This window comes from Musca vetustissima, unplaced genomic scaffold (genome assembly GCF_032173495.1).
Source record: "Musca vetustissima isolate MV318-11 ecotype Yass unplaced genomic scaffold, APGP_CSIRO_Mvet_v1 utg81974, whole genome shotgun sequence".
Classification (NCBI taxonomy): Eukaryota; Metazoa; Arthropoda; class Insecta; order Diptera; family Muscidae; genus Musca; species Musca vetustissima.
This window is the reverse complement of record NW_026875914.1, coordinates 43,525-184,585: the sequence shown is the minus strand read 5'-3', so window position 1 is coordinate 184,585 and position 141,061 is coordinate 43,525. Positions and strand designations below refer to the sequence as shown.

General features: G+C 33.7%; 2 protein-coding genes across 2 annotated transcripts; one reads left to right on the top strand and one right to left on the bottom strand.

Moving 5' to 3' along the window:
• Positions 1-20,332: 20,332 nt before the first annotated feature.
• LOC133338437 (nuclear migration protein nudC-like) lies at positions 20,333-22,770 on the top strand. The gene is made up of 6 exons (XM_061546610.1): positions 20,333-20,418; positions 20,481-20,752; positions 20,816-21,017; positions 22,174-22,368; positions 22,437-22,639; positions 22,719-22,770. The coding sequence occupies exons 1-6, from the start codon at positions 20,344-20,346 to the stop codon at positions 22,768-22,770; spliced, it is 999 nt and encodes a 332-aa protein (XP_061402594.1). The 5' UTR covers positions 20,333-20,343.
• Positions 22,771-27,582: 4,812 nt separating this feature from the next.
• Positions 27,583-124,715, bottom strand: LOC133338438 (uncharacterized). Its single transcript, XM_061546611.1, has 6 exons — positions 124,683-124,715; positions 30,181-30,311; positions 29,967-30,108; positions 29,740-29,902; positions 29,404-29,625; positions 27,583-27,642 (listed from the first exon to the last, which is right to left on the bottom strand). Exons 2-6 carry the CDS (start codon positions 30,309-30,311, stop codon positions 27,614-27,616), a joined length of 687 nt encoding a protein of 228 aa, XP_061402595.1. The 5' UTR covers positions 124,683-124,715; the 3' UTR covers positions 27,583-27,613.
• Between the last annotated feature and the right edge of the window lie 16,346 nt (positions 124,716-141,061).

Sequence of the window (141,061 nt, the reverse complement as noted above, 5' to 3'; positions counted from 1 at the left end):
GGCACCAGAAAATTACACACAAATTAAAAAATAAATTATATCACTTTCTGACTTGAAATAAATAAAGTTTGTGGTTCAAATTGTATATCCAACAAACAATTTCGAAAAATGTCCTAAATCTTTCGATTTCTAAATTTCATTACAATTTATAAGTTCCACTGTAAATTTCCCCTATCAATTTTATTATTATATAAATAGATTACAACATTTTTTTATTATTCTCATTCATTAATGTTCCCTTCGATTGTGTAATTTCTCTCAATTACGATATAATGCATTTATCACAAATGGGTCAACGTAACTTACGTTACTTGTCATTTTATGACCTTCATCTAATCTCCATTATTCCGCTTTATATTTAAAGAAGACGTATGTGCATATGAGAATGAGTATGTGTGTGCGAGTGTGCACCAATGTGTTAACAAGCTCCAATCATAAAAAGTCACCTTAACTGACTATACCGCGAGCGCACACGCATGCAATTGAAATCATGCGATTATAGTCGAGTTATTTTCTAGTTTTTTTTATTTACTCTCATCAAACTACCGTTGACGATTTCATTTATAGTTCTAATTTGCAAAGAAAATAAATATTCGTTGGAGATGATCTGTCAGAAATTATACACATACATTTTTGACATACCTTTTTGAGGTGAACAAATATTGTGAAGTTGTACTAAACCCAATAAGGTATTAAACAATAAGGAGATTTATTCAAAACAAAGGTCTATTTATGATCTGGTCTTGTTTGGGCAGATCTTCAGGTCTTCTATGGCATAATTATGGAAGGTAGTCTCATTTAAGAAATTTATAATGGCAATCCTTTTTAATATAGAATTCATATGTCACTTAAAAATTAAATGAATAGTGGGAATGTAGTATCTCTCTGGCTTTCCTTTTCATTGCAAGTTCGATCATGTAGCTCATCTTGAAAGAGAAATTAATAAAAACATTTACACGAATGATCCTTCGCCCTAAAAAAAAATCAGCTTGAGACCGGCTGGGATTTGGACCCTGGTTCCCATGGCATTTGTTGATTGTTGTTCGGCGCCTTAGCGTTCAAAGCCACCTCCTTATCTTCCTAAGGTTCCACAATATGCTGTTGTATACCATTGAAGAAAAATATTGTAGTCTGTATGGAAAAATGTCCGTCACTACAAGAAAAAATTTCTCTGAAAAGAAATGTTCTGGTGTGATGCCAAATGTCCGAACCTTGACACGGTTGAATTTAATTCGTAGATGCAATTTCGCAACAATATTTGACATAAATACAACTTATCAAGTAACGACATTTGTAAGCCACATTGCCCAATATGCCTGATGAGCCGTTTAACCAACGGCGAAACGCGTCGCATAATGTTGGGAATGTAGTATCTCTAGCTTTCCTTTTCATTGACAGCATTGAAAGCTGAATGCTGTCAGAGGCAAATTTATGAAAAAATTGGAAACATCATGAGACTATCTTGTATAATTATGCCATGAGGTCTTCGTAGAGACGACTTTTTGGTATACTATGATCGATGGATCACTATGGGAGGACATGTTGCTCTTGAATGAGATGGCCTCTTAATCTTCTGTAAGAAGTCTCCTTAATTAGCCATGAGGAGACTCCTTTGTATTCTATGGGTATACTATTTTATTTGGTCTTTCACTTGAAATTGTAATGAGACATTTTTGAGAAGTTGTAGGTTCATATTATATAAAAATGAAAAACCTCTTGGTCATCTATGGTAAAGAACTTATACTATGATACGATCTTCTATAAGAATACATCTTGATTCTCTATGGAAAGACCTTATGGCATTCTATGACAAAATCTTATGGCCTTTTATGAGAAGACTATTTAGTCTTCTATAGTAAGACCTTTTAGTATTTTATGAGAAGACCTACTATAAGACCTCATATAGATCTTCTTTGTGAAGTCCTTTTGGTCTTCTATGAGAGGACCTCATGGAAATTTTTCGTGGGGAGAATAAAGGGAAGAATCTCTTGAGCTTCTATAAGATGAGAAGAACTCATCGACTTCTTTGAGAAAACCTCTTTGTCTTATATGCGAAGACTCCTTGCTCTTATATGAAAAGAGATTTTAATGTTCTGTCTGGTTCGTCGATGGTTTTCTACGAGAAGATATCATACTTTAACTGGTATATATTTTTGATCTTCTATGAGAAGACATCTCAGTCTTATATTGAATGATCTTTTGGTCAACTATATGAAAATCTATTGGTCTTCTATGAAAATACCCCTTACGCATGTATATGAAAACTTCTTGGGAACCTATGGCCATCTATGAGAGAACTAATTGACATTGTATATTCGTACCTATGTATTTTTCATTCTACTTTGAATGTTGTAAACCTCACAAAAATCTACCATCCATCCCTGCTCCGTTCGATCCATAAAAAACCACAATCATTTAAATCCATTGTAATTGTCGGCAATAACCTTCCTTATCTTTCGCAATGTGCCGTGGGTGATTGTCGTTCATTTTGTTGTTATTATTACTGACATTGTCTTCCTTAGATTGGTATTTATAATCTATCATAAATAAAATCATTAAATTACTCCTAGTACAGTGGTCGGCAAATATTCTTGGGTATTTAGACTGATTTTTTTAATAACAACTAAAATCGACGTGGACATTCAAAATTCCAAAAACCGATATAGATTTTATATGGGGGCTATGGCATGAGAAATTTCTGCCAGGGGAAACCTGAATATAAGAACCGTTCAAGATTTTATATGAGGGCTATAACCTGATAAATTGCTGCCAGAAGAAACCTAAATATCAGAAAACGCACACACAGGTTTTTAAAGTTGGGCTAGGTTCTGGAACATTCCGAAAAATCGTGTGTATTATACGATTGCTATGTAGAAACAGGGTACGAACATTTGCCACCCAATGTGGACTCAAAAAATATCAAAGTAGATTCAACTTAGTTGAAAAACATTTTTGAAATCTTCAAAATACCGATCAGTAGGAGGGTATAGGACGGATATTTTTTTATAGATGTAATTGTGTACGCTATATAATACCGACTACTGCTATAAGTAAATATATTTACACGACACGGATAAGGTAATTCAATTGCTTCGTAAGTTACAAACATACATATGAAAGACATGTCTCGATTCGAATTTCTCTAGAATACATGCGTATATTCCTACAACTATATTTGTATAGAAAAATGCCATCTCATTGCATTGTCAATTTTATCAAGTTATAAATCATTCCTCGTTACTTATAGCCACCGTATATAAATTTTTTTATTGTTAAGACAATTTTCTTTGAATTGGGTTTATAAAAAGTTTGGTGGAAATTATCGTAATTGCAGGTGTTAGAAATTGATACACTTTTCATTCGGGTGGTCATGGGGTTGATAATTACTAGGAAAAAAAGAAAAATACATAATTGCAATTATCAATTTAATGGCATATTTACGTTGTGGGTTGAAATGTTTGAAATAAAAAATCAAAAAAAAAAAAAAAAAAAACTTAAGAATAAATTGGATTTCAATCCCAAAAAAAGTTTGTAAATAAATAACTGTAATTTTGTCCGTATTTCCTTAATATACATGTCAACGCTATTTCGATCCCCTTAATAATAAATTTCCCAGGAAACTAATTTAAGGGAACCCCCCCATTCTCAATTTTATTTTTTCAAGATTTTCAATGGGCTGGTAAATCAATACCAATGCTTGTTAAGGTTTGTAACTTTGCACATATATAATTGAAGATTTAAAAGAGAAGAAAAATAATTTACAAAAAAATTTTGTTATTGTTTTGTTGTTGTTTTTTGTAATTAAAGAAAAGTCCTTATTTTTGATGGCGGGCATGATAACTCCTCACTGGAACATCGGAATCCGAAAATTCCAACGGTGTTAGAAAGAGTACATGTCTGGCTCTCGTATGAACTAGGATTATTGACATCGCTCTAAAATTAACAAAATGGTGGACCTTTGAAAAAATATTTTTGGAAAATCGCCGATTTTTTACTAAAACCCAAGTTAAAAAATAAGGAAGATCTTCACCGATTGACTTTATCCTAGTTCATACGAGAGCTATACACTCCCAGAGAAACGTTGCAAAATTTGGAACCGATTGGATTATTAGTTTTTGAGTTATCGTGCCCGCCATTCGCAAAAAAATGTTTAGAGAAAAACGCGTTTAAAGTTTGAGAAGCCCTTCAGCCGTCACTTGATGCTGATACAATAAATCGGCTATATCTTCAAGAGTTCTTGAGATTTTCACTTGAAATTTTGTAGAGACATTCTTTAATCAGTGTAGATTCGAACTATATCGACAAAAATTTTGACCCCGAGAATGGGGGGGGTCCCCTTAATTGAAATCAATCAGAAACAATTTAATGCAAATTTTCTTAATCAATTGTAACCTCACGAGGCCCACACTTAAATAAAATTTGTCAAATAGCCAAAAAATTCCAAGCTGGTCAAGATGATTTTCGAGAACTTGAATTAGAAGACTACGCCGTCCAAAGATATGTTTCTCTACACAAAAACGACAATGTCAATTCCATTTAAGAAGAAGCCAATTCAATTATTATCACGAGCATTTTGAAGAGCAATTATTGTTCATTAAACAACAACAAGAAAATCAATTCTTATCTATGTTCAATTAAAAAAATAGAACAACAACAAAAAGTAGCATATCTAATAAAAAAATCGGAAAATCAATCGATTTGAAATGGTGCTTTAGAAGAATTCTTTTTTTTGTATCACATAAAATGTCAATCATTCACTTGAAATAAATGACAAGGGAAAGAGAAAAAAATCTCAGAATAATTTTTAATAACCCTTCTTACTAAGGCAATAATTTGTACACACAGTGGAGGAAGACAAGAAAAAAACAGTAAGAAAAGTTCAAAAGTCGGACGGGGCCCACTATATGATACCATTCACCACTTTGGGTACATACAAGAGATACTCATATGTACAATATCCTTTAGATAGAATAGACATATGATCTTTGGAGGACCATTGATATGGAATCTAACTAAATTAACTGCCTAAAGTTGTAGATATTTGAACTAAAATAAAGCAACCCATACGTATACAATCTGAAATCTATGAAAAATTTTATGTCAGTCATGGAGCAAAAAATGTATAAGATCTATATATATATAAATAAATTGACGTCTATGAGCAACCCTGGCATCCGCCATTTGGTATGCTGCAACACTATGCGCTATCCAAAATTTATCTCGACACTAAATCCAATACACATTATTCTAGGTTCGATTTGGTACGTTGTGCACTGATTTTGGTACATCATTTTGATGAAATCGGATGAAATTATATATGGAAGCTATATATTTAAACTTGAAACGTATTCAATCCAATACGCTATGCAATATTTCATGTAAAGCGTACAGACATAGGCTCGTCCATTAGCATCATTTGGATAAAAACGGACGGAAGTATATATTTATGTGAGCTACATTCAAATCTGAACCGATTTCAAACAAACTTAGCACACATCAATCTAGACCTAATTCAATACTCTCTGCAAAAATTTGTCTCAAACGTAACAAACGCACCAAACGAAAATATATGGGAGCTATATCTGAACCGATTCCAACAAAAAATCGCATACATCAATCTAGACCTAATTCAGTACTCTGTGCAAAATTTTATTTCAATCGGACCAATATTGTGAGTTTGGTGCACCATTTATCTAAAATCGGACAAAACTATATATGGGAGCTATATCTAAATCTGAGCCGATTTGAACCAAAATTGGCATACGTCAATCTGGACCTAATTCAGTACTTTGTGCAAAATTTTTTCTCAATCGGACAAATATTGGGAGTTTGGTGCACCATTTACCTAAAATCGGACTAAACTATATATGGGAGCTATATCTAAATCTGAACCGATTTCAACCAAACTTGGCATACATCAATCTAGACCTAATTCAATACTCTGTGCAAAATTTTGTATCAATCGGACCAATATTGGGTGTTTGGTGCACTCTTTACCTAAAATCGGTCGAAACTATATATGGGAGCTATATTTAAATCTGAACCGATTCCAACCAAACTCGGCATACATCAATCTAGACCTACTTCAATACTCTGTGCAAAACTTTATCTCAATCGGACCAATATTGGGAGTTTCGTGTACCATTTACGTAAAATCGGACGAAACTGTATATGGGAGCTATATCTAAATCTGAACCGATTTCAACCAAAACTTGGCATACATGAATCTAGAACTAATTCAATAATCTGTGCAAAATTTTATATCAATCGGACCAATATTGGGAGTTTGGGGCACTCTTTACCTAAAATCGGGCGAAACTATATATGGGAGCTATATTTAAATCTGAACCGATGTCAACCAAACTTGGCATACATCAATCTAGACCTACTTCAATACTCTGTGCAAAACTTTATCTCAATCGGACCAATATTGGGAGTTTCGTGTACCATTTACCTAAAATCGGGCGAAACTATATATGGGAGCTATATTTAAATCTGAACCGAATTCAAACTTGGCGTACATGAATCTAGAAGTAATTCAATACTCTGTGCAAAATTTTATATCAATCGGACCAATAGTGCGAGTTTGGTGCAACATTTACCTAAAATCGGACTAAACTATATATGGGAGCTATATTTAAATCTGAACCGATTTCAACCAAACTTAGCATACATCAATCTTCATCAATTCAGTACTTTGTGCAAAATTTTTTCTCAATCGGACCAATATTGGGAGTTTCGTGTACCATTTACCTAAAATCGGACGAAACTATATATGGGAGCTATATTTAAATCTGAACCGATTTCAACCAAACTTGGCATACATCAATCTAGACCTAATTCAGTACTCTGTGCAAAACTTTATCTCAATCGGACCAATATTGGGAGTTTCGTGTACAATTTACCTAAAATCGGACTAAACTATAAATGGGAGCTATATCTAAATCTGAACCGAATTCGACCAAACTTGGCATACATCAATCTAGACCTAATTCAATACTCTGTGCAAAATTTTGTATCAATCGGACCAATATTGGGTGTTTGGTGCACTCTTTACCTAAAATCGGTCGAAACTATATATGGGAGCTATATATAAATCTGAACCGATTTTCTCCAATTTCAATATGGTTCGTCCTTTGATTACCGCTAAAAATATTTTTTAAATAATTGTCTTTTCTTTCACCCTAAAATTTTCCATTCTTTCACCCTAAAAAAACATTTTTCATGAAAAATATTTAAATAATATTTTAAACCAGTGAACGGAGCAAAATAGCCTACACACACAGCTACGACGGAGTTCTAACATTCTAAAGAAGTTTATTCCGAGTCTGGGTAATATTTCGTGGTAGTTGCACCCTCATGCCCGATTAGAGGTCAACAACACATCTTCCTTACACTGAAATATTTTCCGAATATTACCGATATTCAATGAAGGGATATTCAATTACTTGTCCATACTCCCTTCACCGTGGGTTGTATTGTGATGTTCGTCTTATAATTGCAGCCTATAGATCAAATCGAAAAAAAACACAAAAAATTACTTTTCGGTTCACTTTATCCCAAAAGTTTTTTTTTAACCAAATTCACACTTCGATTACTTTAAAAATCTTCTTAATTTTTTTTACAAAAAAATAAATAAATAAATAAAAAGGTTATTAGTCCAAGGAAATATATATTTTTAAATTAACGCTTTGTCTTTCTTGTGCTAAATATTAAAAAAAAAACTCTACGAAATATATAATTTTCAACCACTGTGTCATCTGCCGAAATACGAACGATGAAATCACAACAATGTTTGGTATTTGTTTTGTTCATGAAAAGAATCCTTATACATATATGTACGCTTGTAAATGTTTCAAACACAAATTTAGTACATTCGAACAATTTCTTACATAAACAACCGAAAATGTCCTTATACAACAAACACAAGTATACATACATATACTTGTATACATACACAGTATTTATGTATGTATGTATGTATACCACTCGTTTAGAAAAGGGAAATCAAGCTACCCCACTATCAAACATCAATACCATTCAAAAGAAAACTAGCTTCCATCAGTGCTGCCAACACACCCACTCTCATTCAACATTCAAAGGACAACAACAGAGAAAAAGGATGATATCGACATTTGTGTTGGCTGTTAGTTCTGTTTTGTTACTTGGTTCCTTCCCCTCGAGTTCTGTTTGGTGTGGGCGTTTGGTTTCTTGGATAGATGCCAAATGTGGAAAACAACATCAGGCTGGGAAAAATGGTAAACAAGAAAAAATATGGGGAAAATGCTGTCGATAGAAAAAACAAAAACAACCAAAATGTTGGTCAGTAAAATAAATTTGAAGAGGAAGGAAATGTCAATGATGTCGTTATGCATAGAAATGAGAGGAAAATAAAATCTCTTGGTTATATAACACAAATGATAGCTTATATAAATGTGTATATACAAGAGAATACTATTATCATGTAATGAGCCGCACGAGGATTTTATGACTCGATGATAAGCAACATTACTCTTTAAGGCGATTAAATTACAACAATTTTGAATAATAAAATGAAAAATTAGGGGTTTTAAGTAGTTCGTAGTAAATTATCATTTAAAAATTAAAATTATTTTTCAATGCTCGACAAAAGTGTGGAGTGTTAAAAGAATCATTTTCATGTCCCAAATGTGGCTGAAAATGCAACGTTTTTAAATACTACTAAATAAGTCCAGACATTTCTTAAACAATATTTGCTTAATCGTGGACTTTAAAGAAGGTGTTTTTAAGATGCGTTTTTATACCCTTCACCACACAGGGCATTATGTTTTTGTGCATATGTTTGTAACAGGCAATGGCAAATGGTTCCTTTTGACAATATGCATAAAATCACATTCTGAGTCGATTTACGCATGTCCGTCTGTCCGTCCATGTATTTTTGTGAACAAAGTACAGGTCGCATTTATGATCCGATTTGGATGAAATTTGGCATAGGTCACTTATTTAGCCGAAGGACGAACCCTATTAAAATTGGGAAAAATCGGTTCAGATTTAGATATAGCTCCCATATATATTTTTGTCCGATTTAATGTAAATGGTGTACCAAAGTACCTATATATCTTTCGATTTACACAAAATTTTGCATAAGGTACTGAATTAGGTCCAGAGTGATGAATATTAAATTTCTTGAAAATCGGTTCCCATATATATTTTCGCCCGATTCAATGTAAATGGTGTACCAAAGTTCCTATATATCTTTCGATTTGCACGAAACTTGGCACAGCGTAATGAATTTGGTCCAGAATAATGTGTGCTAAGTTTCAAGGAAATCGGTTCAGATTTAGATATAGCTCCCAAGTCTGTTTTCGTCCGATTTAAGGTAAATGGTGCACCAATGTTCCTAAATATCTTTCGATTTGCACGAAATTTGGCACAGCGTAATGAATTTGGTCCAGAATAATGTGTGCTAAGTTTCAAGGAAATCGGTTCAGATTTAGATATAGCCCCTATATATATGTTCGTCAGATTTTAGGTAAATAGTGCACCAAAGTCCCTATATACTCTTCGATTTTCAAAAAATTTGGCATAGCGTACTGATTTAAGTGCAGAATGATGTTTGCTAAGTTTCCTGAAAATCGGTTCAGATTTACATATAACTCCAATATATATGTTCGTCCGATTTTTGGTAAATAGTGCACCAAAATCCCTATATATCCATCGATTTGAACGAAAATTGGCAAAGCATTTTGAATAAAGCCTAGAAAGATGTGTGCTAAGTTTCGTGAAAATCGGTTCAGATATAGGCATAGTTCCCATACATATTTTCGTTGTAAATGTTATGTAAATGGTGCACCAAAGTCCCTATGTATGCATCGATTAGCACGAAATTTGGCATAGCATACTGAATTGAGTCTAGAACGATGTGTGTTAAATTTCATAGAAATCGGTTCAGATTTAGATATAGCTTTCATATATATTTTCGTCGGATTTTAGATAAATAGTGCACCAAAGTCCCTTTATAGCGTACTGAATTAAGGCAAGAATGATGTGTGGTAAGTTTCGGGAAAATCGGTTCAGATTTCGATATACCTCCCTCCCGAATGAAATAAAATTTATTATAGGTTGCAGAAAGACATGAGTATATTCCTGCAAGGGACCAAAGTCCCTATGTATCCTTCGATTAGCACGAAATTTGGCATAGCATACTGAATTGAGTCTAGAACGATGTGTGTTAAATTTCATAGAAATCGGTTCAGATTTAGATATAGCTCCCATATATATTTTCGTCCCATTTTAGGTAAATATTGCACCAAAGTCCCTTTATAGCGTACTGAATTAAGTCAAGAATGATGTGTGGTAATTTTCGGGAAAATCAGTTCAGATTTCGATATACCTTTCTCCCGAATGGAATTAAATTTATTATAGGTTGCAGAAAGACATGAGTATGTTCCTTCGAGGGAACCATGACATGCAATTGTAAGAATACATACGTACAATATACCTAAAGTGGCCCTGTCCGACTTTACTACTTTCCTTACTGGTTTTTAATCGTTTTTTTTTTAACAAATATTTTTCCTACGGCTTAAATTTTAACAACTATTTCTCTTTAAGATCCAACACAAATATTTTTTCAAGATCTAAACAAAGTGGTAATATTTTTATGTACTTATAAGGGTCCCGACCATTTTAGATGAGACAGGTATAAAAAACAGAGGACCCTCCACGACTCCCCATACAGTCTATGGACGTTTAAGAGGTAGGTGTACCTTAAGAAATGCTATAGAAAGACAATTATCTGTAAGTGTTGTATATCTTCTGCAGGTTTCTTAGATAGAAAATCAGTGAATTTTTTATAAATAATGTTCCACGATTCTCTGCGGGGTTTAGCCTCATTTTCCCATCGAAGTGGCTGTACTTGGAATTTGAGAATAGTGGAAAAAATCTTCCTATAAGATTTTTCATTTCACCCCTAAAATAGTGCTGTTTTATTTTCGGTACATTAAATTTTCTAGTCTAATTTTCTACAAAAATAAACCACCTATAGGTTTCCCAAAGATCATAATTTCCATGGAAGGTAGCTCTCAAAATTTTATGAGTTGGATAACCAACCACAGATTTTCCGTGTTCTATAGAAAACTTTATATATAAATAGCGTCTACACAAATAACTTCTTCTAATTATACAGATATTCTGGCGGGGGTCTCTGGTGGTCTTTAAAAAAGGAAGATACGCCACATTGAAGATCCTAGACGATTTTTGTATACATAATATCCACATCGACAATAACTGAAATTATATAATTTTTTATATTTCCCATTTTAATGTTTCGCGCCATCCTGTCTGCTCCTAAAACACACGCACGCATTTACAAAACACTAACAAATGACAATTATTACTGGGTTACTGTTACATATGAATATTATGTAAATGGCTTCCTATGTTCATAGATTCATAAAACTACCATAAAATATAGCAAAAACCACATGCCACCAAACGACATCATCAATACTTCGCTTCCCTCAAACATCAAATAGATAAAAGGCAGGCGCAGTGGCGCCCATGAATTATGACAACAATGGGAGAAAACATCAAATTGTCATCAACACAATTGTTATTATTAGAATGATTATTGTTCTGGTTTTTGCAAATAAACGTCAATTTTTTATCAAAAGAAATCAAAAGTCGAAATTCAAAATAAAACAACCTTGAAATGACCTCTGGGAAATACGAACTTGTCTAGTAATTCGTTCTTCATGTGTGTGTTCCAGTTTTAAGTTCCAATTTTATAAAATAATTAAACAAATATACAGAAAAAAAGTATTTGTTTTTGTTGGCAATATAACCCACCATGTGTAGTGTAGTGATGTGTGCATTGGCATGATTGTGTGTGAGTGTGTGCTTAGGTTATTGCATGCAATTCACACATGCTACATATAGAGAAAAATCGCAATACCAAATCAGTGGTTAAAACAATTTTCTGCTTGAGCCGGCAAAAATATAGTACAATATAACAAAAACAAACAAAAATAATTAAACAGAAAATGATAATAACAACAACAACCACAATATCCCCCAAAGCAATAACACCAACAATTGCCAAACAGAAATGCCGCTAAATGTTTGCTATGGAGAGAGGGGCTAATGTTAAAAAGAGTTTCTCTCACTCTCTATGAGTATGAGAATTGAGTTTCTTGTACGCAAACTCGTTTGGGGCATACCCTCTACTTGGAGAGAAGCTGAGGGAGAAAGAGCGCCAAATCCAACAACACAAAAAACATTCGTTTACTTCAATTTGTTGACAGAAATAAATTGCGTGCAAAGCAGAATAGCAAAGTAACGTGATGTTAAGCATGACCACATGGGGAAGTATACCTCCATTGAATAATATAAAGACCAGTTAGGAATGTAGTAAAGCCGGACTGGGCCGACTATATGATAACCTTCACCACTTTATGTATATTGTACATATGTATCCTAACAATTTCATGTCAATGTTCCCTCGAAGGGACATACACCTTACTTCGACCTATGCTAAATTTAGTTTCAATCGGCAGATTTAGAACCTTTTTCGTACAATGGGACAAATTTATGGAAATCGATTTATAGAAAACTTGTGCAAAATTTCGTGTCAATCGGACAAACATTAGGAGTTTGGTGCATCATTTACCTAAAATCGGACGAAAATATATACGTGGGACCTATAAATCTGAACCGATATTCTCGAAACTAAACACACATCATTCTAGACTCAATTCAGTGCGCTATGCCAAATTTGGTAGAAATCGAAAGATTTACATTAAATCGGACGAAAATATATATATGGGAGATATATCTAAATCTGAACCGATTTTCACGAAACTTAGCACACATCATTCTGGACCTAATTCGTGCAAATCGAAAGATATATGGGGACTTTGGTGGCCCCATAAATATGTGAGCTATATTTAAATCTGAACAGATTTTCTTGAAACTTAACACACATCATTCTAAGCTTAATTCAGTACGCTGTGCCAAATTTCGTGCAAATCGAAAGATATATAGGAACTTTCAAATCGAAAGATATATGATGCACCATTTACATAAAATCGGACGAAACTATATATGGGAGCTAAATAAACTAAATCTGAACCGATTTTCACGAAACTTGGCACACACTATTCTGGACCTAATTCAGTACTTTATACCATATCTCGTGCAAATCGAAAGATATATAGAACTTTGGTGCACCATTTACATTAAATCGGACGAAACTATACATGGGATCTATATATAAATCTGAACCGATTTTCACGAAACTTGGCACACATCATTCTGGACCTAGATCGTAAGATATGCCTATATCGGACGAAAATATTTATTGGAACTATATCTAAATTTGGACCGATTTTCACAAATTTCCATAGGGTTCGTCCTTAGGCCAATAGGGTTCCTTCATCCAAATCGGATAATAAATGCGACCTGTACTTTGTTTACAATTTAACATCTACATACGGGCGGACGGACATGCATAAATCGACTTAGAAACTGATTCTATGCATATTCTCAAAAGGAACCATGTGTCTATCTCGTTTCTTTTTGCCTGTTACAAACATATGCACAAAGACATAATACCCTGTACCACAGTGTGGTCAAGGGTATAAATATGGACATGTTTCGAATGTTACCATAGGACAATTTTTATATCCTACACAACTATATATTGTAGGGTATTATAGCTTTGTGTCGCACCAAGAGTTTGTAACGTCGCGAAATATTGGTCATGGACCCGATCGTCATATCTACATTAGCTCAGTGGAGTATGTATGTCCGTATGTCATATGTTTTAACATATGTTAAAACACGTTTAATATAAACATCGCAGAATATACAAACAAAACCCTAACACAATCAATGGCATACATTCCCATGATTCCTATTTACACTGCAGGGGGTTTTCTCTACGGCATACAATTAAATAAAATGCGTGTACAAATTAATAAGAGAGTAATAACAAGGAGCCAGAGCACAAAATAATTACTCTGCTATAATATTTTACTATTCTCTGTATATTCAATGTCGTGAACATATGTACATACATTCAATTATTTACAACATTCGCTCCAAACACGGTACAAACCCCGCTATGTATACGCTCTGTTATGGAGGCACAATTGCCACTCTGTATACTAACATACGTGCGTATGCATTTATGTATATGGGATATGTATATGGAATATATCAAACTTACATCGGGCAGGCCTACTGACATGCATGGAGAGTACATCGCACAACACACACATTTCTACATAAATATCTTCACAGAGAAAAAATAACATGACAAGATTTTTATCGATTTTTATGTTTTTCTTTTCCTTTTGCGGCGCATAAAGACCAACTGTCAGCGGCGAACAATGATGAACATGTTTTTTTATTTGGTAGAACACTCTCATTTTTGTGTGTTCATGATTGCTACCCCTTCCATCCCCCATTTAATTATCCTTAATGATTTATTATGTGAACTGTTTAAAATTCTCTTAATTTGTTAATAATAAAAACATCAATTTTGTAAGTAAATTAACACACAATACCCAAACGGGGATAAACAACAACAAAAAATGGCAAATATATTCCAGAAATTTCTCAGAGACCACCACTCATTTTTTTCCTCTTCTTCGTATTGTCATTTGAAAATTCTCTACACCATTAAGTAATAGAAGAACAAGACATTTGGAAATATGTACATTTTTCTTTGAATACATTTTATCACACAAATTGAAAATTATTTAAAATAAATTTTACGAGAAGTATTGAATTTTTATTCATTCTTACTTGTTGTATTTTTCCACTCTCAAACCAAAGCAGTTTCTCGCCTAAAAAAAATCTTTTAGATTTTTTGCAATGTTTTGTGCTATGGTCGGTCGAAACTTTCTTTATAACAATTAAAAAAAATATACTATTTTAACAAATTCGCATACACTTTCAAAATTGAAATTTTGCTTCTTTTTTTCTTTCTTGGTTTTGGCTTTTCTAAAGATGATTTTGCAAAAAGCCCACACTTTACATCAAAAAACACTGCTGTGGCTGATTTTTTTTTTATTGGCTGGTTGGTAAGGTTGACTTTGCTTTTTAAGCTTTAGCTTGAGAACGTTTGAAACGACTGATTCCTTCAGAAGACCGCACAAAACTGAGCACCACCATCAAGTTTAGCCGTGGAGAACCAAAAAATTCGCAACCATACTTCTTCATATGGAAGAATATCGAAATGAAACAAAAAAAAACATGCACCATACTGCGCAAATACCACCTTTTTCCACAAACATTCTCGCTCTCTTCATCATACAACAGACCAACCAACCATCCATCTTCCGGTCAGGGCTGCCAGATTTGACGATTTATCGTCATTTTGACGATTTTTTGGTCAAAAATTGAAAAATGACGATTTGACGATTTTTGACCAAAAAATGACGATTTTTGGTCATTTTAGTAATATTGCAATATTTGAGTTCTTTTTGTTATGGCAACATCAAAAATGTATAAACCGAAAGAAAAAGTAAAAAGAATTTGAATATTTGGCATATGTGTGTGACGTATACTTTGTACTGTTACAAAGCCAACAACAGTTTACGTTTACCCAGATAGATGAAAAACTACCAATCAGCTGTGCCGTTCTCTGGTTAGACAGCAACAAAACAAATAAAAGTTAACGGTTGTTGTTTTTTTGACACGGGCAAATTGAAGAAAATTGGTGAACGGAAACGTTGTTATATTAAATTTAAGTTTCAATTTATACAAAGTTATTACAATTTTAAAAAGATTCGATTTGAAAGCATTTTTAAAATTGTATCTATGATAAGTCCCACGTATATTAGTAATGAAAAGAATTATTCATTTTTCGATATCCTTAAAGAATTTCCACATTTTGTGAACGAAGATGAAAAACAAAAATTGGATTCAGAATTTCGCGAACTAAAGTTGTTTGATTTTTATAACATTTGTGAAAATGATGAAACCGATTTATTTTGTTTTTGGAGTGCAATATTTGATTTGCAACGTGGTGGTAGTTCATATGTTTTTCCTATAATAACTAAATTTGTACGGAAGGTAATGGTATTACCCCATTCCTCAGCAAATGTTGAGCGTGTTTTCAGCCAAGTAAATCTTAATAAAACGAAAAGTCGAAATTCCCCCAATAAGGATTCAATGGAGAAATTTATACCAAAGATTATTTAAAAGTTAACAAAACAGATTGTTATGATACGTTAATTAAAACCGACATGTTGAAAATGATTAACACAAATATTTCTTTTCAAAATGAATGACTTTATTAAAGTCGAAATGACTATTCAAATATTTATTTATAAAATAAATGAATTTCTTGATTAGCTTTAAAAAACGTGTTTAATAAATTAAATACAATTTTTATGTTCATTTTAATAAAAAATATGTTTAAATATATCTAAATGTACGTATTTAAATTTTTGACGATTTTTGATAACAAAAATCGTCATTTTGACGATTTTTCCAAAAAAAAATCTGGCAGCCCTGCTTCCGGTGTGTGTATATATTCTTATTCTAGCTTGGAGATTTGTTGTTTTTGTTTTTTTTCCTTTTAGCAAGGGATTGTGTGTGTGTGCCAGCTTGCCTGTCCGTGCGATGGAGCCAGTCAAAAAGGAATTTTGTTTTTTTTTTTTTGTAACTGAGTTAACAGAAACATTTTACTACTTTTGCCTCTGTTAACTTGACATTAAAAGTTAGCGGTTTACAGTGGTTAAAAATATTTGAAGCCTACAATATGTATGTATGTATTTACGTACTGAGAGCGTTAAAAGAATCTATTCAACCACGGGGTTTCATATTTTAACCTTTATTTTATTAATTTTTAATGTGGCTTAATTGCCCCTTACTGAGAGCACCAAAGAAACTATTCAGTGTTTCGAACACACGTCGAGCTGTTCTGTAACACACTTTACACCTGTTTAAAGTGAATTCTTTACACTTACATTTTCATAGTGAGATTCGAGTGTATTCATGTTTTTCTATATAAAATAATATTACTTTTGATGATAGATTAATATGTTATTATTACGTTTAATTTGTTTAATATCACAAAATTAACATGAAACGCCATTAAAAACCAATTTTAAATAGATTCTAAGGTTTGTGTTGCATTTTCTTCAAACGAATTTCTCGCTTGACACAACCAGCTGATTTGGAGTAAGGCCGATTAACCCTTTGAGCCCCGAATTTTTCCGCAATCTTAGAATAAATTTCTGTTCACAGATTTAATGCAACTATCCTCAATAGGATATGTACAAAATTTGACATTGCTACATCCTTGCATTCGGGAGATACAGTACATTCTTTCGAAAAAAAAAAATTAAAGTACAATATCAAGAAAACCAAATGCAAAATCGACAGAAAACTCATTTTAAATTATTCTCTATATTCATTTTTACAAGAATCAAAAATAATTTTGAAGGCAGAAGTCGTATAATTTGAATACGAAGCGATTTAAATAATTTGGACTGTATACAGAAATTAGTACTTTACCCAAATTTACCCTCTTCTGTATTTTGAATGACTTTTTCTTTTGATATGTGTCGTCAATAATCAGATCTTGACATCTGTAATCCTAATAAATTATATCTACTAGCTGCATATTAAATATAAGCTTTAAAACATGTTGTTGCTTGTGGGCAACATTGGGCCCCAAAGGCCAAATACTAATATAGGGTTACAAAATGTTCCACTAAAATCTATCAATTAATCATATTATAGAGTCTTTCATATATGTATTTATGTTGTGAATAACAAAATATTAAACAATAATAATAAAATTATCGTTAGATTTAACGAAACTACTAAAAAATAACAGAAATAATGTTAAAAACCAATACAGTATATATTGTGTGGCAACACTATTTCTGCAAATTACAATGTTGACGTTTACTTTTTGTCGCATTTCGTGAATTTTCAATTCACGTGAGAAGCAGAACAGGAGGCAACTTCTGAGGTAAAGTGTATGTGTGAGTTCCAGAACACCCCCGTTTATTTTATTCAAATTTTAATGTGGCTTAAGGGAACCCCCCCCCCATTCTCGATTTTTTATTTTTAAGATTTTAAATGGGCTGGTAAATGAATACCAATGCTTGTTAAGGTTTGTAACTTGGCAGATATATATTTGAAGATTTAAAAAGGAAGAAAAATAATTTACCAAAATTTGTTGTTGTTGTTTTGTTGTTGTTTTTTGGGTTCAAAGAAAAGTCCTTATTTTCGATGGCGGGCATGATAACTCCTCACTGGAACATCGGAATCCGAAAATTCCAACTGTGTTAGAAAGAGGACATGTCTGGCTCTCGTATGAACTAGGATTATTGACTTCGCACAACAATTAACAAAATGGCGGAACTTTGAAAAATTTTTTATGGAAAATCGCCTATTTTTTACCACAAACTAAGTTAAAAAATAAGGAAGATCTTCACCGATTGGCTTTATCCTAGTTCATACGAGAGCTACACACTCCCAGAGAAACGTGTCAAAATTTGAAACCGATTGGATTACTAGTTTTTGAGTTATCGTGCCCGCCATTCGTTTTGAGAAAAACGCGTTTAAAGTTTGAGAAGCCCTTTAGCCGTCACTTGATGCTGACACAATAAATCGGCTATATCTTCAAGAGTTCTTGAGATTTTTACTTGAAATTTTGTAGGAACATTCTAGAATTAGAGTAGATTCGAATTAAATCAAAAAAAATTTTGACACCGAGAATGGGGGGGGGGTCCCCTTAATAGTTTCAGCGACAAAGAGGTCTACTATTCAAAACGACCCGAGTCTTACACGCAAGCGCCTTTCACCTAAGCCCTTTGAGCAAATGCAGTAGGGCTGTTACAACAAAAAAAACCATCTCTCGATTCTTTCCACGTAAGTTTGGATTCAATCTCATTTTCGAAAGATTAAATTCAAATTACCACTCTCTGATCGTAAACCGCACCAAAAAGTCACACGCTGAAGGGCTAAACAGAATGTTCGCGTTGAGCGTTTTTTGTTATCGCGTTAACGCACGCAAAAAGTTAAAATATATTTAACTCCGAAGCGCAACGCACATCAACTTCGAGCGTTTCTGTTATCGTTTCCTTGTGGTTGTTGTATTTTCGATAGTACATAACGCAACGGATGGCTCAATGCGAGCATTCTGCTTAGCCCTTGAGGGTAGAGAGGCTTCGCAGGAATATTTGATTTGTTTGTCGAGCCTCAGTTGCGACAATTTTCCTATTTACGTAGGTAATTACCATACTCACCTAAGGTTGATGTTGTTCTAGCAGCCCTATTGCTTTTACATAATGGGCTGAGCCGACAGACGTTGGCCGAGACTAAGACTTGGGTCATTTCGGATAGGAACATGGCGAACGTCACACTCATCTCATTAAATGATTGCAACATCCGTGGTTATATTCCATCCATCCCCGGCTTTGAACGGTCTGCCAATATATGCTGACGGCTCAAATAAATCTTTGAAATTGTTAAAGAATTGTAGCTTAGTGACTTACGACTGTATACGTTGACATATATGCGGCCTAAAGGTAATCTAGGCGTGGATATAGATTCGAGAAGAATTGATGAATGCATAGAAATGTTTTGTTGTTACGCCACATTGGTAGTCTATTGTGGGTTCCAGTTCCAGGTGGAACTAGGTTGAGTGAGAACCTCAAAAAATTCCTTGGCTGTGTTATCAAAGCTCTATAGCGTCTTTTTTGATAAAAGATCATCATCTAAACTAATATTTACGAATATATATTTTAAATATTTTCTGTGTGTTCAGAACCGCCTTTCTCTTGAATTAATTATTTTAAACGACATGTACATTAGAACTTTTTGCAGGGTTAACCAACTTTATGAGGATTTTTTTTTACAATTATGTAATGGAATTGGCAATTAAAACCCACTGGGTTAACTTAATCCGATACAATGTAAACGTACTGTTATTTTTCAATAAAAAAACCCAGTTTGAAATTTTAAATTTAAATTTCACAACGATTTTATTGTATTTACTTACTGAACACAGCAATTTACACATAATGCAACCCTGTTGTCATTGAACACCAACAGCAGAGTTGCCCCAAACACAAAAAGCATTTATACAACGCCGTTAATTTTGTTTTCGTATTGCTCAGTGCTGCCGTTGGCAACATTTGACCGGCTCTCGACTCTGGTTGTCATAGCATTTGTTTTGAACAGATGACAAATCATTCCGGGCATTTCTCGTTTTTTGCACGTTTCATTCACAAACAAAATTTGATCTAAGCAACCAGGAGGACGGACAACTTTTCCAGAAAAATCTCAAAGAACTCTTAACGACCAAAAAGGAAGAATTTTTATTTCACCAGAAAAATGGCTGGACAAGAGGAACACTATGATAACATTTTATTGGCCATGGCTCAAAAACATACCGGTGGTATGCCCGATGTAAGTAGTGTAGAAAAGAGTTTTTACATCCTATACTAATATGATTTTTCTCTGATATGTAGTTCCTTCGTACATTCGCTGGCTTCCTAAGGCGACGTAGTGATTTCTATACAGGCGATTGGGAAAAACTCATCATGGATATTTTACGCAAAGAAGCTGATATTGCTATGGCTGAACACAAAGAGAAATTGCGAAAACAGGAAGAACAGCGTAAACAAAAGGAGGAAAAAGAACGTAAAGAACGGGAGGCCAGACAAAAGGAAATGTCTCAGAGTAAAATTTGTGATATCACCGATGAGGAGGCGGCTCAAATTATTAAAGAAGAGGAAGATAAGTAAGTTCGGAAATGTAACCATATAAAATATCATAATTAATATATTTATTTTGAAATATATAGAAAACGTCAAAAACTACTGGAAGAAGCAGCAGCCGCTGCTGGTGGTGCTGCACCCGTTGTTGTGGACGAAGAAAAATCAAAACCCATCGACAAAGTTGAGGATGAAACCGAAAAATCTGAAGTTGGTAAATTATTACCCAATGCCGGTAACGGTTGCACTTTGGATAAATATATGTGGACACAGACATTGGGTGAAGTCGAGGTAAGGATGAAATTCATTATTAATCAAGATTTAAGGATTCCTAATAAGTCGAAAACACAACTCATCTTGAAGAAGATGGACATCATATGTTTTGTTTATGCTACTTAATCTCTAAAATCATGGTTAGGGAGAAATTAGGTCAAGTCTGAATTTATTTAAGAACAAATCATCTCAAATCTTCCTAAATAGCCGGCCTTCGGCTGGGGATATAAGAATTTCTCCTCCTATGGACAGGTGGAAAATTTGGCTAGGCGTTTAATATTTCCTTTATATCAATTTGCATGTATATAGGCGGCCTTCGGCCGGGGATTTAAGAATTTCACCTATGGACAGATGGAAAATTCGGCTATGGGATAGAAATTTTCTTTTAAATAAACATGTTTCTCTAAATATAATCGGACCATAAATGTCGAAGTTATGAGCATATGAATTCCGGAAATTCAGAGGTCCATATCTCGGGAAATGTGGATTTCCCCCATGAATGTCATATATTTTCGTGATCAGGGAGATGAGATCTACCTGTGGTAAAAAAAAAGAAAAATCGGAGATGAGTCCCTAAACTCAACTTAAGCCAAAACGGTGACCATATAGGTATATTTTACTTCTATGGGACTCGAAAACTATGTGTTGGATTTTGAATACATTTCCCCCGTCAAGTCTTGTCAACAGATTTTAACGCCAAACACACTGATAGAAACGTACATAGCACCGACAAATGATTCAAACATGTTATTTAAAAATCAAAGTTTCCTAAAATTTTAAATTATAAAAGGGATATTTTTGATATGGTCAAAAAAGTCATGTTTGATTTAAGGGTTAAAACATTTTGTAATTAAATATCCACGGCATCGTAATAATTAATATATTTCGATAGTTTTAACCCAATGTTTTCAGTTTGAAAGTCCATGATATCAGGAGACAAAAATACATTCCTTCAAAGCAAAACTATTTCCGTTATTTTTATGATATTAATAGAATTAGGAGTTAAAATCAGTCAAAATAGCCTTGCAAAAAATGTGTAAACATTTAAAAATATTGAAATTTCAGCTCAAAATACAAATAAAGAAATTTGTCTCATATTCTTTGTGTATAGACCGAAACCATTTTTTTAAATTTGACCAGTACTAATTCTTCTTTCAATTATGTATCTTTCTAGCTTAAAATTCCATTTGCTGTATCGTTTAATTTGAGAGCACGTGATTTGGTAGTCGATATACAAAAGAAAACACTAAAAGTTGGTTTGAAAGGTCATGACCCCATTATTAATGGTCAATTGTGTGCCGAAATTAAAGTTGAAGATTCATTGTGGGTATTGCAAGATAGCAAAACCGTTCTAATCACGTTGGAAAAGGTAAGCAGACAGAATAACAGCAAACAAAATAACTTTTTTAATTCCTACATTTTCTCTGTTTCTTCCAGGTTAACAAAATGAATTGGTGGGATCGTTTGGTTATGACAGATCCACCAATTTCAACACGCAAAATAAATCCCGAACCATCCAAGCTATCCGATCTCGAAGGTGAAACACGCAGTTTGGTCGAAAAGATGATGTACGATCAGAGGCAAAAGGAAATGGGTCTACCCACCAGTGATGAGAAAAAGAAAATGGAAATATTGGAACAGTAGGTTTTGTTTTTTTATTTTTAATATATTTCTGTATTTTTGATATTTATTAATCATTCTTTTTTTCTTTGTTTTTAGATTCAAAAAACAACATCCCGAATTGGATTTCTCCAAATGTAAATTTAATTAATATACTAACACTACTGTATTTGTGATACAGTTTAGTGTAGTAGTACAAATTATTGTCCTTTACATCTCTGGAGAGATATAACTGACTGCCAAAGGACTGTCTGTCATTCTCACAGATCTGTATTTACTCTGACGTATTTTTAAAGAAACAAATATTTCGATATTAACATTTCATTTTTGTCTACTATAGACTAGATTTTTTTTATAGTAATAAATATTGCGTATTCATATTTAATTTAATTAAAAAATACATTTTGTTTTAAATAATAATATATACTTTGAAATATATATGCATGTGTGTATTATGAAGATGATATACAGAATTGAAATTGTGTAGAATGTAAATGGTCAGGGGATGGAAAGAAAAACAAGTAAGGAAAGTAGAATAATAGGACGAGCCTACTATATGATATCCTTTATCACATTGGGTATATTTAGAAGATGCATCCTAACAGAGGTCTCATTTTTGAAGGACTTTTGACATAAATTGAAACAAATTAAATATGAGATATATATTTATATGTGAACTGACTTAAATCAATCCAGTAGGTTGTCCAAAATTTGGTGCAAAATGTTGTATCCTTTGGAATATATATATATATGACAGCTATATCTAATGGGTCGACCCCCAGTTATAATTTCAACTGGCAACGCCACTGAAATAAAACTTAACATTATGAATATCAACTTTTCTCAGTTGCCATCGATAAGACTGTTTTGACACTTCTTCAATTTGAAATAGTGTAAACAAACAAAAAATTGAATAGAATGTTTCAGAAAAACTAAATATATGTGGTGATAAGCTCAGTGGAACTAGTTTTTAATGATGAAAATGATGTTCAAGGTGTGGCATCTATTAGAAGGCATTTAAGAGATAAATCCATTACAACTACCATCAGTTCTTTGAGGCAATTCGAAAGCCAATTCCTCCTCTCTTAAAAGTGTGTGCAGCTCTGAGGTTTTTGATGACACACACGTACATATCATGGACCCAAAAGAAGATGTTCGCCACTCTCTCCCATTCATTTGTAATGCGTGTTGGTGGGCCATAGCAGTTAAGGTCTTCTGAAATGGCCTTCCACACATCATCGATAGTGGCTTTGGTTTGACCAAAAGTCCGCACGCCGCGTGCTACATTTCCGGCAATTAAGACCTCAAAATGTTCTTTTGTAGTAATATTAGCCATTATGGGAAGCCTACAAATTTCAGTTAAACTAAACAGCAACCAGAAATAAATGGTTGCCGAAAAATTCTATTTGAAGCAACTGAAGTTGACAACAGTTGCCATCCATAATTCAAATTTGGTAACTGACAACGCCACTAAACTATTGTTACCATCCGTAATCGATCCATAAATCTGAACCGATTTAAATAAAACTTGACACATGTTAGACTATACTTACTTCACTATGTCGTGCCAATTGCCCTAACTTTGACGCTTTGGTGTAAAATTGACTCTTTGATGCAATTTGTATTAAAATTTGCACGAAAATATAAATAGGAGCTATATCTAAATCTGAACCGATTTCAATAAAACTTGGCACACGTTAGGCTATGTTAACTTCAGTAGGTTGTGTAAAATTTTGTGCCAATTATCCTAACATTGACCCTTTGGTGTATCATTTACTAAAAATCGCACGAAAATGTATATAGGAGCTATATCTAAATCTGAACCGATGTAAATAAAACGTGGAGCACGTTAGGCTATATTAACTGTGCAAAATTTCGTGACAATAGGCCTAACTTTGGCCCTTTACTAGAAATCGGACGAAAATTTATATGGTAGCTATATACAAATCTGAACCCATTGAACCTGTACCACAGCGTGGTTAAGGATATAAAAATTGGTATAGAAGATCCTCCACACACAAAAGGTTTATGTAATCTATTATATATATATATATATACATAGAAGACATGTAGGAGATCTTATAAACTTTAAGGCCCATTGACTCCATTTTATATAGTAGCTCATGTCTATAAAGAATGCATTTCGAAGCCATTCTGCATGTAGTACATCTATCATATATCTGGGCAACGTTTGCTTTTAACAGGACGGCACTTCTTGCCAAACATGCAAATTAACCATTGCTTTTAATGAAATCACATCATCCTTGTAGATAACTTTATATATATATATATATATAAAATACCCATAGTCTGGGTGACTTTTTGGAAGTGTTTATACCTCTCACTTCCAAAAAGTGCCAAGGGGGAAGAAATTCAAAAGAAAATCGTAGAGAGCTGCAGCAGAGTTGCTTAAAAAGTTGCATGCATATACCCAGACAAGAAGGCTGTTATCTATACACAATACATAACATAGACCTGCATGACTGTTGAAGACTTTTAGAACATCTTCTATACATTTATGAGGTCTTCTCTCTATATGATATCTGTAGTTATGTATTCGATGTATGGAACACCTTCCAAGCACTGCACTCTATTAAGAGACCCGAATCAGTTGTTGTAACAGGTTGGCTGTTGACGAAAGTTCTTTCCTGAAAAATGTTGATAGAAGAAAACGGAAGAAGGAAAAGGAAAATATATTAATTAATTAGGAATTCGGATTTGAAGAGGGTAGCCGGAGAAATTGTGCACCTCTATTGGCTTTAGCTATAAGTCTATGGGCAATAGACTCGTAGGCTCGGACGGACAATTGAATAAATGGTGTATGTCGTGAGGGCTTTGCGGGCAGGAAGTGCACATGTTTAGGGTTCCGGGGACAATGTGCTCTCGATACGAATTGAGTACATTGCTGTATCCGGACCTTAGTTCCCACGACAATCGGATCTACGCTCCGTAACGACTCGAGTTCGACTCGGCCAGGGATTGTCAACCCAGCGATAGCTGTACAAAACCCGAATCACTTGTTACATCTAATGAAGTCCTATAAAAGTTGTTCAATTTATAACCTTTGGAAAAGTTCTACTATATAAAAACGTTCATTTATACATAAAACGACTAAGAACGATTAACAGGTAGATTGCGTAAACAATTCATCAAAATACAGAAAAATTTTATAATATTTAATAAAGCTCATACTATTCCTTCGACAGAAAATCGACAAAAACTCTCCTTTCGGAGAAATGATTTCAAAAACTCTTCTATATGGAAAAACCTAATATATCCTTGTAGATTGTTCCTATGCGATAATTAGGTGAAAGACAATTTCTAACCTAACAGCGTGGATTTAAGACCTCGATGATATAATTCATGAGGATGTCGAGTATAAATGGCAGTCATTTTGCGATTTGCTTATGCAAAATTTCATGAAAAAAAATATGGAAATATAATGGTGGCAATTTGACTGTTATTATTCGCCATTATTAATATTAAAAAGGGTGTCCTTATTATGAAATTACAACCGATTATTTATCTAAAAAAAAAATTTTAGATTTTATTTCAAAATGCGTTAAAAAGAAGACATTTTTTTAAAAACGGTCACTTTCTCGATTTCATTCCTATCAAAAAAAAAAAAAAAAAAAAAAAAAACAAAAAAATAAATAAAAACACTGTACAATTTCCAATTTTTATATATGAATTATATTTATTTTATTAAACATATCATATCACAGGGATAAACAATTTTAATTATTTTAATTTAAAATACATAATATTTATCAGCATTTATAAATGTTTTGTTGTTGTTTCTCATTTTTCTTATATTATCTCAAATACATTTAATACATATAAATTGCACATAATAGTAGTAAATTGTATACTACTATATAGTCATGTTATATGAACAATGCCTAACAAAAAAACTTTTGAAAAAAAATAAATCTAAATATTTTCTTGGCGAAAAATTAACAATGAAGAAAAATTCGTACAGCAGTTTAGCTTAAATATAGCCATTACAAAAATATGCAATTTTGTGAAAACATTTGTTTGTTCGTTATTAAAAAAAATTAAAAATATATTTAAACTTATATTAAAGGGGAATTTTTTAAATAATATTTATAATAAAAAACTGATTCTGACTCTTGATTGGTTCATGTATATAATAAACAATTAAATGAATTTTTTGTTATATTAAAGGGGAATTTTTTAAATAATATTTATAATAAAAAACTGATTCTGACTCTTGATTGGTTCATGTATATAATAAACAATTAAATGAATTTTTTGTTATGAAATATTTCGAATGGAAAATGTGTAACTAAAATTAGACTAAACAATAGTATTAAATATACTTAAAATTAAAAAAAAAAATAATAATAATGAATGCTGTCATGTCATGAGAGGTGTGTGTGTGTGTGATCTCTTGATTAGCCTTAATGTTATGTGGTATAAATGATAATTTGTTTCTTTTATTTTATAGACCTCAAAAAATGATCACAATTCTTTGTTTGTGTCGTTGTGGTTTGTTTAATAAGTTTAATTTAATATTAACTTTAATTAATTTAATTATCAATTTTTTTGTTTAGTGATCTATTTTATCTCAATCGCCATGTATCTTTTGCTTGGCTCTGAACTTTGAAATGACATTGGAATGCTGTAAATGATTTTTTCTTTGATTTGTTGTTTGTTTTGTTTTATAATTAAGAAAATAAATAACTTATATACTAAAACATATATTCAATTTAACAATTGTTTTTTTTTTTCATTTAAAAATATAAATTAATAATTGTTTGCTATTTTTATTTCTATAGCTGTGTGAACTACTGTTACATCTCTTCTTAAAAGAGCTGATCTGCCTTATCTTCTCTTTCATTGGAAAAGAGTTATTGTTTTTATGGAACAAAAACAAATTTAACTCTTTCTCACTTTATTTCTTAATTTGAGAGTGTTAGTGCAGCAGACTGGCTCTCCATCATCTCTTTAACAATTATTCAGATATGTAGTTAACTTTGAGGCATTTCACGGGCACGCACTGCAAAACAAAAATAGAGAGGAAAAAGAGAATGTTGATTATTTTTTGTTTGAATAATGGGAAAAAATAAAAGAAAATAATTGACTAAATAAAAATTGTACCTTATAATACCTAAAAGGGCTACTAAGACTTAAAATACTGGCTTCTAAAAAATCTTCTGTTTTCTATCTATAATACTATTCCTATAGAAGACCGAATAGAAGTCATGTAAAAGGTTTGATCTTTGGAAGAACATACAATTTGGATGAACAGAACATTTATAAAAGTCCTTTTAAAATAATGGCCGTTGAAGAAAACCGATGTAAGCTTTTATATAAAAAATACCCATAGAAGGCTGTTATCTATAGACAATATACTACATAGACCTGCAGGGATTTCTCTGACAGTTGAAGACCTTTATAAATTTATGAGGTAGTCTCTCTACATGATATCTGTAAAACGCCTATGAACGATTAACAGGTAGATTGCATAAAAATGTATCAAAATACATACAAAAACTCTCCTATAATATTTAATAAAGTTCATACAATTCCTTCTAAAAAAAAGCTCTCCTTTCGGAGAAATGAGTTCAAAAACACTTTTTTATGGAAATACCTAATATATTGCCACTATATAAAGAATTCCCTATATATTTCAAATACCAACTTAAGATTTTCTATATGTAGAAGACCTAATAAAGTTCTTCCACTTATAGAACTATGGAACGTAGAAGCGTAGAGGATTGGATTTTTTTAATAATTTTTTTTTCAAGCGCCCCAGAGGCGTAAATTTTTTTTAAAGAATTTTTTCAACCACTTAAGGGCCAAGAGGCGTGGATTTTTTAAAGAATTTTTTTTTCAACCACCTAAGGACCAACAGGCGTGGATTTTTTAAAGAATATTTTTTCAACCACTTAAGGGCCAAGAGGCGTGGATTTTTTAAAGAATTTTTTTCAACCACCTAAGGACTAAGAGGCGTGGATATTTTAAAGAATTTTTTTTTCAACAACCTAAGGACCAAAGGCGTGGACCAAGAGGCGTGAATTTTTTAAAGATTTTTTTTCAACAACCTAAGGACCAAAGGCGTGGACCAAGAGGCGTGAATTTTTTAAAGATTTTTTTTTCAACAACCTAAGGCCAAGAGGCGTGAATTTTTTAAAATTTTTTTTCAACAACTTAAGGACCAAAGGCGTGAATTTTTTAAAATTTTTTTTTTCAACAACCTAAGGCCAAGAGGCGTGAATGTTTTAAATATTTTTTTTTTTCAACAACCTAAGGACCAAGAGGCGTGGATATTTTAAAGATTTTTTTCAATCAGTATTAAAAGCTTATAAGCTCTTTTAAAGACACACTTGGAGGCCCTTCTACATATCTGAAAACTGTACAATCTACTCTATTTATAGAATAACTATAAAAGCTTTTTAGACATTAAAGCTCGTCTAAGATATAAAATACCAAAAAAGCTCTTTTGTATTTAAAAACATTCTTTGGGGCTTTCATATAAATTAAAAATATGTAAAAGCTTTTGAGTACATACAAAAGCTCTTGTGGAAGCTATTTTTGTTGACGGATTCCATAAAAAAGTTCTTCAATCGAATGAATACCTATGAAAGCTTTTGTAACAAACGATGCATATAAAAGCTCCTCTTTATGCAAAGAAAACCTACAAACCCCCTTATTTATACGAGGAACCTATAGAAAGGCACTTTATCATTAGCCAAAAAATCCACTTCTTCAAATTAAAAAATTTAAAATTGAAATAAAATGATTTCTTTCAACTTACTTTCCAATGCATACACCATGCCCATTATTAGCAATAGAAATATTGTACTCATACTAATAATTAATACCGTCACTTGGCGACCACGATCACATAGACCCTTTTTGGTCTTCTTATTGGCACCAGCCTCTCCATTAACCATTGTAAAATGCATTGAGCTAGCTATGGACACCGTGTCCAAATCTTTGGTTTTAATAAAATTCAAATTGGGATCAATATCGATGGCTGTGTGTTGGTTTCCGATGCCACGCGCCGTGGCGGCGGCGGCAGCAATATTATCCGTTTGATCCACATCCGCAACATATGCACCCGAAACAGTGGCCAATTGATATTTGGCATGCTGCTGATCCCTTTGGCGGGCGGCAGCATGCAACAAATTTGCACTGTAAACGGAATTGGGTGAGCGGGTGTTGTGACGGGATTGTTTTTCTTGTTTGCGTTGAATTTCGGTCATGCGTTCTAAATTTGCTGCTGTCAACAGCAATGAACCAGATGCCGCACTCTGTAAAAGAAATCGATTTTTAATGAAAAATGCTCTATGTTTTGAGAAGTGCTTGTGTTCTTACTCTTGTACTATTATTACTATCACTGCTGCCCTGCGAGGATCTGGAACCCCGTTTATTGCCAATGATGTGTGTTCCGACCACACTGACAGCATGTTGAGGATGTTGTTGCTGTTGATGATATGAACTCATTTCACTGTTACGTCTACTGCCACCACCACCAGAACGTCCTCCTTGCCTCTGTGCCGACTGTGTTGTGTCGTCGTAATATTGTAGCTCTGTTTGCCGATAGTGTGTGGGCGTTAGCTTTGATCTGTGGCTACGTTGTGTTGATGATGCCGATGACACAGCAGATGATGCGGAGGATGGTGAGAGTGAGGCTCGTGGTATGTGCCAGTAATCATTCATCTGTAATGAGAAAAACGAAAATAAAATTAAGAAAACTAAAATTCACAAAAAAAAAAAGAAGATGCTGTGTGTTATGTATTCGATTTAAAATATTAATGATATTAATTAAAGTGAAAAAAAAATAATTAAAAATAAATAAATGCGAATATGTGTGGGGAGGTAGTGTACTTAAAATACCACACACATTTCCATTTTGTAAGAGACATTAAAATTAAAAAAAAAAAATATTTCACATGGGTGTTAGTGAAAGGAACTTTATTTTTTATGTTATTTACAATAAAAAAACTCAAGTAGTCAATGGCAATTTGCGATGCTGCGGTGTGTGTGTTTGTTGGTGTAGGGTTCTTTTGTTTTTATTTGATTACATATTGATTGAGTTTTTTGCTTAAGTCTTTTGTTTTTTTCTTTCTTGTTATTTGTTATTTTTTCTCATCTTAAGCGGATGTTATTTTTTTCTCTTGGTATAATGTTTGTTTCTTAAGTCTTTTGTTTATTTTCTTTAAAGAAAATTATTTTTTGGGGGTCATTGAGTTCACTCTTGAATAATATATTGATTTGTTCGTGCATAGAAAGTTTAGAAACAAATATATATATATATATATTTATATATATATATATTTATATATATATATATTTATATATATATATATATATATATATATAAATATAAGGGAGTACAAATGGGTTTGTAATGATATTTTTAAGCAGGAAAGTATTTTCCTTTCTCGGAAATCGAAGCACCAAACTTCTGTCCATTCTTTACTAGAGAGGACAAATGGGTTTGTAGTGATATTTTTTTGCAGTAAAATATTTTCTTTTCTCGGAAATCGAAGTACCAAACTACATTCCACTCCTTTGAAAAGTGAGGCTTAAGATCTTCAAAATACCGAAAATAGGATGTTACTGTTGCAGTGGGGTGCTATCTCAAAACATAGTCCAATATTATAATTTATTCGCCTAAAATGAAAAAATGGACTGAGCTTTAAAAATACCTAAATTCGATCCGACTTATTTATGGTTGTAGTGTATGAAAAGTGACCTATATTGTAAAATCTTCTGAAATAAGATCTGTTATTCGTTGAGAACCTCCTGCGCGGCTAAGGCTTTCAAAATACCTAAAATCGATAGGGAAAGATACATAAAAATGTCTGTTACTCCCTGAGAACCTGAAATGCCTAAACCACACCATATGTGGTTTATACCCTATGAACCCAAAATGCCAAATTACACAAAAACATAAATTGAACAATGCGGCAAAGGAGCTTCAACATATAAATATTTATATGAGGATTATGCCAAAACATGGACATGGATGTATATCCTCTGAGAAACTAAACATCAAGGCTATGTCCTGATTTAGATTAGGCGAGTTTACTTGCGACAATTTTTATCGCTCTCTTTATACCCTACACAACTATGTTGTCAGGGTATTATAGCTTTGTGCAGTCCCAAGAGTTTGTAACGCCGCGAAATATTGGACCTAGACCCACCTTTAAGTATACCGATCGTCATATCTCGACTGGCTGAGTCGATCTAGACATGTGTGTCCATCCGTCCGTCTGTCCATTATAATTTGTAAACATGATACAGGCTGCAGTTATGGACCAATCTTCACGAAATTTTGCATGTAGGATGGGTTCTGGCCTTTAAGTATACCGATCGTCATATCTCGACTGGCTGAGTCGATCTAGACATGTGTGTCCGTCCGTCTGTCCATAATATTTTGTAAACACGATACAGGCCACAGTTATGGACCAATCTTCACGAAATTTTGCATGTAGGATGGGTTCTGGCCAATATTGTTTTTGGTAAAGATCGGTTAATATCTAGGGGATGAAATGGACGAAATACTTAATTTTTATCGGTTTTTCTGGTCGCTATAGAGGCCGCAATTATGATCCATACATCGCGAATTTTTACATAGAGAAGGGGATCGGGCCAAAGAATAAATATGTCTGTTTTGATAAGGATCGGTCAATATTTAATGGACCCTGGCTTTTGAGTGAAAAAATAACAAAATTTGTATTTTATGGCGTATAGATTAACCTCTGAAGGACATAGACCCGAAAAGTTGTTGGTACATCCAAGGGCAGTGGTTGTCCTTTGAATTGATAACAAATATATGGTCGTATGTACTCAGATGTGGGAGGTACACTTAAATATTTACAGGTGCTTATGTATTCAGATGTTAGTTAGTAACCCTTTACCACACTAGAGGGCGGAAATATAGCGATGATCGCTTTAAAATGTTCCATGATGGTCCAGTTATGGTCAAGGATAACGCCTACAATTTTCGGTGACGATCAGATAATTATATTGTGATGAAGTGGACCGAAAACTTAATTTTTTGTGTTTTTTCGAGTCGATCTATAGGCTTCAATGGGAATAAGATGATCACAACACAAGGTTAAGGAATCTGGATAAGTAATTAGAAGGCCTGTATTGAACAATAGTAATAATTGTCGGTCTCTAGATGATCCAGATGGTTCAAAAAAATCGCGAAATATTGCCCAAGATCAGAATATAGATCCACAGAAAGTTAGTTTTTCGTGGAAGTTGTGTAGGATATCATATGGTCGGCCCCGTCCGACTATACTACTCCGCTCACTGGTTTTAACTTGCTTCATGCGTCTATACAAGACAATTCGATTTCAAAAGTATTTTTTTAAAATTTTGTGAATGTTTCTAATGTTCGAAAATTTCATGGATTGGTATTTCAAATAACTGACGAATTGCCAGAAAATTGCCGGTACGAGCAATTTTTTTTCATTTCTATTCCATTTGCCCCTCTCTCTCCAGCAAACAAAAACTTGCCGCAAGTAAAATCGGCTAATCTAAATTGGGACTATGCACTTCAAAATATATTCTGGACCAAGATATGGACATACTCTGAAAACTGTCTGACAAGTATTTTCTAAACTCAGAGAGAGACCTAATAACAAACTTACAGAAATATAGCTTGAAAAAATACGGCTAGAATCTTAATTTAAAGAAATCGCTCAATTTAAAATTTTAGATACTCCGATTGGTACGCATTTTAGAATATTTCCATTTTTTTTCAATAAATTGCCAATAAATAGTTATCTCGCAGCAGAGGACCCTGACACACCCTCTAAAAATAAATTGAATCAAATCAATTTTTTATATTCAAAGGCCAATGAATGTAAAGATCACATCTCGATGGTATTAACCTTCCGTGTTGTGCAAAATACACGACACTGTGACAAAATACCGCTGTGGAAATATTTAACGCTCAACATAGCAAAAAAAAAAAAAAATATCAGAAACAATTTTAACCTTTTCAACAAATCATATACAAAAACCGATTTATGACATTTAATTTGAATTTCTAAACTGTATTTATCAATTTTTAATTGATTAACAAACGAATATGTAGATATTCAATGACTTTGACTATAAGAAGTTTCGGCAAGACAATGTCACGGTTAAAGGCATTTCTATTTTCGACGAATTATTATTAGAATTCATTGCATGAAAACGGAAGACACCCACCAAAGCATTTATGGCACAAGCCAATCGGCGAAGACAGAAACAACAACCACAGCATAACAAGCCCAAAAATTTAATTGGAAAAAAATAGAAGTATTAAATTAAAATACAACAAAAACAATGTATGTACTTCAGTCAATACCTATTGGCACGTGAATCATAATATTTTTTTTAATAATTTTAAGAATGGGAAAATCCCAAAAGCAAAAGGAAATACAATTTTTTTCAATTCGATTTAAGTTTTCAAAAAAAAAAAATAATAAATTAAATAAATAAGTAAATAATTTTAAATTAAAAAAAAAACAGTGAGCGGAGCAGTATAGTCGGACGGGGCCGACCATACGATACCCTACACAACTACCACGGAACTTAAACTTTTTGCGGATGTTTATTCCGAGTCTTGGCAATATTTCGTGATATTTGCACCCTCTTGCCCAATTAGAGGTAAACACCACCTCTTCCTTACACTGACATATTTTCCGAATATTACGAGTATTCAGTGCAGCTATTGTCCAGATTCCCTTCACGGTGGGTTGTGTTGTGATGTTCGGCTTTCATTTGTGGTAAATAGATAGACTCGAAAATAACACAAAAATTAAGTTTTCAGTCCACTTCATTCAAAAATTATTATCTGATCATCAACGAAAATTATAAGCGTTGCCCTTGACCATAAGTGGAACCTCATGGAACATTTCAAAGCGATCAGCGCTATAGTTCCGCTCTCTAGAGTGATAATGGTTACTAAATAATATACGAATACAGAGATACCAGTAAATATTTAGGTGTAACTTCCACATCCGAGGACATACAACAGTATAATTGGTATTAATTTAAATGTCAACCACTCCTCTTCTCGGGTCGATGTCCTTCAGGGGTAAATATATACGCTATAGAATACAAATTTTGTCATTTTTCACACAAAAGTCAGGGTCCATTTGACACGCTAAATATTGACCTATCTTTATCAAAACAGGCATGCTTATTCTTTGCCTCGATCCCCTTCTCCATGCAAAAGTCGCGGTGTTTGGGTTATAATTGCGGTCTCTGGAGCGACCAGAAAAACCGACAAAAATAAAGTTTTTGGTCCATTTCACCCTGATCTTTCCCAAAAACAATAGGGGTCTCCATTGGCCAGAACCTATCCTACATGCAAAATTTCGTGAAGATTGGTCCATAACTGCAGCCTGTATCGTGTTTACAAATTATAATGGACAGACGGACGGACACACATGTCTAGATCGACTCAGCTAGTCGAGATATGACGATCGGTATACTTAAAGGTGGGTCTAGGACCAATATTTCGCGGCGTTACAAACTTTTGGGGCTGCACAAAGCTATAATACCCTGACAACATAGTTGTGTATAAAAATAACATGCCAAAGAACAAATATATAATAATTTATTAATTATACAATTTATTTCAATTTTATTAAAGTTTTCAAAAACAAAAAAAAATAATAATAATAAATAAATAAATTAAAAAAAATAATAAATATATATAATATTTTAATAAATACTTAAAGTATATATATATACATACATATATACATCACAATCTAAAACAACAAAACATTTTTTAAATGATTAATTAAAAAACAAAAAAAAAAAATATTTACGAATATTCTAAATACTTCTAATAAAATATTCCTTAAAAAAGGTTGACATATATAATTCAAATAGAACAAACTGGACAGCGAAGAAGACATAAGAACCCGAAAAATTAAAATAAAATTTAAAATATTTTCAAAAAAAAAAAAAAACTAAAGAGAAAGGCATCTTTCTGATGACGACACACCAAGACAAACGAATCACCCCACCCCCTTCTAGACAAATAGAACAATTTCATGCTATCAAAAAAAAAAAAAAAAAAAAAAAAAAACAACGACAAACAAAGAAATCCCCCACAATTGATTTATATATTAAAATGGAACAAGTTTTATAGATTCTCTATGCAAAATTTCAATTTGTATTTCATTAGTAGTTGTTTGGCATATAGAATTTAAAACTAAAAAAACAAAAACAAAACTAACGAAAACAAACATTTCAAGAAAACCTGAAATAAGTGTGATTTTTTTTTGCCAACAAAACGGCAAAGTGTGACCACTGGTCCGCGTGATTTAAACAAAACTAGAAAAAAAAACTTCCATACAATGGACGCTCTAATAACATTGTATTTTAAATCGTGAAATATACCCTGCTAGTTGTACTATTTTTATAGAAGCTAATCAATGGAAATTAATAGACAGCGTGACAAAAATAAAACATAACAACAACAAAAAATTAAATAAATCTATACTAGTTTAATACGGGCTTTATATCTTTTATTAAAATGAACTTTAAAATTTCTAAGAATTTTATTTGCATATTTCTTCTGATTTTTTTTAAAGCTATATAAAACCGTCTCGATTTTTAACAGAGCCGTAGGAGGTTTGTTATATAGAGAGGTCGCCTCAAAATGTGTTCCGGAAAGACTATATATAATTAAAATACATAAACAAATATGTGACCTTTTTACAGCCCAATTGGTATTTTTGAAGAGCCTCTGTGCACGAATTTTTATAAAGATTTCATCATGAAATTGAATTTGATATCTGATATTTATTTACAGCTATATAAAACCGTCTCGATTTTTAACAGAGATCCGTGGTAGGTCTGTTATCCAGAAAAGTCGCCTCAAAAGCTGTTCTGGAGAGACTATATATAATTAAAATATATAAACATGTATATAAACAAATATGTGGCCTTTTTACAGCCCAATTGGTACTTTTGAAGAGCCTGTGTTCACGAATTTTTATAAAGATTTCATCATGAAATTGAATTTGATATCTGATATTTATTTACAGATATATAAAACCGTCTCGATTTGTATCAGAGATACGTGGGAGGTCTGTTATGAGAAAGGTCGCCTCAAAAGGTGTTCTGGGTAGACTATATATATATATGTATCCTTTCTACAGCCCAATTGGTATTTTTAAAAAGGCTGTTTCACGAATTTTTATAAATGAAAATAAATTTCTTTAATATTTAAAGAAAGTGTTTTTTTCTTTTTAAAAAGCAAGGGAAATTCACTTCTGAAAAAAAAACTCTGAGGTTGTTGGGATTCGCTATGACAATTGTATCAACCTAGAAGGGAATTATTTCGAATAAAACCGATTATTTACTCACAAAATATAATAAAACCAGTGAGCGGAGCAATATAGTCGCGCGGTGTCGACCATACGAAACCCTACACAACTACCACGGAACTCTAACTTTCTGTGGAGTTTTATTCCAAGCCTAGGTAATACTTCGTGACCGATTAGAGGTCAACAGCACCTCTTCCGTATGCTGACATATTTTCGAATATTACTTATATTCAGTACGTCCTTCTTATTACTTGTCCATATTCCCTTCACCGTGGGTTATGTTGTGATGTTCGGCTTATACAAAAAAAAAAAAAAAAAAAACTCAAAAAGAGGTTTTCGGTCCACTTCATCCTTTAATTATTATCTGATAATCACCTTGACCATAACTGAAACCTCATGGAACATTTCAAAGCGATCAGCGTTATATTTCCCACATTCGAGTACATACGACAATATAATTGGTATTAATTTAAAGGTCAACCACTGCCCTTGGATAAACCAACAACTTTCCTTCAGGGGTAAATCTATACGCTATAGAATACACATTTTGTAATTTTTCACACAAATGTCAGGGTCCATTTGAACCGCTAAATATTGACCGATCCTTATCAAAACAGGCAAAACAGGCCCGTCCCCCTTCTCCTCTGAAGCGACAAGAAAGTCCGAAAAAATAAGTATTTGGTCCCTAAATATTAACCGATCTTTTTCAAAAACAATAGGGGTATTCATTGTACAGAACCCATCCTACGTACAAAATCGTGTTTACAAATTATAATGGACAGACGGAAATGTTACATGGAGAAGCGAGTCGGGCCAAAGAATGACCTGCCTGTTTTGATAAGGATTGGCCAATATTTAGCGGTTCAAATGGAGCCTGACTTTTGTGTGATATATATATATGAAATTTTCCATGAGATTCCAGTTTGGGATGAAGTGGACGGAAAAATTAACTTTTTTTAAAACCCAACATCACAAAATAACACATGGTAAAGAGAATCTGGACAAGTACAGCCCTCGTCTATTGAATATTAGAAATATTTGTTGACCTCTAAACAGCAAAGAGGGTGCAAGCACCGCGAAATATTTCCCAAGTTCTGAATATAAAACCATAGAAAGTTAGATTTTCGTGGAAGTTGTATAGGGTATCATATGGTCGGCCCCGTCCGATTATACTGCTCCGCTCACTGGTTTTATATTGTATTGTTATGAATTTTGGGTCTTATGTATTTTTATTTAAATCACAACTTGTTTAACAATTAAAAATAAAATTATTTTATTTTAAGAATTTTTATTAATATGTTTTTTTCTTCTTCTTAAATTCAATTTATTTTCATATAATACTAATATGATGTTTGTGTCTTAAGTCTTTTGTTTTATATCAGAATTTATCAATTCTTTATCAGATTTGTATTAAACAAAATATTGTTTTTAATATGTGAGTTATATTTGTTATATAGTTTATGTTTTTTTCATTTTAATCACAATTAGTTACAGTTTTAAATTAATTTAGATATAATTTAATTTGTATGTGTTTCATATTTTAATAATAATTTATATTATTATAAAAAAATTATTTTTTTTTTCTTAATATTTTTGTTTTGTTTTTTTAATTCATTTCTTTTAAAATATACTTAGTTTAATTTTTTTATACGAATTTTGTAAAATAAAATTTATTTTATTTAATTTACGAGTTATATTGCCATGAAGTTTGTTTCTTAAGTCTTTAGTTTTATGTTGCAATAACATTTGTTCAAATATGTTCTTTAAAATAGTTTTTTTATTTATTTTTTTTTAAATAAATACTGTTATGAAGTTTGTGTCTTAAGTTTTTTTAATCATATTATGAAGTTTGTGCCTTAAGTTTTTTTGTTTTAAATCACAATTAGTTATGATTGTATAAGATTTTTATTAAACAAAATATTTTGCTTTTAATACGTAAAATTGTGTTTAAAGTCATTGATTATATATTTGATTTTTAAATTTTTGCTTGCAGTTTGTGTCTTAAGTCGTTTGTTTTTGATCACACTTAGTTAAGTAAAAAAAAAATAAATAAAAAAATTAATAAAACAAAAATATTAATAAAATAAAAATTACTAATACTACTTCAAATGCTGTTATGCATGGCCTATGGTGCGTGGGGCGCTTGAAGTTTGTGTCTTAAGTCCTTTGTTTAAAATCACAATTTATTATTTTTTTTGTAAAAGTTGTACTAAAAGAGATTCATATATATTTTTTTAAACATTGCAAAACTCACTTTATTTAAAAAAATTTATTTATTTTCTTTTTCTGTAATTATTCTCCAAATTATTTATTGTTTCTTTTTTTGAAAATTTCAAGATTTTTTCTTTTTCCACATTTTTAATGGTTTATATTTTAATTTTTTTCACAAAATTTGCATTCCTTTCATACACATATTTTGTAAATAGCCATTATTGGCTTCCTTTGTCAATTATTTATTGGTTTTGTGGCTCACAATTTATCTTAATAGAGTTAAAATTTGTTTTTTGGCAAATTGTTGAAAATGTATTTTGACGAAGAACCACCGGGTTAACACATTTAAAGCGCTCGAAATTTGTTCGCTAACTGTTTTGCGCAAAAATTCATTATAATTTTTTGTCGATTGGCGAATGTTGTTCTTGAACACCTTTGCTTTAAACTTTTGCTAAACATTTTTGTTATTGTTTTTGTTGTTCTGTTTTTTTTAAGGATTGCATTTAAATTGTTTCATTTTGTTTTTTTGGTTGTGGTTACAGGTTTGATGGCGGAAGTTCACTTTTTTCGGTTGATTTTGTTGTTGTTGTGGCTTTTTATATGTGTGTTACACAAATATCATTTTAATGTAAAACACAGTATTTGTTGTGATTTTATTTTTATATAAAATGTTGTTGTTGTTGTTTTGATTTTTATGAATGACAGTTTGAAAAACATTTTTGTTTTTTTTTCGTTTTTTTGGGAAAACAATAAAATGAGATACTTACGTTTTATTTTTGTTTTGTGCTTTGTTGTTGTTGTTGTGGTATTGTTAAATTAAATTTGGTGTTTTTTTTTATTGGCAAGTATTATAATTTAATTTTTGTTGTTGTTATTATTATTGTTGTTGTTAATATCACAATTTTGTGGTTAGTTTTGTTTTGTCTGCTTTTACAATTCTTGTTAGTTTAGTTTTGTTGCGAGGGAAATTAAACGATTCGGGTTTTTTGTTATTTTTTAATATTCAATTTTTTTTTTTTTTTACCGTTACAAAAGTTAAGGCTCACAAAAAAACAACAACACTACAACAAATTATGTTAACACCTATTTCTAAAGGAGTGCTTCTTTTGTGTAGTGTTCTTTGCCTTGTGGACAAATTGTGTTTGCGACTGTATTATTAAATAGACAGACAGACAGACAGACAACGAACGACGACAACGACCCGCTTTTCTTAGTCCACTAGAACCGATCTATCCGACAACAAGAATTAAACTGAAATCTATAGCCAGCCAACAATTTGCTCATTTGTGCTTTTAACGTTACGCTGAGATAGAGATTCTGTCAAGTGTGCTGCCTTCGGCTGCTGCTGCTACTGAGCAGCGACTGCTCTGTAGCAAATGCCAAAGCTGCTGTATTAGCGCAAAAAAAACCCAATGATATGTGTGCATTGTTGTTATTGTAAAACATATTATTCTTGGCTGAGTGGAGCTGGTAGCTCCAAATGTGGTTGTTGTTGTTGCTTTCTGACATTGTTCCTGTTGTTTTTGGTGAACTTGTCAACAGGTTGTTGTTCGGCGCTGGAATTGACGACGTCAACGTCATTAGCACTTATATACGGCAGTGGCTAGGCCAGAGATAGACGTGCCGCCATCGTCTTGATTTAATTTTGCACGTCTCCCTCCAAGCGGATTTGTGTTAAAAGCAGCGAGCAAGCAAATGAACGCCTGAATAGCCAGATAGTATAGATGGTTGGAGTTTCCTCCCTAAGCAATGGTTTTGCCAATTTTTTTTGTCTTGGATTTTGTTTTTTCCCCGCAACTTTTTTTTATTAACCATATCATTCGCTTCGATCACTCACTCACTGAAGTCAGTCACTCTGTTTTATTGATATTGTTTGGAATTCTATAAATCTGACTGCCGTATAGTATGGTTTATTGGTGTTGTTGGTTTTTGTTTTTTTTTTTGTGATAATTGTTTATGATGTGTTAAGTAACGCACGCCATGCACGATTCATTTTATCATCTGGGCCCAGAACCAAACACACACACACTCAGACTCACACGGCAGTCAGTTTGATATGCGTGCCGTAGATTAGTTGAATTGACGTTTTTTGTTTGTTTGTATGTTTATTTGCAGAATATTAATTTAAATATTTGCATGACATTTTGTCTGTTTTTTTGTTCTCTTGGCGGCTTATGAATTTTGTCGTGCATTTAGGTTTTCGTAGTTCTTTGACGGCAAAATCATCTTCCGTCCTTTGATAAAAATGAGGGGGGGATTTTGTTTTCTTAATACAATTTAATTGAATCGAATTTTTTCTTTCACAATTTTTTCAATATTCAGTTTGAAGTCATGAAGATGTTATCGCAATGGAAAAAAATATAATTTAATTGAAATCTTGAGTTAGGCAAAAAAAAAAAAAAAAAAAAAACAAAGAAATAAAATAAATAATTTTACCTTTTTTGGCTTTTTGAAAGGTAATACTTGTTAAATGACTAAAATTTATTAGCAATGTTGTAAAAACAATAAATAGACGGGAACAAAAAAGGAATTTATAAATAAAAATAAAATACAATATATTTTCAGCGCTTAAAAGATGATATAACATTAAAATAATATTTGATCAATGGCTTTTAAACAGTAAATTTGTAAAGATTATTTTTTGAAGGTCTTTCAAGCCCCTAATGCTTGAAGAATATTTTTTTAAGATTTTTTTTAAATTCAGATTTCTTAAGAATATTTCTTGAAAAAATGTAAAGCGTGGATTTTTAAAATAATTATACCCTTCACCACACTGTGGTACAGGGTATTATGTCTTTGTGAATATATTTGTAACAGGCAAAAGGAAACGATATAGACACATGGTTCCTTTTGAGAATATGCATAGAATCACTTTCTATGTCGATTTATGCATGTCCGTCCGTCCATGTTAAATTGTAAACCAAGTACAGGTCGCATTTATAATCCGAATTGGATGAAATTTGCCACAGGTCACTTATTCGGCCCAAGGACGAACCCTATTGGGAAAAATCGGTTCAGATTTAGATATAGCTCCCATATATATATTTTCGTCCCATTTAAGGTAAATGGTGCACCAAAGTACCTATATATCCTTCGATTTGCACGAAATTTGGCATAGCGTACTGAATTAAGTCTATAGTGATGTGTGTTAAGTTTCGTGAAAATCAGTTCAGATTTAGATATAGCCCACATATATATTTTCGTCCGATTTGAGGTAAATAATGCACCAAAGTTCCTATATATACTTCAATTTGAGAGAAATTTGGCATATCGTACTGAATTGTGTCTAGAATGATGAGTGGTAAGTGTCGTGAAAATCGGTGCAGATTTAGTTATAGTGCACCAAACTCTCTATATATAAATCTATATATATATATATATTCGTCCGATTTTTATACCCTACACAACTATGTTGTCAGGGTATTATAGCTTTGTGCAGCCCCAAGAGTTTGTAACGCCGCGAAATATTGGTCCTAGACCCACCTTTAAGTATACCGATCGTCATATCTCGAATATCTGAGTCGATCTAGACATGTGTGTCCGTCCGTCTGTCCATTATATTTTGTAAACACGATACAGGCCACAGTTATGGTCCAATCTTCACGATGGGTTCTGCCCAATGAAGACCCCTATTGTTTTTGGTAAAGATCGGTCAATATTTAGGGGATGAAATGGACCAAAAACTAAATTTTTGTCTGATTTTCTGGTCGCTCTAGAGGACGCAATTATGGCCCAAACACCGCGAATTTCTTCATGGAGAAGGGGATTTGGCCAAAGAATAAGCATGCCTGTTTTGATAAAGATCGATCAATATTTAGCGGGTCAAATGGAGCCTAACTTTTGTGTGAAAAATGACAAAATTTGTATTCTATAGGGTATGTATTTACTCCTGAATGACATAGAGCCGAGAAGTTGATAGTATATCCAAGTTGACCTTTAAATTGATACCAATTATATTGTTGTATGTACTCGGATGCGGGAGTTACATTTAAATATTTACAGGTTCTTACGCATTCAGATATTATTTAATAAACCATTACCACACTAGAGGGCGGAAATGTAGCGCTGATCGCTTTGAAATGTTCTACGAGGTTCCAGCTATTTTCAAGTACAACGCCTATAATTTTCGGTGATAATCAGATAAACATTTTGGTATGAAGTGGATCGAAAACTTATTTTTTGTGTTTTTTCGATTCAATCTATAGGCTACAATTATAAGCCGAACATCACAACACAACACACGACGAAGGGAATCTGGACAAGTAATTAGAAGGGCTGTAGTATTCGGAAAATATGTCAGTGTAAGGAAGTGGTGCTGTTGACCTCTAATCGGGCAAGAGGGTGCAACTATCATAAAATATTACCCAGGCTCGGAATACAAATCCGCAGAATGATAGAGTTCTGTGGTAGTTGTGAAGGGTATTGTATGGTCGGAAGCGCCCGACTATACTGCTCTGCTCACTGATTTATATATATAGGGGAGACTGGGGCACCTTCGGCATCGGGGCACCTTCGGCATCGGGGCACCTTCGGCATCGGGGCACCTTCGGCAATCGCGTTTTCGATATGAAGCTCTCACCGTACATCACTAGTTTCGATACATAGGTATCGAATATCGAAATAAATAACTGACACAAAGTTTGAAATTTCTAGCTAATAAACTTATTTAGATACATAGGTTTTTGTATTTTTATAGATGTTTCTGTAATATTTCAATTCCATTTAGTAAGTATTTCGTGTATAAAACTTTTAAAATTTTTAAGGCAATATTATTAAAAAGTGGTTAACTACGATGTGTATTATTATAAAAATATTTAAAAATATAAGTTTTTACAAATCTGATCGAAAAAAATGAAAAAAACTATAAAAAGTACATTCGGGGTACATTCGGCATTTTAAAGTGGGGCACATTCGGCCATATACAGATTGTGCAATATTATTTCCCTAAAATTTTTTTGAGTTTGTCTTTAAAACTAATCCTTTAATATGGCTCGAATTCGCATATATAAGATCAGACGTGCTTGTATTGACGAAAATGCGATAGAAAACCCCTATTTCTGATGGTGTGTGCGACCTTCAGATGTAAACGTCCGACGCTAGAAAATAAAGCCCTATAATTCAAACATTGTGTGGCGTATTAAAACCAAATAGAGCCTTTAGAGGATCAGAATTTCAACTAGACTGATAGCGATGACAATTACCCGGCTATGACTATGATGCCGAATGTGCCCCATCAAATGCCGAACACCCGGGTTGGGGCACATTCGGCGAATTTGACTTTTTTTACAAAACTGTAAAATTTGTTAACTAATACTATTTTTTTATATCTTTTTTGTACTATTTTTTATAATTAAGAGTCAGAGGACAATAATCAGCCATAAAGTTGTTATATATGTTGAATAATTACTGAGATATAGAGCTCTAAAAAAAAAGTGCCGAAGGTGCCCCAGTCTCCCCTATATATATATATATTTTTTGGAAGACATTTCAAAAAATAAATTATTTAAGAATATTTGAAAAGATATTAATAAGCCAAATCAAAGCTATGCGAAAAGGTAAGAAAACGTGGATGTTTTTTTTTAATATTTCTCTACAAAACTGAATTGTTTTCCAAGCCTAAATTTGTTTTCAAAGCATTTTCATTATTAAAATATTAATATTTAAAGCTTAAGACAGCGTGAAGAAATGTGTAAAATATTATTTTGGTGATTTCTAAAATAATGAAAAAGTATATTTTCTTAAAAATTATGAAGCAGGGATTTAAGGGGACCCCCCATTCTCGGTGTCAACATTTTTTTCGAATCTACATTAATTCAAGGATTTCCCTACAAAATTTCAAGTGAAAATCTCAAAAACTCTTGTCAGCATCAAGTGACGGCTAATAACCCAATCGATTCCAAATTTGTACACGTTTCTCTGTGAGTGTATAGCTATCACGATGAACTAAATAAAGCCAATAACCCAAGATCTTCCAAATTTTTTTACTTGGTTTTTGTGAGTGTATAGCTATTTTATGAATATTTTTTCAAAGGTAAAGCCAATTTTGTTAATTTTAGAGCGAATTTTTTTATCCTAGTTTTTGGTAAAAAATGTCCTCTTTCCAACACCGTTTTTTTCGGAGTTCCGCCATTTTGTTAATTTTAGAGCGAAGTCAATAAAATTATTTTTAAAATTAAACAACAACAAAAAAAATTTTGGTAAATTATTTTTCTTCGAGAATGGGGGTTCCCTTAAATAAAAAAAAATAAAATAATTATACATTGACTTGAAAAATATATATTTTTAATTTAGTTGAATTTAGACAGGTTTAGAAAATGTAACGTAGAAATTTAAATTAGAACGGTTTAAAAAACACGTTTTTCAAAGACTAAATTCCCAAAAAATATGTTTTCTCAATAATAAGGGCAGCTAATTTTATAAGAATAAACCTCTTCTATCATAGAAGACCAAGGTGTCTTCTTTAAAAAGACCCCATTTAAATAGATATTTTTCTTAAGAGATTTTTTATCGCTTGAACTGTGAGAAATAATTTTTTGATACTTCTTATAAAATATTTTCAATCTATTTGTAGAATATCTTGAGATATTCTATCATATATATTCTATCTTAGAAAACCCAATGGAAATTTCGTATGAAAAAAAATGGTATTCCATTAGTACACAAGGTCTTCTTAAAAAAAAACTCATACTTAAATAGAGATTTTTTTATCGGATGACCTTTGAGAAATAATTTTGTGATCATTATTTAGAAGACCTTAAGATATTCTATCATCTTTTAAAAGATCAACATGTCTTCTATTAGAAAACCTCGATGGAAATTTCGTATGAAAAAAATGGTATTCCATTAGTCCACGAGGTCACATTATTTGAGAATATCAAAAAATACCCAAATAAAGACTTGATTTTGAAATAGCAAACTGTGATCAACAATATATCTGATTAGAAGACAAATAGGTAATCTAATAGAAGAACAATCGACCTTCTTATAAAGACAAGATATATTATAGAAGAGGCATTCTTATAAACTAATTATGTGATCTTCTGTTAGAAAACCAACAGCTTCCCTTTATATGAAACTAAAAATTCATCTCCATACATAATGCAAATCCAAAGTCCCGCCTTTCGACAAAGTTGCAAGCATGGGTGCAGTATAAGATTTCCGGAAAACTGCATACTCGCAATTCTAAGAATTTTAATACAGTCATCAAAAAAAAAAAAAAAAAATACTGTCATCAGTCATCAAAAAAAAAAAAAATACTGGCTCAAAATTGCTGGTAGAAAAACACTGCGTAAAATGTGTGAAACAATACCTGCAAAGTCATCTTTTCATATTGAAAAGTTCATTCAACTGAATACCATGACCTTGCCAAGTATTTCAGTGATTTGTAAATGTTGACTTTATGAGAGAACCATCTAAGAAAAAAAATCCAATAGATACTGTAATATTCTTCAACTTTGCATTTCTATACTTTCAAAAGGGGAAAAATAGTTACTGTGTTACAAACAAAGAAGACCTACATAGATTCTTACAGTTTGTTTAAAAGTTCATCGACATAACCTTCCTAATTTTCCATGGATATGTAAATGCGCGCATTTGGTTCTGTTGTAAGACACCCTGCAATATGGTATCATCAAGAAATGGAACTTAAAACATGTAAATCTTGTCAAGCTAATTAATAACCTCCTTTAAATGCCATAGGCCTTTAAAAACATATGTCAACATATGTATTTGAAAGTTCATTAAACGGATCGACATGGCCTTCTTAAATTTCCATTGATTTGAGAACACTTCTCAGTTAGTTCCATATATATAATCTCTTGGCATTACCACAAGGGGGAGTGTCAAAGAAACTGTAAAAACTACTTGGCTGTATGGGGGATTCCATCACTACGATGCTGTTAATTTGCATAAAATATATTTATTAATACATTTATATTTAAATTTGAGTTCTTAGAATTAAAAACAAAACTTATAAAGACAACAACAAAACAAAGTTTCAATATTATGTTCGAATTAACAGGTTGGCTACAAATAAACTGGATTTATAGTTTCTCTTTTTTACAAAAAAAAAAAAAAAAAAAAAATAAAAAAAATAAATAAAATAAAATAAAAAAAAAATAAAAACAAATAAATGGTATGGTAATGGTATTTTGGTTTCATATGTTTTAGTTATTGTAATTAATAACCATACCAACCAACCACATGCATACGCACACAAACACGCGCACATTTGATGTTACTCATCACAGACATTTGTTGCCAAGATACAGACATCATTGTTTTGTTGTTTTTTTTTTAGAATTTCACGATTATTTTTTTATTTTATTTGGAAAATCTACTGGCCCATGACTCAGTCCGCCAAGAATTCATTTTGAAGTTAATGAATTTATAAATTTAAAATGAAAAAAAATATTCTTGGAATTATTGGAGATGACACATTGCAAAGATGCTACTTCATGTTCCATTCATTCACTCATTCATTCGTTGTGAGAAAATCATCTGAGGAAGTGCGTTAAATTCTTTGAAACAAAAACAAAAAAATGGGAAAATGTTAACAATTCTAGTAAAATGTATGTAAGTGGTGTTTAGCCATCATCTTCCGTTTTTTGTTGCTGTTGTTGCTCATCCCACTCCAGCAGGGAAGTTATTTCTAATTAAAAAAATAAAAGTTTCATATTTATCTTTCTTAGCTGAATTATGCTAACAATGAGTGAGGGAATCAAGTCACATTAGTTATTTTTTATGACTTCCTGAATTGTTTGTTCATTATTTTTTTTATTTTGAGTTAGTTTTTGTTTTAGTTAATAATATTATTAGTATATTTGTTTAATTATGGGCATTTTTCTACAAAAGAACATATTTTTATACCCTACACAACTATGTTGTCAGGGTATTATAGCTTTGTGCGGCTCCAAAAGTTTGTAACGCCGCGAAATATTGGTCCTAGACCCACCTTTAAGTATACCGATCTTCATATCTCGACTAGCTGAGTCGATCTAGACATGTGTGTCCGTCCGTCCGTCCGTCTGTCCATTATAATTTGTAAACACGATACAGGCTACAGTTATGGACCAATCTTCACGAAATTTTGCATGTAGGATGGGTTCTGGCCAATGAAGACCCCTATTGTTTTTGGTAAAGATCGGTTAATATTTAGGGGATGAAATGGACCAAATACTAAATTTTTGTTGGTTTTTCTGGTCGCTCCAGAGGCCGCAGTTATGATCCGAACATCGTGAAATTTTACATGGAGAAGGGGATCGGGCCTAAGAATAAGCATGCCTGTTTTGATAAAGATCGGTCAACAATTATCGGGTCAAATGGACCCTGACTTTTGTGTGAAAAATTACAAAATATTTACTCTGGGGCGTATATACTTGCTCCTAAAGGACATATACTCAAGATGTTGATAGTATGTTCAAGATGAATTGTTGACCTTCAAATTGATACCAATTATATGGCTGTATGTACTCCTATGCGGGAGTTATACGTAATTAAGTAAATGTGACTATGTGCTTATTATTACTATTACTCCATTAGAGGACGGAAATGTCGCGCTGATCGCTTTGAAATTGTACATGAAGTTCCGATTATGGTCAAGGACGACGCCTATAGTTTTCGATGAAGTTGAGATTTCATTCAGGCGGTGCAATGAACCGAAAACTTTAATTTTGTCAGATTTTCTAGTCCCTATAGAGACAATTATTATATGCAGAACACCACATACTTTACAAGGTGAAGGGGATCTGACCAAATACTTAGAGCGGCTGTTTAGATGATGATCGGTCAATTTTCCGGGGGTCAAATCAACCAAAACCTAAAGTGACCAATTTTTTATTTTATGGCGTAAAAATCCACTTTAAGAAAAAACATTTTGGAAAATATGCAAGACTTAGAAAGAGGAGTTGTTGATCTATAACCGGTAAAAAGGGTGTAAATATTACGAAATATTGCCCAGGCTCAGAATACAGAACCGCCGAAAGGTTGCTTTACGTGGTAGTTGTGTAGGGTATCATATGGTCGGCCCCGTCCGACTATACTGCTCCGCTCACTGGTTTAAGCTTACGTTTACTTTAATAACCACATCATTTGGATGTAACGTTTCTAGGATAGATCAGATTTTCATGGATTAATAAATTTATTATGGACTATACCACAAAGAAATTGGAATACCAAATTAAGACCACTTCGGTTAAAATAGGGATCAATGTCAAATATGTTGAAACGTTCTGTGACATTGTGAACCCATATTGAAATCTTGTTTTCCAAAAAAAAAAAAAAAAACAGTAAGGAAAGTAGTAAAGTCGGACTGGGTCGACTATATGATACCTTTCACCACTTTGTGTATATTCTACATATGTATCCTAACAGACGACCCGTTTTTGTTATATATCTATACCTGCACCGATTTCATGGAAACTTGCCAGAGACTAATTTATATTACTTCAGTACGTTGTGTCAGTCGGCCTATCTATGGATCTTTTTCACGAAGCTTAGCAACATCATTCTAGACTTAATTCAGTACCCTATACCAAAATTCGTGCAAATCGAAAGACATATAGGGGCTTTGGTGCACCAATTACATAAAATCGGACGAAAATATATATGGGAGCTATGTCTAAATCTGAACTGATTTTCAGATTTAGATATAGCTAGCAAATCGAATGATTTTCAGAGACTTTGGTGCACCAATTAACTAAAATCGGATGAAACTATATATGGGAGCTATATCTAAATCTGAACCGATTTTCACGAAACTTAGCGCACATTATTAAAGACGCAATTCAGTATGCTATGCCAAATTTCGTGCAATTCGAAAGATATATAGGGGCTTTGATGCACCAATTACCTTAAATCGGATGAAAATATATATGGGAGCTATATCTAAATCTGAACCGTTTGACACAAAAATTTGCACACAGCATTCTAGACCTAATTCAGTACGCTCTGCCAAATTTCGTGCAAATCGAAAGATATATGGGGACTTTTGTACACAATTTACCTTAAATCGGACGAAACTATATATGGGAGCTATATCTAAATCTGAACCAATTTTCACGAAACTTTGTACATATCATTCTAGATTTAATTTAGTACGCTATGCCAAATTTCGTGCAAATCGAAAGATATATAGGGACTTTGGTACACAATTTATCTTAAATCGGACGAAGATATATATGGGAGCTATATCTAAATCCGAACCGATTTTCACGAAACTTGGCAGACATCATTCTAGACCTTATTCATTACGCTCTGCCAAATTTCGTGCAAATCGAAAGATATATGGGGACTTTTGTACACAATTTACCTTAAATCAGTCGAAACTATATATGGGAGCTATATCTAAATCTGAACCGATTTTCACGAAACTTTGCATACATCATTCTAGACCTTTTTCATTACGCTGCGCCAAATTTCGTGCAAATCGAAAGATATATAGGGACTTTGGTACACCATTTACTTTAAATCGGACGAAAATATATATGGGAGCTATATCTAAATCTGAACCGATTTTTCCCAATTTCAATAGGGGTTGTCCTTGGGCCAAACAAATGAGCTGTGCCAAATTTCATCGAATTCGGATCATAAATGCGACCTGTACTTTTTTACAATTTAACATGGACAGACGGACGGACAGACGGACATGCATAAATCGACTCAGAAAGTGATTCTATGCATATTCTCAAAAGGAACTATGTGTCTTTCTCTTTTCTTTTTGCCTGTTACAAACATATGCAGAAAGACATAATACCCTGCAACACAGTGTGGTGAAGGGTATAAAAAATAATAATAATACCAAAATTTAATTCAAAAACAGACATAAACCAGTGAGCGGAGAGGTATAGTTGGACTGGGTCGACCATATGATACCCTACACAACTTCCACGAAAATCTAACTTTGTGTTGTTCTATATTCTGAGCTTGGGGAATATTACACGATATTTTCCCCCTCTTGACCGACAAGAGGTCAAGAGCTATTACTAATATTCAGTACAACTTTTCTAATTACTTGTAGAAATTCCCTTCACCGTGGTTTGTATTGTGATGTTCGGCTTTCAATTGTGGCCTATAGAACGACCCGAAAAAAACAACACAAAAATTAAGTTTTCGGTCCACTTCATCCCAAAATTATTATCTGATCATCACCGAAAATTATAGGCTTTCACCTTGACCATACCTGGATCCCAATCCCCTCTAGTGTGGTAATGGGTTACTAAATAATATATAAATACGGAAGGACCTGTAAAAGTTCAAGGGGACCCCCCCATTCTCGGTGTCAATTTTATTTGATTTAATTCGAATCTACACTAATTCAAAATTTCATGTGAAAATCTCAAGAAATCTTGAAGATATAACCGATTTATTGTGTCAGCATCAAGTGACGCCTGAAGGGCTTCTCAAACTTTAAACGCGTTTTTTCCAGACATTGGTTTTTCGAATGGCGGGCACGATAACTCAAAAACTAATAACCCAGTCGATTCCAAATTTTTACACGTTTTTCTGTGAGTGTATAGCTATCGTATGAGCTAGGATAAAACCAATCGGTGAAGATCTTTCTTATTTTTTAACTTGGTTTTTGGCCAAAAATAGGAGATTTTCCAAAAATATTTTTTTCAAAGGTCCGCCATTCAATAACCCTAGTTCATACGAGAACCAGACATGTACTCCTTCTAACACCGTTGGAATTTTTTGGATTCCGATGTTCCAGCGAGGAGTTATCATGCCCACCATCAAAAATAATGACTTTCGCTTAAGTGTAACTCCCACATCCGAGTACACACGACAATATAATTGGCATAAATTTAAAGTCAACCACTTCTCTTGAATATACTATCAACTTCTACGGTCTATGACTTTCAGGGGTAAATATATACGTCATAGAATACAAATTTTGTAATTTTTCACACAAAAGTCATGGTCCATTTGACCCGCTTAATATTGATCGATCTATATCAAAACGGGCATGCTTATTCTTTAGCCCCATTTTCCTTCTCCATGTAAAAATTCCCGATATTTAGGTCATAATTGCGACCACTGGAGCGACCAGAAAATCAGACAAAAGTGAATCTTTGGTCCATTTCATACCGTAAATATTAACCGATCCATTACCAAAAAGCAATAGGGGTCTTCATGGGACAGAAACCCATCCTACATGCAAAATTTTGTGAAGATTGGTCCCTAACTGTGACCTGTACCGTGTTTACAAATTATAATGAACAAACGGACGGACGGACACACATGTCCTGATCGACTAAGCTAGACGAGATATGATGACCGGTATACTTAAAGGTGGGTCTAGAACCAATATTTCGCGGCGTTACAAACTCTTGGGACTGCACAAAGCTAAAATACCCTGACTATATAATTGTGTAGGGTATAAAAAGCCCAAAGCGATTAATGTTTTTATAGAAAAAATTATATCCGCGACGGAGGACAGTGTGTAGAGGATTTTTTTCTCTTGAAAAAAGTGTGTCCTCATTGGACGAATATAGAAATTTTACTATAGAAAATATCTTTTTTTCGACAACTACTGAAGATTTTTTTTAAAAAAAATTCTCCACATATGTACATTATTTTATATAAAAAATCTTCCCTTCATAATGAAAATATTGTTCTACAAAAATGTACTCGGTGATGAAGGACTTTGTCCTCACTGTAAGAGAACTTATTTCTATTACAACAAATTTGTATTCATTTTTTTTTCTATAAAAAAAAATTCTCATTTACTGGAAAAATGGCCCTCAATGGCAGCAATTTGTTCTGTAGTAAAACGAAAGAGAATATTTTTTCTATAACAAAATATCCTGGGTTATTTTAGTCTATGTGAAAAAGTTTTTATTAATAGCTTCGATTTTTTATATTTAGGATATTTTTTTATATTTCGAAAGTTAACTGAAAACTTTTCATCGGTTACAGAGAGGTATTTTTTTCTAGCTACTCTTTCTAATGTATGTATGTATGTATGTATGTATATGCCCATTTTACATTTCACAATTTGTCTGCTCTTCTAAAAATAACAACAGAAGAAAGTTCAAAATGCTACTATGTATTTTGTAAAATAGTCTAATTTGTAGTGTTAGCCCGAACACTTTTAAAAATAACGTTAATCTGTAACACCATTAGGTATTTTGTGACGTGCATGGGGAATTGAATTTCGAACGAAATGAAGCTCAAAGGTAAATAAATGTTTTCAAAACTATACCAGACAGATAGACGTCAATTGTGGGCATTAGGGTGGCTTCTAAAATATGTACATATTTAAAAAAAGGATATATACTTTTTTTAATTTATAAAAAGAACTCAGCTCATCTCTAATTTTTTCAATTAAATCAAGACCCTCGAATGCATAAATACCTATTGATAGGCCTTTAAATATCTCCTAACGATAGAAATGCGACGTATTGGTGTAAAAACAAATTATTTTGCAATTTATAGAATATATTTTACTTTGTAAATGATGGACATTTTCATATTTTTAATCTATTCCAATTACTATTCTAAAAAAAACTTTAAAATTTAAAATAATTTAAAATTCGTTAAATTAAGATTCTCACCTTTCCAAAAAAAAAACTTCTAAAGATTTGCTATCGATATTAAACCAATTAAAAGACGTTTAAAATCATTGAATTTTTTTTTTAGAAAGTGTATCTGTGATTGATGATGAGTCAAAATGAATTTGCAATATTATGTAAAAAAAATTAAATCTTGGTCAAACCACCAGCCCGCCAACAAAGCTAGACATGTGGACGTCAAGAAGATTAAATTTTCTCTTCGAAAAAAAACACTTATTAGTCTTTTTTCAGATATCGACTCATGACAAAGACATTTTGGTGGAGACATCCCCAAAAACATTAGTTTTGCTCCATCACCAATCATAGACCGAAACGAATCGAAAAATATGCAAATATACTAATAATTAGATGATTTTAAAATTAATCAAAAAATAAAAAAAATGGATTCGCAAAAACCTTTAAATTTAAAATATTCATTATGAGTGGGACTTCCCTGAGGTAAAATATTTTGCTTCAAAGATTTGCTAAAAAAGTTAATAAAAACTTAAACACAATAACTTAAACGACACTTGGAAGTCACCATATAAATTTCGATACAAGTTGGTGCCAGGCGTTCCAGATATGTGTGCTTCCACAGTTGATATAATGACTATTAATACAAAAAGCCATTTTGAGTTTCTTTCAAATATTTGGATTTGCATAAAAATCCAATTGGAATCTGTTAACTGGTGATGGGGAGAGATCCAAAAACCACCCATTAACAAAGAATGTATTTTAAACTGGTTATGGGTTAACATGTTTTGTTTGCCATTTCATGAAGAGAAAAATATTGGCTAAAAGGAGGGAGGCCAATAAAATTATTCATTATAGCTATAGATGCTTACATCACAATTGGCTACGACTGTAATGAACAATGGTCTGTTAAAAGTCTTCTGTATATTCTTCTGTAAGAAGAAAGGTGTGCTATATATTGCGATGCTACAGCTGTTAAATGTCCATTGACTACAAAAGAGCTGTTGAAGTTCTGCAGAAAAAAATACTAAAATGTTCTATCTACAGAAGAGTTGTATGTACACTAGGGCGGGTCAAATTTTTTTGTCGATTAAATCCATCCACAAGGATGATAATATTGACAATACTAAGCATCTTTGGTGAAGGAACCATAGGTCTATCTCGATTTTCGAGTATTATACTTTTCAAAAAATGATTTTTTCCCTATAACATCATTTTGATTCAAATTCGATTCCATGGATATTATAGGAAAAACATAATTTTTTGAAAAAATGGGAGACTCTAAAATCGATATAGACCTATGGTTCCATCACCATAGTTGCTTAGAATTGTCCATAGAATCATCCTAGAGGCTGGATTTAATCGAATTTTTCGGCTCCATATAAATTGGCCCGCCCTAATGTACACAGAATACATTTTAATTTAACAGAAGAGATCTGTTGAGGGCCTTCTGTCTCAAGAAGACATTTTAATTGTTTCTATTCCACAGGAAAGCTTTCATAAGTCTAATCTACATCTTTAACAACAGAATTGCTGTTAAGGGTCTTTTGATTACAGAAAAATTTTAAGGGTCTTCTAACCACAGTAGAGCGGATAAAGTTATTCAGTCTACAGAAGAGCAGTTAAAGTTATTTTACTGTTAAATGTTGTCGGTCCAAATAAGATCTGTTAAATGTTTAACATATAAATTTCATATATTGAAGAATTGTTAAAATAGACTATCTATTTGCAGAGAACTGTTAACGATTTAACAGAACCGCTGTTAAATACCTTCTGTCTTCAGAAAAGGTAAATAAATTGTTCTAACTATCGAAGAGATTTCTGAGACCTGCCTTCAAAAAAGAAGTATATGATATCCCATCTATTCGAGAGATTGTTGAGACCTACTGTCTACAGAAGTTCTTTTATCGAAGAATATATGCTCTTATACAGATAGCAAAATTTTAATACATAAAAAATATTATATGAATCTCTACCGATTCTGTATGGTATTATACTTCCCATAGCTCCTCTATGTAGCTGTGAGACTTCCAAGAAAATATGCAACACTTTTTTGGATGAAAAACATCACGCAGTCCATTTACTGACAGAAAAACTTTTACAGCACTTCTATAGACAGAATAGGGCCTATAGCCCCTCCTGCTCCTATTCTTTATATAGTAAACACTCTACAGTTCTCCTATATGACCCTATACAGCATTACTATTGACGTAAGATCTTAATATATTTACAGAGATCTGTTAACGATTTTACATTTAAAGAATAGCTGTTAAATACCTTTTGTCTTAAGAAAAAGTGTATAAGTTGTCCTAACGATCGAACAGATTTCTGAGACCTGTCTTCAAAAAAGAAGTATATGGTATCCTATCTATTCGAGAGATTTTTGAGATCTACTGTCTACAGAAGTTCCTTCATAGAGGAACTGAAGGTTCTTAATCTTCAGAACTAACCCTAGTAAAATATTGGTGGATTTTAGCTCTCTATTGGACTTTTAAACTACTTCTATTATTAGAAGACCTGAAACATCTCATGTATATATAGAAAGAATTCTGCGTCAACTCGAAAAAAATATATACACAAAAAATCTAGACGTTCTGTAGCTTCTTCTATTTAAGATTTTCCTTCAAATAGAATACCTTTTACAATTCTTTCCTAAATATGTGATTCTATGAATGGATGCTCTCATACCGAAAGTAGATCTTCTACAGAATTTTTATACATAAAATCGATTATATGAATCTCTACCGATTCTCTATGGTACAATACTTCCCATAGCTCTTCTATGTACATAATACTACCTGCAGTTATTATAGGGAGAAGCTGTGAGACTTCTAAGAACTTATGCAGCTCTTTTTTAGATGAAACACATCACCCAGCCCATTTACTGGCTGAAAAACTTTTACAGCACTTTTATAGACAGAATAGGGGCTACAGCTTATCCTGCTCCTATTCTTTATGTAGTAGACACTCTATAGTTCTCCTATACACATACGACCCTATTCAGCATTACTATTGACGTAAAGCCTTAATCTATTTCGTAATCGATTTACAGAGATCTGTTAAAGATTTTACATTGACATAACAGCTGTTAAATACCTTCTGTCTTTAGAAAAGGTGAGAGATTTTTGAGTCCTGTCTTAGGAAAGGGTATATAAGGTGTCCTATCTATTCGAGAGATTTTTGAGGGCTTCTTTGTACAGAAGTTTCTCGATAGAAGAACTGAAGGTTCTTTATTTTCAGAAGTGATTTAATAGATTCTGTATCCTTAGAAGAGCTGTTAGAGGCCTTCTGCATGCAGAAGTATTGTCAAAAGGTTGTTTATTTGCAGAATAGCTGTTATAGGTCTTATATCCATAAAGGAGCAATTCGTGCTCAGAAAAAGTGGCTAAAGCTCTTTTATATTTTGAAGAGCTGTTATAGAACTTTTATCCATAGAAAAGCTGCTAATGTCTTATGTGTGTGAGATTATTGACCTACAGAAGAGGTTATAATGGTCTTCTTTTTTAGAAGGCCTGTTATTATATCTATCTGTTGACTGCTAAACAATAGTTATATAAAATGTTAACGGATAAAAGAGCAGTTAATGGTAAGTTAAATAGCTGTTATCTATGGCATAACTGATAAATATCTGTTATCTATAACAGAACTGTTAAATATATGTTATCTATAACTGAGCTGTTAAAGGTCTGTTTATATATCAGAACTGTTAAAAGTCTGCTAATTACGGCAGAACTGTTAAAGGTCTGCTAATTACGGCAGAACTGTTAAAATGTTTCTGTTTATAGCAGAGCTTTAAAAGTCTTAAGTATTTAACATTGCTGTTATAGGGTATCTATAGAAAATATGTAAAAAATTCTATAAATATAGAATATAATAGATCTGTTATCTATGACCTAACTTTTAAATATCTGTTATCTATAACAGAACTGTTAAATATCTGTTATCTTTAACAGAGTTTTTAAAGGTCTGTTAATTACAGCAGAACTGTTAAAATGTTTCTGTTTATAGCAGGGCTTTAAAAGTCTTAAGTATTTAACATTGCTGTTATAGGGTATCTAAAAAATATGTAAAAAATTCTATAAATATAGAATATAAAAGAGCTGTTATCTATGACAACTTTTAAAGGTCTGTTAATTATACCAGAACTGTTAAGGTCTGTTAATTATAACAGAGCTGTTAAAGGTCTGATAATAACAGCAGAACTGTTAAAGGTCTGCTTATTTACAGCAGAACTGTTAAAGGTCTGCTAATTATAGCAGAACTGTTAAAATGTTTATGTTTATAGCAGCTCTAACAAGTCTTAAGTATTTAACAGTACTGTTATAGGGTATCTATAGAAAATATGTTAAAAATTCTATAAATATCGAATATAATATAAAGTCTACTACCACATCGCTGAATGTTTGATGACATATCAAGCGTCATGGGAATAATGACGTCGACAAAACATCTCAACACCTATAAAATCATCATCAAGATTTAAAAACAACAACAACAACAACAATAATTGATGTCTAATTTATGTAAAACTTTTTTCACTTCAATTTTGGAGTAGTTGGTCTCTTCTGACGTTTTCATTTCTGTTGTTTTGTTGATGGTTGGTAACAGCTGGTGTCAGGTACCCCCTCGCCATCATCAACGAGCAAGAATATCAAGCACTTGATGACGAAGACAGTGGTGTCTGGACAACTACTATTGGAATGTTTCCCTACTTTAAGGCAATATATATTTTTTTAAATTTTCTATTACTTTTTATTTTTTGTTGTTAAGCAGATGATGGACAAAAAAACATCTCTCATCATCATCATCAGTGTTATGGGGCATGACTCCAACGACCACCAACAGCAACCGCCACTCATCACCAAAATATCATTTTTATCTGGCATTCAGTCAGTCAGTAAGTCATTCAAAAACAAAAAATATGAGTATTTAGTTGTCAGTAGAACACAGCAAAATAAAAGCTATTAAAACAAAATATTCCATAAAATATTGCCAAGAATATTTTTTTTTCTGTGCCATGTTCGAGAGTCAATTGTGGTTACCAAAATGAAACCTTTTGCAAAGCAGAGAAGCAAATCACTTATAACACTTATAAGGTGAGAATGGCTATACTTCAACAAGTAGTTGATGTTTCATAGATGACTTATAGAATTTTTTTAACAAAAAAATATTTTAAGAAATATTTTGAACAAACAAAAATATCGTTGGCTCCAGCAATTAGTTGCCATGATGTTTGTTAATGACTTGAAGACAACCTAAAACTTTGTAGTTACGTTTTTGCGTTTTGTTCGTAATTGGGGGATATAGATCATATGCTTAAAGAATTGTTATGTTATGTTATCTTTATGTTATCTTATAAAAAAACATAAATAAATATTCCAATAAATCAAACGACACACGATATTAGCTCTTCTGTTGCTTAAAGAACTTTAAAATATTCTCATGTATAGATAGATAGAACTCTATACCAACTCAAATAAAAACCAGTGAGCGGAGCAGTATAGTCGGAGGGGCCGACCATATGATACCCTACACAACTTCCACGCAAATCTAACTTTCTGTGGTTCTATATTTGGAGCTTGGGCAATATTTCGCGATATTTGAACCCCGTTAACCTTGACTAGAGCTTGTCCAGATTCCCTTTACCGTGGGTTGTGATGTTCGGCTTTCAATTGTGGTCTATAGATCGACTCGAAAAAAAAACACAAAATAGTTAGCGATCTGTGCTATATTTCCGCCATACAATGTGGTAATGGGTTACTAAATAATATCTGAGTACGTAAGCACCTGCAAATATTTAAGTGTAACTCCCACATCCGAGAATTTAAAGTTCAACCCCTCCTCTTGGTTATACTACCAACTTCTCGGGTCTATTTCATTCAGGGGATAAATCTATACGCTATAGAATAAAATTTTTGTAATTTTTCACACACAAAAGTGGCTTCTGTAGCGACCAGAAAATCAGACAAAAATTAAGTATTTGGTCTATTTCATCCCCTAAATATTAACCGATCTGTACTAAAAACAATAGGGGTCTTCATTGGCCAGAACCCATCCTACATGCAAAATTTCATGAAGATTGGTCCTTAACTGTGGCCTGTATCGTGTTTACAAATTATAATGGACAGACGGACTCACATGTCTAGATGGACTCAACTAGACGAGATATGACAATCGGTATATTTAAAGGTGGGTCCAGGGCCAATATTTCGCGGCGTTACAAACTCTGTCCATGTTAAATTGTAAACAAAGTACAGGTCGCATTTATGATCCGAATTGGATGAAATTCGGCACAGCTCACTATTTGGCCCAAGGACGAACCCTATTGAAATTGAGAAAAATCGGTCTAGATTTAGATATAGCTCCCATATATATTTTCGTCCGATTTAACCCTTTCAGTGTTTTTGTCGAATATATTCGACATTTAAAAATTCTCTCTTTCTTTGCGATTTTTCGATAATCCTATGTACCGTTAACATTGATGTTTTTCTTTTTGCTGATGTGTGTTGAGTTTCCTGAATATCGGTCAAGATTTAAATATAGCTCAATATATATTTTTCTTTGATGTAAACTCTATGCCTTTATATGATTTTAAAATTTGGCATAGCGTAATGAACTGGGTCTAGATTGTGTGTGAAATTTCCGATAAAAAAAATTAGCTCCGACATATATATTTTCGGTTAATGTAAATGGTGCACCAAAGTCCCTATATATCTTTCGATTTGCACGAAATTTGGCATAGCGTAATGAATTTGTTCTAGAATGATGTGTGTTAGGTTTCCTGAAAATCGGTCCAGATTTAGATATAGCTCCCATATATATTTTCGTTCGATTTAATGTAAATGGTGTACGAAAGTCCCTATATATCTTTCGATTCGAACGAAATTTGGCATAGCGTAATGAATTGGGTCTAGAATGATGTGTGTGAAGTTTTCTGAAAATGGGTCCAGATTTAGATATAGCTTCAATATATATATTTTCTTCCGATTAAATGTTAATGTATATATCTTTTGATTTGCACGAAATTCGGTATAGTGCTACTGTACTGAATTAGGTCTAGAATGATGTGTGAATGAAGTTTTCTGAAAATCGGTTCAGATTTATATATAGCTCCCATATATATTTTCCTCCGATTCAATGTAAATGGTGCACTAAAGTCAATATATATCTTTCGAGTTGCCCGAAATTTGGTATAGCGTAATGAATTAGGTCTAGAATATTATGTGTTGAGTTTCGTGAAAATCGGTTCAGATTTAGATATAGCTCCCACATATATTTTCCTCCGACTTAATGTAAATGGTGCACCAAAGTCCCCATATGCCTTTCGATTTGGACGAAATTTTGCATAGCGTTTTGACTTAAGTCTAGAATGATGTGTGTTAATTTTCCTGAGAATTGGTCCAGATTTAGATATATATATATATATATATATATTCGTCCAGTTTTAGGTAAATGGTGCACCAAACTCCTAATGTTTGTCCGATTGACACGAAATTTTGCAAAACGTATCCAATTGAGACTAGAATGACATTATTGTGTGTGTGTGAGTTTTTTTTTTTTTTTGAAATGGGTGCAGTTGCGGACATGGCTTCCATATATATTTCGAACGGGTGTTTAATTGATATTACCGATTTACCCAAACTTGTCACATTGCAATTTAGCATAGATTGCAGAAAGGCATGTGTTTGCTTTGATGTTAGTCGGTTCAGGTTTTGATAAAGATAAAATCAAATCAAATTTCTTTAATGGAATTTTTAAAGGAATTTGAGAAATCCCATATGTAGAATAAACACAAAGTGGTGGAGGGTATCATATAGTCGGCCCAGTCCGACTTTGCTACTTTTCTCAATTTAGTTATGATCACCACTGTTCTACAATAAACAGAAGTTCGTATATACTGTCTAATACAACTCGTATATAGACATGTACACATTTTACACCCCTCTATACAGTTGAGAACTTCCAATAAATATAGAAAAAAATCTACAGGTTCCTATAGGTCTAAGATCTGTCCTTCGATGGCAGGCTTTCTACAACTTTTCTATGCTTAGAAGTCCTTCAACAACTCTTCTACTGGAACGGAAGCTTCCAATACATGTAGACATTGTACACCCCTTACACAGACAGAGAACTACCAATAAATATAGAAGACATTCTACAGCCCTTATGCAGACAGAGAAAGAGAAACCCTTCTTAGCTCTTATACAGATTCACGACATTCTAGACCACTTATTCAGATAAAAGGGCTTCTACAGCTCTTATATATATATATAATTACTTATAGATAGAATTACTTAGAATTACTTATAGAAGACCGTACACAGTTCTCATATAAGTATAGTTAACTAAATTTCATCAATAAATATAAGATGTTCTACAACTTTCCTATGGAAACGTTGTTACCTTTCACAACTCTTATACAGATAATGGATCTTCTTCAGCTCTTCTATGTAAAGAAGACAGTTCTTTGATAGATCTACGATTCTCTATAACTTCTTAATTGACATTAGTCACCTACAGCTCCTCTCTAGCTAGAAGACAAGACAACCAAATATAGAACATTTGTCGAAGTTCTGACGTCAAAAGATCATATGCAGGCAGCTAACGCCTAGAATGCGTGAATAACAGATCAATAGTAGAAGTGTTCTAATTTCTCTGCTTGGCATTGTGGGGCGAGAACTTTCAAATCATGTTGTGTCAGTGGTGAATGAATTAGTTGACGTTTGCAAATAACTGACAACGGAACGAATGGCACCAGGTATCACTAATGGACGTGGTGTTTTCTTATTGTTTTATTGTTGTTATTATTTAATTTGGTGAATGGTTCAAATTGTTTTTAATAACAAAATAACAACAAGTTTTTAATGGAGCGGATATATCCAGTTTAGTCTGCTAGAGAGAGAGAGAGAGTCGGAGAGTGGATTTGTTATTTTTTGTTAATGTTCTTCTTCTTCTTTTTCTTCTTTGGATGATGATTATGTTCAATTTCCGAAATTCAAGAAACCCACCTAGAGTGACTGGCTAAATGATCATAATAATGAAGAGGAGCCAGATCTACAGCAAGCCTGGCTTTCTGGTTATTTGTTTGCTTCTCTTTTCGTCTTCGTATCTACTTAATTGGTACCAGTCGCCGATATCGGTATTGGAATTATTTCATCGAACTCATCGTCGCCGTCGTCTTCTTTTTCTAATTTATTTTTTTATTAATTTCTTTTATTTTCTGCATATTTAATTCGGCAACAATGTACCGAATCGTATAAGCCCGAGATGTTTTTGTTGTTGTTGTTTCTATATGAGTTGCATTTATAATTTAACGGCCGGAGTATGTTTGTCTTGGTTTTTGTTTTGAATAGATTTGTTTTCGGAATAGGAACCGGCATTTTGTCGAAAACGTAGAGAAGACACATTCAGAGAAATGGGTAATACCGAATAAATTTTTATGTTTTGTTTTGCTATTCAGAAATTAAAAAAAGGGGGACACATTTTAGCGATCTCTGTCTAGCCAATGATCTGCTGCTAGCCGTTATGGTGAGGTTTATTGTTTTTCTTCTTCTTTGAATTGGACCAAATTATACTTTCATGATTGTTATTTAATTTCTTTGTAATATTTTATGGTTTCATTTCTCTTTTTTTCGTGATCTTCTTTCTATTATTAAGTGGTGAAATGAAAACAAAAACCAAAAACAACAAACACCATCGAAATCAAATTAAATGATTTAAAGGCACGCATGCGTAATGAAAAAAAACCGCGATACTCAGGAACACACACCCATCGGTGGTGGTCCATTCAATGTTGAAGTGGTTGTTTTGATTTTTTTTATTGAACATAAATGAATGAAAAATTGGCGATCATATCTTTTGATCTGCATATCTTTGTATCCGCAGCCTAACAAAGTGGTTAAGGGTACAATAATAAAACGATCAGGATTTGATGGGCTTGAAAAATATTCCATGAATAAAAGTTTTATTTCCTAACTTTCACAGATAGTGGGTATTACTTTACACATTAATTGGAGAGATTTAACAGGTCACACGATCTAAATAATTGCTCTTCAAGTTATAAAAACCTTTAGAGAATGGTCTTTCTATATATATTAAAGTTTTTTTTATCAATATTAAGGCGGCAGAAGAACAGGCTGAGTTAGATATTCTATATAAAGGAATGGAAAATATGAGGAAGGTAGAAGGTCTTCTGAATAAAGAAAAGGTGTATAGTACCTTTATAGATAGAGAATCTTCTATACAGGTAGTAGGTTCTTTGTAAACAGAGTTATCTGAAAGTTTTCTTTTGTCCATATTTATGGAAGAGCTGTGAAATACATCTGCAAAAGAAATTTCCAAGAACACATGTCTCATCTGTAGAAATGTGTTTGTTCTCAAAGGGTGGTATAAGGTCTTCCCTCCATGGACGACCAGTAATAGGTTTATACCTATAGAGAAGCTGTAGATGGCCCTCTACTCATAGAAGAACAGTAGAGAGTCTTCTATCCATAGAGGAATTGTAAAGTTTTTCAGTTTATCAAAGGTGGTAGAAAATTTTCTTTCCGTTTAAAGATCTGTAGAATGTATTCTTTCCGTATCCATAGAAGACCACTAAAAGGTCTCATGCCCACAGAAGAGCTGTAAATAATTTTCTATCCATAGAAGATCTGTTGAAGGTATTCTATTTGGCAATGTTATTCATTTAATTTGTTCCAATTAGATTTGTTTACATAAATTTTTGAATATGATATCTCTCAAATGGCAGCCTCTGGCGTTGATGACGTATTGTGCCCTTTTTGCTGTATTTTCTATCGTTTTTGCCAACATTTCGGCCGGAATAGCGGCTATTTCTTCACGAATTTTGTCCTTGAGCTTTTCTACGGTCCTTGGCTTGTTAACGTAAACCTTTGACTTCAAATATCCCCACAACAAGAAGCCAGGCGGCTTCAAATCGGGCGAACGCGGTGGCCTGTCCAAATCACCACTTTTCGACATCAAACGGCCCGGAAACAAATTCTTCAGAAAATCGATTGTTACGCGACTTGTGTGCGGTGGAGCGCCGTCTTGTTGAAACTAGAACTGCCTCATACGCTTTCGACGAATAATTGGCATCACAAAATTGGTCATCATGTCGCGATAACGCTCCTGATTGATGGTAACAGCATGGTCATTTTCATTTTGTAAGAAAAACGGCCTAATGACCGTTTTCGCACTAACGCCGCACCAAACGGTGACTTTTTCGTCATGCAGAGGCACTTTTTGAATCTCCTGAGGATTTTCAGTGCTGTAAAAACGGCAATTTTGCTTATTTACGGTCCCATTCAATCTGAAATGGGCTTCACCGGACATGATAATTTTGTTCCAAAATTGCTCGTCATCTTCGGCCATTTCGATGACTCTTTGGGCCCATTCCAATCGACGAGGCTTGTCCGCAGGCAACATTCTTTGCATCAATTGAATTTTGTACGGGAACAAATGCAAATCAATGCGAATAATCCATTGTAAAGTGGACCGAGCCATGCCCAACTGCTGAGAACGGCGTTTTTGGGGTGTTCTTGGGGACCTCTCAACACTGGCTCGTACGGCAGCGACATTTTCGGCCGATCGCCTTGGTCCACTTTTATATGGCCTCTTTGGATTAGAAAGAGCCTTACCAGAAGAAAATGTTTCCTATAAACGCTTATTGGTGTTCTTAGAAGGCGCACTTCTCAAATTTTTTAATGTTTTAAAAGCACGTTGAGTTTTCACAATTGACTTCTTCTGTTGAATGTAAATTTCAACTATTTCAGAGCGCTCGCGTGGCATGTATTGGTTCATGATAAAAATCTGCTTGGACTGACGCTTCAAACGCGATATGTCATTAAGCGATGTGACATCTCTGTCAAAAGTTATGGCGTTGCCAGATGGGTCCGTCGAATATGGGCAACCCTGTAGAATTTTCCTGTTGATCAAATGTCGTATTATGTCTTCTATCCATAGAAGATCTGTAAACAATCTGTTATCCATAGAAGATCTGTAAACCGTCTTCTGTGCATAGAAGAGCTGTAGATGATCATCTAGCTATTAAGGATATCCTATCCATAGAATATTTTTAGTATGTATTATATACATATGTAAAATATCGTCCATCTGTAGAAGTTTTCCTTTTGATCACTGTCCGTAGAAGGTCTTCTAATCATAGAAGAGTTGCAAAAGTTTTCTAGAAGACATTCTCTCCATTGAAGAGTTGTGGAAAATCATCTCTCCATTAAAAGCTGTAGAAGGACTTCTAGCTCTCTTCTGTAGCTAGAAGTGCTACAGATGGGAGCCAACGTATTGCCTAGGCTAGAAATATATATATAATAACCCTCATGCAGACTAATTTCTTCTATATGCAAAACAACTTGAGAATAGTCTTCTATGATGTGTATAGAATATCTCTTTTGTATTGTATAAATAAGAACCAGTGAGCGGAACAGTATAGTCGGACGGGGCCGACCATATGATACCCTATCCAACTATTACGAAAATCTAACTTTCTGCGGTTCTATATTCTGAAACTAGGCAATATTTCGCTATATTTGGCCGATTATAGGTCAACAGCTCCACTTTCTAACCCTGGCATTTTTTTTTCCAAATATTGTTTTCCCGAGTCTATATTGACACCATAAAATACAAATTTGGTAACTTTGGGTTTGGTTGATTTCACAATCGGAATATTGACTGATAATGATCTAAATAGCCGCTCTAAATATTTGACCAGATCCCCTTCACCGTGTAAAATATGTGAGGGTCTGCATATAATAATGGCATCTGGAGCGACTAGAAAATCTGAACAAATAATGTTTTCGGTTAATGGCACCTCTTAAATGTCATCTCAACATCACAGAAAATTATAGACGCCGACCTTGATCATAACCCGAACTTCATGTAAAATTTCAAAGCGATCAGCGCGACCTTCCCGCCAATTATTAAACAATATCATAATACATAGACACCTTTAAATATTTAGGTATAACTCCCAAATCCGAGTACATACAAGAGTATATTTGATATGGATTTTATGGCCAGCAACTCCTCTTGGATAGATACTATCAACATCTCGCGTCTATGTCCTTCAGGAGTAAATATATACGCTACAGAATACAAATTTTGTCATTTTTCACACAAAAGTAGAAAATCTGACCAAAATAAAGTTTTCGGTTCATGGCACCTATTAAATGTCATCTCAACATCCACGAAAATTATAGACGCTGTCCTTGACCATAACTGGAACTTAATGTAAAATTTCAGAGCGATCAGCGCGACATTCCCGCCCTTTAATAGGGTGATAGTAATATTAAACAATATCATAATACATAGACACCCTTAAATATTTGGGTATAACTCCCAAATCTGAGTACATACAACAGTATATTTGATATCAATTTAACGGCCAGCAACTCCTCTTGGCGTCTATGTCCTTCAGGAGTAAATATATACGCTACAGAATACAATTTTTTTAACTTAGCACACAAAAGTATAAAATCTGACCAAAATAAAATTTTTGGTTCCTGGCACACCCTAAATGTCATCTCAGCATCACAGAAAAAAATAGATGCCATCCTTGACCATAACCGGAACCTCATGAAAAAAAAATTTCAAAACGACCTGCGCGACATTTTCGCCCTTTAATGGGGTAATACTGAACAATATCATAACACATAGACACCTTTAAATATTTAGGTATAACTACCAAATCCGAGTACATACAACTGTATATTTGGTACCAATTTAATGGTCAAAAACTTCTCTTGGATATACTAGTCAAAATCTCGCTTCTATGTCCTTTAGGAGTAAAAATATGTGCCCCAGAATACAAAATTTGTAATTTTTCACACAAAAGCCAGGGTCCATTTGACCCGCTAAATATTGACCAATTTTTATCAAAACAGGCATGCTTATTCTTTAGCCTGCCACCGTTCTCCATGTAAAATTTCGCGATGTTCAGGCTATAATTGTGGCCTCTGGGGCAACCAGGAATATCGAAAATATTAAGTAGACCCGCTAAGTATTGATCTTCTTTATTAAAACAGGCATGCTTATTCTTTGGCCCGATCCCCTTCTACATGTAAAATTTCGTGATCTTTAGGCTATAATTGCGGCCTCTGGAGCACCTGAAATATCGAAAAAATTAAGTATTTGGTTCATTCCATCCCAAAAACAATAAAGGTCTTCATTGGCCAGAACCGGCCTTATATTCAAAAAGTTCGTGTAGATTGGTCCATAACTATGGCTGTGTATCGTGTTTACAAATTATAATGAACATACAGACGGACGGATACACATTTCTAGATCGACTCAAATAGTCGAGATATACCACAGTTGGGCGAACCACGGCACGCGTGCACTCTCGCGAGAGTAAATATCACTATTCTCTCACAGACATTCAACTGAACCAATTGAAAAAAAAAAACATTGACACACACAAAGTCATGTGTGTGAGAACAGAATTTTTTATGCTCTGCCCGTGCCTGAGATATACCTTATGGTGGAATGGTGGGTCTATAACCAATATTTCGCGGCGTTACATACACTTGTGTAGGCTATAGTTGTAGTAGTAGTTGTGTAAGGTATAATTATTCCTCATTAATTAGTGGTGGGTGAGAAAATATATTTTAATCAGCAAAACTTGTTCAACTACTTCCACGATTAACGTCACATAATGTGTAGATCCCAGAACGACAATAACGGTAGCATAACCTTAACAGCTAATAGATATGCTAACATTTCGTACACTCAAATACCGGTCAAAAATATTCCTAGTATTGTTGTTGTTTTTTACCATTACAGATTAAATTCTAAATTTTTGTTTTTAAAATTATTTTTGCCATTTTTTGAAAATAAAACGAGAACTAGTTTCAAATTGTATTTCGTGTTCAACCATGTTTGTGAACCGATTGTGGCTACTGTGGTTTAGGGGCTCTAAGTAAATAAATATTGAAATCATATCGAAATATTTCTTATGTACAATTTCAAAGAACTTTTGTCGAAAGCCTTATATCTCCCGGAGAGCTTTGTGAGATCTTTTATATTGTCACAGTGCTGTAGAAGTTGTAACAACTGTAAAAGCTATGCAGAAGACCTTCTATGTCCGATTATTGACAAATAAATGTATTAAAGGTTTTAGCATATAGCTCAAATACCTGCACGGCAGTGCTGTAGAAGTTATAACAACTATAAAACCTGTGCAGAAGACCTTCTATGACCGATTATTGACTTGTATAAAAGATTTTAACATACCGATCATCTTTTTCAAATCAAATACGAGATTTTACATTTGTATACCTACTTTAAAATATTATAATTATGTTTCTCTATAATTTCAAATCACTGTAAATAAAAGGCTATTATTTAACAGATTTTTATTGCCCCAAGATCTTTTAAATATTGTTTGCAAATTTGTCTCCAACTTTATAATTGGCTTAAAATTGAAACTAGTTTTCGGTCTCTTCTAATTGTGCTTTGAAATGATAACTTAATACAAAAAAAAAAATATGTATAACACCGCGTGTCGATTTGTATCGAGCTAAAATATTCCCGGTTATAAATATAATGTGTTGGGCTACTGGATTACTGTTCCATTGTGATGCCGACTGATAAGAGTAGAAGAGGGAGAGAGAGGTAGGAGGAATATATTAATAAGCTGTATTCAAAAATTAACACACCTGTGTTATATTAAATATGGACAAATATGTGAGGAAAGATTTTATTTCTAAAACTTAATAAATATTATGTTTAGACATTGTTAATGGGTTTCAACGAAATTATGATTATTGGCCTGAATATTAATATTGAACTGTTGTACCAAAAAGAAAAACCAGTAAGGAAAGTATTAAAGTCGGACTGGGCCGACTTTACCACTTTGGGTATATTTTAATATATGCAAAATTTTGTTAATATGAATAAGTCCAAATTATATATGGAAGCTATGATATATCTAAATCTGAACCGATTTCAAAGAAAACTTGACGGGGATTAATTTATATTTATTTTAGTACGTTGTGTCAATCGGCCTAGCTATGGGTCTTTAGTGCACCATTTACTTACAATCGGACGAATATATATATATATATATATATAGGAGCTATATGTAAATCTGAATCGATTTCAAGAAAACTTGACACATGTGAGGTTATACTAACTTAAGTACATTGTACAAAATTGTGTGCCAATCGGCCAATCTTTGGTCACAATTTACACAATTTACGTAAAATCGGAAGAAAGGATATATTGGAGCTATATCTAAATCTGAACCGATTTTCAAGCAACTTAACACACATCATTCCAGTCCTGATTCAATGCACTGTGCGACATTTCGTGCAAATCGAAAGATATATAGGTACTTTGGTGTACCATTTACCTTAAATCGGACGAAAATATATATGTGGGAGCTATATCTAAATCTGAAACGATTTTCAAGAAACTTAACACACATCATTCCAGACCTAATTCAATACACTGTGCGAAATTTCGTGCAAATCGAAAGATATTTAGGGACTTTGGTGCATCATTTACCTTATATCGGACGAAAATATATATGGGTACTATATCTAAATCTGACCGGATTTTCACGAAACTTGACACACATCATTCCAGACCTAATTCAATCATTTAACATAAATCGAAGGAAACTATATTTAAATCTGAACTATATTTAAATCTGAGCCGACTTTCAAGAGACTTAACACATGTCATTCCGGGCCTAATTCTATCATTTAACTTAAATCGGACAAAAATATATATGGGTGATATATCTAAATCGGAACCGATTTTTCAAGAAACTTGACACACATCGTTCTACACCTAATTTAATACGCTGTGCGAAATTTCGTGCAAATCGAATGATATATAGATACTTTGGTGCACTTAAATCGGAAGAAAATATATATGGGGGCTATATCTAAATCGGAACCGATTTTCACGAAACTTGATACACGTCATTCTAGACCTAATTTAATACGCTGTGCAAATTTTCGTGCAAATCGAACGATATATAGGGACGAACATATATAATCTATATATCTAAATCTGAACCGATTTTTCCCAATTTCAATAGGGTTCGTCCTTGGGCCAAATAAATGAGCTGTGCCGAATTTTATCCAATTCGGATCATAAATGCAACCTGTACATGGTTTAAAATCTAACATCAAGTCTACCATCAATTTAAAAATAAACCCTTGATTAGCAGTCAACAGATGATATAAGAACATCTATTGGTCTTGTAATATAGAAGACCTTTTGGAGGTGCTAGAGGACTTCTTTTAACTGAAGACCCTTGACATAAAATACCACTTTATAAAATTATTTAAGTTCCTTACTGAAAATGTTGAATATAGATTCGAACGCTTCAGTTATATAAACGACATAGGCTAGTTCTTTTATGGGAAGTTGTAGTAATGAAATATCGACTATTTGAAGGTTCTGGGCATTTCGGGTCCTCAAACAATAATTGACCTTCTTCTATAGTTTATATTTTTACAACTATAGCTAATATTTATGTTTATATTTATAACCTAAATTGAGCAGCCCCAAGAGTTTGTAACGCCGCGAAATATTGGTCATAGACCCACCTTTAAGTCATCGTCATATCTCGACTAGCGTCGATCGTCATATCTCGTCTAGCTGAGTCGATCTAGACATGTGTGCCCGTCCGTCCGTCTGTCCATTATAATTTGTAAACACGATACAGGTCACAGTTATGGACCAATCTTCTCGAAATTTTGCATGTAGGAAGGTTCCGGCCAATGAAGACCCCTATTCTTTTTGGAAAAGTTCAGTTAATATTTATGGGATGAAATGGATCAAAAACTTTATTTTTGTCTGATTCTCTGGTCGCTCCAGAGGCCGCAATTATGGTCTAAACATCGCTTATTTTTGCATGGAGAAAGGGGATTTGGCCAAAGAAAAGGCATGCCTGTTTTGATAAAGATCGGTCAAAATTTAGCGGGTCAAATGGACCCATACTTTTGATGGGTCCACTTGACCGTTTTGAAAATTTTCATGAGGTTCCGGTTATGGTCAAGGACAACGCCTATAATTTGCTGTGATGATCAGATAATAATTTTGGGATGTGGGAAGTGGACCGAAACTTATTTTTATTGTGTTAAGTCGATCTATATGCCACAATTATAAGCCGAATGTTACACTGGAAAATGAATCTGGCCAACTAATTTGATGGGCTTTTGTAATGATCTGTCACTGTTCAGCGGGCCAAGTCAATCAAGATATTATGATATCCAATAGGAGCTACTGACCTCTAATCGGTTAAAAGGTCGCAAATATCGCGAAATATTGCCCATTCTTGGGATATAGATTTGCAGAAAGTTAGAGTTCCGTGTTAGTTGTGTAGGGTATCATATGGTGGGCCCCTGCCGCTCACTTGTTTACAGTATATAATTATACCTTATATTCTTTCAGTCAACAGAGAACAACTATTTTTTTCATTTTTTATGTTTTCTAAAATCACATAAAAGTCTTTGAAATTGGAATTTTTAGAATTTTTACTTGAAATTTTGTTTTTTGAATATTTATAGATTAAATATTTATAGAATGTTTCCACCTACACAAATTTGTCACAAAGTGTTTTCCGGGTGTATCTTACGAATAATTCTTAGATTGATATGTCTCTTTTAATATAGTTTAAGTTACAGTCATGTATCGATATAGTGAATTAATTAATTATTTGAAGGGTTGCTATATTTTATTATAATACAGGTTACTATTAAGTTCATTGAAATAATTCGCGAAAAGATGTTTACTAACCATAGAAACACTTTTTCACAGTTTAGAGTACTGCGTGTAAAAAATCTTACCTACTAGCGTTCACTATAGCCACGTGTTCACAATATACAGACACGACTGAATTTCCATTGAAAAATTCCGAACTGATTATGTCAATAAAAGAAGTTAAATATTTATATCGTCTTAAGTGATATTCGTTAAAATTATCGTTAAAAATCAGAACATTGTGGAATTTAAACAAATACAATAATAATAAAAATTTTTATAGGTTGTTCTGTGAGAATTCTATTTATAAACCATAAAAATGTCTTACTCCCATTATTATTTGTTTTAGTCTTTTATAATAAAAAAAAAATAATGTATTCAATTTTATTTTTCAAAATTTGTCTATGAATAAAAGAGAATTTGAATGTGGTTAATATTCGTTGAAAAAAATTAATGTAAGCAAAAAAGTTGGTATATATTAGAAATTCATCTTAGTATTCATAACTGAAAAACTAGTAAGGAAAATAGTAAAGTCGGACGGGTCCGACTACCCTTTGGTCTGTTGAATATACCAGACGAAGCCTAACATAGCTACAGCTATATCTAAATCTAAACTGATTCCTACAAAACTTAGCACATGGTAGGCTATACTAATTTCAGTACATTGTACAAAAATTTGTAGCACACGGCCTAACCATGGGTCTTTGGTATACCTTTTGCTTAAAATTGGACAAAGCTATATATAGGAGCTATATCTAAATTTAAACCGATTTCAACAAAACTTGCCATACGTTATGTTACAGCATCTTCAGTACGTTGTGCAAAATTTTGTGCCAATCAGAAGTATTTATATACAACTTCTAGGTTATACTATCTTCAGCAAGTTGTGCAAAATGTGTATCAATTTTGTGTAAAATCTATATCAAATTCAGATCTGATTTCTACCAGACTTGCAAGAGATTAACTTCTATTAACTAAAGTTCATTGTACAAAATTATGTGGCAATCGGACAAACTTTGGGTCTTTAGTGCACAATTTACATAAAATCGGAAGAAAAAATATATAGGAGCTACATCTAAATCTGAACCGATTTTCCGAAACTTAGCACACATTATTCAAGACTTAACTCATTGCGCTATTCCAAATTTTGTGCAAATCGAAAGATATGGTACAGCATTTACATTAAAGTATATATGGGATCTAGATCTAAATCTGAACCGATTTTCACGCATCATTCTAGACATAATTTATTACGCTATACCAAATTTCGTGCAACTCGGACGACTTGGTGCAATATTTACATTAAATCGGAAGAAAATATATACGGGAGCTAGATCAAAATCTGAACCGATGTTCACGAAACTTAAAACACATCCATACCTACCATTATGCTATGCCAAATTTCGTGCAAATCGAAAGATATATAGGGGCTTTGGTACACCATATACATTAAATCGGACGAAAATATATATGGGAGCTATATCTAAATCTGCACCGATTTTCAGGAAACTTAACACACATCATTCTAGACTTAAATCATTACGCTATGCCAAATTTCGTGTAAATCGAAAGTTATATATGGACTTTGGTACACCATTTACATTACGATTTTTCTAAATTTCATCCAATTCATATCATAAATGCGACCTGTACTTTGTTTACAATTTAACATGGACAGAAGGACAGACGGACGGACATGCTCAAAATGAACCATGTGTCTATCTCGTTTCCTTTTGCCTGTTACAAACATATGCACAAAGACATAATACCCTGTACCACAGTGTGGTGAAGGGTATAATGAATATACTAAAAATGACCACCCCCATGAGGCAAGATATAAATAAATAAAATAATAAAAAATACCAAATATTGAAAACTAAAAAAGTTGTTAATTAATTATTATATTTAAATATTTCAATTTATGTTTTGGAACTATTAATATTCTGTTAACAGAATAATTATGTACTGGCTGTCAATACTATGACTATTTTTGGTGTTATCTATCAACATTTCTTATCAAAAGCAAAGTTCTTCATTTAAATTAATTAATTATTTAAGTATGTGTGTGTGTGTGTTTTTGTTAATATGTAAATTAATGGATTCTATATTGTTTATATTTATTTATTTTCTTCTCGGTTATCATTGTTGCCATTGTTTTTCAATAAAATGTTTCTTTTTAAAAAATTTCTACTACTATTACTTTTTTTTGGTTTAAAAATATTTAATGTTTGTATTCAAAATCCGTAAATATTGAAAGAAAAATAAATTATATACAATATTAAATCTTTGTAACTTAAGATTGAACTGAAATATATTTTGCGAATATTTAAAATGTATGCTGGCTATGTTTCAAAATATGCCCATTTATTTGGTCATCCTAAAATTATGCTAAATGGTGATGGGGTTTCTACAAAAAATAAAGAAAAAAGAAAAGTTTCTCCAAAAACCTATGCCTATACAAGGTGAAAGTAATACGGATTGATGAACTATGACATTCAGACATGAAGATACCAAAATTGTAATGTATATATATATATATATATATATATATATATATATAATACATAGTCAAAAATGTTTCAAAGTTCCAGATATTTCATACATGTTCTGGTGTAATAATGGACGTAAAAAATCCAGTTATAAATTTATATTGCAAATTAATATTTTTAATTTCCACATCAAGGAAAATATTTTTCAGTGTCAACTTTTTTTTTTAAATCAAACTATTTAATTATTGAAATGGGTGATACTATCAAATATTCTTTGTTCAAAAACAGAAGAATTATTGCCGATAATATAAAGCCAGAAAGGAATTTTTAAAGGTCGGACGGGGCCGACTATATGATACACTACACCACTTTGGGTACATACAAAATATGCTCATATGTACAATATCCTTTAGATGGAATAGATATGGCATCTTTGTAGGACCATTGAAATGGAATCGCACGAAACTAACTGCGTGTAGAACATAGATATTTGAATTAAATTAAAACCACCCATACACATACCAACCTGTAGTAACTTCAATACGGTATGCAAAATTTTGTCTCAATCGGAAACTAAATATGCGAGCTATAGCTAAATCTGAAGCTATTTGGTGCTCCATTCACAGAAAATCGCAGGAAACTGAATATGGGAGCTGTATCTAAATCATGAACCGATTTCAACAAAACTTGGCAATTTTGCACAGAGTACTGAATTAGGTCTAGATAGATACCTATTTCAGTACTCAGTGCAAAATTTTGTCTCAATCGGGCCAATATCGGGAGGATGAAGCACGATTTACCTAAAATCAGACGAAATATATATGGGAGATATATCTAAATCTGAACCGATTTCAACAAAACTTCGCATACACCAATCTGGACCTAATTCTGTACTCTCAATCAGAGTAACCGGGGAGTTTGGTACACCATTTACTTAAAATCAGACGTAACTATATATGGAAGCTATATCTAAATCTTAACCGAATTCAACAAAACGTGGCATATATCAATCTAGACCTAATTAAATACTCTATGCAAAATTTTGTCTCTATCGGACAAATCTTGGGAGTTTGGTGCACCATTTACCTAAAATCGGACGAAACAATATATGGGAGCTATATCTAAATCTTAAACGATTTTCTCCAATTTCAATAGAGTTCGTCATGGGCCAAATAAATGAGCTGTGCCAAATTTCATCAAAATCGAATAATAAATGCGAAATGTACTTTGTTTACAATTTAACATGTACAGACGGACGGACGTGTATAAATCGACTCCGAAAGTGATTCTATGCATATTATCAAAAGGAACCATGGGTCTATCTTGATTCCTTTTGACATAATACCCTGTATCACAGTGTGGTGAAGGGTATAAATAGTCGAAAATTGAATGTTAACATTTTATGAAAAAAAAACATAGTCGGACGGGCCGACCATATACACAACTTCCACGAAAATCTAATTTTCTGTAGTTCTATATTTTGAGCTTGGGCAATATTTCGCGATATTTGCATCCACTTGACCGACAAGAGGTCAACAAATATTACTAATATTCAGTACGGCCCTTCTTATTACTTGCCCAGACACCCTTCACCGTGGGTTGTGTTGTGATGTTCAGTTTATAATTGTGGTCTATAGGTCGACTCGAAGAAACATAAAAAATTAAGTTTTCGGTCCACTTCATCCCAAACATATTATCTGATCATCACCGAACATTATAGGCATTGTCCTTAACCATAACAGGAACCTCACTGAAAATTTAAAGCGATTAGAGCTGCATTTCTCCCCCTCTAGTGTGGTAATGGGCTACTAAATAATATCTGAATACGTAAGCACCTGTAAATATTGTAACTCCCACATCCGAGTACAGACGGCAATATAATTGGCATCAATTTAAAGATCAATCACTCCTCTTGGATACACTATCACGTTCTCGAGTCTATGTCCGTCAGGATAGAATACAAATTTTGTTATTTTTCACACAAAAATCAGGGTCCATTTGACCCGCTAGATAATGACCGATCAAAACAGGCAGGCTTATTCGTTGGGCCGATCCCCTTCTCAATGTAAAATTACGCGATGTTGGGGCCATAATTGAGGCCTCTGAAACGACCAGAAAAACAGACAAAAATAAAGTTTTGGTCCATTTCATCCCCTAAATATTAACCTATCTTTACCAAAAACAATAGGGGTCTTCATTGACCAGAATCCATCCTACATGCAAAATTTCATGAAGATTGGTCCATAACTGTGGCTTTATCGTTTTTACAAATTATAATGGACAGAAGGACGGACGGTCGAGATATGACGATCGGATGGCTCTAGGACCAATATTTTGCGGCCTTACAAAGTTTTGGGGCTGCACAAAGCTTTAATACCCCGACAACATAGTTGTGTAGGGTATAATTACCATTTTATCATCTCTTATTTTCTACTACGTAATCTTGATGTAACTACCATCTTACGCAATAGTCTTGACAATTTAAGCTCTTTTGTTTTCTTTTCAACACATACTCCTGGTCTTAAAACACAAATCTCTATATACATGGGATTATATCATCTGCCCACATGATCATTGCAATCATTTTGTTCTTCGTTATTCAATTTAATTCTCTCCGATTACAATGTAAATTAAAATGAAATTATTATTGGATTATAAGAGTAATAGACGTCATTAGGACAAACAGCAGTCAGTCCGTAGCTTCTGCTGTTGCCTTCTTTCTAATTGTAAAATATTCAAATGTCAATTAACCATTGTTATTTTTGTTGTTGTTTTGTTGTGATATTGAAATGAAAGTAAATCATTGTCTACAGCGTTTACCTGTTACAATCGTATAAATAATTATGAGGGCTACGTAACATATATCATCATCATTATTATTAATGTGATTATATCGATTACGATCACATATCGAATGTTACCTGCAATTAAAAAAGAGAAAAAAATAGCATTATTATAATGATTGAACAATAAGCAATAATAGTTACAATATAAGCTGGGATTTGTGTAAAAAACGTGCAGATATAGAGGAAGGTTATTGCTGATTATAAATTCATAATTTGATGGCCCATCAGGAATTTTGAAAGCGATAAGGCTATCAGGTGGTACTATGAAATCATGATATGTAAAAATAAAGATCTGTCAATATTTATATGATCAAATGGGTAAAAATCTGTATCATTGTCTGTTTTCTTTTTTTTTTTTTGCTTGTCTGTATGGCGTCAGGCTTTCTCCATGAAGACTGAGCCTAGAGAAGTTTCAAACATATGAATGAAGATCTTTTGTACTTTAAATTAATTTTACCTATGTATATCGATATAAGTGGTCGGATATACTAAAATATTTACATGGTTCTATATAGTTTAATATTCTCTAGTATTATTAGAGGCGCAAACATGGGGGTAACTTTCGCCAAATTTACACAGAATCGATATTTATATCCACTAAAAATTTAAGTTGTTTAGGGTATCAAAGTGTCCGTTCCGTCCGAATATACTGCTCTTCTCCAAACGTGGGCATATATTCAACATTTTCTTTGAATAAATGTTATTTGCCCAACGACAACCGTGAATGCCAAATTAAATCCACATCCACTACCAAAATATTTGAAATGTGGTAGAATTTCAATATATGGGAAGTCTATCAAATAATTTGTCAACATCCAAGAACCCAGAATAAATGGAGTCGATCTTTATATATTGGCCTAATCGGAATCCCAACTGAAATTTTTTTTCAATAAAAGAAAATGCGGCTTAAATCTATACATACCGAAAATGAAGCGGAACTTTTATATGAAGGCTTTGTAACAATGTATACCTATATTGGAAATGCTGTGTGTCCGGTTGGGAAATGTGGTTTAAACTTTCAAAATTCCGAAGGTATGGCTATCTGGCGCAGTATAGTTCCTATATCTTGATGGAGGATTTTTCCTATAGAAAAAACGTCCTCGTTGAAAGAGAACTGTTCTCTATAGAAAAAGTTGTCCTCGTTCAATGTGGACTGTTTTTCCATAGTGACAGATCAATTTTTCTATATACAAATTTTTCTTGGGGTTACAAAGGATTTTTCTATAAGAATAAGAATTTTTTTTCTACCGAAAAAAATTGTCATCATCCACTGAGAATTTTTTCAACTGAAACAAACTGTGAGTTGCTGTCCTCACGGATTTAGGATTTTTGCCATAAAATTTTGTCTTCTGAGATTGGAGATTTATTCTGAAAAAATTGTTGTCTCTGATTGAAATTATAAATTCCTCTAAAGAAAAAATTTAAAAAATTCGGGAACTTTTACGGGGAAAAATAGCCTCAGCTTCTGAGCCGGATCTGAATTAAAAAAAAAATAATTTTTATAGGATGTTGAAAAGATCTTCTTTATACCCTTCACCACACTGTCGTACAGGGTATCATGTCTTTGTGCATATGTTTGTAACAGACAAAAGGAAAGAGATAGATACATGATTCCTCTTGAGATTATGCATAAAATCACATTCTGAGTCGATTTATGGAATGATGTGTGCTAAGTTTCGTAGAAATCGGTTCAGATTTCGATATAGCTTCCATATATATTTTCATCCGTTTTAAGGTAAATGGTGCGACAACGTCTCTAAAGATCTTTCGATTTGCACGAAAGTTTGCATAGTGTACTAGATTGGGTCTATAATAATGTGTGCTAAGTTTCGTGAAAATCTGTTCAGACTTAGATATAGGTCCCATATATATTTTCGTCCGATTTAAGGTAAATGGTGCACCAAAGTCCCTATATATCTTTCGATTTGCACGAAATTTCGCACAGCATATTGAATTAGATCTAGAATGACGTGTGTCAAGTTTCGTGAAAATCGGTTCTGATTTAGATATAGCTCCCATATATATTTTCGCCCGATTTAAGGTAAATGGTGCACCAAAGTCCCTAAATATCTTTCGATTTGCACGAAATTTGGCCCAGCGTACTGAATTAAGCCTAGAATGATGTGTGCTAATTTTCCTGAAAATCGGTTCAGATTTCGATATAGCTCCCATATATATTTTCGTCCGATATAAGGTAAATGGTGCAACAAAGTCCCTATATACCTCTCGATTTGCACGAAATTTCGCACAGCGTATTGAATTAGATCTAGAATGACGTGTGTCAAGTTTCGTGAAAATCGGTTCCGATTTAGATATATCTCCCATATATTTTTTCGTCCGATTTAAGGGAAATGGTGAACCAAAGTCCCTATATATCTTTCGATTTGCACGAAATTTCACACAGCGTATTGAATTAGGTCTAAAATTACGTGTGTCTATTTTCGTAAAAATCGGTTCAGGGTTTGATATAGCTCCCATATATGTTTTCGTCCGATTTAAGATAAATGGTGCACCAAAGTCCCTATATATCTTTCGATTTGCACGAAATTTCGCACAGCGTACTGAATTAAGCCTAGAATGATGTGTGCTAAGTTTCCTGAAAATTGGTTCTGATTTAGATATAGCTCCCATATATATTTTCGTGGTAAGTGGTGGACCAAAGACCACCCACTTATTTTTGGATCTGCACGAAATTCGGCATGGAGTATTAAGCCTAGAGTGTTGTGTGCTAAGTTTCGTGAAAATCGGTTATGATTTAGATATATCTTCCACATATATTTTCCTCCGATTTTATGTAAATAGTGCACCAAAGGTAAGTGGTTTCAGTTTCAGTTTTCAGTAGAAGTCCAGCAGGCCACCTCTGGATGAACAACAATGTTTTTATTTTGTAGCGGCCTTCCTTCTTTAACGTTTTTTTTATAATATGGATTTAATCGGTAGACGTTCGGTTTTCTGATTTTCATAACATTCACCCCTGAATTATTAACATTTTCTAAAACAATGTTTGACAATATTTACCATATTGCGATTTGTTTTAAGACAGGTGCTAATTATTTAATTAGCTAACAGAAATAAGCATTTGATTGAAAGCTTGACAAGTTGTCAATTACAAAAACAAAAAAAAAAAAAAAAAACATATTCACGTTTAACGAACAAGTGATCCTCAAACTATAACATTTATCTAATTGGAAAAAATATCAATTTACGGAGATTGTATAAATTTTGCAACAAATTACTTGGTTCCCATAGCCAGCCGTTCACGTTGATGTGATCGACGAACAAATCTATGTAGAATTATTTCATTACGAAAAAGTCGGTAATTAATAGCTGTTGTAAATGTAGTTTATTGTAAAAAAATATATGTACATTAAATTTTCAGAGTTTTGATGCACCGACAAATCTTATAACACAAAATTGACTAGTATTGAATTAATTGCAAAATATATCAAAATTGTTGTATTTTTTATATAATGTCGATTAATGAAATGTTAATTGTGCCAAGCAATTAAATGTGAATTCTATTTTGTTAAATATGGCAATTGCCATAACGATGCGGAGATTGGAATATCATCAAGTAATTTTAACTTGCTTTCAATTTTATGATTTCCTTTTTTTTTAATATTGAAGTAATTGCTTACACCATGCTGGATGACATGATTTAATTTGATTTAAATTCAGTGTCATTTTTTGTGGCAAATTTCAAATTCAGGGAGTTGATTAGAATAGTTTCCTTTCCAAGTAGCCATCATCATTAAAATGATATATTACCTTTTTATATTTTTTGTTTAATAAATATTAAGTAGCTAAACTATTCATAAATTATTTAATTTAATAATAATATTTAAACGCTTTATGGAATATTCCAAAAACCAGTGTGATAAATTAATTTATGCATTCATAATATTTCGAACGTCACAAAAAAACTTTGGGAGCTCCCCAGAAGTGTGCTCATTCAGTAAATACTTAATTTATTGAAATCATTTAATATTTTTAAATTTATTAAGTAATTTCTAATTGAATACTGACAGAAAAGTTAAACATTAAAAAAAAGTCGCCAATTTGTCAATAATAATTAATCCATACAAGCTTATGCATGTATATCCGTCAAGTCTTTTAAGACTATAGAACGCCGTATAAATCGTCTAAGAGGTCTTCTATGCCCATAGAAGGCCGTATAAATCGTCTAAGAGGTCTTCTATGCCCATAGAAGGCCGTATAGGTCTTCTATGCCCATAGAAGGCCGTATAGGTCTTCTATGCCCATAGAAGGCCGTATAGGTCTTCTATGCCCATAGAAGGCCGTATAGGTCTTCTATGACTATAGAAGGCCGTATAGGTCTTCTATGACCATAGAAGGCAGTATAGGTCTTCTATGACCATAGAAGGCCGTATAGGTCTTCTATGACCATAGAAGGCCGTATAGGTCTTCTATGCCCATAGAAGGCCGTATAGGTCTTCTATGCCCATAGAAGGCCGTATAGGTCTTCTATGCCCATAGAAGGCCGTATTGGTCTTCTATGCCCATAGAAGGCCGTATAGGTCTTCTATGCCCATAGAAGGCCGTATAGGTCTTCCATGCCCATAAAAGGCCGTATAGGTCTTCTATGCCCATAGAAGGCCGTATAGGTCTTCTATGCCCATAGAAGGCCGTATAGGTCTTCTATGCCCATAGAAGGCCGTATAGGTTTTCTATGCCCATAGAAGGCCGTATAGGTCTTCTATGCCCATAGAAGGCCGTATAGGTCTTCTATGCCCATAGAAGGCCGTATAGGTCTTCTATGGCTATAGAAGGCCGTATAGGTCTTCTATGGCTATAGAAGGCCGTATAGGTCTTCTATGGCTATAAAAGGCCGTATAGGTCTTCTATGGCTATAGAAGGCCGTATAGGTCTTCTATGGCTATAGAAGGCCGTATAGGTCTTCTACGGCTATAGAAGGCCGTATAGGTCTTCTACGGCTATAGAAGGCCGTATAGGTCTTCTACGGCTATAGAAGGCCGTATAGGTCTTCTATGTCTATAGAAGGCCGTATAGGTCTTCTATGTCTATAGAAGGTCTTCTATGTCTATAGAAGGCAGTATAGGTCTTCTATGTCTATAGAAGGCCTCTATAGAAGGCCGTATAGGTCTTCTATGTCTATAGAAGGCCGTATAGGTCTTCTATGTCTATAGAAGGCCGTATAGGTCTTCTATGTCTATAGAAGGCCGTATAGGTCTTCTATGCCCATAGAAGGCCGTATAGGTCTTCTATGCCCATAGAAGGCCGTATAGGTCTTCTATGCCCATAGAAGGCCGTATAGGTCTTCTATGCCCATAGAAGGCCGTATAGGTCTTCTATGTCTATAGAAGGCCGTATAGGTTCTCTATGCCCATAGAAGGCCGTATAGGTCTTCTATGCCCATAGAAGGCCGTATAGGTCTTCTATGCCCATAGAAGGCCGTATAGGTCTTCTATGCCCATAGAAGGCCGTATAGGTCTTCTATGCCCATAGAAGGCCGTATAGGTCTTCTATGCCCATAGAAGGCCGTATAGGTCTTCTATGCCCATAGAAGGCCGTATAGGTTCTCTATGCCCATAGAAGGCCGTATAGGTTCTCTATGCCCATAGAAGGCCGTATAGGTCTTCTATGCCCATAGAAGGCCGTATAGGTCTTCTATGCCCATAGAAGGCCGTATAGGTCTTCTATGCCCATAGAAGGCCGTATAGGTGTTCTATGTCTATAAAAGGCCGTATAGGTGTTCTATGTCTATACATAACCGTATATGTATAAACCGTATAGGTCTTCTATGCCTATAGAAGGCCGTACTTATATGGCTATACTAGACCGTAAAGGCCTTTAATCGCTTTATAAAACTGTTAGCAAATTATTTTTAATTCGACTTATACTCTTTCATTTTATTATCTGCATTAATAAATTTTAATTTATATTTCATCGTTAAAATCAAAAATATTAATACCATTAAAAAAGTGTTGATCGAAATATTTTACACAATTTTGTGAAATTTGTAATATATTCCAGTTGGTAAAACCGGAACCCAATTACCGCCTGATATAATTCTGTTTATTATGCTTAATTTTGTAAAAATAAAAGGGAATTTTTAACTTTCAAAAGAGAATAAAAAAACTTGTGCTTCCGCTTCCGAATTACAAAAGTAGTTTTGCATTTAAAAAACAAATATATATTTTTTTAATTTAATGGCGTCAAGGCACACTGACCATTTACGAAGTAAGTCGTTAAATTTATTTCAGGCATATCTTCTGCAACATTTTCAAAATTTAACGGTCAGTTATGTTTCTGTTTTCATCCCAAAAATATTCCAGAACTGTTTACGCTTTGGTATGCATTTTGTTATGTTTCGTTCGGCCAAGGAGCAATAGCCTTTATGTTGAGGTGGGTCAAGATCATTGCAGTTTTGTAAACAAAATCTTCCTATGTTTTTGCCGCAAACATCATCCTGTAAAATTCCAAAACCTCAAAACCATACAACTGCCAAGCCAGTAGGCCTTTCAAATTTAATGCTGGGCTACACAAGAAGAACAAGTTCAACGGCATTCCATAATTGCCCAGTTTAAATCCACACACCTCTGGCAAAAAGGTATTAAACAAAAAAGAACGGAAAAGACGAACATACAGATACTCAGTTGAAAAAAATTTGTAAACCATTCAGTTGCTTGGCATCCACAAATGACCTTGACGTCTTGTGGCCAATTAAACCACAAAATAATACCGTTTATTCACATGGACGGCCGTCACGGTAAAGGGGATCGAAGACGAGATACAAAATACACGAAAACATTGTTGATGCCGTTGTTTGCGACGACGACGATGATGATGATGATGGTGGTGGCGACAACAACGACCAGATTGATCTTAAAGATGTTTACAACTAAAACTTTATTTTGTTTTAAACAACAACCATGGAAACGAGGAGACCTTGACAAAGGAATACACTGGATATTTGTGGTTATGGAAAATAAGCCATGGTATATCGTCAGAGGAGCATAATCACGAATGAGGGGATTTGTGTGCGAGGGTTAACAACAATATTTCGCACCATTTTTTTAAAGCTTATATAAATTGTATTTTTGGTACAAATCTTATAGGTCTATCAAATTATAAATGACCGTATTGGAGGGTACTTAGAAGCCTTCTAACACATATACGGCCTTTCATAATGTAGTCTATGGGCTATAGAAGATTGTATGGGTTTTATGAGGGGTTTATATGCTTCCTAGGTTTTATAGAAGATCGTGTAAAAGGGTATTTATCTGTTCAGCCTATAGAAGGTCTTATATATCTTCTAAGAAGTAAGGAAGGTTGTCTATGAGCTATAACAGGTCGAAAGACTATAGAAGGTCATAGACTTTGTTAATGGTCTTTAATGGTTAAGAGACCTTCTAAGATCGTATATGTCTTAGAAGGTCTTTAGATGTCTCCTAGGGGCTACAGAAGGCCTGTATTAGGATTTCTAAGTCTAATCAGCTTATGGTATGGCCTACATTGGCCATGGAAGGTCGTACATGTCTTCTGTGGACTATAAAGCACTGTATAGAAATCCTTTATAGGTCTAAAGAAGGATTTACAGGTTATCTACCGGCTACAGAATGCCTCCTAGGTTTTATAGAAGATCGTGTAAAAGGGTATTTATCTGCTTAGCCTATAGAAGGGCGTATTGAAAATCTTTATATATATCTTTATAGATCTAATATATCTTCTAAGAATTATAGAAGGTTTTCTGTGGGCTATAACATGTCGAAAGGCTAATGAAGGTCATAGACTTATTGTTAATGGTCTTTAATGGTTAAGATACCTTCTAAAATATGTCTTAGAAGGTCTTTATATGTCTCCTAGGGTCTGATCAGCCTATAGTAGGCCCTACTTGGGCTATGGAAGGTCGTATATGTCTTATGAGGACTATAAAACGCCGCATAAGTCTGTAGGAGGACTTATAGGTTATCTACCCTCTATAGAATGCCGCATAGGTCTTTCTTGTGCTATATATGCCGCATTTATCTTCTATGGGCTATATATGACCGTATAAATTTTCTATAGGTTATAGATGGTCGTAAACTGCATAGCAGGTTTGTATAGGTCTTTTAAGACTATAGAAGGTAGTATATGTCGCGTATGTCTTAAAAAGTCTGTTTAGGCTATAGACAATAAAATATTGGTCTTTTATGAAATATAGAGATCCGTATATACCGCATAGCAGTTTATGTATAGGACTTTTAAGACTATGGAAGGTAGTATATGTCTCGTATGGCTTAAAAAGTCCATTTAAGTCTTCTATAGACAAAAAATATTGTTCTTTTACAAAATATAGAGATCCGTATATATTATACAGGTGCCAAAGAAAGCCATGTAGGTCTACTGTGACCTATAGGGGACGGTATAGACCCGTATTCATAAGTTCCAAATAAAATTTTTCTCAGTCAAAGAGGATGTTTTCTGCTGCAGCAAATGTCCGTTATTCAAATACTTTCACCGAGGACACCTTTTTCCAATAGAAAAAAATATTCTATAACTCGGATAAAAAAATTCTTTATACTGATGCTGTTATAAAAAATATTTTTCACAAAATACTGGTGCAAAAAATTCTTTAAACATCTACGTCTATGGAGTCTTGGCTCCATTAAAAAGCAGTCTTAAAAAACCACGGTTATGACTCTGTAATTGTGTTCACTCTCACTATATAGTGTACAGTATAGGCCTCCGTATCTCTCTATAGGCGGGCAAATATATCAATAACATCCCTCGCATTGTCGTGCCTTGTATTTAAATAGTTTTTAAGATAATTTTCCATCAAATCTGTCGACCAAACCCATCGATCATCAACGTTGTGTCAGCTCAGATTCAGTTAACCAGACAGGTATGGCAGAGCCTAAGGAATATAACGTGTCATTAGCATCATTAATTGCTGCAGCAACACCAATCGAGTAACACTCCTTTGCAGCTACTCTAATAGATGTAGTCGTATGGCAAAAGGTTAATTGTCAAAAAACGAACAAAGAGAACAAAATAAAAACTAGTGTTTACAGTAAATACTAGGAATATCAGAGGTCAGAATGGAAATGTTTTTTTCTTTTGTGAGAAAAAAAGTTAAAGGCCGCAATCTTCTGATTAGATTGGCTGACCTATCAAACCATAAGTTCAATGAATTGAGTGATATTCCAAAATCTGTGTTTTATTGTTATGACCTCTACATAACAACGGAGACCAGTGAAAGTGTTAAAGAAGAAACGAACGTAAAACAATAAAATATATTGTTATTATAGATAAGTTAATTTATAATGGCTGATATTAAGTCAATAAAAACTGCCACAACAAATTATACATCATTTTATAAAATCCAAAAATTATTTATAGATTTTAACATAATAATAGTAATAGCTAATCGAATAATAATAATAATAATCATTCAATCCAAGATATATGTTTACGTTAAATGACTGAAAGGCTTTTTTTCTTTCGAACAAAGACAGCAATGAATGATGGAATATGAATGAATATTCAAAAGTTTGAATACAATAACAATTTTAAAACAATGCTATTAAACAATAGGGATTATAATAAAACATAGTTTTTAGTATATATCCATTGGATAATAAATCTTAACAATCAAACTCTTTTTTATTAATTTTCAGGATAAAAAAATTTTATTAAAGTATATAATTTTACAAAAATACAATACAAATCCTTCAAAAACATTATTTTATTAAAATTCACGCATCTATAGTCCACGAAAAAAATATATTTTTTTTACAAACCACGACTCTATGTACCTTGAAGAAAGTTTTTTTTTATTAAAATCCACTTCTCTATAGTCATTGAAAAAAATTTTTTTTTTATTAAACTCCACGCCTCTATAGTCCTTGGAAAAAAATTTTTTTATTAAACTCCACGCCTCTATAGTCCTTGGAAAAAATTTTTTTTATTAAAATCCACGCTCTCTATAGCCCTTGAAAAATTATTTTATTACAATCCATGCCTGTATAGTCCTTGAAAATAATATTTAATTAAAATCCACGCCTGATGATCTATGTTTTGCAATGAAAAGGAAAGCCAGGAGAAGAACGTACGTACCCACCATTATGCGAAGCGTTTCGCCGTTGGTTAAGCGGCTTATAAGGCATATTGGGCTATGTGGCTTTACAAAGGTCGTACGTTGATAACTTCTATATATTCCGCCCTGATGCGAAACTTGCATATGCGAATTAAATTCAAATTTGTCAAGGTTCGACATTTGTCTTCATTCTAGGAACAGTCCTTTTCAAAGCAGATTTTTGTTGTAGCGATGGATAATTAATTCCATGGTATACAAATGTTTTTGCGCAACCGTTTTTTGGAAGAGTGTTGATGACTCAGAACGTTAATTGGTCTGGCAACCAATTTCAAGAAAACTAGATGCATGAAAAATTATAGTTACTTCAGTACATTGTACAAATTTTTGTGTCGGTCGGCCAAACTTGGGGTCTTTAAAGCACAATTTACATTAAATCGGACGAAAAAAAAAATATATATATATATATATATGGGAGCTATATATAAATCTGACCCGATTTTCCCGGAACTAGACACACGGCATTCTAGACTCAATTCAGTACATTATACACATTTTCGTGCAAATCGAAAGATATATATGAATTTTTGTGCCACATTTACCATAAATTGGAGAGAAATATATATGGGAGCTATATCTAAATCTGAGCCGATTTTCACGAAACTTAGCACACATCATTGTGGACCTAATTCAGTACTCTATGCCAAATTTCGTGCAAATCGAAAGACATATAGAAACTTTTGTGACCCTTTTGCCTTAAATCGGACAGAAATATATATGGGAGCTATATCTAAATCTGAACCGATTTTCACGAAACTTAGCACACATCATTGTGGACCTAATTCAGTACTCTATGCCAAATTTCGTGCAAATCGAAAGACGAAAGATATATGTGGACTTTGGTGCACCATTTACATTAAATCGGACGAAAATGTATATGGGCGCTATATCTAAATCTTGACCGATTTGCACGAAACTTGACAGACACATCTCTAGGCTCAATTCAGTACGTTATGCCAAATTTCGTGCAAGTCGTAGGATATATAAGGACTTTGGTGCACCATTTACATTAAATCGGATGAAACTATATATGAGAGCTATATCTAAATCTTGACGGATTTGCACGAAACTTGACAGACATATCTCTAGGCCTATTTCAGTACGTTATGCCAAATTTCGTGCAAATCGAAGGATATATGTGGACTTTGGTGCACCATTTACATGAAATCGCACGAAACTATATATGGGAGCTATATCTAAATCTTGACCGATTTGCACGAAACATGACAGACATGTCTCTAGGTTGAATTCAGTACGTTATGCCAAATTTCGTGCAAGTCGTAGGATATATAGGGACTTTGGTGAGAGCTATATCTAAATCTGAACCGATTTTTCCCAATTTCAATAGGGTTTGTTCTTGGGCCAAACAAATGAGCTGCATCAAATTTTATCCAAATCGGACTATAAATCCAACCTGTACTTTGAAAGTGATCGAATGTGATTCAGAAAGGAATTCCAAGCATATTCTCAAAAGGAACCATGGGTCTATCTCGATTCCTTTTGCCTGTTACAAAAATATGCACAAAGACATAATACCGTTTACCACAGTGCGGTGAAGGGTATATATATTTGTTTTTTTTGTTTGAATTCTAAATGGGGTATGTTTGATGACAGGGTAAGTGAATCTGTCGTTAACGAAAAGTATGGAGTTAGTCACCGAAGTTGTCATCAACGACAATATCGCTTAACCAGTCGCCCAAGTTGTCTTGCATGACAAAACCCAGCCTATATAGTCTTTAAACAAATATTTTATTAAAATCAGCCTCAGGGACATTTTGTAACTCTTCCAACACTATACCTTCTATTATATATATATATATTTATATATATATGTAACATTTTTCTTTCAAAATCGAAAAAACCTTGAACTAGGTTGTTGACCAGTTTCTAATATATTTAGATTTTTGTTTGTTTGTTTTTATTTGCAAACGTATATCTTATTTTTCTATTATAAAACTTATTAAATATTTTTATCACCTTATTTATTTATCTGTTGATATGCTTGGCATGCTTTAATTATCAAATTTAGTTTATTTATTTGCACACCAGACAAAAAATATTCATAGAATATTTTTTTTCAAGAAATATGTTTTTTCAGGTATTTTTTTATTTACGATCGGGCGCCATCTCAATCAAAAATTCCCCGCACAATAAATTTATGTATGCATTGAATTTTTCTTCGTCTTCTTGTTATGACGTTTATAAGTCAGGCGTTGTGTTGTGTGTTTTTGTTTTTTTATGATTGGTGCGTAATTTTCTCACGTTTTCTGGTTTTCAGCGAATTTTTGCAAGTCATGTTTTCTATTAGACAATTTTGTTTATTTATTAATAATTCTTTTTTTGAGCTACCAATATTTTGCCTCAAAACATGTTTGCTGTGTTCTTAGTAGATCTCGGTTCGCAACGGAATTTCAATTATTTTGGAGTATAGAAGTAGGCTTTAGAACATTACAACAACAACAAAGCAAATGCAAAATTTATTGCACAATAAATGACTTGAGGCAGTGGCTTGAGGCAAACCACAAAAAAAAAATGTTGAAGGAAAAAAATATAAGTTAAAAATAGCAATGGGAACTAGTTATTGTTGTTGCTATTGTTAAATGAGTAGGCACACAGCTATGCAAGACAAATGGTTTGAGGTTTGGAGAAGTATAACCTAGATGATTACATTGTTTATAAAAAAAATTGGACCTTTATGGCAAAAAATTCTGAGAAGAAATTATTCACCTACAAAGAAGGTGGAATATCAAATTTAAAAAGCTCAAGCATTATTGCGGTTTCAATAGGCAGATCGATGGAAAGTTCGACAAAGTTGGTCTCTGACAAATATTTCTAGATGTTAAATGCGAAATGTCAAATTTAATATACCGTCCTCCTTATGATTTGGTTCTCAAATCAAATCCAATGAGTGAATCAAATGATTGGCATAGCCTTTTCGATTAATTTTTGGGACGTTTATTGAGAAGTTCTCTTGATGAAATTAATTACGTTTTTGCGGATTATTTCCCCCCAACACGAATTGGCAAAACAAATGTCAAGCACCGCCACCTACGGACAAATCATTTGTTTGTTTTTATGACGCATTCAAATGCGGTTTATTGCATCACACCCGGATTTTTTCGTTCTGAATGTATCCACAAGCTAAACACAACGCTGAATACAACAAACCCGCATTCCGCCACAGAAATTTCCCATTTGCCTATAACAATGATGTGACAAGTACAACTACTACCGAATACCCCTTCGAACCTACTGGCTTGTGGCAATGAGAAACAGCTGATCGGAGATTTTTCATCTGCCCCTCTCTCTCTCTCTCGCTCTGAATCGGCATTAACGTATAACAATGTTATTGACATTAAATATATATTACACATTAAATCGGATTTGCAATATTATAAAAAATATAAAAATTTTAACGTCATAATAATAACAAAAACAACATCAACAACAACATTGTAGTCGTCTAGCTGGCATAGAAAGTGGTATTAACGGTTTTAAGACCAGTTAAATCTATTCAAGTTGAACGTTTATTTTTTTAGCCTCTATTCTATCATTGACCGATACGATAGCCTAGATGATTGGATAAAAAAAAATTGGTTTTTACGCGGAATACTGGTATTTTTCATTACCCTGATTTGTGTTCTGTTTTATTTGATTGTGTTTTTGTAAAAAATTGTGTGTATTCCCAAAATCGCGTCGTGTTTTCATGGTAAACATCTAAAGAAATTAATACCATTAATTGGAAATTTCTTGAGGCAAAATTGATCATTGATATTGTATATTCTGGGAAATTTTCAAAATAAAAAAGAATTGCAATTAGATTTTAAAATCAATTAAACGATGAAAGGCATTTTAAAAAAAGATTTAGAGATTGTAGATATTTTTTAACTTGGGGTTAAAAGTATATTTTTTTCAACAAAATTTATTTATTTAACAGCCAACACTTCTATAAGCGAATATTTTTCAAACATTTTATTTTTCAAAAGCTATCTTCGCTCTAAGCGGGAATTTTTAAAGAAAACTTATTTTTCAAAAATCGTTCCCATGGTCTATCCTGCTTCCTTTGGCCTGTTACAAACATATGCACAAAGACATAATACCCTGTACCACAGTGTGGTGAAGGGTATAATCAGTAAAAATTCGCACTGATGTTTACAATCGGAACGATTTTTGAAAAATAATAAATAATAAAAATTCCCGCTTAGAGCGAAGATTGCCTTTGAAAAATAAAATGTTTAAAAAATAGTCGCTTTTGAGAATACGCGTAGAATCACTTTCTCAGTCGATTTACGCATGTCCGTCCGTCCATGTATTTTTGTTAGCAAACTTCAGGTCGCATTTGTGATCCGATTTGGATGAAATTTGGCACATTTCACTTATTTGGCCTATTGAAATTCGAGAAAATCGGTGCAGTTTTAGATAAAGCTCCTATATATAGTTTCGTCCGATTTTATGTGAACGATGCATTAAACTCCCAATATTTGTTCGATTGGGACGAAATTTTGAATCAGGTCCATACTTATGTATGCGAAATTTTGTTGGAATTGGTTCAGATTTAGCTATAGAGTTAGATATAGCTTTCATATATAGTTTCGTCCGATTTTACGGAAATGGAGGACCATACTGCCAATATTGGTCTGATTGAGACAAAATGTTGCGCAGAGTACTTTATTAGATCCAGATCGATGTAAGCGAAGTTTTGTTGGAATCGGTGCAAATTTAGATATAGCTCCCATATATAGTTTCGTCCGATTTTATGCGAACAATGCATCAAACTCCCAATATTTGTCTAATTGAGCAAAATTTTGCATAGCGAATGCAATTGAGGAAAACATTTGGGATAAGGTGTGTTGAAATCGGTTCAGATTTTGATGTAGGTCTTAGACGGGCATTTTTGTGCAACTATCCCAGAAGTTTGTAACGCCGCGAAATATTGGTCCTAGACTCACCTTTAAGTATACCGATCATCATATCTCGACTAGCTGAGTCGATCATGGAGAAGCCGATCGGGCCAAGGAAGCATGCCTGTTTTGATAAAGATCCGTCAATATTTAACGGGTCAAATGGACCTTGACTTTTGTGTGAAAAATGATAAAATTTGTATAGTATGGCGTATATATTTACTCCTGAAGGATATAGGCCCGAGATGTTGATAGTGTATCGAAGAGGAGTGGTTGACCTTTAAATTGATTGATGTGTGTGTGTATTCAGATATTATTTAGTAACTCATTACCACACTAGAGGGCGGAAATATAGCGCTGATGACTAAGAAATTGTCCATGAGGTTCTAGTAGTGTTCAAGGACACTGAATATTAGTAATATTTTGTGACCTCTAGTCGTTCAAGAGGGTGCAAATATAGCGAAATATTGTCCATGCTCAGAATATAGAATCACAAAAGTTTCGTGGAAGTTGTGTAGGGTAAAATATGGTCGACCCCGTCCGAATATACTGCTCCGCACACTGGTTTTAATTATTTTTTCAATATATTTTTTAAAATATTTTTGAAACTAAATTAGGGCTTGGACTTGTTAAAATATTTTTAAAACTAAATTAGAGTTCGGATTTTTAAAAATATTTTTGAAAATAAATTTTATGGTTTTTCTTCTAGTAGGTCTTTTATAAATAATGTACCCAATTCACAGAGGATGGGGATTTCTAGCCATCGGAGCTTAATATAAGGACTTATATCTGTATACAAATATAAAACCTCATGAAGGCCTTCATCCATAGCAAATTATTAATTTAAGACCTTCAAAATATCTTATATCGACAAGGTGTAGAAGATATTTTATCTATAGAAGGACCTAAGAATGACCTTTCATATATCGATGTCATTATTTAATTTGTGGAAGGTCCAAATTATACAAGGTCTCCTATATATAAAAAAATCTAGAAGGTTTCCCATTTTAAGACAATCTATAGAAAGTATTATATTTACAGAAGACTCCTTCTGAAGGCCCCAAATAGTTATTCCATCTTTAGAATACTATATATGTTCAATAGACTTCTACAATGTTTCCAATCTAAAAATGACCAGTAAAATAAGTTATATACATAGAAGGCTCTAAGAAGATCTTCTATGTATAAACGAATTTTTGAAGAAATTCTACAACAGTGAAATTTCTAGAAGTTATTCTATCTATGGGAGACTGAATGTCTTCTTTCTTCAGAACACCCATAGAAAGTCATTTATTTTCCAGCAACCCTCAAAAGGTCTTTTATTTTCAGAATACCAATACAAGATAGTCAGAAGGATGCTTATATTTACAGATCGCATCTATTTATAAAAGACCCCTAGAAGGTCTTCTATCTTCTATGTTCATAAGATCTATACAAGAACTTCTAATTTAAGGCGGCCTCTAGAAGTTCTTCTATGTAAAAACTACTATTTAAGGCCCTCTATAATCAGAGAAACTTCTACAAGTTCGTATATTTTTGCAAAGCTTTCGAAAGATATTCCTTATTTAGGACATCGTCTATCTCTAGTCGACCCTCAGAAGGACTCATATTTTCAGAAAACCATTACAAAAGTTCCTTTCTTTAATAAAAATCGTGGAACGGTATATTTTTTTAAGAAAGACCGCCTTCTATTTTCAAATACCCCTGGAGGTGTTTTGAGGATCTTCTACCTATATAGGATATTCAATTCTCAAAGGATCACCAAGAAGGACAGTCTTATTTCTTCAGAGCTTTTCCATTTTTTTATAACTGTAAATTCCCCTTTTCAATAATTTATAATGATTATATTCATTAACGGTCTCACTCATGTGATTTCAAAAATTTGTCATTTGTGACATCGTCGGCATCATCGCCAACTTGAATTGATCGATCGATAATGATCTGAATATGACATGTAATACTGGACTGGAGCTTAACAAAACCCAACAACAATGACAAACAACTGGCAAGTAATTCTGATGAACTTGACAGGTAGGCTGATTGACTGACTGGCTGGTTGGTAGACAGCTAGCTAGACAGACACATCGTCGTTGCGTTGGGTAGTTCCGTTTCAGTGTGTGACATTCCTATGCGTTCTTTATTCCCGCATTGTGTTATTTTTCTCTTCCTCTCTCTTTTTGCTTGATTTCCTTTGATTAATTGCTTTTCGATTTTTTTCTACAATTTCTTGGGTTTTTTGCCTTCATTCCAGTCATCACAATGTGTCAATGTTATAGTAACGTCCTCCCCTTTTCATCGTCAGATACAACGGGTGTCTGATGTAAGAAAACTACACTTTGGTATAGTAATTAGCTCAAAGCATGAAATCAGCAAAAAAAAATCAAGAAAAAAAGCTGTTAACTGGCGTTTATACCCATGGCTTTTATGTTTTTTCCCAATCCATATTCCAATTTAAGATCCCGGATCTTTGGGATTTTCTGTTCTCTGCCATCATTCGCTTGCTTGGCTTCTTATTTCCATATCGACATTGTGGCCATTCAATCTTTTATTAGTTTTGTATTTTTTGTTCTAGTTTTTTGCTTTTGTTGTTTTGATACTGTTTTTTTATTTCTGTTTAGAGTAGCTTTTATGGCCAATAATGTTGGTTTAGATGTGTGTGTGTGTGTGTTTATGCGCGATTTTTTGCCAATTGCCCATTTTATTGACCACTGAAAATAATTCACACTTTTTTTCAACCCCACCGAGAGATTTGATTGATTCGTTTATTTGTGTTTTTGTTGCTGTCAGTATTTCAATATTTTATGTCTGACTTCCCGCTCGTGTATGTTATCTCTTTATTTTTTTCCATTTTTTTTAATTCAATCAATGAAAAGATTATTTTGTCTAATGTCTAATTGATGATTTGAGTGGGGAAATGCCCCACAAAAAATGGATTTATTAAAGAATATTTTTCAAGGGCCAACTGAGGCGTGGATTTATTAAAGAATATTTTTCAAGGGCCAACTGAGGCGTGGATTTATTAAAGAATATTTTTCAAGGGCCAACTGAGGCGTGGATTTATTAAAGAATATTTTTCAAGGGCCAACTGAGGCGTGGATTTATTAAAGAATATTTTTCAAGGGCCAACTGAGGCGTGGATTTATTAAAGAATATTTTTCAAGGGCCAACTGAGGCGTGGATTTATTAAAGAAGAATATTTTTCAAGGGCCAACTGAGGCGTGGATTTATTAAAGAATATTTTTCAAGGGCCAACTGAGGCGTGGATTTATTAAAGAATATTTTTCAAGGGCCAACTGAGGCGTGGATTTATTAAAGAATATTTTTCAAGGGCCAACTGAGGCGTGGATTTATTAAAGAATATTTTTCAAGGGCCAACTGAGGCGTGGATTTATTAAAGAATATTTTTCAAGGGCCAACTGAGGCGTGGATTTATTAAAGAATATTTTTCAAGGGCCAACTGAGGCGTGGATTTATTAAAGAATATTTTTCAAGGGCCAACTGAGGCGTGGATTTATTAAAGAATATTTTTCAAGGGCCAACTGAGGCGTGGATTTATTAAAGAATATTTTTCAAGGGCCAACTGAGGCGTGGATTTATTAAAGAATATTTTTCAAGGGCCAACTGAGGCGTGGATTTATTTAAAGAATATTTTTCAAGGGCCAACTGAGGCGTGGATTTATTAAAGAATATTTTTCAAGGGCCAACTGAGGCGTGGATTTATTAAAGAATATTTTTCAAGGGCCAACTGAGGCGTGGATTTATTAAAGAATATTTTTCAAGGGCCAACTGAGGCGTGGATTTATTAAAGAATATTTTTCAAGGGCCAACTGAGGCGTGGATTTATTAAAGAATATTTTTCAAGGGCCAACTGAGGCGTGGATTTATTAAAGAATATTTTTCAAGGGCCAACTGAGGCGTGGATTTATTAAAGAATATTTTTCAAGGGCCAACTGAGGCGTGGATTTATTAAAGAATATTTTTCAAGGGCCAACTGAGGCGTGGATTTATTAAAGAATATTTTTCAAGGGCCAACTGAGGCGTGGATTTATTAAAGAATATTTTTCAAGGGCCAACTGAGGCGTGGATTTATTAAAGAATATTTTTCAAGGGCCAACTGAGGCGTGGATTTATTTTATTAAAAGAATATTTTTCAAGGGCCAACTGAGGCGTGGATTTATTAAAGAATATTTTTCAAGGGCCAACTGAGGCGTGGATTTATTAAAGAATATTTTTCAAGGGCCAACTGAGGCGTGGATTTATTAAAGAATATTTTTCAAGGGCCAACTGAGGCGTGGATTTATTTTTTCAAAGAATATTTTTTCAAGGGCCAACTGAGGCGTGGATTTATTAAAGAATATTTTTCAAGGGCCAACTGAGGCGTGGATTTATTAAAGAATATTTTTCAAGGGCCAACTGAGGCGTGGATTTATTAAAGAATATTTTTCAAGGGCCAACTGAGGCGTGGATTTATTAAAGAATATTTTTCAAGGGCCAACTGAGGCGTGGATTTATTAAAGAATATTTTTCAAGGGCCAACTGAGGCGTGGATTTATTAAAGAATATTTTTCAAGGGCCAACTGAGGCGTGGATTTATTAAAGAATATTTTTCAAGGGCCAACTGAGGCGTGGATTTATTAAAGAATATTTTTCAAGGGCCAACTGAGGCGTGGATTTATAAAGAATATTTTTCAAGGGCCAACTGAGGCGTGGATTTATTAAAGAATATTTTTCAAGGGCCAACTGAGGCGTGGATTTATTAAAGAATATTTTTCAAGGGCCAACTGAGGCGTGGATTTATTAAAGAATATTTTTCAAGGGCCAACTGAGGCGTGGATTTATTAAAGAATATTTTTCAAGGGCCAACTGAGGCGTGGATTTATTAAAGAATATTTTTCAAGGGCCAACTGAGGCGTGGATTTATTAAAGAATATTTTTCAAGGGCCAACTGAGGCGTGGATTTATTAAAGAATATTTTTTTCAAGGGCCAACTGAGGCGTGGATTTATTAAAGAATATTTTTCAAGGGCCAACTGAGGCGTGGATTTATTAAAGAATATTTTTCAAGGGCCAACTGAGGCGTGGATTTATTAAAGAATATTTTTCAAGGGCCAACTGAGGCGTGGATTTATTAAAGAATATTTTTCAAGGGCCAACTGAGGCGTGGATTTATTAAAGAATATTTTTCAAGGGCCAACTGAGGCGTGGATTTAGAATATTTTTCAAGGGCCAACTGAGGCGTGGATTTATTAAAGAATATTTTCAAGGGCCAACTGAGGCGTGGATTTATTAAAGAATATTTTTCAAGGGCCAACTGAGGCGTGGATTTATTAAAGAATATTTTTCAAGGGCCAACTGAGGCGTGGATTTATTTAAGTTGAATACCATTTTTTTATAATGTGCAAAACATGTCTCGGTATTTTGATTCATAGAAAAAAAAGAACAATAAACAGAAATAGATCAATAACGTTCGCAATCAAGGTTTTGTTTGTGATTTAGAAATTTTGCAAATTAAAAAATAATTTAAGAAACAAAATATTTAATTATTATTTTTTTTAATTTGAAAAATATAAATAAAACCAGTAAGGAAAGCAGTAATGTCGGACGGGGCCGACTTTGGGTATATTCAATAGATGAATCCTAACAGACGTCTAATGGACCAGAAAAATGAAATTGGATCCATTACCATGTCATTCTGCAATACCAAATTTTTCATTTGGTTATCTATAGAAGCTATATCTAAATGTGAACCGATTTCAGGAAACTTAACACAACTTAAAATCAATACCAATGCTTGTTAATGTTTGTAACTGTGCACATATATATTTGAAGATTTAAAAGATAAGAAAAATGATTTACAAAAAAATTTTGTTATTGTTTTGTTGTTGTTTTTTGTAATTAAAGAAAAGTCCTTATTTTTGATCGGAATCCGAAAATTCCAACGGTGTTAGAAAGAGTACATGTCTGGCTCTCGTATGAACTAGGATTATTTACTTCGCTCTAAAATTAACAAAATGGCGGACCTTTTGAAAAAATATTTTTGGAAAATCGCCGATTTTTGACCAAATACCAAGTTAAAAAATAAGGAAGATCTTCACCGATTGGCTTTATCCTAGTTCATACGATAGCTATACACTCACAGAGAAACGTGTAAAAATTTGGAATCGATTGGGTTATTAGTTTTTGAGTTACCGTGCCCGGCATTCGCAAAAGAGAAAAACGCGTTTAAAGTTTGAGAAGCCCCTTAAGGGACTTTGGTACACCATTTACCTTAAACCGGTCGAAAATATATATGGGAGCTATATCTAAATCTGAACCGATTTTCACGAAACTTAACACTCATAATTCTAGACTCAATTCATTACCCTATGCCAAATTTCGTGCAAATCGAAAGTTATATAAGGACTTTGGTGGACCATTTACATAAAATCGGCTTGTACTTTGTTCACAATAATACATCGACGGACGGACATGCGTAAATCGATTCAGAAAGTGATTCTATGCATATTCTCAAATGGAACCATGTGTCTATCTCGTTTCCGTATGCATGTTACAAACATATGCACAAAGACATAATACCCTGTACCACAGTGTGGTGAAGGGTATAAAAATCCACGCATGTTTTAGTCCTTGAAAAATATTTTTCAAAAATTAACGCCTGTTTTAATCCTTGAGAAATATTCTTTAAAAGCTCCACGCCTCTGTTAGTCCTTGAAAAAATATTCTTTAAAAGCTCTACTCCTCTGTTAGTCCTTAAAAAAAATATTCTTGAAAAATATTCCTTGAAAAAATATTCTTTAAAAGCTCCACGCCACGGTTAGTCCTTGAAAAAATATTCTTTAAAAGCTCCACGCCTCTGTTAGTCCTTGAAAAAATATTCTTTAACAAATCCACGCCTCTATTAGCCCTTGAAAAAATATTTTTTAAAAGCTCCACAACTCTGTTAGACATTGAAAAAATATTCTTTAAAAGCTCCAAGCCTCTTTTAGTCATAATATACTTTAAAAAATTATATTATGACTAAACTAGCCTCTACTAGTACTTAAAAAAATTCTTTAAAAATCCGCGCCTATGCTAGTCCTTGAAAACATATTCTTTAACAAGTCCTTAAAAAATCTAGGCATCTTTTAGACCCTGAAAAAAAATCTTTAAAAAATGCACCGATGTCTAAATATTGAGTTTACATGCAAGTTTAGCTAATCTCCCACACACAACAAAAAACCAAGATGACATTTTATATTCAAAAATAGAAAACTAAAAACTCTGCACTACACAAAATGTCAAAAACCGAACACAGCATGCGGCTTTCAAACAAAAAATCTCTAGAAACCATGATCTTTTCATCTGAGTACCGTGAAATATATTATCATACATGGTGTTCGTGCTTTGTTTCTTTTGTTGTTATTGTTGTTGTTGGTGATGATATACGCTCTTAAAATTGTTTCACACTTGGGCAATGTTGTTGGTGGTTTAATTTAAATTTTTGTTGTTGCTGTCATTTTGAATAATAAGCCAAACGGCATGCACTCTCATGCAACAGTGTCTCAATGGCGGCAGCCAAAGAAACTTCCCATAGAAGAATGAATAACAACAACAACAGCAAAAACTACAAAATGAAATGCATGTCAAGACTATAATATGAAACTTCATGATGCAAAAGTCGCACATCAACAATTTTTTATAAAAATAAACTGCATGTTTACAGTTATTTTGTTGTTGTTGTTTTTTTTTAATTACAACAACCACATCACTCAGATTTCCATATGGTTATGCCTTTGTTATAAACGTTCCACACACACACACACACAAAATTGCTACTGCATGTTTCTGTTTAGTTATGTGTCGCTCCCCTTCTCTGCCCATTCCACTCCTCTTCCATCCTCTTTGGTAGGCAATTAAACATGTTTTGAGAGCATAACAACAATATTGACCTTCACCTCACTATTTCTGCGTGCATTTATATGAATGAAACTTCAGCAGTGTCCAAAATAAAACTACAACAACAACGAAACTCTACAAGTCAACCATCCAATCATCTAGCCACTTGAATTATTTTACAAAATGGTTTTTTTGTAATTTTTTTTATTGCATTTTAATTGTTATTAATTTGGTGGAGTTGTTGTTGTGGTTTCATGATTATAATTTGTAATAGTAGTTGTTGTTGTTATTATATGCACCTTGTTGAAATCAGCTGCAGTGGATCGTCTTCTCATAAGTGAAACATTTTGTAGAAAATCATGTTCGTTTCTTAAGTCTTTTGTTTTAGTAACGCATTACCATTGCATATGTGTGAGAGTGTGTGTGTGAATTTGTGCCTTAGTGACCATATAACATTTAAATTGAAAATGCAGTCGTACTACGACCACAAATAGGAACTTGTTTCTTTTTTTCTGTGGGGGAATAGCATGCACGCCGAAATTTGTATTAAAAGTTTTGTGGCAATTTGTCGCTAGTTTTGTTGTTGTTGTTTTGTTAACTACTACAATTTTGAAAGCAAATGAAAAAAAATCGACAAAATTACAGTTAAAGTTTAATGAACCGTAAATAATGACATCGTTAATTTAAATACAAATGACATAAATATTTTATAACAATTTTATTGGGTGCTATAATTGTTCTTGGGGAATGTTCCAAAACTGGATATTACAGTGAAGTTTGTCGGAGAACTGGAATAAGGGGTATGCCAAATGGTGTTGATGACGCATTGATTCGGAATTCAATGACGTGGCGTTGTTTGTGGCAAAAAAATGTTTCAATATTTGAATGTATGATTATAATATCACAATCATTAATATCTAAAATATATTTAAAAGCCTGGATTAAAAAATATTTTTTTTCAAGAGAATATCAACAAGTTCAATTAAAACCAGTAAGGAAAGTTCAAAAGTCGGACGGGGCCGACTATATGATACCCTTCACCTCTTGGAAACATACAAGAGATGTTAATATCTACAATATCATGTAGAAAGGGTTGATATAGAATCTTTGGAGGACCATTGAGATGGAATCGGCACTTCGGTGCACCATTTACATAAAACCAAACGAACATATATACAAGACCCATAACAAAATCTGAACCGATTTCAACAAACCTTATCGCACATCATTTTCTCCTCAATTGCATCGCTATGCAAAATTTTGCTTAATCGGACAAATATTGGGAGTTTAGTGTATCATTCACAAAAAATCGGACGAAACTATATATGGGAGCTATGTATAAAACTGAACCAATTTTAACAAAACTTCGCAGACATCAGTCCATTCAGAACTCTTTGCAAAATTTTGTCTCAATCGGACAAATATTGCGAGTTTGGTGTATATATGGGAGCTATATCTAAATCTGAACCGATTACCACAAATCTTCACATACATATGTATGGACCTGATTCAGTGGATAAAATCGGACGAAACTATATATGGGAGCTACATCCAAATCTGAACCGATTTTTACAAAACTTCACGGACATCAGTCTGGACATAATTCAATACTCTGTGCAAAATGTTGTCGCAATCGGACAAATATTGCGAGTTTGGTGCATCATTCACATAAAATCGGACGATACTATATATGGGAGCTATATCTAAATCTGAACCGATTCTAACAAATCTTCACATACATAAGTATGGACCTGATTCAGTGCGCTGTACAAAATTGTGTCTCAATCGAAAAAAAAATATTAGGAGTTTGGGCCACTAATTGCATAAAATCGGACGAAACTATATATGGGAGCTATATCTAAATCTGAACCGATTTTAACAAAACTTCGCAGACATCAGTCTTGACATAATTCAGTACTCTGTCCAAAATTTTGTCTCAATCGGACAAATATTGGGAGTTTGGTGGACCAATTAAATAAAATCGGACGAAAATATATATGGGAGCTATACTTAAATCTGAACCGATTTTCTTCAATTTCAATATGGTTCGTCCTTGGGCCAAATAAATGAACTGTGCCAAATTTCATCCAAATCGGATCATAAATGCAACCTGTACTTTGTCCACAAAAATACATGGTCGGACGGAGGACAGACGGACGAATAGACGGACAGACGGACATGCGTAAATCGACTCAGAAAGTGATTTTATGCATATTCATAATGGAACCTTGGGTCTATGTCGATTTTTAAAAATATTAAGCCTTACTTTTTAAAAAGTAACTTTAAATGTCTATGAATTTTCGGTTCAAATGGACTTAGACTTATGTGGGAAAAATGATACAATTTCTTTTCTATGGGATATATATTTTCTCCTCGAGGACAGATACCCGAGAAGTTGGCAGTAGGAGTAAATGACCTTTAAATTGATACCAGTTAGATACTCGGATAGCGAAATTATACTTAAATATTTGAGGGGATCTTCGTATCTGATATCGATTAGTATTCCCATTAGGGTGCGTAAATATCGCGCCGATTTCTATGAAGTTGTACATACAGTCCCGGTTATTGTCAAGGGCAACAGCTATATTTTTTTGTGGTGAACGGATGATATTAATTGAATGAAATGGACAGAAAATTTTGTCCGGTTTTCTAGTCGCTCTAGAAGCCACAATCATAAGTCGAACATCACAACACATTTTGGCCAACAAATTGGAAGGCCTGTTTTGATAATGATCAGCCAAAATTCAGCCAGTCAAATCAACCAAAAACTTTTATAGATAAAATTAAAAAAAATGCATGCTATGGAAAATTTACCAGGATAACAAAGAGAAGCTGTTGATCACTAATCGGTCAAAATTACTCAAACATTTCGAAAAATTGCCCAGGCTCGAAATATAGATCCGCAAAAAGTTAGAGTTCCGTGGTAGTTGTGTAGTGTTTCATATGGTCGGCCCCGAACGACTGTACTGCTCCGCACACTGGTTTAAATATATTTTTGCAAGGACTATCTTGAACCAGGGATGGATCTTTTTTAAATATATACGTTTCTAAGGACTATCGTGGCCATTTGCATGGGGTTTTTTAAATACAAATTTGCAAATTATATCACAGACATAGGCGTGTTTTTCTGAAAATACAGTACTATTTGTTTAACTACGGATATAAAAACAAAAAACTGGGATTCAGCCTGATTATTTTGCAAAAACGATATTTGGAAATATTTTTTAAAAGACTATAATTTTTAGTCATTACAGTTTTTTTGTATATCAATATTGTGAACTTGTATCTTTTCCATTCTATTTTTTCACATTTCAGCATTCAAGTTTTACACGAGTTTCAAGAATTTTAATAATTTGTCATGCCATCGGTTTCATACTCAAACAAAATGAACGCCCTTAAAATGAGAGAACTATGTGATTATTTTCAAGTCCTAATTCTCATCATTAAGAATACCAAAAATAAAAAAAATCTGAATTAAACATGGGAATTGGTACATTGCGTGTTGGACAATAGCTTGACATTATGCTGTTTTACAAAAAATCTAAAGAATTTTTTAGATTTTTTTGTGTGAAGAAAAATTCTCACAATACGTTGACATTACTAATAGACTTATGTCGAAAATAAAATAACTTAATTTTGTATTAAAAAAGAAAAAAAATTATGTACGTATATTGTTTAGGGTATAATTAACATTTCCATGACCTTCCAAATTAGTTATCATAACTACATAAAATTAAATGGGAATTTTTGGGGAAAAAATCTTGAGAAAACCTATTCATGGTTTCAAAAAAAGATTAAAGATATTATAAAAATATATATAATTACATTTTTAATTTGTAGATTGTTATATTATTTTTATTTTATTATTATATTAAAACTAAACAATATCATAACACATACCCACCTTTAAATTTTTACGTACAATTCCCACATCCGAATATACAAAAATATAATTGGTTTAAAGGTCAACCACTCCTCTTGGATATGCTATCAACTTCTGGGGTCTATTTCTTTCAAGAGTTAATATATACGCGCAGGAATACAAATTTTGTGATTTTTCACACAAAAGTCTGTGTCAATTTGACCCGCTAAATATTGACCGATCTTAATCAAAACAGTCATACTTTAAAAAATATTTAAAAAACAAAACGACTACTATTAGTCCTTTAAAAAATTCACGCCTCTGGTTGGACCTCAAAAATTTTTTTTTTTTTAAATCCACGCATGCTGTTGGTCATTAAAAAAATATTTTTAAAAAATTCGCTTCTATTGAAATACCTTTCAACATATATTTTTTAAAAACCCACGACTATTGAAAATCCATTAAAACGTATTTAAACCCCCCATACTGTTGGACGTTTAAAATATGTTAAAAACTCTATTCCTAAAATATTTTTAACAAATTCAAGCATCTTGTAAGGTCTTGAAAAATATAATTTTTTATACCCTACACAACTATGTTGTCAGGGTATTATAGCTTTGTGCAGCCTCAAGAGTTTGTAACACCGCGAAATATTCGTCCAAGATTCACCTTCAAGCATACCGATCGTCATATCTCGACTAGCTGAGACGATCTAGGCATGTGTGTCCGTCCGTCCGTCTGTCCATTATAATTTGTAAACACGATACAGGCCATAGTTATGGACCAATCTTCACGACATTTTGCATGTAGGATGGGTTCTGGCCAAAGTAGACCCTTATTGTTTTTGGTAAAGAGCGGTTAATATTGAGGGGATGAAATGAACCAAAAACTTTGTTTTTGTCTAATTTTCTGGTCGCTCCAGAGGCCGCAATTATGGCCCGAACATCACGAATTTTGACAGGAAGAAGGGTATCGGACCAAAGAATCGTCATGCCTGTTTTGATAAAGATCAGTCAATATTTAGTTTGTCAAATGGACCCTGATTTTGTTTGAAAAATTACAAAGTTTGTATTCTACAGCCACGTATGTACTCGGATGTGGGAGATAGACTTAAATATTTTCAGGTGCTTACGTATTCAGATATTATTTAGTAACCCATTACCACACTAGAGGGCGGAAATATATGGCTAATCGCTTTGAAATTTTCCATGAGGATACAGGTATGGTAAAGGAAAACGCCTATAGTTTTCGGTGATGATCAGATAATAATTTTGGTATGAAGTGAAGTTTTGATGAAGTTTTTTAAATTTTTGTGTTTTTCGTGTCGATTTATATATGTATATTCCACAATAGAAAGGCGAAGATCAGAACACAACTCATGGTGAAGGGAATCTGGACAAGTAATAAGAAGGGCTGTAATGAATATTAGTAATGTTTGTTGACCTCTAGTCGGTCAAGAGGTTGCAAATATCTCGAAATATTGTCCATGCTCAGAATATAGAACCACCGAAATTTAGATTTTCGTGGAAGTTGTGTAGGGTATCGTATGGTCGGCACCGTCCGACTGTACTGCTCCGCTCACTGGTTAAATCCTATCGTTGGTCATTTAAAGAATATTTTTTAAAAATTGAATCCTGCTACAGCTTCTTAACAAAATATTTTTTTGTTATTTAAAAAATATTCCTAAAAATCCAACATAAAACACCAAGAAGATCATCTTTTTATAACAGACCTGCAGACAGTTGTGTTGTATAGAACGCCTGCAGAATATTTTCTGCCTATAAAAGACTTACAGAATGTTTATGTATATTGAAGAAGTTGTATGTATAGTGAACCCCTTCTTCCCAAAATGTGATAGGTAATCATGACAAATTTTAAGTTATTTCCATACAAAAATCTAAGCTTGCTGTTGTTTGTATTCTAATTACAAAATAACCAAGGCTGTCTAAAACTATTTCAACTCAAAATTTATGATTAGAATAATAGCATGCCGCACAATGCTTGATTACACCCGCATTATTATTACTCGCCATTATGTTTCATAGAGGGGGAAATTCAGAACAAAAACTACAACAAAATGCATTAATTTCGTATTCTATGTAAATACGAAACAAATTTCAATTTATAATCGCTTTTATCTTTGCATCTTTAAACTTGAAAACAATTGAACAATTTTTTTTATAAATTTAACATTGATTGTAATCACACCGTCCGGCAGTCAGCCAAACGGCCAACCTGGTAATCAGTCAGTCAGTGAGTCAAGCCGACCAACCAGCTAATCATTCAATTCCCGTTCAAAGTGACTTGAAGTAATTCTAGTTCAGTACAATTTTAAACACAGAAATGATGATAAATATACTGACAACTTTTAAACTTGAAACTCAGAACGAAGCGGAGCACGAACAAAAAAAAATTAAAAACAAATAACTCGAGTAATCGTGAGACTTGTGTCGGTGATTTTGAATAATCACCTCATTGTTGGAGACGGCGTCATCATCATCGATTTCTCCGATATTCCCCAGTGGGGTTAATTTAGTTTGTAATTTTTTTCCGATGATATTTTACGGCGATCAGTCAGTCAGCTGTGGCGTCAGCATCACCGCCAACGCTTTACAATTGCTGACCATTTGTTGGTCAGCCGGCCGGTCACCCGCCCGCCTGACAATATTCTGTGTGTATATTTAATAAAAAAAACTGCTGACTTTTTGTTGTTGTTTTATTATACAATTGGAAAATGATGTCAAGGTCAAATTTGCATGAACATGTTAATGTTAGCAGACTCACAATGAGGCAAATAAAAAAAATCAAGACGCACAACGTTACGCTCACGTTCACACATTTGCTGCTATTGAATTTTTTTTTGGCGGAGATCAAGTTATGTGTGTTAGTTTGCGTTTTTTTCCTCTGGGGAAGAGCTGCTCTCTGCCTATTGTTGTATGTCATTCAACTATTGTCAACAGGTAAACATGGGCAGTTTTTAAAGTGGCAGGGTTGCCATCTTTAAATAAGACCCTGAAAGAGTCTTACAGAAGGATGATTCGGAATTCGATAGATAGAGAATCATTTAGTGGCCTTCTAGAGAGATAGAGAACTCCTTCAAGAGGTCTTCTAAAGACAGAAGGGCTATACGAGTGGTTCAATGTATACAATATCCTAAAAATATTTTTAAATATATTTCAAGGAAATATTTCTTAAGTACCAACAAAATATTTATACCCTTCACCATCCGTCCGTCCGTCTGTCCATATTCAATTGTAAACAAAGTACAGGTCGTATTTATAAATCGTGAAAATCGGTTCAGATTTGGATATAGCTCCTATATATAGTTTCGCCCGATTTTAGGTAAATGGCGCACCAAAGTCCCTATACATCTTTCGATTTGCACGAAATTTGGCACAGCGTAATGAATAAGGTCTAGAATGATGTGTGTCAATTTTCGTGAAAATCTGTTCAGATTTAGATATAGCTCCCATAGATATCTTCGTTCGATTTAAGGTAATTAGTGCACCAAAGACCCCATATTTCTTTCGATTTGCACGAAATTTGGCATAGCGCACTGAATTGCGTCTATAATAACGTGTGCTCAGTTTCGTGAAAATCGGTTCAGATTTAGATATAGCTCCAAATATATAGTTCCACCCGATTTTAGGTAAATGGTGCGCCAAAGTCCCTGGAAATCTTTGTGTCTATAGGTTCATATTTAGATATAGCTCCAAATATATAGTTTCGCCCGATTTTAGGTTCATATTTAGATATAGCTCCAAATATATAGTTTCGCCCGATTTTAGGTAAATGGTGCACCAAAGTCCCTGGAAATCTTTTGATTTGCACGAAATTTGGCACAGCGTAATGAATAAGGTCTAGAATGATGTGTGTTAATTTTTGTGAAAATCGGTTCAGATTTAGATATAGCTCCCATATATATCTTCGTCCGATTTAAGGTAAATGTTGTACCAAAGACCCTATATATATTTTGATTTGCACGAAATTTGGCATAGCGTACTGAATTGCGTCTATAATAATGTGTGCGTAGTTTCATGAAAATCGGTTCATATTTAGATATAGCTCCCATATATATCTTCGTCCGATTTAAGGTAAATGGTGTACCAAAGTCCCTAGAAATCTTTTCATTTGCACGAATTTTGGCATAGGGTACTGAATTAAGTCTAGAATGACGTGTGCAAAGTTTCGTGAAAATCGGTTCAGATTTTGATATAGCTCCAATATATAGTTTCGCCCGATTTTAGGTAATTGGTGCACCAAAACCTCTTAAAAATATTCGATTTAGACGAAATTTGTCATAGCGTACTGAATTAAGTCTAAAATGACATGTGCTATGTTTCGTGAAAATCAGTTCAGATTTTGATATAGCTCTCATATATTTTTTGTCCGATTTTATGTGCACCAAAGTCCCTCTATATCTTTCGATTTGCACGAATTTTGGTATAGGGTACTCCATTAAGTCTAGAATGATGTTGCTAAGCTCCCTGAAAAGATCCATTGCTAGGCCGATTGACACAATGTACTGAAGTAATATAAATTTCCCTGAAATCGGTTTAGATATAGATATATAACAAAAACGCGACGTCTGTTAGAATACATATGTAGAATATACCCAAAGTGGTGAAGGGTATCATATAGTCGGCCCAGTCTGACTATACCTACTTTCCTTACTGATGTAAAATAATATTTTTTCCAATACCATCAGGCGTGGATTTTTTTGAAGTAGAAAATTTTATAAAAGCTTGAACTTTTATTTGGCAACCCTGACATTAGATCTTAACCACACGCAGTGTGCATGTCTGTGCAAAAAACAAAAATGACTCTATAGTGCACAGCTGATCGATAAATATATTTACAGGTGTTTTTATTGTTGTTATCTTTTTATGGTATCGCATTGCGTGTAAATATGTGTTAATAGCTATTTATCAATGTCTACCGGCTTTTTGTTTCTATCTCAGTAAAAACACACCCTCCGCGAGCCTCGCCGTTTAGTTGTTTTGTTTTTTTTTCATAAAACTGCAAGTTGTTATGGGGAATACCAATAGATTTGAATATCATGTGCGTTTATTTGTTATAACAATTAGTAATCGATGCCTAGGTTAACATTATTTTGATATTATCTCTAATCGGTGGGAAATTGAATATCACGGTCGTGACATCTGAATGTGAGTATGTTAATGGTGGATTTTCCACAAATAGATGTGGATTTCAATATTTTGAATGTGATATATGGAAATATTAGTATTACCTTCATCAGAATATTCATTTAATTCCTTAGACATATTTTCGATTGGATTTAAATTCTTTTTTAAAATGAACAAATTATTTCCAGTATATACGTATACGCATTTGTATCAAATTACTCTTTTACACCCACCGACATTCAATTTATTATTCAGATGCACGCAATTCAATTCGGTCCTTAATTATGTACTTTACTTTTTCACTCTTTTTCAAAATTATGATAATTATATTTTGAACAAAAAAAACCTGTATCAATATTTTCAAAATAACATCCCGAACAGGTGTTCATTTCCAAATTAAAATAAAGTACATTTCAGAAAAATAAGGCGATTTTCACTTAACAAAAATATATATTTTTAGATATTTCATTTATGGCGGAAAAAATAAGGTTATGAAATTCCAGGTATTATTTTTTTCTTTTAATTTTGATTTTAAAAGTAAGTCAATTAATTATTAAGAAATTACTTTGTGTCGCGTTAACAATCAACATTTTAAAATAACCAGTTATCCTAATTAATATATTCAAGGTTTGTCGATGGATATTGTATCAAATATATATATATATATCAAGTCCCTAAAATCCAAATTTATATAACATAAAAATGACTATGATCTTTGTGAGTCGTAAATGTCTTGAATCTAATTAACTGTTTTCTAGAAATAAAATAATATATGCAATTAAATGCATATCATTGTATATATATATATATATATATATGTTTTTTAAAAAATTTTTAATATAGGCCTGGGAAAAATTATTATGCAAAAAATATATACTGTACAAATTGCTTAAAAAAATTCTAAAATAAATTTAAATACTTATTAGAAAAATGTTATTTAAAAAATTGTATTATAATTAATATTATTTTTTGAAAAAAATGAAGAATTTTGAATATTGTTTAAAAAAATTGACGCTTTAATAGTAATGCAAGAATTCTTATTTAAACAACCCCGTTTTAAAAGTCCTCGAAAAATATAATTTTAGTAAATCTGTAACAATATATTTATATCTGTAACAATATATTTATATTTAAAAAAAATCTTTAAATAGTCTTGAAAAAATATAACTTAAAATATCCTCCTTTTAATATTTTTGAAAAAGAAAACAGTACGGAAAGTAGTAAAGTCGGACGGGGCCGACTATATGATACCCTTCACCACTTTAGGTGTATTCAACCGATGAATCCTAACAGACGTCGCATTTTTAAAAGAAAAATGAAAAAATGATATCGGATCCATAAACATGTCATTCTGCAACCGATACTAAATTATTCATTTGGTTAGATATAGAAGATATATCTAAATCTGAAACGATTTCAGGAAACTTAACACACATCATTTCACACCTAATTCATTACGCTGTGCCAAATTTCGTGCAAATCGAAAGATATTAAGGGACTTTGGTGCAACATTTACCTTAAATCGGACGAAAATATATATGGGAGCAATATCTAAATCTGAACCGATTTCCACGAAACTCAACACACATTGTTTCAGACCTAATTCATTACGCTGTGCCAAATTTCGAGCAAATCGAAATATATTAAGGGACTTTGGTGCAGCATTTACATTAAATCGGATGAAAATATATATGGGTGCTATATCTAAATTTGAACCGATGTTCACGAAACTTAGCACACATAATTCTAGACCTAATTCATAACGCTGTGGCAAATTTCGTGTAAATCGAAAGATGTATAGAGCCTTTGGTGCACCATTTACATAAAATCTGACGAAACTATATATGGAAGCTATATCTAAATCTGAACCGATTTTCACGAAACTTAACGCATATTATTCTAGGCTTAATACAGTACGCTGTACCAAATTTCGTGCAAATCGAAAGATATTTAAGGACTTTGGTGAATCTGAAATCGGAGGAAAATATATATGGGAGCTATATCTAAATCTGAACCGATTTTCACGAAATTTAACACACATCGTTCTAGACTTAATTCACTACCATATGCCAAATTTCGTGCAAATCTAAAGATATATAGGGACTTTGGTGCACCATTTACCTATAATCGGACGAAAATATATATGGGAGCTATATCTAAATGTGAACCGATTTTCACGAAATTTAACACACATCGTTCTAGACTTAATTCACTACACTATGCCAAATTTCGTGCAAATCGAAAGATATTTAGGGACTTTAGTGCATCATTTACCTAAAATCGGACGAAAATATATGTAGGAGCTATATTTAAATCTGAACCGATTTTCACAAAACATAGCACCCATTATTCTCGACCTAATTTAGTACCGTATGGCCGATTTCGTGCAAATCGGAAGATATTTAGGGACCTTGGTGCATCATTTATCTTAAATCGGACGAAAAAATATGTAGGAGCTATATTTAAATCTGAACCGATTTACTCGAAACTTAACGCATATCATTCTAGGCTTAATACAGTACGCTGTACCAAATTTCGTGCAAATCGAAAGATACTTAGGGACTTTGGTGCACCATTTACATAAAATCTGACAAAACTGTACATAGGAGCTATACCTAAATCCAAACCGAAATTTAACGCATATCATTCTAAGCTTAAAACAGTACGCTGTACCAAATTTCGTACAAATCGAAAGATATTTAGGGACTTTGGTGCATCATGTATCTGAAATCGGAGGAAAATATATATGGGAGCTATATCTAAATCTGAACCGAGTTTTCACAATTTCAATAGGGTTCGTCCTTGGGCCAAATAAATGAGCTGTGCCAAATTTCATCCAGTTGGAATCATAAATGCGACCTGTACTTTGTTCACAAAAATACATGGACGGACATGCGTAAATCGACTCAGAAGGTGATTCTATGCATATTCTCAAAAAGAACCATGGGTCTATATCGATTCCTTTTGCCTGTTACAAACATATACACAAAGATCGGTCAATATTTAGCGGGTCAAACGGAACCTGAATTTTGTGTAAAAAATGACAAAATTTGTATTCTATGGCGTATATATTTACCCCTGGAGGACATATACCCGAAAAGTTGTCCAAGAGGAGTGGTTGACCTTTAAATTGATACCAATTATATTATCGTATGTACTCGGATGTGTAAGTTACACGTAAATATTTACAGGTGCTTACGTATTCAGATATTATCTAGTAACCCATTACCACACTGGAGAGCGAAAATATAGAGCTGATCGCTTTGAAATGTTCCATGAGATTCCAGTAGTGGTCAAGAACAACGTCTATAAGTTTGGGTGATGATCAGATAATAATTTTGGGATGAAGTGGACCGAAAACTTATTTTTTTGTATTTGTTGAGTCGATTTATAGGCCACAATTGTAAGCCGAACTTCACCATGCAACCCACAGTGAAGGGAATCTGGACAAGTAATTAGAAGGACTGTAATATTCGGAAAATATGTCAGTGTAAGGAAGAGGTGTTGTTGACCTCTAATCGGGCAAGAGGGTTCAACTATCACGAAATATTGCCAAGGCTCGAAGTAAATATCTGTAGAAAGTTAGAAATCCGTGGTAGTTGTGTAGGGTATCGTATGGTCGGCCCCGTCCGACTATACTGCCCCGCTCACTGCTTTTTTTTAAGTTTGTTCAAGAAGAAAAATTGTATAAAAACGACTGTATAGTCTTGGAGTGATATTATTTTTTTAATTCACATTTTAATATAATTTTAAACATCCATGCTGATTCGTTTAAAATCCCAATCTTAAGAGTATTTTCTTTTAATCCATTGTCATAGTAGCATACGCACTTTTTTGAGGTTTTCCATAAATGGAAGTCCTATTGAATGTATTGAAGACAATATTTAAGATAAGGTTTCACATACCTTGCTACTACTCTTGTGAAATTTGGTCTTGAAAATGCGACTTATTTGTCCACAGTTTGCTCTAGTTCCCATGTAATGGTATTTTGAAGGTTGAAGTTACATTTTCTAAACGAAGTGACTGTAATTTGGCAATGGGAATTCTAGCAATATGGGAATTTTTTCAATATCGTACAAATTCTTTAATAATGATCAATTTTTGACAAAGTCATTTTGATATGAAACGAAAACGAATTATGCTCAATGAACAAAGATCCTTGCAATGAAGATCCGTGGTAATTTCCAATTTTTTTTAATTTGCATGTATAGAAAATATTTGAAAGATGTTCTACATTAATGCTGGCCATCTTTATCTTCCCATTATTTGGCCTAAAATTCATGTAGTCAATAATGATAAATCATTACATTAATAACGCCCTGTATGTTACACCTAAAAATCTCCGCAACAAAAGCACCCATCATGTTGAGATGTTAACACCTTTATTCTTTTGTTTTTTTTTATTACACTTCAATTCAAATTCTTTTCTTAGTTTAAAAATTATAATAATAAAAAAATAATTCCCTCGAACAAAAGAATTCCGAACATATGTATATGTATGGTTGTAAGTACATTGCGGATGTCATATATGCTGATATAATTTGACATTTGTGTAATTTACAAAATAGCATAACCAACAAAAAATTGAAAGTTGTTTTACAACTAATCGACTGGCTGGCTCCAGTGCCAAGAAACACAAGAGAACTTCTAAAAGAATTCCAAAATTCAAAACAAAAAGCAACAAAAAAATTACAAAATTTTCTGTCAAATTTAGAAAAAAAATCTATTTATATGGATCGACACGTGTAGTCTATTGTTGTAACAGCAAGGCATTACACAATGCTTATTATATCACAAAAGAATGAAACAAAAAAAAACAAAAAACAAAAGCATTCTAAATTTTAAATTACCATTCAAACTTTACAAAGGCAATTTTTGTGTTGTTGTCGATTTTTTGCTTTAAAAAAAATACAATGCATGTCAGTCAATAAATATATGGCAGATAAGTGGCATAAGGAGGTTGTATAGTCATATGCAGTGTTTTCTGTGTGGTGGGAGAGGGGATTTTGTTTTATTTAATTAAAATTGTAAGAAGAAGGTAACCGCTTGACATGTTTGTGTCTTAAGTCTTTTGATTTCGATGTTAGTAAAAACTAATGAAATTTTATTAAGAAAAGATGAAAAAGTTATTGATGTGAGAATATTAAAAAAAATCAATTTAAAAGGTGGAGCAGACTATTTATAGGTATTTTAGAAATTGTATAGAAAGGTTTTGGAGGGAAAAATGTTCGAAGGTGATCTATGGAAAAAGATGGTATCCTATAAATAGAAGACATCTATAGAAGTATTATACAAAGAAGAACTTCTCTCGATGTTTAATTTTAAGGTGGTATATTTTTAGGATATTAAAGAACATTTGGAAATCTCCTTAAATCTCTCTGCAGCTCTTGGAGATCTAATACATTGGACTTTATAATGATATTTTTTAGGTCTAGTATAATTTTCTATAGGTTGAAGGCCTTTTAAAACTCTAATGCGGATAAGATAACTTCAAGAGGCCTTCTACATTCAGAAGACTTTTTGTAGGTATTCCGGAGCCTTTGGAGGTGTTCTACGGACCAGCAGATAGAATATATTTTGGAAAACTTTAATAGGTAGAACAACTTCTGGCATTTTTACCACACTGTAGTACAGGGTATTATGTTTTTGTGCATATGTTTGTAACAGGCAAAAGGAATCGAGATAGACACATGATTCCTTTTGAGAATATGCATAGAATCACTTTCTGAGTCGATTTACACATGTCCGTCTGTCCCTGTATTTTTGTGAACAAAGTACAGGTCGCATTTATGATCCGATTTGGATGAAATTTGGCATACGTCACTTATTTGGCCCAAGGACGAACCTTACTGAAATTGGGAAAAATCGGTTTAGATTTAGATATATAGCTCCCATATATATATTTTCGTTCGATTTAATGTAAATGGTGCACCAAAGTCCCATATATCTCTGGATTTGCTCGAAATTTGGCACAGCGTAATGAATTAGGTCTAGAATGATGTGTGTTAAGTTTACTGAAAATCGGTTCGGATTTACATATAGCTCCCATATATATATTTTCGTTCGATTTAATGTAAATGGTGCACCAAAGTCCCTATATATCTTTCGATTTGTACGAAATTTGGCACAGCGTAATGAATTAGGTCTAGAATGATGTGTGTTAAGTTTCCTGAAAATCGGTTCAGATTTAGATATAAATCCCATATATATTTTCGTCCGATTTTAGGTAAATGGTGCACCAAAATCCCTATATATATTTCGATTTGCACGAAATTTGGCACAGCGTAATGAATAAGGTCTAGAATGATGTGTGTCAATTTTCGTGAAAATCTGTTCAGATTTAGATATAGCTCCCATATATTTTCGTCCGATTTATTGTATATGGTGCACCAAAGTCCCTATATATCTTTCGATTTGTACGAAATTTGGCACAGCGTAATGAATTAGGTCTAGAATGATGTGTGTTAAGTTTCCTGAAAATCGGTTCAGATTTAGATATAAATCCCATATATATTTTCGTCCGATTTTAGGTAAATGGTGCACCAAAATCCCTATATATATTTCGATTTGCACGAAATTTGGCACAGCGTAATGAATTAGGTCTAGAATGATTGTGTTAAGTTTGCTGAAAATCGGTTCAGCTTCTATATTTGACCAAATGAATAATTTAGTATCGGTTGCAGAACGACATGTTTATGGATCCAATTTCATTTTACTGGTCCTATACAAATGCGACGTATGTTAGGATTCATCTGTTGAATATACCCAAAGTGGTGAAGGGTATCATATAGTCGGCTCCGTCCGACTTTACTACTTTCCTTACTGGTTCTATATAGCTGGCGGTCTTCTATGGATTTGAGATTCTTTAAAGTCATCCGAGCTGGATAACTCTTTTGAAGTTTCTAGAAGACATCTAGAAGAATTGTTTATGGGTTTCTTTAACACTAGAACGCCGAAGGCGGTCATTTTGGCCGCTTTCCTATTTCAAGTACAAAAGCAACTGTGCATTTAATGACACCTTTTTTTAAATTTGGTGACTTTTTGTACCTCATAGAATTACGTTTATTATAAAAAATTCACCAATTTTTAAAAAAGTGTCATTAAATGCACAGTTGCTTTTGTACTTGAAATTGGAAAGCGGTCAAAATGACCGCCTTCGGCGTTCTAGTGTTAAATAGAAAACCTTTGGGAGGTTTTCTATGAATGATCCTCCACTAATGAGGTATTTTATAGACAAAAAACTTTTTGAGGTCTACAGAATAAGTGCCTTTTAGAAAAATAGGAGATATTTTGGAGGTCCTCCCGAAGCCAGATGATTTTGTGAAGATTTTCTACAGATAGAAGACCTATCAAAAGAATTTTCTTTATACTGAAAGCTTTTTGGAGGTCTCCTATAGCTGGAAAACCTTTATGAGGTCTTTTGTAGGACTTATATATTAAAATCCTGTGGATATTTGGGTATTATATCGACATTAATCGGTCGATTTTCATCCAAAATATATATATATATATATATATATATATATTAATTTGAGTATATTTTTGACATAGCCTAATAGCCAGGGTCTGCTTTATATTATTAGTCTTTTTTAGTGGTCCTAGACACATCTAAGACTGCTATTTGAAATTTCGAATATAAAAATATTTTGCTTGAATTGTTCAACTTTTTGTCATAGCACCCACTAAGCGGAGGCTGTAATTTTTAAGTATTTTAAAGGTTTAAACTTAATTTTTAAAACTAAGTGACATGAAATTTCTATGAAATTTCGGGTTGGCACAGACTGAAACCATCCTTTTTATATACAAGTCTTGCAGCCATTCTGTAGGGTTCTTTAAAACCTTTCTCATGTACTTTGTATGTATTCTGTAGGCTGAATAGTCCTTTGTATGTATTCCGTAGGCTGAATAGTCCATCTACGTACATTAATATAAAGTTATTCAAAAAATATTGACAGCATATTGAAAATTAAAATTGCTCATAAGGTTTTTGATCCAAATTGTTAGCTATTAAAAGTACAAAAGCACTTTGACCTAAGGCCATAACAAATTACGTTGTAACATTTGTTTTATAAAAAAAACTATTTGACGCCCAGAAATATTGCACGAAATTATATCTTTTGAAAATTGAATTATTGAGATTAATGATGATGACAATGCCGATGATGAGACGATTTGATAAGCCGATCATCAAAGTGTTTAGCGACCCCTATAGCGATGATTTGTAATATTACACACACCTTCGATGATCCACAATAGCCGATCATCATCATTAGGACATAATAATAACATAATAATAATTACAAAGAGGTCATTGATATATTTTAACACAAGTGTTGCGATCAAAATTACAAGTGGTTATGGTCAATAAAGGGAAAGAGATGGGGATAGAACAAATAATTGTAATAACATTCCACAGCCAATATATTATAAAATAAAGAAGTTCAAACATTAGCATTTTTCAACGACCATTAGAAGTGAATTTTTAAAAGAATATTTTCTCCAACTACCATTAGACGTGAATTTTTAAAACGATGTAAAAGAAAAAAGATGTGAGAAAAAATAGAGGTGCTAGCTTCTTATGGGACATTACCAAAGCGGGAATCAATACTGATAATTTTGGGCAGTGACATTTGACCGCCAATTCGGTTGAAAAACGTGTCCAAAATTCTTAAATTACCGACTTGGGTCAATATAAATATATGGTGGCACTCAAACTTTGTTCAATAGTAATAATGTTTAGTACAAGGATGTGCTATACAATGAGAACCCTAAATACTAAATTTCTGCCAATTCGGTTGAAAACCCTGTCCAAAACTCCCAAATACCGAATATAAGGGGGGTATCGTTATGTGGGGCCATCCTGCAACTTGGGTCAATATTAATAACTTTTGGTACGGGCATGTGATATACAATGAGAACCCTAAATACTAAAGTATAGTCAACTTGCCTAAATAGCCTGTCCAAAAATCCCAAAATATCGAATATTGGGATGTACCGTTATATGGGGGCTTCCCTGAAACTTGGTTCAATATTAATAATTATACCATAAACAAGTATGTTGTTAGGATATTATAGCTTTGTGCAACCCCAAAAGTTTGTAACCCCGCGAAATATTGGTTCTAGACCCACCTTTAAGTATACCGATCGTCATAAGTCTACCAGCTGAGTCGATCCAGACATGTGTGTCCGTCTGTCCATTATAATTTGTAAACACGATACAGGCCACAGTTATGGACCAATCTGCACGAAATTTTGCATGTAGGATGGGTTCTGACCAATGAAGACCTCTATTGTTTTTGGTAAAGATCGGTTAATATTTAGGGGATGAAATGGACCAACAAAATTATTTTTGTCTGATTTTCTGGTCGCTCCAGAGGCCGCAATTATGGCCCAAACACCGCGAATTTTTGTATGGAGAAGGGGATCGGGCCAAAGAATAAGCATGCCTGTTTTAAAAAACATCGGCCAATATTTAGCGGGTCAAATGGACGCTGACTTTTGTGTGAAAAATTAAAAAAATTCTATTCTATGGCACATATACTTAGCCCTGAAAGACTTAGACCCAAGAGGTTGATATTATATTCAAGAAGAGTGGTTGACCTTTAAATTGATACCAATTATATTGTCGTATGTACTCGGATGTGGGAGTTACACAAAAATATTTACATTATTATATTATTTAGTAACCCATTACCACATTATAGGGCGGAAATATAGTGCTGATCGATTTAAAATTTTCCATGAGGATCCAGGTATGGTCAAGGAGAACACCTATAATTTTCGATGATCATCAGATAATAATATTGGGATGAAGTGGACCGAAAACTTAATTTGTTGTGTTTTTTCGAGTCGATCTATAGGCCACAATTGATCCCAAGTCCAAAGTCACAACACAACCCACGTTGATGGGAATCTGGACAAGTAATTAGAAAATCTTTAATTGAATATTAGTAATATTTGTGACCTCTGGGCGGCCAAGAGGGTGAAAATATCGCGAAATATTACCATTGCTCAGAATGTAGTGCCACAATAAGTTAGATTTTTGTGGAAGTTGTGTAGGGTATCTTATGGACGGCCCCGTCCGACTATACTGCTCCGCCTACTGGTTTTTAGTAAGGAGATGTGCTACACAATGGGGGCTAACCTAACACTTGGGTCAATATTAATAATTTTTGGTACGGAGATATGCTATACCATGAGCATGCAAAATGCAGAAAAATAATATTTTTTAAGAAGGCCAACAGTATCGAATTTTGAAATTAAAAAAAATATTTTTTAAGGAAAAATATTTTTTTGATGGAAGGGAGTTCTTATAGACGAGCTGAGGGTTGTCTCTATAGACGAACTGCAGAGATGCTCTGTAGACAAATTCAAAGGAGTCTGTATAGTCAAGCTGTCAAGCTGATAGGAGTCTCCATAGACGAGCTAGATTTTTTATGTAATCAAAATTAATAATTATGTATTTTTTCAATTCCAGGGCAATCAGAATTAAGATTTTAAAAATAGTTTTATAAAGATATTTTTCAAATTTTTTGAGCCCACAGAATTAATTTACTTTAATCCTACAAAAGACGTGGATTTAATTTTTTTTTACAAGTCCATCAATTTCGGATTTGTTTGATTACTAAAACTAAAATAAAAATCGCTTTTCGTTAAATTCGCTGCATTTAACTCGGCGCTTTTAATCATTTGTATACTGCAAACAAAAGACTTAAGATACAAACTCGGTTTATTGTTCCTCTCACTGTTATTTTTTGTATTATTCTTGCAGCTGTTTTTCCTATTTTTTTCACTTAGTCACGTGCTGTAATTTTTATTTTCAAATGTGGAACATAAAAACCTCCAGCTCCAAACGTTAAAACCCCATCTAAATATTCTTTAACAAAGAACCTTAAAGTTTCATAATAATTATTACATGTGAACTGTTTAATAAATTATTATGAATTGAATTGAAACAAGAGAAACAATCAATGTACGTGACAAAAAAAACACACACTCACACACAAAAACTTATTTCAAAAGTCTATAAAATATGATTAATTTTTTTAAAGAAGAAATACTAACAATCAACATGAAGAAATATTAAAAATAATGTTTTTTTGTTTTTGTATTTGAAATTTTAGTTATTACGTGATCACAAACAAATGTTCTTGTTTATTGGTTAATAAACAGCGAAACATACACACACGCACACACATGCAAAGCTGCACGTGGTAATTATGTTTTTTTTCTTTTTGTGAAATGAAAAAAAATATTAAATTTTAAGTTGATTAATGATTGGTAAATCCATGAAGAAGTGAAGAAGATGACTTAGAAGAGGTAGAGGTAAATAACTATTAGACTTCTTTGGTTGTTATTGCATGAAATAATGAATTTGTTTAAAAGTATTTTTTTAAAGAATTATTTTTCAATGATTTGTTAGTTGTTTTATGAGTCGAACTAAATGAATAACGAAATTTTCCATAAAGTTTGTTAAAGTCTTCTTTGTAGAAAATAACAAAATATTCTCCAATGAAGACCGCAGTGAAGGCAATTTTGATGTTTGGAGAGAAGGCCTTTCAGACATTTCCTACAGAAAATCTGAAAAAAGTCCTATGCATAGAAGTTTCTAGAATAAGGATAAAGTATTCGATATATGAATATCCTAATACCTAAAATCACATTTAAATAATAATATAATATCTAGTAATTCTAAATGTTAAAAGTCCTTAAGAGGTCTTCCGAAGAGAACCCTAGCCATCCACAGTTTTCTTATGAAAGATTATTAAGAAGACGTCTGAATATATTTCTCTATCTCAAAAGTATTTAAGGACGGTTTATCTGCGCCTATTTCTAATTTTTTTTTTTTTTGCAAAAATCCTAAATTTTGTTTATATATATTTTTTGTAAATATTATCATAAACTTGAAAAATTATGTTAATATACTTATAATGTACTATTTTTCACATTTAGTTAAATAAATTTTGAAAAATTACGATATTTAACGCAACGTTGCATTTGACAGCAGGCAATTTTTCAGGGTTAAACTAATTTTTAAAATAAACAAATTAAAAATAAAAAAAATATAACTACACAAAATAAATGTGTGAAGAGAAAAGAAAAAACTGATGTGTAATGGGCAGAGGCGTAGTTGTGCAGGGTGTAAATATCACTAGCTTTAAAAAACTACTTATATGAAAAATAACAATTTGAAACATGCTCAGAAGTTGGGGTTTCTTTAGATTTTCGAACATTTTAAGGATCCACATAAGAATGACGCAGCCAAGGAATAAGGACGTGGTGGCTGTGGACTCTATATGAAATAACTTAAAGAAATTCTCTAAAAGTTACCACCAGGGACATTTTAAAGAATGGTTGTATAGACGACTAAAGGAGTGAAATAACTGAAAGACTAAAGGAGAGTCTTAAAATAGTCTAAAGAGAATCTCAATAGACGAGCTGAATGAAGTCTCTGTAGAGGATTTGAAGGTTGTCTCAATAGACGAACAGAAAGGAGCCTTTATCGGAGGGCTGAAGGGTGTCTCTATAGACGAGCTGAAGGGAGTCTCTCTATAGACGAGCTGAAGGGAGTCTCTCTATAGACGAGCTGAAGGGAGTCTCTCTATAGACGAGCTGAAGGGCGAGTCTCTCTATAGACGAGCTGAAGGGCGAGTCTCTCTATAGACGAGCTGAAGGGCGAGTCTCTCTATAGACGAGCTGAAGGGCGAGTCTCTCTATAGACGAGCTGAAGGGCGAGTCTCTCTATAGACGAGCTGAAGGGCGAGTCTCTATAGACGAGCTGAAGGGCGAGTCTCTATAGACGAGCTGAAGGGCGAGTCTCTATAGACGAGCTGAAGGGCGAGTCTCTATAGACGAGCTGAAGGGCGAGTCTCTATAGACGAGGGCGAGTCTCTATAGACGAGCTGAAGGGCGAGTCTCTATAGACGAGCTGAAGGGCGAGTCTCTATAGACGAGCTGAAGGGCGAGTCTCTATAGACGAGCTGAAGGGCGAGTCTCTATAGACGAGCTGAAGGGCGAGTCTCTATAGACGAGCTGAAGGGCGAGTCTCTATAGACGAGCTGAAGGGCGAGTCTCTATAGACGAGCTGAAGGGCGAGTCTCTATAGACGAGCTGAAGGGCGAGTCTCTATAGACGAGCTGAAGGGCGAGTCTCTATAGACGAGCTGAAGGGCGAGTCTCTATAGACGAGCTGAAGGGCGAGTCTCTATAGACGAGCTGAAGGGCGAGTCTCTATAGACGAGCTGAAGGGCGAGTCTCTATAGACAAGGGAGTCTCTATAGACAAATAGAAATGAGTTTATTTAGATGAACTGAAAAGCTTAAGGGACAATCTGTAGACCACTTTAAATGAGTCTTGATAGATAGTTGAAGGGAGACTCTATAGATAAATTGAAGGGAGTATCTATAGACGTGGGTAGGGAGTAGACAATTATAGAGGAGCTGAAGGAAGCGAGTTCCTATAGAAAAGCTGAAGGGTGTCTCTATAGACGAGCTTAAGAGATGATCGTGTAGACGAACTCAAGGGAGTCTGTATGGACAAGTTGTCGAGCTGATGGGAGTCTCTATAGACGAGCTGAAGGCGGTTTTTATAGACGACAATTCACTATAGAGAGACGAGGAGTCCTTATAAAAGGCTTAGTAGGTTAGTCTTTATAGACGAACTGAAGTTAGTCTCTATACTGAAGGGAGTCTCTTAAGGCAAGCTGAGGAAGGTCTTTTTGACAATCTGGTGGGATTTTTTATATAAATAGGAACTCTTTTATGGGGATTATTTATGGAGGAAATACTTTATAGACGACCTGAAGGAAGTCTCTGCATTCGATCATGTTTAAATAATTGAAGAATATCATTATACCCTACACAACTATGTTGTCAGGGTATTATAGCTTTGTGCAGCCCCAAAAGTTTGTAACGCAGCGAAATATTGGTCCTAGACCCACCTTTAAGTATACCGATCGTCATATCTCGACAAGCTGAGTCGACCTAGACATGTGTGTCCGTCCGTCCGTCTGTCCATTATAATTTGTAAACACGATACAGGCCACAGTTATGGACCAATCATCACGAAATTTTGCATGTAGGATGGGTTCTGGCCAATGACGACCCCTATTGTTTTTGGAAAAAATCGGTTAATATTTAGGGGATGAAATGGACCAAAAACTTTATTTTTGTCGGTTTTTCTGGTCGCTCCAGAGGCCATAATTATGGCCCAACAACGGCGTATTTTTGCATGGAGAAGGGAATCGGGCCAAAGAATAAGCATGCCTGTTTTGATAATGATCGGTCAATATTTAGCGGGTCAAATGGGCCCTGACTTTTGTGTGAAAAATGGCAAAATTTGTATTCTATGGCGTATATATTTGTCCCTGAAGGACCTAGACCTAGATAGTATATTCAAGGGGAGTGGTTGACCTTTAAATTGATACCATTTATATGGTCGTATGTACTCAGATGTGGGAGTTACACTTAAATATTTACAGGTGCTTACGTATTCAGACATTATTTAGTAACCCATTACCAAACTAGAGGGCAGAAATATAGCGCTGAACGCATTGAAATGAGATTCCAATTATGGTCAGGGACAACGCCTATCATTTTAGGTGATGATCAGATAATAATTTTGGGATGAAGTGGAAGTTTTGTGTTTTTTATTCGATCTATAGGCTACAATTGAAAGCCCAACATCGGTAAAGAGAATCTGGACAAGTACAGCCCTCGTCTACTTAATATTAGTAATATTTGTTGACCTTTAGTCGGGTGATAAGAGGGTGAAAATAACGCAAAGTTAGATATTCGTGGAAGTTGTGTAGGGTATCATACGGTCGGCCCCGACCGACTATACTGCTCCTCTCACTGGTTTTAAACTATATTAAAGCAGAGGAGCTAGTATCCCTGCCTCCCATTTGGACTACATATTTTATAACATTACTGACTTGTGCAATACATAAAAACCTAGGGAATCTTTATTTGACAAAGATGTGGTGCCGATGTGAGAGTGTGTTTTTATAAGAAAAAAAAATTAAAAACTATTTTTTACCTGTCTCTGACGTTGATTTTGTTTGGGGGATTCCATGATGATAGAGATGTGATTATTTTTACGTTTGGAGATTTTTTTTTTCGACAATGATGAAAATTTTTTGTTTTGTTGTGTTGGTTGACTACGATTGTGGGGTAGTGCAGGTTGACTTGCAAACTTGAATTTTTTTTGTTGAGGTTTCTTTTTGTTTTTGTATTTTTTGTTAGTTTGGTTTGCTTGTGTGTTTAGGCTTCCAGCATAAAAACCCAATTACTTTGTGACAAAATTTCACATCAAACTGTTGACGGCGACGACAACAACAACAGCAGCACTGGTTTGTAAAAAACAAAGACAACAAAACTTCACATCAACCCAAAAAAAATTATGTCAAGTTGTTGAATAGCTAAACAGATAAGCCGGCAAAACGTAGAAAACAAAAATAACAACAACAAACAGAAATGGGGTAACACAAAATTAAGACACTTTCGGTTTTCAAGGGCACTTTGTTGTAATATAAACGTAGTAATGTTTTATTTTTATTTTGGGGGTATATGTTTTTTGTTTTGTTGATTTTTGTTTATGATTCACATTACACGGCGGTAAATAGCTTCAATGAAACACAAAATTTTGCAATAATTTTTTACTATAATTTAAAAATTTAATATATATAAAAAAATCAAAATAATTTTGATATTTTTCAAAATATTTTACAGAATTTTTAAGATTTTTATTGTTTGCCAATAAATATTATTTTTATGATTTCAAAATTTGTATTATTTTTTCCAAACATTTAGGCCATTTAATTGAAATTAAATTAAGATGAGAACAGTTATATAAATTTTGGGCGGTTTTGCAACTTTTGTTGTTGTTGTTATTATTATTGATTAATGCTTTTTGTTGTATATTTTTACTAAAGATTTTTCTTCTCAGCCAATCAAGCTTGTTTTGAATATTGCAATTGTTGTGAATTTCTTGACTGGTTTGCTTTGTTCACATGTAACCAAAACACAGATGCCAATTAAAGTAACAACAAAAACCGAAATTTTGAGAATTAAAAAATTTTTAATGAAAAAAATATTTTTAAATATATTTAGAAAACCATTTTTAATAATTTTTATTACACTTTTATTTTGTTTCAAATTTGTTGTAGTTGTTGATATTTGTATATATTTTTTTTATTTTATTTCTTTTTTTCAGACGGGGCTGTTGGATTTTCGCGTGCACACTCCTATGCGGCTGCGCTTAAACTAACTTGGCTCTTCGATCAATGCCGGCTCAAGTATTAACAAAAATTATACACAAAAAATAAGGTATTTTTTGTTTATTTTTTTTTTTTTTTTGTATTTCGTGGTCGTCATTGTTATTGTTGTTACCGCTGCTATTCTGCCTTAGTGTTTTCATGCAGTAGTTGGTTGGTTGTTGTTTTTGTTATTATTGCAGCCAGCCAACTTGGCCACACTAAGCCATTGTTTTAACTATAGCTGGTTTCTTTAAAAAAAATTGATGTTGTTGTTTTTGTTGTTGTTGAAAATGAAGTGTTATACACTCACACCGCCTCCCAACCATTCAGGCAACCGGTAAGTCATTCAGTTCTTTGTCTCAAAGACGACTTTGACAACCCATCTTAGATTCATGCAATGATAGTTTTTATTTTCTTCTATGCTAGGCCTTACACGTTCTTTGTCATTCAATAAAAAACATTTGCCACTTCCGAGGTACTTCCTTCCGGACAATCCTTCATCAATTAACTTACCTACAAAAAAATAGAGGAAGAAGAAGAAAATATTATTAACAATAAATAACATTAAGAAAAATACATAAATAAATATATTAGGCGGGCTATAGGCAAGTTGAGGGTATTCTGAGAAAGAGCTGAGGGGGTCAGATGATGAAAATCTTTACAAATATGCTGAGGGGAGACTTCATAGACGATCTTATATAAAAATTGAGAGTCCATATAGATGATGTGCAGAACAAAATTGAGAGGGAATAGGTGTGCGCATAACTGAGAATTCACCACCAAAAACGGCTGACGAAAATATAAACCAGTAGGAAAAACAAACGAACGGGGATATATATCTAAAATAAAGCGGAATTCAACAAAACTTCGCATACATAAATTTTTACCTAATTCAAAAGGCCTTCAATCGGACAAATATTGGAAGTTTGGTGCACCATTTACCTAAAATCGGACGTAACTATATATGGGAGCTATATCTAAGACTGAACTGATTTCAAAAAAAAACTTCGCATACATCAATCTGGGCCTAATTCAATACTCTGTGTAAAATTTTGTCTCAATCGGGCAAATATTGGCAGTATGGTGCTCCATTTACATAAAATCGGACGAAATTATATATGGGAGCTATTTCTAAATATGAACCGATTTCAACGAAACTTGGCATGTATTTATCTAGACCTAATTCACTACTCTGTGCAAAATTCTGTGTCAATCGGACAAATATTAGAAGTTTAGTGCAGCATTTGCAAAAAATCGGACGAAACTATATATGGGAGCTATATCTTTATATGAACCGGTTTCCTCCAATTTCAATAGGCTTCGTCCTTGGGCCAAATAAGTGACATGTTGGTACATGTCACACTTAATTTCATCCAAATCGGATCATAAATGCGTCCTGTACTTTATTCACAAAAATACATGGACGGACGGACGGACCATAGACAAGCTGAATGGTGTCTTTGCGATGGACGAGCTGAAGGGAGTCTCTACTACAGAAGAGCTGAAGAGCAAAGAGCTTCATATAGACGAGCAAAATGAAGTTTCTACTGAATGTAGTCTTTGCGATAGACGAGCTGACTATAGATGACCTGAAGGGAGTCTCTACTATAGATGAGCTGAAGGGAGCCTCTACTGTAGACGAGCTGAAGGGAGTTTCTACTATAGACGAGCTGAAGAGAGTCTCTGCTATAGACGAGCTGAAGGGAGTTTCTACTATAGACGAGCTGAAGAGAGTCTCTGCTATAGACGAGCTAAAGTGAGTCTCTACTATAGACGAGCTGAAAGTAGTCTCTGCTATAGACGAGCTGAAGGAAGTCTCTGCTATAGATGAGCTGAAGGGAGTCTCTGCTATAGACGAGCTGAAGGGAGTCTCTGCTATAGACGAGCTGAAGGGAGTCTCTGCTATAGACGAGCTGAAGGGAGTCTCTGCTATAGACGAGCTGAAGGGAGTCTCTGCTATAGACGAGCTGAAGGGAGTCTCTGCTATAGACGAGCTGAAGGGAGTCTCTGCTATAGAAGAGCTGAAGGGAGTCTATACTATAGACGAGCTGAAGGGAGTATATACTATAGACGAGCTGAAGGGAGTATATACTATAGACGAGCTGAAGGGAGTCTATACTATAGACGAGCTGAAGGGAGTCTATACTATAGACGAGCTGAAGGGAGTCTATACTATAGACGAGCTGAAGGGAGTCTATACTATAGACGAGCTGAAGGGAGTCTATACTATAGACGAGCTGAAGGGAGTCTATACTATAGACGAGCTGAAGGGAGTCTCTACTATAGACGAGCTGAAGGGAGTCTCTACTATAGACGAGCTGAAGGGAGTCTCTACTATAGACGAGCTGAAGGTAGTCTCTACTATAGACGAGCTGAAGAGAGTCTCTACTATAGACGAGCTGAAGGAGTCTTTACTATAGACGAGCTGAAGCTGGTGGAGTTTCTACAACACACGAGCTAATGAAATTCGCCACTATAGACGAACTAAAGGGAACCTTTAATAATGAACTGAGTATAGTATCAACATTTTTAAGGGGTATTTCTAGGCAATCTGAAGCAGGCAGCCTGTATAGATGAGTTGAAGGCAAAGAATGTTTATAGGGGGCCTTAAGGGACCCCCCCCCCCCCCCTCCATTCTCGATTTTTACTTTTCAAGATTTCCAATGGGCTGGTAATTCAATACCAATGCTTTTTAGGTTTGTAACTTTACACATATATAATTGAAGATTTAAAATAGATGAAAAATAATTTACAAAAAATGTTTGTTATTGTTTTTTGTAATTAAAGAAAAGTCCTTATTTTTGATGGCGTGCATGACAACTCCTCACTGGAACATCGGAATCCGAAAATTCCAACGGTGTTAGAATGAGTACATGTCTGGCCCTCGTATGAACTAGGATTATTGACTTCGCTCTAAAATTAACAAAATGGTGGACTTTTGAAAAAATATTTTGGAAAATCACCTATTTTTTACCAAAACCCAAGTTAAAAATTAAGGAAGATCTTCACCGATTGGCTTTATCCTAGTTCATACGGTAGCTATACACTCACAGAGAAACGTGTAAAAATTTGAAATCGATTGGGTTATTAGTTTTTGATTTATCGTGCCCGTCATTCGCAAAAAAATGTTTAGAGAAAAACGCGTTAAAAGTTTGGGAAGCCCTTCAGCCGTCACTTGATGCTGACACAATAAATCGGCTATATCTTCAAGAGTTCTTGGGATTTTCATTTGAAATTTTGTAGGGACATTCTTTAATTAGTATAGATTCGAATTATATCAACAAATTTATCAACAAAGTATATTTAAACGATTTAAGTACCACCTAGTCTTAATGGGAGACATATTACTCTGGTTGTCTTTGCAGATTTAAGGCTGTCTGGGAGGCGTTTTCGTATAGGCAGACAATTTGAAGGCAAGGAATATTTGAAGAGTCTTGTAGAATATCAAAGGTGGAATATTTTAAATACACTGGAAGAGTTTTTTTCTAATCACATGAAGAGTGTCAATTTCAGTAGAAGGGCACCTATATTTATAGACATCTTGAAGATATAAAATTTATATAAATATTCAATGTGGATTGTTTCAATATTCAATAGGGATTGTTTGAAAAAGGCCCTAATGTATTTAAACTTAACAATTAGCAAAATAATATACCCCGCATCTCCCTTCAATTTGTTGATGATGTTATATTAGTGTTTTTTTTTTTTTGATATTTTAAAATGCAGTAGTTGCAGTCTTATTTATCGCTTTGACTTTTTAGTTGGCAATTTGTTGTGCTTAAATACATATTTATTGTTGTTGTGGTTTTGGATTTCTTGTTTTTGTTTTTTTTTTTGGAATTTCTGTTTGATCTTTGCATAAATATCACGTTTTGGGGGGTTTCTGGTCGACTTGCATCGAATCAAGTAAACAAAAGTCTTAAGCAACAAACCCAAATAAATTCTTAACAAAAATCTTCTTGTACTCTTTTTTTGGGTGGAGGGGAAAGATGAAGATGTTCAGTTTTTGGGTTTTTTCCATTTTGTTTGTGGATTTAGTCTTAAGGCTCTAAGCCACAAAACATAAATGCAGTTGCCCTTAATCATGTAAAAATGCTGATGACTGTTTCTGAATGGGTCATAAATAAATGTCTAAAGTTTTTATATTTTTTTCGTTTGCTATTTTCTTGAGACGTCAAGGTATTTGATGTGATTGAATGGTGTTTTTTAGTTGTATTGTGTAACATTTGACAATAAATTCTGAGGCGATGGGGATTTTTTTTGGGAGAACATATAATTTTCTAGAAGATGAAATAAAAATAGAATTACAAAATATGTTTTGATGAGACTTGCCTTGGTACCTACAACAATTGATATTTTTATGGCTGTAGACAGAAGTTTTGCGATAAAATGAATGGGCGTTTTAGAGACGAGGTGTAACTCAATATGTCCTTCCCCTTTGTGAAAAAATACGTACAGCTCACCTATAGAAAAAATTAATGGACAATGTATCTAATTCCTTCAGATCATTTTGGCAATACAAACATCAGATATGCTATACATGTGTTCTTCTATCCTTTTCTTTAAAACTTGCAAAAATGTTATTACTCTTTTTAAGCTCTTCCCCATACATCGACTATGACGATGATGATGTCTCCCTGCTAGAGATGTGCTCATTTTGTTAATAGAGATTCCCTGCTGATGGTGTCAGAGACTAACTTCAGCTCGACTGTAGAGACTCCCTTCAGCTCGTCTATAGAGAATCCCTTCAGCTCGTCTATAGAGACTGCCTTCAGCTCGTCTATAGAGACTGCCTTCAGCTCGTCTATAGAGACTGCCTTCAGCTCGTCTATAGAGACTGCCTTCAGCTCGTCTATAGAGACTGCCTTCATCTTTTCTATAGAGACTCCCTTCGGCTCATCTATAGAGACTCCCTTCGGCTCATCTATAGAGACTCCCTTCGGCTCGTCTATAGAGACTCCCTTCGGCTCGTCTATAGAGACTCACTTCAGCTCGTCTATAGAGACTCACTTCAGCTCGTCTATAGAGACTCACTTCAGCTCGTCTATAGAGACTCACTTCAGCTCGTCTATAGAGACTCACTTCAGCTCGTCTATAGAGACTCACTTCAGCTCGCGTCTATAGAGACTCACTTCAGCTCGCGTCTATAGAGACTCACTTCAGCTCGCGTCTATAGAGACTCACTTCAGCTCGTCTATAGAGACTCACTTCAGCTCGTCTATAGAGACTCACTTCAGCTCGTCTATAGAGACTCACTTCAGCTCGTCTATAGAGACTCACTTCAGCTCGTCTATAGAGACTCACTTCAGCTCGTCTATAGAGACTCACTTCAGCTCGTCTATAGAGACTCACTTCAGCTCGTCTATAGAGACTCACTTCAGCTCGTCTATAGAGACTCACTTCAGCTCGTCTATAGAGACTCACTTCAGCTCGTCTATAGAGACTCACTTCAGCTCGTCTATAGAGACTCACTTCAGCTCGTCTATAGAGACTCACTTCAGCTCGTCTATAGAGACTCCCTTCAGCTCGTCTATAGAGACTCCCTTCAGCTCGTCTATAGAGACTTCCTTCAGCTCGTCTATAGAGTCTCCCTTCAGCTCGTCTATAGAGACTCCCTTCAGCTCGTCTGTAGAGATTCCTTCCAACCCGTCTGTAGAGATTCCTTTCAATTCGTCTGTAGAGACTCTTCTGCTCTTCTATAAAGACTCCCTTCAGCTTCTCAACGAAGTATATAACGTCTTCAGCCCTCTATAAATACTCACATCCTCTCATCCATTGATATGGATCCTGTTTTGCTAATGTTGAACGTTTTTATTTTTAGATGAACATAAGGAATTTTTGTTAGTCCTACAAAAAGCAACTTTAAATATCGTTTATCGATGTCATTTCAAGTAAAACTGCATATTTGTACAATGTCAGCGGTCACCATGCTATGATGATGAATGGCATATGGATATGAGATCAAGTTCATTTGAAGTAGTTGTTATTGCTTTTTTAATAAATTAACATTTAATTGTCGTTATTTAATTTATGTGGAAATTATTGTGGTCAGCTGTTAGACGAGAATATTTTATTGGCCCACATAGCCAAGAAGTGTAATTTTCATTACCAACTTTTAATGGCCATGGTGTAACAGGTGGTCAAAAATACCAACTATTGGTAGGAAGAGACAAAAAATGGCATTAATTTTAATTTTTAGATTTCAAACCGAATTGCCACAAATCATATTCCATCCCACTGTACTGCACTATGGACCTTAGCAACAACTTTACGTTGTTTTTTTTTAATCCAGATGTTCTACCTTCAGATCGGGCAGCTCATAAATTACCATAGTTATTGTCATAGCCGTGAATGAATTATCTATGCAAAATTATTTGCTTGTCGATTGATCATAAAACAAAAATTCCAATATAATTTGCACCTCCTCCTCCTCCACATATCAATATCAGTCCAATGCTGAGAATTGTTTTCAGCTGAGATTAATGGGCATCATTAACATAAAGACAAAACGAAATTCCTGGTCTAATTACTACAAGGGGTGTTAATTTGTTTGCCATACAAATCGATGATCATCAGCATTGAGCATGAACGGTGGAGTTGTGATGCTGTACGGTTGTCCAGATGTGGATGGATGGTTGAATGAATGGTTGGGTGGCAGGTAGAGGAGGTTGTTTAATAGATAACATCTCATTTATCCAAATGACATTTATCTATTCAAAGTAGCTGGTGGGGCTCAAATTTCAATTTCAAATAAATTAAAAATGCTTTGCTTATTTGTTGTTGTATTTTTTTATTATGCGAAAAAATTAACAATAACACTGACGGAGCAGAACACAGAACACAATTGTAATTAGCAAATCTGACTTAATGAGATCGAATCGAATCGTCCCACAGCAACAGCAAACCAGTGGCACCACCAATATAATTTCAACACAATTGTGAAGTTTGTCTATCTCAGATTGCCAGTCAGCTAGTCAAATCGTCAGTCCATAATTCATTTCTTGGTATATTTTTTTTAAGTCTGCAGTCTGCATTTGATCGTGCATTTTATTCAGAAGTGTGCAGTGTGCAGAAGAGTGCAATGCCATCTCTACAGTGCAGTGAGGGGAGTATAGAAATACGAAGTGAGGAGAGTTTTTTAGACAAGGACAGGTTTTATAGAAGATATGAAGAGGCCTTTGTATATGGGCCTATGTAGAGCTGAAGAGAATCTTTATGGACGATCTGAAGGGAGTCTCCAAAGACGAAATGAAGGGAGTCTTTATAGACGAGCTGAAGGGAGTCTCTATAGACGAGCAGTATCTAGCTGAAGGGAGTCTTTATAGACGAGCAGTATCTAGCTGAAGGGAGTCTTTATAGACGAGCTGAAGGGAGTCTTTATAGACGAGCTGAAGGGAGTCTTTATAGACGAGCTGAAGGGAGTCTTTATAGACGAGCTGAAGGGAGTCTTTATAGACGAGCTGAAGGGAGTCTTTATAGACGAGCTGAAGGGAGTCTTTATAGACGAGCTGAAGGGAGTCTTTATAGACGAGCTGAAGGGAGTCTTTATAGACGAGCTGAAGGGAGTCTTTATAGACGAGCTGAAGGGAGTCTTTATAGACGAGCTGAAGGGAGTCTTTATAGACGAGCTGAAGGGAGTCTTTATAGACGAGCTGAAGGGAGTCTTTATAGACGAGCTGAAGGGAGTCTTTATAGACGAGCTGAAGGGAGTCTTTATAGACGAGCTGAAGGGAGTCTTTATAGACGAGCTGAAGGGAGTCTTTATAGACGAGCTGAAGGGAGTCTTTATAGACGAGCTGAAGGGAGTCTTTATAGACGAGCTGAAGGGAGTCTTTATAGACGAGCTGAAGGGAGTCTTTATAGACGAGCTGAAGGGAGTCTTTATAGACGAGCTGAAGGGAGTCTTTATAGACGAGCTGAAGGGAGTCTTTATAAACGAGCTGAAGGGAGTCTTTATAGACGAGCTGACGGGAGTCTCCAAAGACGATATGAAGGGAATCTTTATAGAGGTGCTGAAGAGAGTCTTTATTGACGTGCTGAAAGGGAGTCTTTATAGACGAGCTGAAAGGGAGTCTTTATAGACGAGCTGAAAGGGAGTCTTTATAGACGAGCTGAAAGGGAGTCTTTATAGACGAGCTGAAAGGGAGTCTTTATAGACGAGCTGAAAGGGAGTCTTTATAGACGAGCTGAAAGGGAGTCTTTATAGACGAGCTGAAAGGGAGTCTTTATAGACGAGCTGAAAGGGAGTCTTTATAGCTGAAGAGCTGAAGGGAGTCTTTATAGCTGAAGAGCTGAAGGGAGTCTTTATCGAAGAGCTGAAGGGAGTATTTATAGACGAGCTGAAGGAAGTCTTTATAGCTGAAGAGCTGAAGGGAGTCTTTATAGCTGAAGAGCTGAAGGGAGTCTTTATAGCTGAAGAGCTGACGGGAGTCTTTATAGACGAGCTGAAGGGAGTCTTTATAGACGAGCTGAAGGGAGTCTTTATAGGAGAGCTGATCTTTATATCTGAGGTAGGAACGATCTGAGTTTTATAGAGAATTTGGAAGCAATGAATTCTTTGTAGATGAAAAGGTTGAGTCTATGTAGGATGTTTTGTATTGATTGGTTTTTCGGGCCGGTAACCCCATATAATGGTACCCCTCTATATTCTTTATTTTTAAAATATTGGGCACGTTTTTAAATCGAACTGGCATAATTTCTATATCTTGGGTTCTCATTGGGAGTCAAATCATGCTACCAACCCTTATTAATATTGCTCCACGTTTTCGTGTATCTGCATATGTTGGTGGGTATATAAAGTTTAGTCAGGCCGGCCATACCGATGTTTTTACTTGTTTATAGACGGGGTGAGTACAAGAGACATTGTTGGTAGCTAGGGGGAGGTTATAGCCCATCTGAAGGGAACAGGGTTAATGTATCTTGTTACAGACATTCTGAATTTCATATAATTTCTATAGATAATTTCAAACTTGAAAAGAATACAATTATAGGCGGAATCGAGAAGTAAGTATATTAATATTAGTCGGTAGCAATCATATAATTCTATATTAATACTCCTTCTATCGACAATTTATGAATAAAACATTTGTATCATTTTTACATTAATGTCTTAATCGAAATCAATTTACATTTCCAACTAATCAAATACCACATTTAATTGTAACAATTACAGCATTCACCATTTGAAATTGACAATCTAACATCTGGCTGATTTCAGACGTTGACAACAGTCAGCTTGATATTTGCTAACATGGACATCTGGAAACTCCCTCTATCAGAGTAAATGCAACACCTGTTACTTACTTGTGTGGAACTTAAGCGGTGGTCATAACAAATAACTACTTCTATTAAATGACCAAATGCATATTTATGAAACAGTTTAAATATTATATAATCAAACAAAGAAAAAAATAAATAAATTTAATATTCATAGCAAGAAATACACGTGTAAGGTTTACATGGTCAGTGTGGTGAAATTATCGATAAGTGATAATTAGAGAATTAAATCAGAAAAATAGTAATAGAAACTAATATTTATTTTAATGATGTTACTAGGTGAGGGAAACCTATAACCGGACCGTAACATTGTTGCAAATTACCGTTGGTTGGTTAACATTGTAAGTAATGTGGAAAATTATTGCGAAAATATGATTAAGACAAAATTAACATAATTAATTTGTTTTGGGTAGAAAATGTTTTAAAATGCCCTATCTATCTGATAAAGTGCGTGTAAATAATAGTGAAATTCGATGTAGAATAATTTTGTCTTTGACGAATGTAACACTTACTGAAGTCAAGAAAGAATTTGTTGCCAATACTGTTCATTATACCCTACACAACTATGTTGTCAGGGTATTATAGCTTTGTGCAGCCCCAAAAGTTTTGTAACGCCGCGAAATATTGGTCCTAGACCCACCTTTAAGTATACCGATCGTCATATCTCGACTAGCTGAGTCGATCTAGACATGTGTGTCCGTCCGTCCGTCTGTCCATTATAATTTGTAAACACGATACAGGCCACAGTTATGGAACAATCTTCACGAAATTTTGCATGTAGGATGGGTTCTGGCCAATGAAGACCCCTATTGTTTTTGGGAAAGATCGGTAAATATTTAGGGGATGAAATAAACCAAATACTAAATTTTTGTCGGTTTTTCTGGTCGCTCCAGAGGCCGCAATAATGGCTCGAAAATCTTGAAATTTTGCATGGAGAAGGATATCGGGCCAAAGAATAAGCATGCATGTTTTGATAAAGATCGGTCAATATTTAGCGGGTCAAATGGACCCTGACTTTCGTGTGAAAAATGACAAAATTTGTATTCTATAGCGTATATATTTGTTCCTGATGGACATAGACGAGAAGTTGATTTTATATCCAAGAGGAGTGGTTGACCTTTAAATTAATACCAATTATATTGTTGTATGTGCTCGGATGTGGGAGTTACACCCAAATATTTACAGGTATCTCCGTATACGTATATTATTTGGTAACCCATTACCATACTGGAGGGCGGAAATATTGTGCTGATCGCTTTGAAATGTTCCGTGAGCTTCCAGGACAACGCCTATAATTTTCGGTGATGATCAGATCAGAATTTTGGAATGAAGTGGACCGAAAACTTAATTTTTTGTGTTATTTTCGAGTCGATCTATAGACCACAAATGAAAGCCGAAGGAATCTGGACAATAGCTGTACTGAATACTCGAAATATTCGGAAAATATATCACTGTGAGGTGCAGTTTACCTCTAATCGTGTAAGAGGAGGAAAATATCACGAAATATTGCCCAGGCTCGGAATAAACATCCGCAAAAAATTTGAGTTCCGTGGTAGTTGTGTAGGGTATCGTATGGTCGGCCCCGTCCGACTATACTGCTCCGCTCACTGGTTTTATACTGTAAATTTCTAAAAAAAAAAAACTATTGAATTTAAATATATAGTTTGTTTTGAAGCCCATACAAAAATTTGGCGTAGAATATTGCCCTCTTTGACACTAGGCTCGAAAAATTATGTTTCATGCTACTTTCAAACAATTTGTTAAAAAAAAGTACTGGGAAATTTCAATGAAAAAAAAATGCTAATATTTTTGATGTTTTTTTTTTTTTTTAAATTAACGTCCATATTCGGCATATATTATATATTCCGATTTATCTTGTTCACTGACTTATACTAAAATTTAATGGAGAATATTTTTGTCCTTTATACCATGCTTGTAAAATACAAATTCGAATTACAAATTCGGAATAAGATCGGATTTAACCCTAAAAAAAGTTTTTATTTTATCCTCAGCATTATGGCTAATGAGGGTATATACACTTTGCTACGGCGATAAAGTGCCTCATCGAAATATTGGTTTTAGACCCCATGTTTCTTTGGGCCAAATCGGTTTCAGAAAATTTGGAATCGATTTACACATGTCCGTCCGTCTATTTGTCTGGCTGGTGCCCACGATAACTCTCGAAGGCAGCAACCGATTTCATTAAAACTTTGCACACCCTAATATTTCTTCCAAATTTTGGTTAGATGGGGAAATTTAGTTTACCTCCCCCACAAAATAATCAAAATTGTGCACAAAATTAATTGTATAATAACATGCAAACGGAATATCAGATTTTAACGAAACTTTGTACAACCTATTATCTTTACCAAGCCTATATCAAGTTTGAATATGGGACCCATTGGTCCACTCTTTCTGGTACCTCCCCCACAAAGCGTCAAATTTTTCAATATTTATAATACCAATATCAAGCTAATGGAATGCCCGTTTTGAACCAAACTATGCACAACCTTTGCACTTTTACCAAATCTAGATCAAGTTTCAAGATGGGACCCATTGGCCCACTCTTTCTGGTATCTCCCCACAAAATGGTAAAAATTGTGCTGAAAATTAATTTTATAATAACATGCAAACAGACTATCCGATATGAGCCAAACATCGCACAACCTATTATCTGTACCAAGCCTAGATCAGGTATGAATATGAGACCCATTGATCCACTCCTTCTGGAACCTTCCCCACAAATGGTCAAACATTTCAATATTTATGAATGCAATATCAGGCGAATGGAATGTCAGATTTGAACCAAACTTTGCACACCTTATTATACTTTGCACACCATATTATCTCTACGTAGATCCAGGCGAAGATGGGAACCATTGGTCCACTCCTTCTGGTACCTCCCCCACAAATGGTCAACAAATTTCAATATTTGTAAATCCAATATTAGGCGAATAGAATGTCCGATATGAACTTTGCACAACCCATTATCTTTACGAAGTATGCATTAAGTCCAAAGATGGGACCCATTGGTCCCAAACCTTGCACAACCATTATCTTTACCAACCCTATATAAATTCCGAAGATGGGACCCAGTAGTTCATTTCTTCCGGTATCTCTCAAAATTTTATAAAATATTATCAACATTAAATCCGAAACCTTTTTGATAAATACATATTTTTTATGAAATCTGTATTTAATTCCGAAGACATCCGTAAACCATAGACTGAGGATATATATCTGTCGGCAACACCGACTGATACTTTTTTACTTGTTATTGGTAAAGATTTAATGTTCCAACCAATTTGGATCTTGTTTTTTTTTTTTTTTTTTTTTGTTTGCAATTTCAAATTGGAATAATGCGCGGCAGTAAAGTTTATTCTAAAGCAACCCGAAATTATTTTGATTACCGCGTACGTGCAAAACTTTACCGCATACGCAAATTATAGCCAAGCAAATAGGGTTTTAACTTTTATTGGCTGTTCGCAATTCGTAATAAATATTTTAGTGGTGAGTAGAGTATATTAAGCCACAATGGTCTTCGTTTCTTCATGGAGCTCTTTTTTTGTTTGTGGTCATCATTACTGGCCCAGCATAATTTTGAAGATTTTTCGTTTGTTTGGTTGGCTGGTCAATGACCGATAACTGCAAATGACATTGATATTGTTTTGCTTTTTTGTTTCAAGTTGACCACCGTTTAGTGGCAATTTCGAATTTCCTGAACGACCCCTAGCACAAACAGATGATTGCAAATTCGGCAAATATTCTGATGGCTTCGAACATAAATCAATCAATTGTTTGGTTGTCGATATGTAGCGGTAGTAGCAGACACAACAACAACAATAAATAGTGAACCGAAACAATTAAAGCATTTTATAAACATTTAATTCATAAACAACAAATAAATCATCAACAAAAACAAGTTAATTTTGTTTTTGAAAGAAAAAAAAAAAACATTTAACAATAACATTAATTGATTATTAGCAGTTCAAAAAAACAACAACAAAAATGTGGCAGAGTTAAACGACAACAACAAAAAACGTAATATCTGTATAATTATTTGTTATTTGAATAAATGTTTGCAAAATATTTTTTGATATAGATTTTTTTTTCAGTTTTTCAGTTTTCATTTTAGTAGTGGCTGTAATGCAATTCGTGGTTTAGATTCTTGATTTATACGACGCTTACGCTCGGAAAAAAACATTCCAAATTGATTCTACATTGTCTAAACCGGAGTTAGTACAAAGGACAGTTTGAGACTGTAACCGATATTTTTATCGTATATATCTGGAGGTATATATTTCCTTCACAAAGAACACAAAACAACTGATCCAAGTTTCGTCAACTTTGTAGTTATTGAATGCACAAGTTGTAGGCTATTTGATCGTATATATATGTATATATATATATATATATATCGTTTGAATAACGTGTAGTACTACTTGTAACTATGACCTCCAGAGCGAATAAAAATAGAATAAACCAGTAAGGAAAGTAGTAAAGTCGGACTGGGCCGACTATATGATACCCTTCACCACTTTGGGTATATTGTACATATGTACCCTTACAATTGCATGTCAATCTTCCCTCGAAGAAACATACTCATGCCTATCTGCAACCTATGATACATTTAATTTCATTCGGGCATATTTAGAGTCTGCGTATCATAGGTCAAATTTATGGAAAACGATTTATAGCAAAATTGATACACGCTATTCGGTAAAAATTTAATATCAATCAGACACCCGTTCGAAATATATACATGGAAGTTATGGCTGCATCTGCATCAATTTCAACAAAACGCAATAACGTCATTCAAGTCTCAATTTGGTACACTGTGCAAAATTTCGTGTTACTCGGACAAACATTGGGAATTTATGGAAAATCGGACGAATATGTACATATATGTATATGTGGGAGCTATATCGGAATCTGAACCGATTTTTCCGAAACTAGCCACACATCATTCTAGACTCAAAGTACGCTATGTCAAATTTCGTAAAATCGAAGGATATATAGGGACTTTGGTGCACTATTTACATAAAATCGGACGAATATATATGGGAGCTGTATCTAAATCTTAACCGATTTTCATGAAATTGAACACACATCTCTATAGACCTTATTCAGTACGCTATGCCAAATTTCGTGCAAATCGAAAGATATTAAGGGACTTTGGTGCACTATTTACATTAAATCGGACGAAAATATATATGGGAGCTATATCTAAATCTGAACCGATTTTCACGAAATTTAACAAACATCGTTCTAGGCTTAATTCAGTACGCGGTGCAAAACTTCGTGCAAATCGAAGGATATGTAGGGACTTTTGTGTACTATTTACCTAAAATCGGACGAAAATATATATGGGAGATATATCGAAATCTGAACCGATTTTCCCGAAACTTACCACTCATCATTCTACACTCAATTCATTACGCTATGCCAAATTTCGTGCAAATCGAAGGATATATATCGACTTTGGTGCACTATTTACCTAAAATCGGACGAAAATATATATGGGAGCTATATCTAAATCTGACCAAATTTTCTCAAAACTTGAAACGCGTCATCCTAGATTCATTTCAGTATACTATGCAAAATTTCGCACAAATTAAAATATATATATAGGGTCTCTGGTGCACCATTTACATAAAATCGGACAAAACTATATATGGGAGCTATATCTAAATATGAACCGATTTTGCCAAAACTTAACACACGTCTTTCTAGACTTAATTCAGTACCCTAAGCCGAATTTTGTGCAAATCGAAAGATAAATAAGGACAATGGTGCACCATTTACATAAAATCGGATGAAATTATATATGGGAACTATATCTATATCTGAAACGATTTTCACGAAACTTAACACTCATCATTCT

Excerpts from the sequence above, each read along its gene's own strand:
- LOC133338437 (XM_061546610.1), top strand. The coding sequence starts at position 20,344 with ATGGCTGGACAAGAGGAACACTATGATAACATTTTATTGGCCATGGCT. Across the intron at positions 20,419-20,480 it reads ATACCGGTGGTATGCCCGAT|TTCCTTCGTACATTCGCTGG; the intron begins GTAAGTAGTGTA and ends TCTGATATGTAG. Across the intron at positions 20,753-20,815 it reads ATTAAAGAAGAGGAAGATAA|AAAACGTCAAAAACTACTGG; the intron begins GTAAGTTCGGAA and ends TGAAATATATAG.
- LOC133338438 (XM_061546611.1), bottom strand. The coding sequence starts at position 30,311 with ATGAATGATTACTGGCACATACCACGAGCCTCACTCTCACCATCCTCC. Across the intron at positions 29,903-29,966 it reads ATAGTAATAATAGTACAAGA|AGTGCGGCATCTGGTTCATT; the intron begins GTAAGAACACAA and ends TTTCTTTTACAG. Across the intron at positions 27,643-29,403 it reads CATGGTGTATGCATTGGAAA|TGCGTGCCCGTGAAATGCCT; the intron begins GTAAGTTGAAAG and ends TTTGTTTTGCAG.